The sequence below is a fragment of the Phyllostomus hastatus genome, unplaced genomic scaffold, assembly GCF_019186645.2.
Source record: "Phyllostomus hastatus isolate PE091 unplaced genomic scaffold, TTU_PhHast_1.1 phas_scaffold_182, whole genome shotgun sequence".
Lineage (NCBI taxonomy): Eukaryota > Metazoa > Chordata > Mammalia > Chiroptera > Phyllostomidae > Phyllostomus > Phyllostomus hastatus.
In genome coordinates, this window is record NW_025334013.1 from 28,831,169 (window position 1) to 28,961,013 (window position 129,845).

At 45.0% G+C, this 129,845-nt stretch overlaps 4 protein-coding genes and 7 pseudogenes across 4 annotated transcripts; 6 read left to right on the top strand and 5 right to left on the bottom strand.

Moving 5' to 3' along the window:
• Positions 1–5,031: 5,031 nt before the first annotated feature.
• On the bottom strand, positions 5,032–5,970 carry LOC123832170 (olfactory receptor 2D2-like). Its single transcript, XM_045859720.1, has one exon. It carries the CDS (start codon positions 5,968–5,970, stop codon positions 5,032–5,034), a length of 939 nt encoding a protein of 312 aa, XP_045715676.1.
• Positions 5,971–25,494: 19,524 nt separating this feature from the next.
• LOC123832087 lies at positions 25,495–26,480 on the top strand (annotated as a pseudogene).
• Positions 26,481–46,765: 20,285 nt separating this feature from the next.
• Positions 46,766–48,965, top strand: LOC123831543 (annotated as a pseudogene).
• Positions 48,966–51,361: 2,396 nt separating this feature from the next.
• LOC123832169 (olfactory receptor 2A12-like) lies at positions 51,362–52,300 on the bottom strand. The gene has a single exon (XM_045859719.1). It carries the CDS (start codon positions 52,298–52,300, stop codon positions 51,362–51,364), a length of 939 nt encoding a protein of 312 aa, XP_045715675.1.
• A 20,210-nt stretch (positions 52,301–72,510) lies between these two features.
• Positions 72,511–73,458, top strand: LOC123832200 (olfactory receptor 2A12-like). Its single transcript, XM_045859757.1, has one exon. The coding sequence runs from the start codon at positions 72,511–72,513 to the stop codon at positions 73,456–73,458; it is 948 nt and encodes a 315-aa protein (XP_045715713.1).
• Positions 73,459–79,497: 6,039 nt separating this feature from the next.
• Positions 79,498–82,275, bottom strand: LOC123832088 (annotated as a pseudogene).
• A 4,115-nt stretch (positions 82,276–86,390) lies between these two features.
• Positions 86,391–87,352, top strand: LOC123832089 (annotated as a pseudogene).
• A 2,352-nt stretch (positions 87,353–89,704) lies between these two features.
• On the bottom strand, positions 89,705–90,643 carry LOC123832178 (olfactory receptor 2A12-like). Its single transcript, XM_045859731.1, has one exon. It carries the CDS (start codon positions 90,641–90,643, stop codon positions 89,705–89,707), a length of 939 nt encoding a protein of 312 aa, XP_045715687.1.
• A 13,619-nt stretch (positions 90,644–104,262) lies between these two features.
• On the top strand, positions 104,263–105,211 carry LOC123832196 (annotated as a pseudogene).
• A 4,000-nt stretch (positions 105,212–109,211) lies between these two features.
• Positions 109,212–112,016, bottom strand: LOC123832091 (annotated as a pseudogene).
• A 7,496-nt stretch (positions 112,017–119,512) lies between these two features.
• On the top strand, positions 119,513–120,695 carry LOC123832092 (annotated as a pseudogene).
• The last annotated feature ends 9,150 nt before the right edge of the window (positions 120,696–129,845 follow it).

Below are 129,845 nucleotides of genomic sequence, written 5' to 3' on the forward strand. Positions count from 1 at the left end.
GAGGATTCAGGCTATGTCATAGCCAAAGGGCGAGGGTCCATCACCCCTTTTGCTATAGCCCCCCAAGTCCTTCCCTGGAGCTTCCATGTGATTGTGCCTGTCTTAGGTTGTTTCCCCTTTGGGGAATCTTACCCGTCATTGGCTAACTGATTAAGCATTGGGAGTCAGACAGGGTGGAGAAAAAGGAGCAGAAGTGGCACCTCTGCCAGGGAGATAAGCTTTGTCTCCTTAGTGGCTTACAGTCCAAAGGTCGCTCACTCATCCTTAGCCATGAGGGCATGGGGAGTTACAGCTTCTGACACCAGGCAGGGCTGTTCCCAACAATTTATTAGATTTTAATTTGTGGAATTGATATTTTTGAGCCCACAATCTTTTCTTTATGTCTCCAACATGTCTGTCAACCCAGAAAGCTCAACACCCAAAATATTTTGCCTAGAATTTCTAACTATTGAAAGAGCCCTGGGCACGCCACCTGGCAAGGGGGAAGGACAATTTCATGGCCTTCAACACCCTATGCCTCCCAGGGTGCTTCAGTGTCTTCCTGGAGAATGAAGAGCAGATGAGGAAAAAACCTGCCCTCAGGGCCCAGTTGTAGCCCCAGCAACACCTCCCCCACAAGATTGGGACTTCACCCCCAGCTGAGTCTTCCGGCCAAGCCCAGCCTGGGCCTTCACAAGGGCATGGCCTGAGCATCCTTGGAGAATCAGCTGCCACAGTGGGAGCCTGCTGTTTCCTCCCTGGGCCAGAGGTGACTTGAAAAGCTTCTTCTGGCTAGGGCCCTGGGACCGGCCTCCTAAGTCTGTGGGAGCCTGCCCAAAACCCCCTTCCCTGCAGGGTTATAAGCTCAGGACACCAACTGCCCCCATTCTGGGGAGAAACTGAGGCTACTGCCTGCCTTCCATGTAGGTCTTGCAGGAGCTGCAGGTGGAGCCCTGCTGGCTTTGCAGTTCCCACTACTGGTCTGCATGTCTGTCTCTCAGTCTCTCTCTCTCTCCCCCTCTCTCTCCCTCCTCTTTCCCTCTCTCCTTCCCTTCCTCCTCCCAATCTCTCTCTGCCTCTGTCTCCTTCCCCATGTCTGTGTGACTGTGTACAGGGCTGCCTGTCTCTGCCTCTCTTTCTCTGTGTCCATCCATGGCTTTCTCTTCCTCTGAGTCTGTTCTCTCTCTGTCTCTGCCTCCCTTTTGTCTTGCTTTCCATTCATTTCCATTTGTCCCTTTCTGCTTCTGTTTCTCTGCCTCCAAGTTTTTCTCCCAATCTTGCCTGCTTTTTCAGTCTCTGCCTCCTCTGAGTGTGTATCAGCTCACTCTTTGCCTCTGTCCTGCTTGCCTTCTATTTATTGCTCCTTTTGCCTCTGAATTCGCCTGTGGCAGGTTCCTGTCTAACCATTCCTGCTTCTCTCTCCTCAGTCCATTGCCATTTCTTTGATCCAAAAGGCTTTCCCTGTTGCTGTGTTTCTCTGGCGCCCTCCTTGAACCTGCTTCCCTGCCTATCCCTCCTCACCTTCCCACTCCCTCTGCCTCCACCAGAGTTCTCTGACTACCTTACCTTGTCTGCCATCACCCGTCTTCTTGTTCTTAGCCTCTCTTCCAGCTCTTTGCTGGCCCAGGACACTGGACTTCCAACCCCCCACCCCCTCACACCAGACTCGCTGCCTAATGGCCTCTGTCTCTCTTTCTCTGTCTGGTCTCTGCCAGTTCCTTGTTGGTCCAGTTGCTCTTCTCAGCCCTCCCATGTCTCTCCCCACAGCTCTGGCTCACAACCCACGACTGCATGCCTCCTTCCTATTCTTCCAGGAGGAGAGGAATAAACATTATTCCACCTTTTCCCTCTGTCTGAGTTCCCTGCTTCTCCTGTCCATGTCTGTTGAGCTCCCAGCCTCTGTCTTTCCCTCTTTGTTGTCTGTGCCCACAGATTCTTCCTCTCTCTGCCTCCTGTGGCTTGTGTTTGTGAGTGTCTCCCTCCCTTATCAGGCCTGACTTTTCTCTTGATTCTTTCTGCTTTTGTTAATTTCTAGTTTTACCTGTTTCTCTGGGTCACTCTTAGCCCCTGCAGGTCTGTGCAGGTACTGCCTGGGGAGGGTGTGTGTGTCTGAGGAACAGAGAGGAAAGGGCTGGCGAAACAGGGAGGAGAAGGCATGATCTTCAGAACCTGACAATCACATATTATTCCAAGCAGCCTCCCCACTCCTCCACCTGCTTTTTTCACAAGCAAAAAATAAATAAATAAATAAAACACAAAAAAAAACAAAAACAAACAAACAAACAAAAATTTCCTGCTCAGAGTCATGGCAGTAAATGATAAAAGAAAAATTCAAAAGTGTCTTGAGTCTCTCATCTCCTAGCCTGAAGGACAGCAGAAATGAGAAGAGAAGATAAACACAAGGATCCAAGTGAAAAAGCAGATGATTTTTCTCTGATTTACATTACATTCCACCAGGGCACCAACGCTGACACCCACAGTCTCAAGCCTGGCCAGCTTTGGGGCTAGAGGCTCACCCCTATCAGGACCTTGGGTTACACAATCCATTTCTGTCTTCTCCTTGGTTACAGGTCATCATCAAACCTGACTGTGACAGAGTTGAAACCTAAGACTCAGAGAGGACAATTGACCCAAGACACTCAGAAAGCAGCCAAGGAAAGCATGAGTGCCAACCAGTCCCAAGGCTCCTCTCTGGACAAAGCACAGACTCATCAGACTCCAAGGAGTCCTGGAGCCAGAGACCTGCCACTCACATCTTCCCTGCTTCCTCTGCCTCAGCCTCGGGGCACAAGCCTGAGATGAGGACTGGGCAGCCTTTCACACCAGGTCCTTGTTTAAGGATCTTCACCTTGGGAGCTAGGGAAGGATGTAGTTTGCAGCACAAGGTTCTCTCTGTCCCCAAGTCCCATCTTCTGACTCATAACTCATCTTTGAGTGCCGTGCTAGGTAGTGCCAGAGCCTGGACTAGGAGTTCAAGTCACTTGGGAATTCACCCTACATCAGACACTCCTGCTGTGTGACCTTAAGCCAGTTGCCTCCCCTCTCTGGGCTTGGATAAAATGAGAGACTTGTACTAGTGGTTATGAAAGTAAGTTTCAAGGAGAATTCAACTAGTTTGAGGAACCACAGGGAGCCATGTGTGTCTGCGTGAGGCGGTGTTGAGCAAAATGGTCTGAGTTCCTTCAGATGTCTGTCTTTGACAAAGAGGTTCAAGGATATTTAAAAATCTGACAATGTATAACTCCAAAATTTTAAGACTCCAAGTTCAGTTTCCAAAACCCATGCAGTCCTCCTGTGTCTACCCATCTCCAAACTGTGCCAGTTAGAGCATGTGAGCTCAATTGAAATTATCTTAGAAAGGGAAAAAATACTATTTTAGTACCACTTGTTTATGTTTGTTTGCATTTCTTTCCCCTTTCCCTCTTGTTTCTAATAAAATCCACCTTGGAAAACTACAGGCTGTCTTGGGTGATCTCAAGGAAAAGGAACTCTGTCCACTTAAGAGTGAGGGAAATTAGACAGGAGAGTGGCCATATTGTTACCCCCAGAGGCAAAATTTAGCTTGGAGGGACCTGTCATGAAACTGTGCTTATTCCTCATAGAACATTTACAAATGTAAACTGTGTTCTTCCAGGTCTTACCAATCTCAGGGTCATGGTACTGGATCACCCATCTTTACTGGCTTTTACCTTTGCTTGTTGTTGCAGGAACTTCAGCATCCACTAAAGCAATCCCCACGATGCTCTGGGACATTTCCCATAAGCTAACATGCAGCCCCCTCGGGTTCTTCTTTCCTGGCCCCTTGCTGCTGCATGTGCCTGTGAAACTCCTTGCACAAAAATAATAAGCTGTGCTGGCCAGATCTATTGAATGTGAAGGTCTGTGCCCTCCATGAGAACCCATGGCTACAGGTGCACAATGTCCTCAAAGACACTATTCTACTCCACTGTCCAGGAGCTGTTGTGCTGTATGAATAATGGAGCCAAAGTGAAAAGCAGATAATAAAACAGGGTCTATAACTTCAACATGCTTATAAGCATCCAAATAATATAATCAACATAGAAAGCTGTCACGAATAGGTAAGAAAAATACAAACACCTCAGAATAATGGGAACAGATAGGAATAGTTCACAGAAGAAATGCAAGTTATCAGCAAGCATATGGGAAATTCCACCACAGCAGGCACCAAAGAAATGCAAAATAGAACACCAGTGAGATACCACGTCTCACCTTTGAAACTGGATAATTTTTACACAATGAAATCAGAGTTGACTGGAAGACAATAAAACATGGACTTTCACACATTGCTGGTGAATGCATAAATTGATCTTTTTTTTTTCTGCAAAAGAATCTGGCTTTATGTATTAAGAACCTTAAATACTTTGGCCTAATACTTCCAGTTTTAGGCATTTACCAAATTTACACTCATATTCCAACACCCAGCAGAAATATGGACTCATCTGTGAAGCCAGGCCAACCACCCCATCACTCCTTCAGTGTGCTTCCAGCAGCATGCTTAGTATCTTAGGCATCCTTTTCTTAGTTCTTATCTCTCACCCACTACACTGGGACTTGCGTTATCCATGCCTGCATCCACGGGAACTAGCATTCGACCTGCCATACAGTAAGCATCAATGAACATTTGACATTGGTGATTGCTAATACCATGTATGCCATTATAAGATGGTAATGAATCTTTCTCAAGATTCAGATACAGAGCATACCCCAACACCTATTCCCTGTGCCTCAGTAAATGATTTTAATGGCTCTTCTTTTGTTAACTACTAAGTGGACAAAAATGTCCCTTCTTTTGTTAACTACAAAGATTCTAGAACAAATGCATACTGGAAGACTGATGTGCCTAGAAGACATTTCATGGTATTCTTCTGTCAGCCAAATCATGGGCTGTCTCCCAAGGACCAGTGTGGTGTCGAGATTGGAGCTGAGTGAAGGAGGTGTGTACTGGTGCTACTGAGTATGTGAATGAGTGTTGGTGCACTGAGTGTGCATCATGAGTCTTGTTTCTCTGTCCCCCACTATCCTCCCAGGGCCTCATTCTGGGGCTCTGCCCCAGCCTGTCACCTTGAGGAATGCCGCCTTCACATCTTTATTTCGGAGGCTATAGATGATGGGGTTGAGGAAAGCAGAGATGACATTGTAGAACAGGGCCAACTTTTTGTCTTCCTCTGGGGAGGCCTCAGAGCCAGGCCTCATGTACATGAGCAAGACTGGCACACAAAACATGGTGACCACAGTGATATGGGAGGCACATGTGGAAAAGGCTTTCAGCCGCCCCTGGGCTGAACGGATCCTCAAAATGGCAACTAAGATGTTGACATAAACAACAAGGATAAGGAAAAGTGGAACCAGGGTGGAACTAAAGCCTAGAATGAAGTCTACTCGGTCATTGACTGAGGTGTCTGCACAAGCAAGTTTTAAGATTGCTGGGACTTCACAGAAGAAGTGGTTGATCTTGTTGGGGCCACAGTAGGGCAGACGCATGGAAAACACAGTGTAGAGAAGAGCAGAGATGACACCCCAGAGTCCACAGAAAAAGACCATTAAACCACACAACATTGGGCTCATGATGACCTTGTACCTAAGTGGGTGGCAAATGGCCACATACCTGTCTATAGACATGATGGCAAAAAGCCAGGACTCAGTGATGCCTAGCACCAAGAAAATGTACATTTGGGCTACACAGCGGGCAAAGGAGATGGTCTTCTTCTGGCTGGCCATATGTGCCAACATCTGGGGCACAGTTGTAGTGGTGTAGCACAGATCCAAGAGGGAAAGGATGCCAATAAAGAAGTACATGGGTGTGTGGAGGCGCGAATCCAGGCAGATGAGGATACTGATTGTGCTGTTGCCCAGAAGAGTCAACAGATAGATCATCAAGAAGGCTGAGAAGAGCAGAGGCATGGTCCTGGGACTGAAGGAGAAGCCCAGAAGGATGAATTCAGTCACATGGGACTGGTTAAGCTCTTGCATTGTGTTCCACTACTAAATGAAAAAGAAAGACACCAATTCTGACAGAGGACTAGCTGAACTATGCAACAGAGTGAGGGTTACTGATGGGGTTGTGGTGGTGGTCAGTGTCCAGTTATGATGAAACACCATGATCCCCCTCAACATGACAGCCCATTTCACCTTCTCTTGTGCCCTGCCACCACTCCCAGGGATTTTGGGAGGTGGAAGGCACTTTCACATGTGGTCCAGTTTGTGCCTCTGACCCACCAGTAATTACCCATCGCAGCCTCAGTTTCCCCAGCTGTGAAATAAAAGCACTGGGCTGGCTGATCTCCACTTTGCCTTAGCATCCTCTTCTGAGTCAAACCACCAAGTGTTTAGAGGTAAATATTGGTGTACATACTCTATGAAGTTTGGCAAATTTTAGTGAGAGAAGCTCCTTCTTCCTGTTGAAGACATCAGTTTATGTTCCACTCTAATTTTACCCTTAATGTGCCCCAGCTCAGGACAGCTCTGTGACCACCCACCCACCCCATCACACATCATGGTGTGTTAGAAGGAATGCTGAGTTCTGAGTCTTGGCTTTATAATTGACTGCGTAAATGACCTTGAGCAAGCCCTTTACCTGGCTGTCTAACCCTTGGAGACTACTTCCTCAAATACAAAATGAGAATAATTGTCACTTTGTTACAAGTTTGCTGCAAAGACTGGGTGATGTGTTGGCATGAAAAGCATGACACAGAAGGTCTAACATGTGGCAGATACCTAATAAATATCAATTGGATTTCTGAGTGGTTTTCTATACACAGCACTGAGATTCGGGTCCAAAGTATGCCAGTTAAGATCCTGGGAAATACCACATCATATATGATGCTCACAGTTTTCACTGTTTCAGATGCCCACATTCTGTTGCTTATCCCAGCAATTCATTTACTCTTTTAACCTCTTACTGACCTTTAGCTCTTTCTCAACTGAAGCTCCCTGAGGCTTATTTCTTCCTGAAAAGTAAGGAGAAGACAGACTTACTGGAAAGATGTCATGTGCATCATGGGTACTTAGGGAATGAGACTGATCTTGATGTTGTCAGTATTATTTCCCCTCCTGGTAGCAATTTTTCTGACCCAACCTATTTGTTCTGCAGTCTGCGTGTTCTCCTTTGGAACAGCATGAATGAATCTTCATAAGAATCCATGCCTATATTTACTTATTATTTTTTAATATTCACGTGAGGATATATTTATTCATTTCAGAGAGAGAAAGAGAAACACTGAGGTGAAGAACATTGATTGGTTGCATCCCATACATGCCCTGAACTGGGGATCAAACCTGCAACCTAGGTATGTGCCCTGAGTGCGAACAGAACCCATGACTTTTTGGTGCATGGGACAATGCGCCAACCAAGTGAGTCAGTTAGCCTGGCAAACATGTGTTTACATTTAATACACAAGATAATTTCTTGACTTTGGCCAAAGGACTAAATATACTTTCAACCTCCTCTGTGCCAGGTATTTTTCTAAGACCTTCTCAGAGATTACCCCACAACTTTCAGCTAGCTGGCAGATAACTGTTTTTATTAAATTCCTACCTTTCACCAAAGGGCCTTTGTAGGTTGCATTGTCTCCATAGGCTGGCCTTCATTTCTGCATAAAGTACAGTGGTGTTTGAGTCAGGTGGTCTCGAAGGGAGAGGAAGCACATGGCAGCGTGGAAGGGCATGTGGTTTGGAGACAGTGGGCTCTGCTGGAGTCCTGGCTCTGGCTTCACCTGCTATGTCACCTTGTGTCATTGGCATACTTTATAGACTTCAGTTTCCTCGCCCATAAGACAGAAATACAATCACCTACCTTGCAAGCCACATTCTTCTTGAGAAGAGTAATTTCAAATATGTGAGAATCTCCTACTTGGGTGCTAAGAGTCAGAAAACATGCTGCCACTTGTAACTTTTCATTTTTTTACATACAGCCATTGAAAGGGCTTGCTTTTTTAAGAGTCTGGTGTTAATGTATATTTAACCTGACTGAACCACATGTGAAGGCTGAGGGCAGGTGGAACAAACTCTCTATTAAGCAGCAACATGTGTCCAAGGATGCTGTTCTGCAACCAGGACCTCTAGTGAGAAACTTGGGCTCCCTGAACTCCTGGGTCCCTATCATCCTTCCCCCAACACTTCTGAGAGTAAAACATTCTTTACTAGGAAGAAATTTCCTGACTCTCAGGGCTAGAAACCAGAGAGACCACATGTGAAGGAAAACAATGGGCAACCTCATTACCCACCATGGTGAGCCTGGCCTCTGTGTCTCCATTTGGCCTAAAAATATGGAAATCAACTTTTGGCCAGTACTCTACAAGGTACCTTGACATTCATTCTCTCACTGAGTCTTGTGAGGGCTCTGTGAGAAGTACAGGGTGGACATTGTCTCCATCTCATGGATGGAGAAGCTGAGGCTCAGGAAATATGTGGAAGAAATTGAATCTCACTCATTCTGCAGCTGCAGTAAGGTTTCCCATGAACAGCAAAACCATATCTAACCAGAACTCAACCAATCTGAATCCACAATTTACCTAAATGTTTTCTAGCCTTGATTCTCAAAAGGGAAAGGGAAATCATGAGAGCAAAAAATCTTGGGTTGGCAGAAATTGATGGCATCTCTAAGATCAGGCAGTCATGCCAGTCAGAAACTTGGGAAAATTTCCTCATCTCTTTTCTCATTTCCCTACGTCCTATCTGTCCCCAGGTTCCATTGCCACCACCCCCACAGTGCCTCTCACACCCTTCTCCATCCCTTTCCAATCCACTGCCACTCTAATTCAGACACTGGTATCTTTTCCTCACTTGGATTTCATCTCAGTTCTCCAGCTGGATCTTTGATGACCCCTTGTTATGTGATGGTTTGCAGAGCACCCTTTCAAAAACAAAAATTTGAAGGGGCCACTGCTTCAATCCTGCAATGTCTCCCTTAAGTAAAGGGAAAAGGCTAAGAGAATTAGACCAATACTCTGGCTTTGCTCCTTAAAGCCAGACACAGTTTTGGTCATCAGACTCCAGGGCAGGTCAGACAGTTTAGAGAAATTTTTGGCTGCTGCAGGGGCTGACACAAAAAGCATTATAGTGACCCAAGGGGCCACATGCAGAAGGAGATGTAGGAAGAAGATGGATCCCAGGTCACCATGGGAGTTCATCCCAGTGTTGAGACTGGGACGGAGACTCTAGGATACCAGCAGTTCAGCTCCTTAGACTCTGTCTTAGCTCAAGGCAGCAGGCCCACATTAACTTAAAAATTCCACAGGTCCAACACATCCCCACTGAGAAGCTCGACTTCCGCATACATAATGTTATTGTTTCCCATGACTTAATACAGAGCCTGACACACAGTAAGACCCAATAAATGCTTACTCAATGAGCTACATGCCAGGAGAGAGGAGAAAGAAAAGAGTATAGAGATTGCCTCTACCCCTACACTTTTTCCTCCTGCTCCTCAAATATCTGCAGAAAATTATGTGTGTCTGGAGGTCTCAAGGCCCTAGAGAAATCAGGGCACAAGCTGGTTGAGGGAAGAGGATTCAGAGAGTTGGCACCAAGTACAGTGAGTCTCCCTAGAATTTCTTTCTACTCCTATCCAAGCTGATAAGTAATAATAGAAAATATTATTTTCAATAATACAGAAATTCATCAATTTCATAATAATATTATATAATTCTATCTAATAATATAATTACTTTAGCAATTTAATATATTATATTGTTGTAATAGCTTACTCTTTGCCAAGCACAATGACATCTGCTTTACATGCATTATTTTATTTTATCCCAATAACTGGGGTGATAGTTGAAAGATTGAACAATAATTGTAGGCACCTTCCAATCAGAACAGACACCTGTCCGAGACATAGGAGGCTGTACCAGAATGCCTGCAGGCTGAACATGCACCCTGCACAGAGCCACCATGAGGTGGGCATTACTGCTGTACCCATTTTACAGATAAGGAAAGCAGTGACACAACCTGCCCAGGGACACACCCACAGCCAACTGCAGAGCCTGTGCTCATAACCACCAGGTGACACTGAGCATCCATGAAAAGAATGTGGTTGGGCTGGCCTGCCTGAAAACAGGTTCTCCTTCTTCACCCACCACTTACTTGCTCACTTGCTTTCTCATTTCCTGCCTCCTCCAGGGTATAATCTGAAATGAAAGAGCAGGAGAAGGAGAATCAGAAATCATGGCCAAAATCCAATGTGAATGGAGCTGGGGCAGGCAACTTGACCAAGCAGGTGCAAGGGGGGCAGTGATGCCAGTCTGCTGGTGCCCATTCTATTCAGAGAGACACAGCCATATGCTGACCCTCTCTGAGGCCTCATGTTCCCCCTTGCCCTCTGCACTATGGCCTCCTTCTTCCCAGCAAGCTGCATGAGAGGAGGGTCAGTGGTCAGGCAGGTACTGCCAGAGCTGCCTCTTCTCCATGTCCCCCTCTGCCTTATCCCACAACCCCTGGAACCCTCAGTGCTGCCAATGAAGAAGAGTGACCTCTGGCTCTGGGCATGAGGGTACCCAGGGGTACCCTCCCCTGAGGCCCAGGGGTCTGCTGGGCTGGGGAGCCGAGGGGGTGAGCCACAAAAATCTGGATGATCTGGAGATCCTGAGAGAGGAAGACAGAGCAGGTGTAACCAGGGTCTGAGGTGGCAGAACCCATCTATGAGCAGCAAAGATGCACTAGAGTACAGACCAGAGACACAGGCTGGGCAGAATAGAGACACAGAGTCACAGCAGGAAGAATCAACATACACAGATGGGCAAACAAGGAGACACAGAGGACCAGAGAGGCAGGAAAGAGTGCCACTAGCCTGGAAAGGAATGGAAACTGAAGACAGAATCCTCAGGTCAGAGAGGAGCCTGGAGCCTGGCCAGAGGGAGCAGGTGTTGGTCCTCAGGGCTCACTGGTGGGTGGGCTGGGGAAGCTGCCACCTTCACTCACTCACTCCTTCCACAGCACACTTTACATGGATGCTTGAAAGTGCAAGCTCCCTAGCACCACAGAGAGAGGCTGCTTCAGACTAGGAGCCTGCCCCAGCCCTGCACCCCCAACTCTGGTCTTCCCCTTCCACCCTTTCTTGTACTGAACTAAAAAAAGCAAATATTTGTCCCTTCTGACACCAGTGGTGTGCCCTGTAAAGCAATCTTCTGCCCCATATCAGCCTCTTTACCTTTCCATCTCTAACCACACTCTCTTCTCTACCCCAGATCCCCAGGCTGTGTTACAAGGCAATAGCCCTCACCTGCCCTACTTTTCCTCATGAGGGTATGTGGGGTTATCTGAGTCACTGAGTCTCCTCCTGATAAGCCCTCATGCCCTGCTCCCAACCATCTTGCCCAGGCTGGACCCCCCTCATCCAGTATCTTTAATGCCAGGCTGCAGCCCCAGCAGGCACCTCCCCCTGACAGCATAGGGACAGCCCCGCCCTTTGCTCAGCAAGAGCAACCTCTGGGGAAGCAACTGTGCACAGGGGACTCAGATATGTTTCATCAGACAGACACATAGTCACTGCAACCTGGTGAAGTCACAGCTTCCCAGAGCCTCAGCTTCATCACTGTAAAAGTGGGCTGTGTTCCCCATGTCATAACAATACTTACCATTGGGCTTGTTTGTTTTATTCTGAGTAGTCATTATAGACCAGATATTTATACTAAATCCTTATAGAATTATTATTTCTGTTTTATTTTATTTTTTATAATTGTTCTATTGTTCAATTGCAGTTGTCTACATTTACTCCCTCCCCACCACTCCACCCGCCATCCCAGCTAAACCCACCTCCTTCTTTTGCTTCCATCCCTCTTGGTATTGACCATGTGTCCTTTATAGATGTTCATGAAAACCCTTCCTCTCTTCCCACCATTATCCCCTCCCACCTCCACTCTGGTTACTGCCAGATTGTCCTTAATTTCAATGTCTCTGGTTACATTCTGCTTGCTTTTTTCTTTTGTTAATTAGGTTCCAGTTAAAGGTGAGATCATATGGTGTTTGTCCTTTACTTCCTGGCTTATTTCACTTAGCATAATGCTGTCCAGTTCCATCCACGCTGTCACAAAGGGTAGGAGCTCCTTCTTTCTCTCTGCTGCATAAACTTCCATTGCATAAAATGCCCTGTAGTTTTTTGATCCATTAATTTACTGATGGGCACTTTGGTTGCTTCCAGCACTTGGCTATCATAGATGTGCTGCTATGAACATTGGGGTGCATAGGCTGTTTTGAATTGGTGTTTCAGGGTCCTTAGGATATAGTCCCAGCAGTGCAATTGCCAAGTCTAAAGGCAGTTCCATTTTCAGTTTTCTGAGGAAATTCCATACAGTTTCCACAGTGGCTGCACCAGTCCGCATTCCTACCAACAGTGCACTAGGGTTCTATTTTCTCCAGATAGTCTCTTACTCTTGTGTGTTGATTTGTTTATGATGGCCATTCTCACTGGTATGAAGTGGTGTATCCTTGTGGTTTTAAACTGCATCTCTCTGATGGGTAGTCATGCTGAGCACCTTTTCATATATCTCTGGGCCCTCTGCATGTCCTCCTTGGAGAAGTGTCTGTTCAAGTCTCTTGCCCATTTTTTAATTTTTTTTTGTCTTCCTGGAGTGGAGTCATGTGAGTTCTTTATATATTATGGAGATCAAACCCTTGTACAAGGTATCATTGGCAAATATGTTTTCCTATATAGTTGGTTCTCTTTTCATTTTAATGGTGTTTTCTTTAGCCATGCAGAAGCCCTTTAATTTGATGAGGTTCCATATGCTGATTATTTCCTTTATGTCCCTTGCTTTAAGGCACATATCAGTGAAGATGTTGCTGTGTGGAATATCTGAGATTTTCCTGCTGATGTTTTCCTCTAGGACTTTTATGGTATCATGACTTATATTTGTCTTTTATCCACCTTGAGTTGGTTTTTGTGTATGGTATAAGTTGGTGGTCGAGTTTCCATGTAGCTATCCAGATCTCCCAACACCATTTGTTGAAGAGGCTATTTTTAATCCATTTTATGTTTCTTCCCCCTTTGTCAAATATTAATTGACCATAGAGTCTTGGGTTCTTTATCCTTATTTTATAGATATAGAAATGGAAGCTTGGAGCCTGAAACAGGCTGTGCAGAGCTAGGATCCTGAACACGCTTTTGCCTGGCCATACAGCCTATGCTTCTGACCCGTGCTGAATCCAGTACACAATCCAGCACAGGACAGAACAGAGGTGGGCAGCCTCTCAGGCAGGAAGAATAGAGCCACTGTGGAGGGGGAGGTGGTGGCTTACACATTTAGACCCGAGAGCATAACTTTTGAGGGAAGTGGCCTCTTCTGGGGCTTTGGCTACATACACTTTCTTCCAGGGGTAACAAAGGAAAAGGGGAAAGGGACCAACATTCATTGTGCACCTTCTATGTGCCCAGCACAGGCATCAAGTCATTTAATTCTCCAACTACTCTGTGAAAGAAGCACATTATTTCCACTTTATAGGTGAGGACATTGATGTTCAGAGGTAAAAAGACTTGTCCAAGGTCACACAGCTGCTTCAGGCAGCTGAGATTTCAGTCTAGGTCTGCCTGGCTGTAAAGTGCCTCCAACACACTCCATTTGTGGTGGGGGTGGTGATAAGCTAGCACCACCCAAGTCTCTAGCCAGGGGATGGGCCCCCCTCAACTTTTCTGACCCCCTTTAGTTGGACTGCATCCTTTCTGGGAGTTGAGTTGTTCATGAGGCCTCTACCTCAACTTTGGGGTGGTGGAGTCTGAGAGACACAGAGCACCCTGACTCTCAGTCTGGAGGCCATTCCACTGTGGGTTCTTTGATACACAGGGCAATTCCTGATAGAGCCTGCCATGTTGTCTAAGTGAAGTAATCCATATTCATTAGAGAAAATTTGTAAAGATAGGAAGGAAGGAAGAAGAATGTAGTTATTCTGTAGTTCCTTCCATAGAACAAAGAAAACTTCGTTCCATTTCTCTCTAATTTTTTCTATACCTAAACTAAAGTGACACCTTCCCTCACCACACTGATGTTATACTTTACATACAAGTTTAATGTGACACATACTAGTTGGGTAACTATTCATTTCCCCCTCCTTTGCTGATAAGACCATGTTCCTGCCAACAACGTTTGTTTGGGGGCTGGTGACACTGAACTGTCCTAGTCCAAATGACACTTCCATGTCTCTCTTACACAGAATCCCTTCCAGCTAAGCCAGTTGTGGAACATAATCCTGTTCCATGAGATAAAATGAAACCTCAACTGAAGAGTTTTTGTGAAAATATTTATTTTCTTTTTTCTTAAACTTGGACTTTTTAAAAAAGATTTTATTTATTTTTAGAGAGTGAAGGGAAGGAGAGAGAGAGAGAGAGAGAGAGAGAGAGAGAGAGAGAGAGAGAGAGAGAGAGAGAGAGAAAGATCAATGTGTGGTTGCTGGGGGCTGTGGCCTGCAAACCCAGGCATGTGTCCTGACTGGGAATTGAATCCGCAATGCCGGGTTCACAGCCTGCGCTCAATCCACTGAGCTACGCTAGCCAGGGCAATATTTATTTTCTTAACAAAGGGAAAGAGTGACTGTGATAAAACCTCTTCTCCCAAGTCCCCTTTCTCTTAGCACAAATACAGATGTCATGGCTGGAACTGAGCAAGCCACCTTGAGACCACAAGGAGAACAGTGCAAAGAAGCACAGGGGTTCTCTCACCCACATAATCCAGCTGTGAGTTAACCCAAGTAGCTGCTTGTGTCAAGACTACTTGTGATGTGAAAAATATTAATGTCTGCATACCTAAACCACTGTTAGTTGGGTTTTCTGTTTAAGACAGGAAAATCCTAATGGATTAAGTCTTCTGTCTTTTCAAAAACTTGATATTCTGATAAGCTTTTTATGCTCATCTCAGACTTCCAACCTCCAAAACTGTGTGAAATAAAAGGTTGTTGTTTAAACCACCCAGTCTATGGTATTCTGTTTCAGCAGCCCATGTTGATGGATGCCAAGGGGGCTGATGTGCACAGAGCAAAACACTGGAGAGAAGCACTGCACAGAATGGGAGACCCCTTGAGGTCTGAGAAAGTCCACTCAGGTCCACACTGAGTACTGATTTGTGGTGGATGTGTGTGTGAAAACCACCAGAGTATGGGGGGTGGAAGGGCTATCAGAAGGATAATAGAGGAATTTTATAAATAACTTTATTCCAGAAAATCAGATAACTTAGATAAAACATTCAAATTCATTAAAAGACATCCCTTTAAAAGAGTTTATTTGACTAGCCATATATTTATTTTCAAACTGAATGTGGAATTAGAACCTTTTCACAAAGAAAACTGCAGGGGGTGGTGCGCTGGGTAGAGGAGAGCAAAGGGGGAAAAATGGAACAATTGCAATAGAATAGCAATAAAATATTTGAAAAGAGAAACCTCCAGATCTAGATGGATTCACTTGTAAATTCCAGCCATCCAATGAGGAAGAAATGCTTGTAAGTCTGTGCTAACTCTCCTAAACAATTTTGGCAGAGGGAGAAGCTCCCAGCTCATTCTGGGAGGTCGCCACCCCTCTGAAATGAAAACCGAAGATATTACGAGCAAAGGAAACTGCAGACCCATGTCCCTCATGAACGCAAATGCAAAAATTCTCAAAAAAATTTAAAAATTGAATCCAACTCTATATATGAAAGGTTAATTTAGCGTGTGAAAACTGTTGGGTGAACATAAACTGAGCTGAGAAGCAGAGAAGCCTGCTGGAATGAAAACAGGCTTCAGAAGGACACAGTCTGGGCTTCAACCCTACCTGGACCACTTTCCAGCTGTGTGACTTCAGAGGGTGGTGATGATAATGATCAAGGTGATGGTTTCTTCTATTTCTTGAACACATGCTATGTTCATGGTGTCATGTGCTTAAATACTTCACCTCCCTTAATCTTCAGAACAATTATGTGAAGTTCCCAGTATTGTCCAAATTTTACAGTTTAAGAAACTGAGGGAGAATGGCTGGCCATATGAGTGAGGTGCCAGCGCTCCCAGAGCCCTACACCATGCCCTGAAATGGACACTGGGACGTCTTGCCCTCTCATGGCACCTGTTGCAGGTGACAGATGGCAGTGAGATAGATAGAAGTGAAGTCCACTTCCACCTGCACACAGGGGAAACACCTAGCTGATCTTCTGAGGAACAGAGTGAACAGAGAGCAGTGCCCCAGCATATGTGAAGATTGGAGACCAAAATTTGTAGAGGATATTAAAAATCAGATGAGTAGGTGGAAGCTGTGAACACCAGGATACCTGCTGGAAGAGGAAACCCAACAACAAAGGAACCATCAACAGATAACAACAAAAGCAGGCGAAGAAGGCAGTGGAAGTCACACTAACTCAACCTAGAACCTATCTGGAAATACAACTAAATGATGGAGAAATTCCTCAGAACAAACAACTGAACAAGAGCAAGAAAGAATCCTCAAAACCTGTTCACAGGGAACCACCAGTTTCAACACAACCTGCCCATAACTGCACAACAGAATACAAGAGGTGGTGGGTGGAGTGACCATCACTAAACCAGCTGGAGGGAGAGACCCACCAAAGAAAGACCCAACAACAATCAAAACCCTAAGATATACAGAGAACCAACATAAATGACAGCCCAAGACCCATGAGCTCAGGATATCAAGAAGACTGCACCACTGAACCTCATGGGTCTTCTACCATAGAAGTTCATACCATAAATCCAGGGAGTCAGAACAGATCAATTTCAGAAGCAGAGGCTAACAAGAAGAGTCTCTCAAACAATGGAACACAAAGAAACAGTCCCCATGTGAAAGCAAAGGAGGAAGCCTCAGGAAGAATGCTAAATGAAATAGAGGCAAGTCAACAATAAGATATTGAGTTCAAAGCAACGATTATGAGGAAGTTCAATGAGCTCACAGAGAATTACCAAAAACTACAGGGAAACTACAATGAACTCACTGAAAACTACATCAACATGAAACAGGAAATGGAAACTACCAACAAGGGCCAAGAGGAAATGAAGAATACAATTTCTGAAGTGAAGAACACAGTAGAAGGAATCAAAAACAGCCTAGATGAAACGGAGAATTGGATCAGTGAGCTGGAAAACAAGGTAGAGAAAAACACCCAGAAGGAGCAAGAAAAGGAAAAGAGTCTCAGAAAGAATGAAGAGGGGTTAAAGGAAATGCAGGACAACATAAAATGTAGTAATATCCATTTAATAGGGATACTAGAAGGAGAAGAAGAAGAGCAAGAAATGGAAAACCTGTTTGAAAAAGTAATGATGGAAAACTTCCATAATTTAATGAGAGAAAAAGTCACACAAATCCAGGAAACACCGAGAGTCCCAATCAAGAGGAACCCAAAGAGGCCCACTGTAAGGCAAATCATAAATTAAAATGGCAAAAGTCCAAGACAAGGAGAGAATATTTTTTAAATTTTATTTTAATCATTGTTCAAATACAGTTTTCTCCCTTTTACTCCCAATCCAGCCCACCCAACCCTCCCCACTTCCCTCCCATTACCACCCTCCCCCTAGTTTTTGTCCATGTGTCCTTTAAGTTTGTTCCCGTGAATGCTTCCCAATGTCCCCTGAAATTCCCTCCCCTCTTCCCTCTGGTCACTGTCAGCCTGTCCTCTTTTTCAGGGTCTTTGGTTATATTTTATTTGTTTCTTTGTTTTGTTGTTTAGGTTCCTGTTAAAGGTGAGATCATATGGTACTTGTCTTTCACTGCCTGGCTTGTTTTGCTTAGCATAATGCTTTCCAGCTTCATCCATGCTGTTTCAAAGGGTAGGAGCTCCTTCATTCTTTCTGCTGCATAGAATTCCATTGTGTAAATGTACCATAGTTTTTTGATCCATTCATTTGTGGACAGGCATCTTGGTTGCTTCCAGCATCCAGCTATTGTAAATTGTGCTGCTATGAACATTGGGATGCATAGGTTCTTTTGGATTGGTGTTTTAGTATTCTTAGGATAGAGTCCCAGCAGTGGAATTGCAGGGTCAAAAGGCAGATCCATTTTTAGTTTTCTGAGGAAGTTCCATAGCTTTCCATAGTGGTTGTACCAGTCTGCAGTCCCACCAACAGTGCACTAGGGTCCCCTTTTCTCCACAACCTCTCCAACACTTGTTGTTTGTTGCTTTGTTCATAATGGCCATTCTGACTGGTGTAAAGTGGTATCTCATTGTGGTTTTAATTTTCATCTCTCTGATAGGTAGCGATATTAAACATCATTTCATGTGTGTTTGGGTTTTCTGTATGTCCCCAAAGAGAGAATCTTCAAGGCAGCAAGGGAGAAACAGGATGGAACATACAAGGGAGCCCCGATAAGATCAGCAGCTGACTTCTCAATGAAAACGCTCCAAGTCAGAAGGAAATGGCAAGAAGTATTTCAAGTAATGAGAACCAGAAGCCTGCAACCAAGACTACTTTATCCAGCAAGGCTCTCTCTTAATGTGAAAGGCCAGATAAGGAGCTTCCAAGACAAAAGAAGCCTCAAAGAATATATCTCCTCCAAATCAGCTCTGCAAGAGATGATAAAGGGTTTCCTTTAAGAACAGGAAGAAAACCAGTGAAAGAGAGAGGAACAGAGGTTTGAAAAAATGACAATGAGTAAGTACCTAGCAGTAATAACCTTAAACATAAAAAGATTAAATGCCCCAATCAAAAAACACAGAATAGCCAAGTAGATAACAAAACATGACCCAAACATATGCTGCCTATGAGAGACTCGCCTTAAAACAAAAGACCTATACAGACTGAAAGTGAAGGGCTGGAAACAAATATCCCAAGCTAATGGACGGGGGGGGGGAGCCAGGGTAGCAGTAATGATATCACACAAAATAGACTTCAAAAATAGAGCCATAAAAAGAGACCCAGAAGGTCACTTCATAATACTCAAGGGAAGAATCCATCAAGAAGACATAAACATTGTAAATAGATATGCACCTAACATAGGAGCATTCAAACACATGAAGAAAATCTTAGAGGACTTCAAGAAAGGTATTGACAGCAACACAATTATAGTAGGGGATTTTAACACCCCACTGTCAACAATGGACAGATCTTCCAAACAAAATATCAACTAAGATATTGTGGCATTGGACAATGCTCTAGATAAAATAGACTTAACTGACATATGTAGAGCCTTTCATCCCCCAAAAGCTAAATACACATTCTTTTCAAATGCATATGGAACATTTTCAAAGATAGACCATATGATAGGACACAAAACAAGCCTCAACAAATTCAAGAAAATTGAAATCATGTCAAGTATTTTCTCTGACCACAAGGGACTGAAACTAGAAACCAACCTCAAGGAAAAAGCCCCAAAATACTCAAACTCATGGAGATTGAATAGCATGCCATTAACCAATAAATGGGCCAAGAATGAGATTAGGAAAGAAATAAAAAAGTTTCTGGAAGCAAATGAAAATGAATTCACAACAACCCTAAACATATGGGACACAGTGAAGGCAGTTCTGAGAGAGAAATTCATAGTGATACAAGCCTACCTAAGAAAGACAGAAACATTTCAAATAAACAACCTAACTCTATGCCTACGAGAACTCAAGGAACAACAACAAAGACACAGCAGAGCAAGTAGAAGGAAGGAAATAACAAAGATCTGACCAGAATTAACTGACATAGAGACTAAATGCACAGTTGTAAGTATCAATGAATCCAGGAGCTGGTTCTTTAAAAAAAATAAACAAAATCAACAAACCTTTAAGTAGGTTCATCAAGAAAAAAAGAAAGAATACCCACATAAACACAATCAGAAATGAAAGAGGAGAAATTACAACTGACACCACATAAATGCAAAGGATTGTAAGAAATTACTACAAAGAATTATATGCCAAGAAATTTGAAACCCTAGGTGAAATGCAAAAATTTCTAGAAAAAATGCAATCTTCCAAAACTCAATGAAGAAGAAGCAGAAATCCTGAACAGACCAATAACAGCTGATGAAATTGAAGCAGTAATCAAATTAAAAGGCTTCTGCATGGCTAAAAAAACAGCATTAAAATGAAAAGAGAACCAACTATATGGGAAAACATATTTGCCAATGATACCTTGTACAAGGGTTTGATCTCCATAATATATAAAGAACTCACATGACTCCACTCCAGCAAGACAAACAACCCAATTAAAAAATGGGCAAAAGACTTGAACAGACACTTCTCCAAGGAGGGCATACAGAGGGCCCTGAGATATATGAAAAGATGCTCAGCATCACTCGCCATCAGAGACACGCAAATTAAAACCACAATGAGATACCACCTCACATGGGTCAGAATGGCCATCATAAACAAATCAACACACAAGTGTTGGAGAGGATGTGTGAAAAAGGGAACCCTAGTACACTCTCTTATCCTCTTTATTTATTTATAGATGTGCAGTTTCCTCCTGAACATGAAATTTCTGCTTCAGATCCCAAGGATGCCACATTCAGAGGGCCACCCTTTTTTAGGATGTTCCCTCTCACTTGCCTGAGACATGTGTGACTGGGAAGGAGCCCACCTCTGTGGATCCAGGCATCAGGGCTCCAGTCCCTCCTATACAATGTTCTCTCTCCCTCCCCATCCCAGAGGAGAACTAGACTGATCCTAAACACTGCTCACTTATTCCTGTCAGTATAGGGCCTACCATTGACTGAGCCCCCTTCCACCATAGATAGCAGGACCTGTGCTAAGCACCTCACATGCACCTTCTTCACCTTCAAAGCATTGTTTTCTGTTCTAAGTATGAAAATTAGGCTCAGAGAGGGAAAGTCATTTGCTAAGGTCATAGAGAGAGGAGGTAGTTAGAACGAGCATTCAACCACCAGTCTGTCTGGCTTCTTTTTCTTTTCTGCATTACCCAACCAGCACTGGCTCTGTGTCTTGAGGGTTTCAGAACCTAGCCTGGGGAAAGGAAAGATGCAGAGAACCAACAGAGGGTCAAGAGAGAAAACACATCAAAATCCGTGATTAAACTGTGCAACATCTACTTCCTGTGCCCTGGGTCGGGCTGCCCTGGTCAGGTAGTTACTCAGCTCACAGCCCCCATTACCAGAAGACCATATAATGTTCAAACTCAAACACATTTTAAGAGTGAAGGGGAGTGGTTAAAATAACTAGAGCAATTAATTAATCTGCACCAGGAACAAAGCAGAACTATTCCATGAGAAGTAGGATATGAGATCACCCTAGTTGATTCCATTCTTGGCTGTCCTACTGTCTCTCCACAGGGGGGCCAACACTGTGGCTGATACTTGTCACACCTGAAAATCTGAGTTGTCTGAGTGAATGTGCTACATCTCCAGAGACCTGAGCAGTCACAGTGTCATGCTCTGGAACAGCATCCAGTCCTGCTCTGCTGCTGGCTCATTCAACTTCATACTCCTGCTACACTAACAGGACTTCTTTGGACTTTGCCTTGAGTACCTGTCCTTTAAGATGACTTCCTGTTTCCAGGACCTGTCTCAGTTACTAGCACTCATCCAGTTCTTCCCCTCAGGGCCCATCTACTGATCCAGGCTCTATTCCTGCACACAGACACCCTTTGACCCATAGTATCATTTGACCTAGATTTCTTATCACTGACCTCTACCAAGGTAAAAGCATTCCCCCATAGGCCCTAAGTTCCCCAACCCAAAGTGAACTTCTCCTTGCCTTCAGCTTGACCTTTGTGACCACACCTTCATAAATTAAATTCTTCCTTAGTGGACTGGACTTTCTCTCTTAGTGGGCCAGTGCCTCCCACCCATGAGGCAGGCTCTACCTAGTGAGCTCTGCCCAGCAGGAGTTAATGAGGCTGAGCCAGTCTCCTGCCTTTCTCTCTTCAAATTCCAGAAGAACTCAAGGGAGTACTTAGTTGAGGAGAATGTCCTACAAATCGATCTGAGGACAACTGTACATCTCCCCACCTGTCCATTTGTCCACGTGACTCCTACACCCAGCCTTATAGACATTCCTCATACTGATTGTCCCCACACTATAAACCAGTACTACGCCTTGGCCACAGATATGCTGCAGTAGAACTATTTGTGACCTAACAGATCTAGGTTCAAATTCAGATGACTGAATGTGTGTGTTATGTGGTGCAAACAAGCCACTTAATTCTCTGAAACACTCTGTGCCTCCTGATCCATCAGATTCTTTACTGACCTTGTTGTGAAGTTAATTACATTCTGAGTAGTGCCTGGCATAGCATCTGATACAAATAATTGTTCAATAGTAGGTAGTTACTGCTGTAGTGATAGGCTTGGTAGCATTTATACCACAATGAGGTGTGTGACCTTGGATAATAGGTTTCCATAAATGGTAGTTCTGCGGACACTGATAAGTACTGGCAGCATTTATATCATCTAGAGTCAGACCTTAGTTTTACCTACTCTGTGTACAGCCTTCAATAAAATGCTTAACTACATAAACAACACACACAAGTGCTTTGAAAGGAAACAAAGCACATTTTAGTGTTATCACTATGTCATACAGAGATGGCAGCTCAGATATAGGACTCCTCCTTCCTCTGTTTCACAGTGGGAAGAAACTTCACTCCCCAAATACAAACTTCGCGAGGATGCCCAGCTCATTTGCTCTAAGGGCCATGCCTGAAATATCTTGGAGGCATTAATTTCATGGCTGTGTCTTTCATCTTCCCAGAGGCACTGTGCTGCATTTAGCAGCATGGACAGGGAATCCTCAGGGCTTTTTAGGGATTAGAAATCCACTCTCCAACCCCATTCTGACAGAAGAGGATACCTGGTCTGCCCGCTGGAAAACCCTTCTTCCAGGGCCACTCTTAGGAGAGGAACACATCTCCCCTGCAGGGCCACTGTGCTAAGGAGCAGGGGTGTGCTGCTTTCCACTGCATTGTCCAAGACCACCAGAAACCAGGCTGATGCTGCCGTAGGAGTAAAGGAAGTGACTCAAGGAAAACAGGGTGCTGGTCATTTGTAGGTGGAACTGAGGGAAGGGCTGGGGGAATTTTCTTACCTGGCCTCCCCAAGAATGGACAAAGGACCCCCACCCTAGTCTCTCTCACTCACTGGGAGAGGGGAGAAGGGTGCATCTGCCGTCACTGAACAGGAGTGGGATCTCCAGCACCTTTTCCATAATTGCACATACATTTCTCAGGAGCGCCTCCCACACCTGCAGGGCCCCTGTTGAGGCATCTGCTCCCTTCTTCTCTACTAGAATTAGAGAGGCTGAGAAGGGAGAGTGAGGTCAGGGCAGGTGGAGAGAGGAGGGTGGGTGTATAAATATGGCATTTTCCTGGTGCGAGATTTTGACTTAAATGTTTTTTCAAGGGTGTCTACAGCAGAGAAAACTAGCCCTGGACCATAGCTCCACAAGCAATCTGCAGATCTTTACTAGATCCTATGGAGAGATCTAAACCAGACAGCCTCTGCCTACCACATGGCTGGGATAGTAACACATAACATCTACAAGAATGGGCAGGTGGGTAAGGAGGGAACCCCAAGCTGCACGCCTTGAAGACACTGGGATGTGCAGAAGTGGAGGAATTATGGAAGGTGTTTGAGCAGATAAATCCTTAAAAGAAGGGAGGTGGAGATACTGAGTGGCAGATACTGAGAGAGTCAGGCAGCTTAGAAGGTCTTCCACTCAGAGGGGAGGCCAGCCCCGATACCCAGACTGGGATCTTTCTGTGATTGTGCTGTTAGCATCATGGCTCAACAGTCTCAGAGGTCCTGGGGAGTCCCACAGACTTGAAAAGTTGTTAGAAATGCCTTCAATTCCAGTCTAAGGAGGCATGGGAAGGGCATGAGAGATGAAACAGTACCTGCTGATGGGTGCACCAGGGAGGGAGGCCACTGAAAATGTGCAGGTTGGGGGTGTGAACTGGTGGATGGGAAGCTGTGAGCAGCCCTTATCATCCTGGTCAGGGTTTGCCATTTGCACTGCTGACCAGCACTGATTTTTTCAAAGTCTCTCCTCTCAATGTCTAAGAATCTGAGCATCCCTAGTTCTCCTCTTCCCTTCACAAGCATTTTTGATCTAGGATATTTTTCTCCTTCATCCAATTATTGCTGTTCTCCAAAGCTCAGCACAAAAATATCACAGTGCCCTCTTTCGGCCATACAGCCTCAGGCAACTTTTCCCTCTTCCCCACCTTTGCCATCATCCTAAAGCAACCAGTCCCCAAAGTCATGTTTTTAACCCTGTCCTCTGGAACCTCAGAAAATGCCACAATAGTTCCTCTCCCTTTCTTCCACTCTTCCTTCCACTCATCTTCCCATTACCCAAATTGCTACTACTTACTGAGGACTTTTGATAAACCACCTGATTTTCATGCACTCTCCACTAAGGAGGAGGTATTACAGATGGCAAACACCAGACTCTGAGATGCTAAGTGACTGGTGAATAGGTAAAAAGGCTGCAAGACTCAGGTGTGTTGACCTGAATCTGCACTCTCTGTATTTTCCTATGCTCTGGTCTCATGTCTCCAGCTCCAAAACAAGTTTCCCACAAATACAGTCCTGATCAGCAGACACCTCAGCTCCACATGGTGCTCTTGGGAACTCATGTGATCATAGGAGTCCAGCCTAGCATCCTTGGTATCAAATAATAGCAGACCCAGAAGCATCCTTTGAAGTGGTCAAGTCCAACAGCTTCACTTCAAAGTTGGGCTGTCAAGTTCAAAGAGGGCAACCCATGGAGTTACCCAAGATTGCACAGGGTAAGGTCAGAACCAGACTTGCTCCTCTGATTGCCAGACTTTTTCCATTTATAAAATCCCCTTTATATATATATATAAATGTCTTGACATACAGAATCTCATATGCTCCTCACTATTACTCTGTGCCACAGATGTTTCACCTCAATGTAATGGATCGGGAGACTGAAGCCAGTGGAGGTGAAGGGACTTGCCCAAGGTCACATAGCCGGGTAAATGACAACTATGGGACATTCAGGAAGGACTGCACGTAGCATGTTGGGGAGCAGTCACCCTCTCTGCTGCTCAGGGCTGTGAGGTCTCTTCTCTGCTTCACAGCATGTTTGCCCTTCTACCATCAATGCAATGCCTCCCCTTTTCTTCTCTACAGCTTCAGTTCCCCTGGGATTTTGAGTTACCACTTCACCGGTTCTGGCTTGAGAGTATCTCAAGCAGCTACAGCCCACACACACAGGCTTTCAGTGTCACCATTTTAAATCCTCAGCAGGAGTGTGTTTGGGATAAGTGTACAACCTTGGTACAATTTGACAGGGGCCTGGGGTTGGGTGGGTGCCCTGTTACAAACATGGCTACCAGATGCCTTGCCTTCTCTGGGTGAAAATAGTGTCCAGAAAAGGGCCTGTAGGCCATCAGATAGCCTATATTCTATTACAGGTGTCACTCCAGATCTCCTGACTTACTCCCCAGTGCCAGAGCTGCCCTAGCTTCCTTTCCATTTTCATCCAACTCAACAAAGGTTTGTCCACCTCTGTGCAACTTTCTGTGCAAGGTGCTGTGTGTGTGACTCAGCTTCTGTCAATTGTGTCCTCCCTCCCACAAGGCCAAGGACAGAAGAAGGAAGTCCTGTTTGTCTTTAATAAGCAGATCACCATGCAGAGGCTTGGCAAGAAGAAACACAGCTCTTTGTCTGAGTTCCTTCCCCTAGGCTTCTCCAGTGAGTCTCAGGTCAGAATGTCCCTGTTCACTTTCTTCCTCCTCCTCTAAATCAATGCCCTCACCCTTCTGAGCAATGGACTCATCATCACCCTGATCTGCCTGGATTCACAACTCCACACACCCATGTACTTCTTCCTCAGCATCCTCTCCTTGGTGGACATGAGCTATGTCACCACCACTGTGCCCCAGGTGTTGGTTAATATGGTGTGTCCAAGGAGGATGATCTCCTGGGGAGCTTGTGTAGCCCAGATGTTCATTTTCTTGGTCCTGGGTATTGCTGAGTGTGTCTCTATCCTGTTATGGCCCACAACAGGTATGTGGCCATTTGCTTCCCCCTTCACTATACCCTATTCATGAGCCGTGCCATCTGTATGAATATGGTCACAGTCTATTGGCTCATCAGCATAGCTGGGGCTCTTATCTACACTTTCTTCACCATATGTCTGCCTTATTGTGGTCCCTACAGGATAAACCACTTCTTCTGTGAGATCCCTGCTGTCCTGAAGCTGGCCTGTGCAGACACCTCCTTCAATGACCAGTTGGATTTTATATTGGGTTTCATCCTTCTTTTGGTGCCACTGTCCCTCATCCTGGCCTCTTATGTCCGCATCTTTGCATCCATCTTGAGGATCTGCTCATCCCAGGGGAGGTTCAAGTCCTTCTCCACCTATATTTCCCATGTCACTGTGGTCACCATGTTCTATGGGCCATGCATGATCATGTACATGAGGCCTGGCTCCTGGTTCAACCCAGAGTGGGACAAGAAGTTAGCCCTGTTCTACAATGTTGTCTCTGCCTTCCTCAACCCCATCATCTACAGCCTCTGGAACAAGGATGTAAAGGGAGCCTTTCTGAAGGTACTTGGTGGCAGAGGGAAAGCTCAGTTACTCAGGATGTTTCAGAGTTGTCATGAGTCCTGAGCAGACTAGACAGGTCTCATGTGGTTTCATAAAAACACATCAGTTCTCATCAGCTTGAGGCTTCCTGGGGTTGTGAGCCAGTGAGAGAGGGTGTGGCCACCCCTAAACTGCAGGTCTCCCCATTAGTTGGAGAATTCTCAGCAGCTACCACCCAATGACTCAGTTAAGTATTGAAAGCAAAGGAGTTTTACTGTAAAGACTATATCCTGTTGTATGGCTCAGGGTCATACGTTTATTGCTTTTCCTGGGTTCTTTCTTCACCATTGTAAGGTCATGTCAGTGCAATGACATCACAGCCAAATGTTTAACATGTACATGTTCTTTTCCACAGTGTAAAGGATTTGGGGATGGAAATGACATAAAGAATATGTAGGTTATACAGAAAGACAGCCATGCACTTACAAATAGTATTTAGCATTGCCCTTTGCATTAGATGCTCTAAAGTCTAAGCCATGATTATTTTAGACATAGCTTTATAACAGTATAGCTAATAATTAATCTGGTCTGGATTCAACTTCTGAAACTGGCTATGTCCTGGTTTTACATTTTAAATTTCACTTTGATTTTGAGCAAATAAATATGTATTTCATAAAATAAAATATGTTTATATATATACCCATGTATCATTATATATATATATGCATATATATATATATATATCTGTATGCATCTATCTCTCTTTCCACAGAAGAGACAGACACATAGAGATTATAGAAAATAATATAACAAAAACTCCATTTTTCCATCCAAAATGAACACTTAGTAATATTTTGCTATATTTAGTCTTTTTTAAAGGATTAAATCATTACAGAGAAAATTGCATTGTTCTTTGAATATTCTCAACTCCCCTGAATCAATCACTGATTAAACTGAAGTTTATTCAGTGTATTTTTCAGTTTTTACTACACACAATCATAGAGATAAACAATATATAGAATTGTTCTTGTATAAATTTAATCTTTTAATGCTAGCATGGTGTCAACATCCCGTTTCTGACATCTACCTACTTGAGAATTATAGGCCTAGTGTGTTCTCTTTGACAAGCATTTGAATACACAACATTTCACTTATCTGCTATTGAGCATTCGTTTATTCCCAATTCTTCACTATTTAAATAATTCTGCAATGACGTCTTTGGACATTTCTGTATAGAAGTATTTTTCCAGGATTGATGGATATGTGGACTTTGCATATTATAAAACCAAAGTATTTAAATCTACCAGATATTCCTAAGTTGTTCCTCCAAGTAGTTCTACCCTCTACACCTTTCATTCCCATCAACACTTGATGTTGTTTGTGTATCTGAAATGTTTTAATGTTCTTATCTATTGCATAGATGGAAAGTGGCAACATTGCTTTTTGTTTCATTAGTAATTCCCTACTTGCTAGTGAGTGTAACATCTTTTCATGAGATTGTTGATAGTATTGTGAATTGAGTGTAGGCGGTTCTGAAGTCAGACTTCTGTATTCTTTTTTTTTTCAATTCTTGAATTTATTGAGGGTGACACTGGTTAACAAAATTATACAGGTTTCAGGTGTGTGTACAAGTCTATAACACCTCACCTGCACACTGTATTGTGTGTTCACCACCCCAAGTCAAGTGTCCATCCACCACTATTTATCATCCTTAGACAGAATTCTGTGTTGAGATCCCAGCTCTACCTACCCTTTACTAACTCAGTGGTGATGAGCAAGTTACGTCACTTCTCAGTGTTTCAGTTTCCTGATCTGGTAATGAAGAGAAAATAGTATGCACTGCCAAGAGTTGTTGGAAGGATTAAATAAGATAATAATGTAAAGCTTTTATTATTGCAAGAAATGATGTGCTCAATAATATAAGACATTGTTTGCCTTTTCTTGATTTGTAGCTTGTTATATATATTTTGGGTATTAATTCTTTGTCTGTTACATGCATTGAACATGTTATATCTTCTTTTAGCTTATTATATGCTTTCTTTATTGCAAAAGTCAGAGGCAAACAAAAAGAAGAAAATGACACTCATTCATTACCGTGGACCTGGAGATAAGTACTGTTAACATTTTAGTGTCTATATTTTAGGTTTCATAATTTTTCATTGCTTTAATTAAAATGTTTGAAGACATAATTCTTAAATAATTTATTATTTAATTTCATAATTTTTAAAATTGAATTATTCAGTATGTATTCTTCTGTAACTTGATTTAATAACTCAACAAAAGGTTTTGACATGTATCTATGTTGATTTGATTTTACTGCTGAAGAATATTCTTTCCAAATTCTTGTGATGAGCAGACTAGAATAACAATGTAATAAATGGAATTCAAATGAATTTATGAATTTTTTCTTTACAACTTTTCCTAAGTGAACATATGTCAAAAATTTCACTGAGCTCATTAATTCATGAAGGAACCAGTAAGATGGTAAGATTGGTTCAAGGAAGAATTTGACTTACAGAAATTTATGTTTTCTACTGAACATTTGCATTGTAATGAATATGAATCATGTGCATTACTGTGGGCAGGAATCATTTGCATATCTATCAATTTTCTACACTTTAACAGCTACACCTTCAGAGCTGTAAGACATCCTAGTCCATGAAAGGTCATTTAAAGGAGTACACCCCTATAAAGTCAGATAATCCTTGAAGCATCTGCTAGACAATACCAAGAGGACACCAAGAAATCTCTTCTGCCTTTTTGCAAGTCTTAGATGATGTTTTTTGGACAACACCCACCCTTTCTATCTTCAATAATCTTCAAAGATTATTCCTAATCACAAAACACAACAGGATGAATAAAAAAGAAATCCACAGATGTTTGCCCCATGGAGAATCTTCACAACAGTATAGTTAAAGAGACTATTCTAAATGTAGCAAAGGAGGGGCTAAAGGACAGATTTTCTTTAAAGAGCTAATGACAGCATTGTTTTGAAAAGCAAGAATGGAAATGTGGTAAAAGAAAGCAACTGACTCATGTAAATTTTTTTGCCAAAATAAGATTATTTTAAAAGTCATTTGAGAATCACTAAGACTCTATGGATGTAGATTTCAAATTCATATTCTGTCCAACCCCCACCAATGGTCTCTGTCATGCCCAAAAGTTGATTTCTTTGGTAATTCCTATTTTTAGCTTCCTGGAGAAAAGATCTTTTTGCATAGCCTCCTTCTCCTCCTCCCAATCCCCATTCCTCTCCCACTTTGCTTTTCCTCCTCCTTTCTGCTTTTCCTCTCCTTCTCCTCCTTCTTCCCCTCCTTCTCCCCCTCCTCCTCCTCCTCCTCTTTCTTCTTCTTCTCCTCCTCCTCCTCCTTCTTCTTCTTCTCCTTCTTCTTCTTCTTCTTCTTCTCCTTCTCCTTCTCCTTCTCCTTCTCCTTCTCCTTCTCCTTCTCCTTCTTCTTCTTCTTCTTCTTCTTCTTCTTCTTCTTCTTCTTCTTCTTCTTCTTCTTCTTCTTCCTCTTTCTATGAGCAGAGCTTTATTTCCAGGAAATACAGTTTGGATGGAGATCAGTATTAAAAAAATCAAGACAGATCTAATATGTTGAACAAGTGGTGGGGGGACTTGGAGTCTCAACAAAAGGGGAAAGGAGGGAGAGGAACATCAATGTGAAAGAGAAACATTGATCAATTGCTTCTCAAACACACGCCAAACGGGGACAAAATCCACAACCCAGGGAGGTACCGTGATCAGAAATCAAAACTTTTGCTTTGAAGGACAAGGACCAACCAACTGAGCCACACTGATCAGGGCAAGGATTGGATCTTTATGGAAACTTTATTCAGATGCCAGAGATCTGAGAAGACCCTAGGATATGTACCCTAAAAAGCCTCTTAACATTTCATCTCAAGCTGACCTTTTTATAAGGAGAAGAATAGAGGAGGTAAGCGGGCCGGGAAAATGTTCATCAGTTCAGAGTTGCAGTCTGACAGCAATTTTCCTAGTATTCCCTTATCTGCTGGTCAACAACTCTTTGTCTGGATCACCACATTCCCTCCCTGGAACACAATGGCTCAGATACCATCCTGACCCACTTGCAGACACCCTGGGCTACAAAGGCTGAATTGGTTGCTGACCTCGTGGAGACATGGAGGTGATGTATTCGAGTTCCTGGGATAAAAGCTTTCCACATGCATTCATCACTTACACTTATCAACTATAACTACAGCTAAAATCTTTAACTCCTGACTTCCCTTATCAGAAGTGGCATCCAGGGGTACAGTCGTACATGAGTTTGTTCTGCTTTTGCAGTGTGAATACTAATCACTGGTCCTCCTGTTAATACTCACACAGGGTGCAGCTCTTCTTTTGGACCAAGTTTTTGGAAGGAGGCTCTGTAAACTTGTGCAGTTTTAATGTTGACAGCATGGCTATAAATTGAGTGGTTTCTAAAAGGTTTTCTTAGGCTCTGCCAAGGAATAAATGCTAATCAGCCACAAAGTTAGGCAGTATAGAGCTTTATTGGGGCTTTTGCACTGGGGCGAGATTCCCTGGTCCCCACTGTGGGGGCGAAGAAGTCACACCCAAGCAGGGAATATAGCATGGTTTTATTTTCATTGGTTCATTTCGTGGGAGCTGGGGATTGGTCCCTTTTGAACAAAGTGGCAATATATCATTGGTGGTTCTCCTAGGGCTCAGGTTGCTATGCAGATATCTGTTTTGGCAAAGCCCACCGTTTTCACTCCCTGGTTTGATATCAGCCATCTTTTCTGGGTTGTAGGTCAGCTGCCATCATTGTAGTTCAACTGCCATTTTGTTCTACCCCACCCATCCTGACAGTTTCATCCTTCACAGTCCTTTACTTCTGTCACACAGAATGTCATTAGGGGAATGTCATCATCTTGTCTCTCAAATTCACCAAGAAGTTCATATGTAAGTTTTTGTGACAACTGCCCCTCCTCACTGAAGCCACCATGAGGCTCACGTCCAGCTTTCCACACCGAGCGTGGTTGGAAGAAAGTTTTATGGAGTTCATGATCAAGGGGATCTGAGTTTTGGTGTTGGTTCCATTACCATGTGTCAACCAGCTAGCCCCATTACCTGTGTGCCTCGGGAACACATTGTGACAAGGGGTGGCATCACCACACCCCAAAATGGAGATGAAGCCATCCTCTGGGGAAGTCCCTGCAGCTGTCTGTGCTGAACATACAGAAGGTCCTGGGGTCCCATTTGTTGAACAGACTGACCTCTGAGAAGTCTGCCTCTTTCTTCCAGAAGCAGATGCACTCAGATGACGTCCCCTGTGGACTATGCCACAGGGTGGGAGTCCTCCATGTAATTCTGTACTCAGCAAAATATCTGTAAATAATGAAGATAAATCAAGACATTTACAGAATAACAAAATTATGAAAACTTGTCACCAGCAGGACAAGACACTTCTGAAGTGAGGACTTTGGAGGAAGGAAAGTAAATACAGATGGAAGGTCTGAAAGGCAAGGAAAGACATATGGACCTGGGCAACTGCAAATGAGCACTGCCTCTGCAAATGAATACAGACAATATCTCAGGGGTTGAATGATATGTTAAAATATTAAAAATGATAACATTGATATCAGGAGTGGAATAAATGGAAAAATGTTCTACAGTTCTTATATAAAAAGGAGTCAGGGGGACCCTCCTCCGGGTGGCTACATAGTTGTGTGTATACTCTGCCCCATGCACTAGCCAAAACTACCTCCATCTCCATCCCTCCCAGTCTTCTGCCAGCATGGGCATGGGCAGGGCAGGACCAAGTTTTGTTCAGCCTTTTTGTCTCCAGTGATTAGTGACCTTGATATACCACTGACACCTTTGAGCATTTGTAGGATCAAGCAGTAGGTCAGAGAAACCATGGCACAGACAGAGGAAAACAGGAGCAATCCTGGATGGCTCTCATGAAGGGGGAGCTAACTGGCAGACATGGGTGTGCCGGGAGGAGCTGCTCAGTGTGGGACAGCAAGAGTCTTCCAGACAGCAGGCTGTGGCAGGGCATACTGGCCATGTGGAGTCAGGGCTGTCTGAGGATACACAGGTGGCTGGGCTGCAGGAGAGTGCAGGGGTGAGACAGGAGAGGAAGCTGGAGACATGGGCAGAGTCAGCTCAGGGGGCTTTGATGGCAGGACAGAAAAGCTGCAACTAAACTGTGCAGTCAGGAACCAATGAAGGTTCTGGAGCAGGGGAGGAATGAGGTCAGAGCTGCAGATGAGGAGGATGATTGTACAACCAGTGGGAACCCTTGTTGCCTACAGAGCCTAGTTGTTGGACCTAGGCCCTGGCACTTGAGAAGGGAGGTGGATCTCAGACCAGGAGTCCCTGAGTTCTCAGGCTGGGTAGCCAGGGAGAGTGGGTTCCAGGCTGGGCCAAGGGAAGGCTGGGAAAGGAACAGCCCTCCAGAGCTGTGGGGAGACCCTTGAGGTAGGAGGTTCCCTGTGGGGCAGGCAAAGGCCTCCAGCTCTTAGGGCCTCAGAGGGGACCTCCATCAGATGTAGCTGCAGTAGACCCCATGAAGTCCTGAGCTCCCACTTAGTGAAGAAAGAGGCCTGTGTAGCCCAGTGAGGGCTGCAGGGGACTCCCTGCTGGGTCAGGATCAGGAGAGGAGGACAGGGACCCAGAGAGAGACCAGTCATCATGGAGAAAGTACTGAGCCCTCACTGGCCCCAGGAGCAGCCAGTAAAAAGGAGATGGGAGGGACTTTATCTGGGGAGTGTGGGGTACAGTAAGGCTCCAGAACTCTGGCTGTGACTTCCTGCCATCCTTCTGTACCCAAGAGGAGGGTATTATGAGCAGGGCGGCCTCCTGTCTCAGAAGCCAGGCTCTTGGGCTCAGCTCTCAGAGGCCTCTCCCCACTGTGACTCTCTCCTTCTTGGCCAAGCCCCAGCTTGGGTCCTGCAGGGACACACTGGGACAAGTTCCAAGTGTAACTCCAGTCCCCCTGGGCCAGCTGCACTGTCTCCTCACAAAGGATGGACCCTGAAGTTTCTTCTGCCCTCCAGGCTGGGCTGAAGCCCTCCCTGCCCTTTGGCCAGAAACATCAAAAGAGGGGAATGCAAAGTTTCTGCTGCTGCCTCACTGTCTCAGAATGGCAGAATGCAAGTTCTTCCTGTTAACTCTCAGGTCCTCAGAGCTAAAGTCCTTGGGGAGTGAGATGACACAGCAGGAGCCTGGCCCCTTGTCTCCTGCTTGAGAAGAGCTTCTCACCAAGTGATCTGAAGTGCCAGACAGAACACACCCTCCAGGGTTGACACCTGAGATGCCACTGGGCAGTTAAAGGCCACCATGGGCATCGTGCTTTATAAGATACATATTAAAATGTCCCCATATCCCACATTCAATATAATTACTCTATCATTATATGACTGTACAGCAGGTTGTATAATTGTATACCTTATATATGAGTTTAATGTGTTGCCACTGACTAACTGATAAAATGTTATACTAATAATTATTTAAACATTTACTATGGTGTGGGGGTTTCTTCCCACAGGGCTCCCCCAGCTGCCATAGATGACAATAAGTCTACCAAGACATGATTCTCTAGGGGAGGAAAGGTGGTGGTTGTCTCAAAAGAGAAGGGTCAGGAGCCTTTTCCTCAATGGGCTTTTATTAGGTTCATTTTGCAGAGGAATACAGGTAAAGCTCAGTAATCATTGTCAGGCAGTAAGGATCAAACAATAGATAACATACAAAGAACTCTGAGGGCCTATTTTGAGTCAGGATCAGATAGCTAAAGAGCCATAAAACTTTGAGGAATAAACTCACTTCTTGCTTGGACGCTTATCATTTATTTGAGAGCATTCTAAACACAGCAGGCTTCACAGGATTTTACATATTCTTTCTTAGGCCTGATTTCCCTTTCCAGCACAGGGTGGTACCCACCACCAACATTGTTTCAGGCTTAAGGCATTGTCTCAGGCTTAAGGTCTTGTCTCAGGCTTAAGTAGGGGTAGTCTCAGGCTGGGGCAGGAAGACAGCCAAGAGATTAGGAGAGTTCTTGCAGCCAGAATGAGGACTCAGGCTATGTCATAGCTGAGGGGCCAGGGTCCATCACCCCTTTTGCTATAGCCCCTCAAGTCCTTCCCTGGAGCCTCCATGTGATTGTGCCTGTCTTAGGTTGTTTCCCCCTTGGGGAATCTTACCCGTCATTGGCTAACTGATCAAGCATTGGGAGCCAGGCAGGGTGGAGAAAAAGGAGCAGAAGCAGCACCCCTGCCAGGGAGATAAGACTTGTCTCCTTAGTGGCTTACAGTGCAAAGGACGCTCATTCAGCCTTAGCCATGGGGAAATTACAGCTTGAGAAACCAGGCAGGACAGTTCCCAATAATTTATTAGTTTTTAATTTGTGGAATCAATATTTTTGACCCTACAATCTTTTCTTTCAGGTCTCCAACATGTCTGTAGAGTAGGAAAGCTCAAGGACCATAAATATTTTGCCTAGAATTTCTAACTATTGAAAGAGCCCTGGGAACGCTGCCTAGCAAGGGTGGAGGACAATTTCATGACCTTCAGCTCCCTACACCTCCCTCCCAGTGTGCTTCATTGTCTTCCTGGAAAAAAAAGAGTAGATAAGAAAAAAATTGGCCCTCAGGGCCCAGTTGTAGCCCCAACAACCATCCCCCCACCAAGATTGGCACTCCACCCCCAGCTGAGTCTTCCACCCCAGCCAAGCCTGGGCCTTCACAAGGGTATGGCTTGAGCATCCTCGGGGAGTGAGCTGCCACAGTGGGAGTCTGCTGTTTCCTCCCTGGGCCAGAGGTGACTTGAAAAGCTTCTTCTGGCTAGGTCCCTGGGAGCGGCCCCCTGAGTCTGAGGCAGGGTTATAAGCTCAGGACACCAACAGCCCCCATTCTGGGGAGAAAGTGAGGCTACTGGCTGCCTTCCATGTTGGTCTTGCAGGAGCTCCGGGTGGCTTTGCAGTTCCCACTACTGGTCCCCTGCATGTCTGTCTGTCTGCCTGTATGTCTCTCCTCCCTCCTTCCCTCCTCCCCATCTCTCTCTGCCTCTGTCTCTTTCCTAATGTCTACTTGGCTGTGTTCAGGGCTGCCTGTCTCTGCCTCTCTTTCTCTGTGTCCCTCCATTCCTTTCTCTTCCTCTGGGTCTGTTCCCACTCTGTCTCTGCCTCCCCTTTGTCTTGCTTTCCATTCATCTCCATTTGTCTCTTTCTGCTTCTGTTTCTCTGCCTCCAAGTTTGTGTCCCACACCTCCCCTGCTTTTTCAGTCTCTGCCTCCTCTGAGTGGGTCTCAGCTCACTCTTTGCCTTTCTCCCACTTGCCTTCTGTTTATTGCTCCTTTTGCCTCTGGATTCGCCTGTGGCAGGTTCCTGTCTAACCATCCCCGCTTCTCTCTCCTCAGCCCATTGCCATTTCTTTGATCCACAAGGCTTTCCCTCTTGCTGTGTTTCTCTGGGGCTCTCCTTGAACCTGGTTCCCTGCCTATCACTCCCCACCTTCCCACTCCCTCTGCCTCCATCAGAGCTCTCTGACTACCTGCCCTTCTCTGCCATCACCCATCTTCCTACTCTTGGCCTCTCTTCCAGCTCTTAGCTGGCCCAGGACACTGGACTTGCGTTCATTCACACACACACACCCCGCCACCACCACACTCACTGCCTGATGGCCTGTCTCTCTTTCTCTGTCTGGTCTCTGCCAGTTCCTTGCTGGTCCAGTCAACCTTCTCAGCCCTCCCGTGTCCCCCTCCCAGAGACCTGGCTCACCACCCACGACTCCATGCCTCCCTTCTACCCTTCCATGAGGAGAGGAATAGACATTATTCCACCTTTTCCCTCTGTCTGAGTCCCTTGCATCCCTTGTCCATGTCTGTTGAGCTCCCAGCCTCTGTCTTTCCTTCTTGTCTGTGACCACAGGTTCTGCCTCTCTCTGCCTCCTGTGGCTTGTGTTTGTGTATGTCTCTCCCTTATCAGGCCTGTCTTTTGTCTTCATTCTTCCTGCTTTTGGTGCTTTCTAGTTTTACCTGTTTCTCTGGGTCATTCTTAGCCCCTGCAGGTCTGTGCAGGTACTGCCTGGGGAGGGTGTGTGTGTATGAGAAACAAAGAGGAAAAGGGCTGGAGAAGGCATCATCTTCAGAACCTGACAATCACAAATTATTCCAAGCAGCCTCCACACTCCTTCACCTGCTGTTTGCACACACACACACACACACACACACACACACACACAGAAACAATTTCCTGCTCAGAGTCACAGCAGTAAATGGTAAAAGAAAAACTCAAGAATGTCTTGAGTCTCTCATCTCCTAGCCTGAAGGAGAGTAGAAATGAGAAGAGAAAATAAACACAAAGATCCAAGTGAAAAAGCAGATGATTTTTCCCTGATTTACATTACATGCCACCAGGGCACCAGCGCTGACACCCGCAGTCTTAAGCCTGGCCAGTTTCGGAGCTAGAGGCTCACCCCTACCAGGACCTTGGGTTCACACAATCCATCATTGTCTTCTCCTTCGTTACAGGTCACCATCAAACCTGACTGTGACAGAGTTGAAACCTAAGACTCAGAGAGGACAATTGACCCAAGACACTCAGCAAGCCAGCCAAGGAAAGTGAGAGTGCCAACCAGTCCCAAGGCTCCTCTCTGGACAAAGCACAGACTCATCAGACTCCAAGGAGTCCTGGACCCAGAGACCTGCCACTCACATCTTCCCTGCCTCCTCTGCCTCAGCCTGGGGGCACAAGCTGGAGATGAGGACTGGGAGGTCTCTCACACCAGGTCCTTGTTTAAGGATCTCCACCTTGGGAGCTGGGGAAGGATGTAGTTTGCAGCACAAGGTTCCCTCTGTCCCTAAGTCCCATCTTCTGGCTCATAGTTCATCTTTAAGTGCAGCACCAGGTAGTGCCAGAGCCTGGACTAGGAGTTCAAGTCACTTGGGAATTCACCCTACATCAGACACTCCTCCTGTGAGAAGTTAGGCCAGTTGTCTCCCTTTTCTGGGCTTGGATAAAATGAGACTTGTACTAGTGTTTATCAACGTAATTTTCAAGGAGATTTCCACTAGTTTGAGGAACCACAGGGAGCCATGTGTGTCTAGGTGAGGCGGGGTTGAGCAAAATGGTTCTGAGTTCCTTCAGATGTCTGTCTTTGACAGAGTGGTTCAAGGTTTTTTAAAAACCTGACAATGTATAACTCTAAAATTTTAAGACTCCAAGTTCAGTTCCCAAAACCCATGCAGTCCAACACTTCCATTTGTATTCAGTGCAGTCTGGAGGATGGTGTGCCTTAGGTCATACATACCCCCACCCCCATTTCAGTCTTGGAGATCCTCCTTGGAGGACCTTTAACCATAGTCTCCCCTAGGCATGTGGAGAAGAGTGGGACTGTGGGGCCCTTTACCTGTCTCTGCAGCTCTACTCCTGGCCCCTTTGTCTCCAAATCTGGGTGTAAATAAACAGGGGATGGATGTGTATCCTGGAGGAGCAGTTCCAGGTCATTCACCACCCTCCTCTTACAGGTGAGATCACAGTGGCCAAGGAGGGTAGTAACTTTCCCAAGGTCAATGCAGCAAGGCAGTCCTGCAGTCAGCACGAGGGCCGGACTCTTACAGGACGAATAGCGGACAGACAGGAAAGTGAAGTCCTTCTATGCATGCTAGGAATTCCTACCTTTTCTTGTTAGTAACTGGCCTTTCTGCCCTAGATGGATGGCAGGCAGGGATGTAAATAAACTGGGAGTCATGGGTAACCTCATTCTAGTCTTGTGTCCATCTGGGCAGGGTGCCTTGTGAAGGAACCTGGGTGCCCATCGTGGGGCCAGAGCCAGCAGGGAGCAGCCAGTGCTCTCAGAGTAGGCCGGGGCCCTTCTCTGCTGTTGCATCCAGCAAACTCGAGAACAAATGTCGGAGACTTTCGGGGTATCAAGGATGTTACTTTATTGGCCAAGTTTAACCTGCACAGGGGTGAACTCTCAGAGTGTCCAGAGACACGGTACCCAGAAGGGGCTACAAACGAGAGACTCGCTGAGCGCCTATAGCTAAGTCCTTATATAGGGGCGGGTAAGCAAGCGTTATACAGAAGCAGGAGTGGCAGTTAGCAATTCGCTTACAAAGACCGTGTGAGGGAATTTCAAACCAAGCATTCTTGCATAAGGTGGGAAGGCAGGATGTTTGTTCAGTAACCTAGTAATCTTCTGGCTCTAGCTAGCTAGGTTCCTATTTTCTCATGGTCTAAGTTTTTCCCTACTTCTTACATTCCCCTGTTTTCTCTTGGGGGTTTGCCAAACCCTTGACTCTTCATCATTAGGAATAATGGTATAAGGTTGAGACAGAACCATTAGCTTTACTACTTCTATTCTTTCTTTAATAAAGGCTATGACCCTATTTACAATGCAGGGCCCTATAGTGATTGCTACTTTTCTTCTCATTGATTTTCTGGGGATTTTGTCCTCCAAATCTCTATTTGGGGACCCTTTGGCTGCACCCTCCTCCAAATCCCTTCTTTTAGATATACCCACTTTAAATTCTTTTAAAGGACAATGGACGAAGGTCTCATCTTCTTGTAACTGCTTCTGGCTGGAAATGGACGTTGTTTTACCTACCCGTGGGTCTGGGGTGCCCTGAAAGGGGGTGCAGCATGGAGGGAGTCGTTCCTGTCAGGGGAAGGACCTTACAGAATCCTGGTCAGTTGGCTATTACCAGGAAGTCTCAGGCTCGGTGTCCAAAGGCTCGCATTACTGGACCGTTGGCATCCTGGTTATATTCTGGAGGTGACAGATTTGGAAACAGTTGGAAGGCACAATTAAATCATAACCATTAAATGACAAAGGCAGGGGCTTAGGTATGGCTTATCTGGAGAAAGGTGTACAAGACATGCTATACCTACCCAAAGCTTTTGTAGTCCACTGTACTTTACTCAGGCTGAGGGATTATATTATGATTTCCCTCCTTTCAGATTTTTGAGCCCTTTCTGTCCAAGCTATTAGGACAGAAAAGGGAAAATTAGTTCTAGGTGAAGCCCACAGACTGCCCAAACCGCTTACCAAACCAACCACTTAGTTTAGCCAAACCGTTGAGTCTCAGGGGGCGATGATGAAGATGGGCTCCTTAAATGAGGTTTATATTGCAAGCAATTACTCAGGTAATGAGGTTATAGGCATATGCCCTATGAAAACAGAAGAACACACAGGTTAATTCACACAACAATCCCCAAACCAGTCTCTGTGTCTGTGAGACTGTCTTTTGGGAAGACATCCAATTGCAAGGCCTTTGCTACACAGTACATCTAATAGTGGCAATTTGACAGGTCCCTTATGCCTGTAAATTGAACATCTTTGGTGATATTACAAACCCAGTTTCAACTTTGAAATGAAAACAAACTTTTAAGCCAGTTAGTCGCACCATTCTGATATACAATACTGAGCATTGTGATCTTCCTTGAACCATGATCCTTCTCCCTAAGATTATCCTCATTGTCATCGAAGGGACTACATCGAGTCCTGCTTTTAATTTTGCCTGTTCGTTTGCATAAACACACCAAGAGCAGCCTGGATTACTTATGATCTCTAAGTCTGCTTTACTGGAACTCACACAGGGAACCTTTAGATTGACCTCTCAGTCCGCCCCTCGGGCACAGAAGCAGAGCCACACATCTGCCATCTGGCGTCACCTGTACCAGTTGTCTCACTCAGATCCTTGAGGCTTCCATTGTGCTTGTAGGTTCCTTTTTGGCCATCTTTCAGGAAAGCAACCTTCGTTCCTTCCCTGGAAAGACTGTCACGAACTGCACAACCAACCAAAGTACCAGGCTTTTCTCGTGGGCTGACACTAGCTTTAAAAGTCAATCCCAGTTCCTCAGGGCTTTCTGGTAATGACCAGAACCCATACATGCCTCTTTCAGGCGTGACATTCCAGTCAAAGATTTGGTTAGCAAAACCACTATTAATGACTGGTCTTATTGGTTTTATGCAAAGGAACCTTATGTCTTTACTCACTTTTTCAGACTGCCAAATTCTGGAGAGATCAGGTAGGGAGAAAAATACAAAGCCTGAAGGAAAATCTTTTCCCTTCTGATATCCACTGGGCTTCTTAAAACCTTTACTTCCACAGACTTTCTGCAACATTCACAAACCCTTTATTTTATACAGCTTCTGATATCCACCAAGATTGCATTTTTATGCCTTATACCTTCTTTTATTAACTAACACCACATAATTCCTTTCTAAAACTTTCCTACAGAGTGTGAAGTTTCAACTTTCCCTGGAATTCTGAATTTCCTTTTTAGAGCAGATACAGAGCAAAATCCAAAACACAGAGTTTCCAGAACAGTACAAAGGTAAGGGCATTCTCTTGCACAGAGACATGCTTCTTCAGGCCCGGTCTTTTGGCAGAGACATGCTGCTTTGCTCATGGCTGAAGCACTTATCAGCCCCAAATGACCCTGCCTGGGTCCCGAGTGGCAAAGGCATCCTCCCCAACTGGTTACAGGCAACCTTTCCTAGGTCTTAAATTACAGAAGGTTTCTGATCAGAAACAACACCAATGTTAGAAATCTTGCTTGTTTCCTACAAAACCAGAAAACAATTCAGGTTTCCTTTACTCCAGGTTTAAAACTTCCATGTCCTTTACACATAATTTTTACACATCCAAATTTAACCATCAATCTCTTTTAATCCTGGTTCCTTTCCCACACTGGGAAGGACTATACTTAAACTCAGTACTTAGACTCAGCATGTGGCACTAACAGTTTGAGAGGTGGCATTTAAGGCTTTCACCATAGTGCAGGCTAACTTGCTTATTTCTATATTTAAATAAGTTACCATGGTTGGTATCACAAATATAGTTAAAGACACATATTCAGCAGGGCTAAAGAGGCTTAAATCACTGGTTTAATCAGGTACAAGGGAGACATCCCGTCGAACCCAGGTTAGTGGGGCTTCTGAGGCAAAAACACCGTCAGTCTTCCCACCCAGAGAACACGGTCCCCCAGAGCTGTTTATTGAAAATAAGAATAAACTGTTATTCCACATATTAGGAACCATCCTATTGGCAGCTTAACATGGGCATAAGCATAAGATACATCAGTGGTGGTGGTACAATTCATCTTCACACCTGCTGAGAGCACAAGACAGTTTTTAGTGCAGTTGACAAAAATCACATATTCTCTAGCTGGGGTTACATTAGCAACCTTCAATGAAAACATTTCCCTGTCTTTTATATTAACCACTGGTCTCCAATTATGTCAGAGCAGGCCATTTTCTTTACAATATGCACTGATCCTTGTCAACTCGCCACTTCTGGCCCTTCTGCGTTCCCCCTTTTCCCTTTCCTTGGGTAGGGGGTTGTTGGGCAGCAATCAGGATCTTGGTGACTTCCTTGGCCCTTCCAATTTCTGGATTGTCTCTGTTTACATAAACCTTTTGGGCTATCTCTAACAATTTACTCCTATTCTCCCCTTCAAATCCCTCTATCTTCTGTAACTTTTTCTTATATCTGAGGCTGCCTGGGTTACAAAAGCTATGTTCACTAGCCTCCTGTTCTCTTCTGCTTCGGGATCAAGGCGGGTATATACCCTATATGCCTCCATTAACCTTTCTAGAAATGCTGCTGGTGATTCCTCTCTACCTTGGATGACTTCACTGACTTTGTTAAAATTGGTAGGCTTCCTTGCTGCTGCCTTGAGTCCCCTGAGTAGAGCCCAGTGATACTGGAGGAGTGCGTCCCTTCCCCCAGTAGTATTAGGGTCCCAAGCAGAGGGTTGAGAGGGGAGAATGTCCTCGACCTCCCTTCTATCAGCTATTGTCTCTCCCTCCTCTTCAAGTACAGATTTTGCAGCCTCTGTTATAATACGGTCTCTTTCCTCTGATGTGAAGAGAGTCTGCAGAATCTGCTGACAATCATCCCAGGTCGGCTGGTGAGTCCTGAAAATAGTTTCTAGGAGGGAAATCAATCCCTGGGGTTTCTCAGAAAATGGGGGATTCTGGTGCTTCCAATTATACAAATCACTAGTGGTAAAGGGAACATAGATTAACTGTGGGGGTGCTCTCGGCGGGGCATCCGGTGCCGGGGGCGCCTCCCCGAGCGGCAAGATGGCGGCGCCTCCTGCACCCGCTCCATAGCGGGTTCCCCCTCGCGTATGTGGCGGGCTGGAAAATCCGCCTATATCCTGCAAGGAAGAATCAGGCTCCTCCTTCCGGGGATAAGGCGGGGGTGCATTCACAGGGTCTAAATGGTCCTCTGGCAGTCCTAGTAACATGGGGCACAGCCTCGACAGCCCCGGGGGCCCGTTTGATGCGGTGACTGGGGTCTCAGTTCCCCTTCCCTTTGCCTTATTCCCCATTGATGCTAGGCACACCGCCCGCCTCCCTCCCTGATTTCCACCCTGACACTTCTTGATGTACCGGGGCCACTTGTTGGCAATGTCAACACAGACATCTATATAGAGGAACTGATCTGGATGGGGAACCCTGTATACTGTGGCTCGAACAGCAAAGAGGGTGGGCAAGTCAAAGGTCCCCTCCGAGGGCCATCCAACATCAAAAGTGGGCCACTCGAGCTGGCTTAACGTTCTTAAAAATTCCGGATCCGGTGGGGGTCCTCCATACCCTCGTGCCCGCCACTGGAAATTGGAGAAATTCTTAAGGAGGCAATCGAGTGGGGATCCTGGCACCGACTCCTGCTGGCCCATTCTAATAAGGTCCGGGATAAAGGAGAAGAAACAAACAACACAAACCAACAAGGTAACAGACAATGCAATATCTCTCACACATGAACTAGGCATATAATCCAAAACTAATCGCAGCGCAGCACGGCGCAGGGAAAGAGGAATTCTAACATGACCGGTCACTCCTAAGATTACTGAAACCAAATTTCAAAGAGCGGCGTCCCGCCTTTGAAAGTCCCTGGGTAGGTTACCGGTGGCGTCCCACCTACTACCTCAGGATAAGATTGCTCTGGAGCCCAGAAACCAAAAGAGGATCCTCAGCGAATACTTACTCAGCTCCAGCTGCCCATCTGGTCTCCGAATCGAAACTCCACCGAAGGAGATCTCGCTGGGGCCTCCAAATGTTGCATCCAGCAAACGTGAGAACAAATGTTGGAGACTTTCAGGGTATCAAGGATGTTACTTTATTGGCCAAGTTTAACCTGCACAGGGGTGAACTCTCAGAGTGTCCAGAGACACGGTACCCAGAAGGGGCTACAAACGAGAGACTCGCTGAGCGCTTATAGCTAAGTCCTTATATAGGGGTGGGCAAGCAAGCGTTATACAGAAGCAGGAGTGGCAGTTAGCAATTCACTTACAAAGACCGCGCGTGGGTATTTCAAACCAAGCATTCTTGCCTAAGGTGGGAAGGCAGATGTTTGTTCAGTAACCTAGTAATCTTCTGGCTCTAGCTAGCTAGGTTCCTATTTTCTCATGGTCTAAGTTTTTCCCTACTTCTTACATCTGCCATGGATCAGCTTTTTTCTCTCGCGAGCTCTAGTATTCTTGGGCCCTTGTGGGGGTTTAGGAGTCAGAGAAGTGTCTACATTTTACTTGCTGCCCACTTTGTTGTGTGGCATAAACTCAAGACTTCCCTAGGGCCCTGAACCACCAACCTTCCCAACCACCCTGAAGAGTCCCTTGTCCAGGCGAAGCACTAAACTTCAGAGAGGTGAAGTAATTTGTGGAGGTTACAAGGCAAGAGAGGCAGTGCTGCTCCTGGAGCTCAGGTGGACTTGACTCCTCTGAGTCCCACACCACCTCAGGTTACCATGGCCTTGGTTTGCCAGCCCAGAGATTTACTGGCCTTTGGAACCTAGAAAAAAGTTTACTTCTCCTTTCTCTCTCTTTTGTTCCTCTCTTTGGTCTTTGCAACCACACTTCCCCTCTGGGAGCTGCCCTGGCCCCACCCTGGAGTGAGTGAGTCATTCTAATCTGGATTACTGTTTGGCCTCCACCCAGCTTCTCACACACACTAGGGAGCAGTTAGGCATTCACCTCTCAGGTACTGTCCTATACAAAACACTATACCTTAACCAGTAAACACGTTAGCATTAGGCCACAGATGCTGACGCCCAGGTGCAGCTCAGTGGAGTAGATGAACCCAGAACAACAGAAGCTTCCCTTCAGGTAGCCCCCAGCCTCCCCAGGCCCACTGCATCCTCCTCCATCTCGGATTTTCCTCTCTCAGCCCCACCCAGAGAACCCAAAGCCCTGTGTATTACATCTTCAGAGTATCATTTGCATCTTTCTTCCTTATTATAAACATAATTCATGCTTATTGTGGAAAATTTGGTAAATTGAGAGAATACAAGCAAACAAATATCACCTAAATCTAATCACCAGAAATGACCACTGTTAACATTTTGGTATATTTCTTTCCAATTTTTTGTCTATGCATATACATTTTTATACTATTAAGATAGTTTCATATCCTGCTTTTTAACTAAGCTATTCATTGGTACATTTCTCCATAATGTGAAATCATCTCCAAAATGTGATTGTAAAGGCTACAAGGTATTCAATCACATCAATGTATCATAATTTCTTTAACTAGTCTCCCACGATAGGACATTTAGGGTGTTTACAATTTCCTTATTAGAAATAATACAGCAATGAACATCCTTTATGAAATCTCTTTTCATGTCTCTGATTTTTTTCCTACACTAAATTCTTAAAAGTGAAATTCCATGATATCAAATTTTCCTAAAGAAAGATTATAACAATTTATTTCTCATAGCAATATATGAGAAGACCTCATTTACTATGAACTGGTCAATAGCAGGCATTATCATTTTAAAAGAACTTTTTCCATTTGTACAGGTATAAAAGCTATTATTTTATTGATGTTTTAACTTGCCATCTTTAATTACTATAAAGATAAATCCTTTTGGGGTTCATTGGCCATTTGAATCCCCTCTTTTGTGACTGTATTATTCGTATCTCACCCTCTGTTATCAGAGTTTTCTTTAGGTTTTAGAAGAGATCTTGTGTCCTAATGACATTAATCACTTGTCTTCCACATAAATCACAAACGTTAGTTTTATTAACTTAGAAAAAATTTTCTATTCTTTATATGGCCAAAAAATTCACCTTTTTCTCTACTGTTTCTTCCTTTGCTTTTCCATGTGTGTGAAAGGAAAAGATATTGGCATTTACATGGGGGGCGTGTGGGCTGCTTGGGCACGGCATGCACACCAGAAAGCCGAGAGAAAGGGAGCCGGCTTTCTCTGCACAGTCAAATAGATCAGCTGCTGGGAACTACAGAGAAAATGCCAGTGGGGGGACAGAAACTGTTGCAGAGAGGACATAGGGACTTTACAAAATTAAATATTCAATTATAAATGGTTTCTGTTCTGTGCTGCATTGTAAGTCACCATACCTTCAGGATAAGTCCCACAACTGAGAACCTTGTGTGGGTGAGGTTGGAGCATCAAGGAGGAAGAGAAGAGAGCAGAACTATCCAAAAGGCAAGTACCCACACGAGGCAAGGCAGCTGGAGGACAGTAGTCAAGGACTCAACGAGAGCAGGGGTTTCACAGCAAAGTGGCCTGGCAGGGATGCACAAAGAACCTTCCAAAATATTGGAGAAAGTATTGGACTTCTTATAGCAGATCAATGAGGAGCTGTGTTGCTTTATTTGCATATTAAAGGGAAAGGGTTTCATCACCATGAGGCTGAAGTTCTTACTTGGAAACATTCAGGTGATGCTTAAAAGGCCGTTCTCTGTCCCACCATAAAGTAAACATTGACCCATATATTTTCTTGTAGGATGTTTTATGTTTTATTTTTTGCACTTAACTCTTTAACATGTTTAGAATTTACCTGAGTAGATCATGTAAAATCTCTTTTTTCCACCCAGATTATTTATAACTCTTCCTTTTTCCTGTTTTATAATATAAAAAATAGTAAGCATTTTGGTAAAAATGTGTTGAATGAATGATATAATTAATACCAATGAAGCCTCATGTACCAGAAAAACTTTAAGCATAAATATTAACCCAAACCCAAATAATAACTCTGGTCTTAATCTTACACCAAGGCTTAGCAACCTCTGTAGTCCCAAGAGAGAAATAGAAATAGGGTGAATAAGAGAGAGAAAATCAAGGCTTAGCCAGTAAAAGGAGGCAGAGAGAGCCACAGGCCAGAATGACACTGCATACAGCACTGCCCTGACTTGGTATTTACCATTTTTATCACTGTGACCCTCAACGAACCCTAGTACCAAACCCTAGCACCAAACCCTAGCACCACTCAAACTACTATGAGGTCACAACTCGTGCAGCCATCTGCTGATCCAAACTGCCTGTTAGGAAATGTAAATGACACAATGAGTGTGGAAATTCTTTACACACCCTTGGCATAGACACTCAATGAATTCCATATCCCCTAAACTCTCTCAAGAGGCAGATCACTATGCAGGAAGTCAAGTCCCCTGTGACAGAATTCATTCTGTTGGGCTCTGCCCCTGACCCCAGGATCAATCCCCTGCTCTTCACCTTCTTTCTAGTCTTCTACCTGTTGATCCTTGTGAGCAACAGCCTCCTCATCATCCTCATCCACCAGAACTTGAGCCTCCACCCTCCCACCTACTTTGTCATCTGCATTCTCTCCCTGCTGAATGTGTGCTACACGCCCACCACAGTGCCCCAGATGCTCGTGCATATTCTCAGCAAGAGGAGGGCCATCTCTTTTGCTAGATGTGTGACCCAGGTGCACATCTTGTTACAGGGTGCAGCCAAGAGGGGGGGACCCCAAATGGGCATTTGAAATGGGGTCCAGAACTTAAGGTGTCCAGGAGATTTTAAGATGTCTCCATCCCCCCGACCCAGGGTGTGCGTTGGGGGAAGGGACAAATGGAGCAGGGCCATTGAGATCTGTTTTGCATAGCAACAGCCTTGCAGCTACCCTCTGGCGTGGTCATTTAACATATCTATAGCCTTTGGCTGGTCGCTTAGATATGTTAAATAACTGTGATCATCTCTGAGCCAGGGGAATGGAAGTAACTTCCCCACCAACATGTGACTGGGGCAGATCCCTCAAGCTACAGCGCCTGCGTGGGAGCTCGGAGAGGATTGGCTCCAGGACATGGGGCCACGCCTGCCCAGACTCAAGATGGCAGCCCAGTAAAGCTGGAAGGATACAAGTTCTGGCATGTGAAGCCGAGTGTGGGAGGAGTCGGAAATGAGGCTGCAGAGGAAGATTGGCCGTGGGATTTAAAAAGCCAGACTTGGCGGCCATTAGGAGAGAGAACTTTGCGTCTTTAACACAGTGGAGAACCATGTGCAGCCCTGAGAAGGAGAGCCATGTGCAGCACTGAGGAGGTGAACCATGTGCAGCCTTGAGAGGGAGAGAACCATGCGCAGCCCTGAGAGAGAGAGAACCACGCGGCTTTGGCAGAGTCAGGACTCTCCCCTTCCCACAGCCCTGAGAAAGAGAACTATGCGTCTTTAACAGAGTGAGGACTCTCCCTTCCCGCAGCCATAGGAGAGGGAACCACGCGGCTTTGGCAGAGTGGGGACTCTCCCCTTCCCGCAGCCCTGAGAGGGAGAACCACGAGGCCTGGACAGTGGGGACCCCCACAGCTTTAGAAGGGGAACCACCACCTGGTTTTAGCAGAGATCCCGGCGACTCAGCCGAGGGTGCCGGGAACCCAGGGAGGTCTCCCAGTCAAGATGGAGGACTAACTAAGAACCAGAGGACTGTCTGAGCCATGGACTTCATTTTCCTTCCCTGAGATACGGTACTCTGGACTGGGCAAAGGGGGAAGGAAGGAAGGACTGTGTCTGTTTGTGGGTGTTTTGGGGGACTTTAGGATTTTTGATGAAGACACTAGGTCACTACTTGAAGTCTGTATAGCATTAAATAAACATTTCCTTTCCTTTTCACGAATCTCTGACATTGAGAGACGTCTTTCCTCTGGCGACGGACATAACGGACCTGGGGCCTTCTTTCAATAATAGTATATTGTCTCAGGCCCCCCCCTTGTTCTGTTCTGTAACAATCTTTCTTCTCTTTGGGATCACCGAATCCTGGTCTTTTCCCATCATGTCCATGGACAGGTACATGGCCATCTGCCACCCTCTCAGGCACAAGGTCATAATGAGCCACTGAGTGTGTCTCCTCATGGTGGGCATCTGTGCAGCCTATCGTGTGGGGATGGTCTGTATTATACCTTCCTTGCAATGCACCTGCCCTACTGTGGCCCTAATGAAATTGACCACTACTTTTGTGAGTTTCTTTCCATCCTGAAGCTGGCCTATGCAGACACATCCCTCAGTGATGTGGTGGACTTCATCATGGGCTTCAGTGTCATTGTGGTCACACTCTTCCTGTTTGTCATTGTCAATGCCAATACCTTACTGCCATCATGAAAATCCATTCAGCTCAGGGGAAGATCAAGGCCTTCTCTACCTGTGCCTCTCACATCACTGTGGTCATCCTGTTCACCATCCCCTGCATCATTATGTACATGAGCCCTGGCTCTGATTCCTTGTCAAACAGTGGCAAGAAAATGGCCCTTTTCTATAACATTGCCACAGCCTTTCTCAACCCTGTCATCTATAGTCTGAGGAACAAGGACGTGAAAAGGGTTTTGCTCAAGTTGGTGGGTTAAGGCAGGGCCCATTTATGCTGAAGTCCTGGGAGCAAAGCAGAACACACACTCACCATGCACACACTTCCATGAGACCTAGGAGAGCTGGGCTCCATCAGGCTAACATCACCCTGAAGCAGTGGGAGGGCACAGGGTGCTCAGACATTGGTGGCATCTATGGTGATGTAGTGTGAGATGGAGGTGCCTGTGTAGCTGGGGCACAATGGTCAAGAGCCTGGACTTTAGTGCCACACAGACCAGGATGAGACACCTCCTTTGGCCAATGACTAGATATGCCCATTTTTGCAAGTCATTTAGTTGCTCTAAAGTTTGTACCTCTTCTTTACAGGGAAACTGTAATGATTAAATGAGATAATAGGTAAAAAGTGCTTAGTACAGGACCTGGCACGAAGTGATCTTTGAAGAAATGTTTGTTTTCATTTTTGAAATTTATTACTCAGGGATGAACTGTGAACCAATGGTCAGCTATGATTCTCCTGATCCATGGAAGTGACTCGAGTCCAGAGAGTACATTCTAAAAGGGAGGAAAATAAATAAATAAATAAATAATGAAAGGGAGAGTAAGGAAAGAGTAAAAACTCAAAGACTGAAAAGTAGAGAGACTTAGCATGAGAAAGAGACTTGAGAAGGAGGGAATGAGCCTGTGTCTACCCATACCCAAACTGTGCCACTTAGAGCATCTGAGAAAAACTGTAATTATCTTAGAAAAGGAAAACATGCTATTTTACTACCACTTGTTTCTGTTTGTTTGCATTTTTATTCCCCTTTCCCTCTTGTTTCTAATAAAATCCACTTTGGAAAACTACAGGCTGTCTTGGGTGATCTCAAGGAAAAGGAACTCTGTCCACTTAAGAGTGAGGGAAATTAGACAGGGGAGTGGCCATATTGTTACCCCCAGAGGCAAAATTTAGCTTGTGGGACCTGTCATGAAACTGCACTTATTCCTCATAGAACAATTACAAATGTAGAATTTGTTCTTCCAGGCCTTACCAATCTGCAGGGTCATGTTACGGGATCACCCGTCTTTACTGGCTTTTGCCTTTGCTTGCAGTTGCAGGAACTCCAACATCCAACAAAGCAATGACCACGATGCTCTGGGACATTTCCCATAAGCTAACATGCAGCCCCCTCAGGTTCTTCTTTCTCGGCCCATTGCTGATGCAAATGCCTGTGAAATTCCTTGCACAAAAATAATAAGCTGTGCTGGCCAGAACTATTGAATGTGAAGGCCTGTGCCCTCCATGAAAGCCCATGGCTACAGGTGTACAATGTCCTCAAAGACACTATTCTACCCCACTGCCCAAGAGCTGTTGTTTTGTATAAATAATGGAGCCAAAGTGAAAAGCAAATAATAAAACAGGGTCTGTAACTTCAACATGCTTATAAGCATCCAAGTAATATAATCAAGATGGAAAGAGCTCTCATGAATTGGTAAGACAAAACAAACACCCCATATTAATGGGAACAGATAGGAACACTTCACAAAACTAATCCAAATGATAAGCAAGTACATGGGAAATTTACCCCCAGTAGGCACCAAAGAAATGCAAAGTAGAACATCAATGAGACACTCCTTTTCACCTTTGAAACTGGCAAGTTTTTAAACAATGAAATCAGGGTGACCACAAGACAATAAAAGATGGACTTTCACACTTTGCTGGTGGATTATGAATTGATCTTTTTGCAAAAGAATGTGCCTTTACGTATCAAGAACCTTAAATACTTTGGCCTAATACTTCCAGTTTTAGGACATTTCTCAAATTTGTACTCATTATTCTAACACTCAGCAGAAATATGGACTCATCTGTGAAGCCAGGCCAACCACCCCATCACTGCTTCAGTGTACTTCCAGCAGCATGCTTAGTACCTTAGGCATCCTTGTCTTAGAACTTGTCTCTCACCCACTACACTGGGACTTGCGTTATCCATGCCTGCATCCATGGGAACTAGCATTCGGCCTGCCGTACAGAAAGCATCAATGAACATTTGCCATTGGTGATTGCTAATACCATGTATGCCATTATAAGATGGTAATGAACCTTTCTCAAGATTCAGACACAGAATTTACACCAAAACCCATTCTCTGTGTCTCAATAAAATAGTTTAATGGTTCTTCTTTTGTTAATTACTAAGTTGACAAAAATGTCCCTTCTTTTGTTAACTACAAAGATTCTAGAACAAAAGCATACTGGAAGACTGATGTGCCTAGGAGACATTTCATGGTATTCATCTGTCAGCCAAATCATGGGCTGTCTACCAATGACTAGTGTAGTGTCGAGATTGGAGCTGAGCAGGGGAGGTGTGTACTGGTGGTACTGAGTATGTGAATGAGTGTTGGTGCACTGAGTGTGCATCATGAGTCTTGTTTCTCTGTCCCCCACTATCCTCCCAGGGCCTCATTCTGGGGCTCTGCCCCAGCCTGTCACCTTGAGGAATGCCCCCTTCACATCTTTATTTCGGAGGCTATAGATGATGGGGTTGAGGAAAGCAGAGATGACATTGTATAGTAGGGCCAACTTTTTGTCTTCCTCTGGGGTTGCCTCTGAGCCAGGCTTCATGTACATGACCAAGACTGGCACAAAAAACATGGTGACCACAGTGATATGAGAGGCACATGTGGAGAAGGCCTTCAGCCGCCCCTGGGCTGAACGGATCCTCAAGATAGCAACTAAGATGTTCACATAAATGACGAAGATAAGGAAAAGTGGAACCAGGGCAGAAATAAAGCCAAGAATGAAGTCTACTTGGTCATTGACTGAGGTGTCTGCACAAGCCAGTTTTAAGATTGCTGGGACTTCACAGAAGAAGTGGTTGATCTTGTTGGGGCCACAGTAAGGCAAACAGATGGCAAACACAGTGTAGAGAAGAGCAGAGATGACACCCCAGAGTCCACAGAAAATAACCATTACCCCACACAACATTGGGCTCATGATGACCTTGTACCTAAGTGGGTGGCAAATGGCCACATACCTGTCTATAGACATGATGGCAAAAAGCCAGGACTCAGTGACACCTAACACCAAGAAAATGTACATTTGGGCCACACAGCGGGCAAAAGAGATGGTCTTCTTCTGGCTGGCCATATGTGCCAACATCTGGGGCACAGTTGTAGTGGTGTAGCACAGATCCAACAGGGAAAGGATGCCAATAAAGAAGTACATGGGTGTGTGCAGGTGGGAGTCCAGGCAGACGAGGATAGTGATCATGCTGTTGCCCAGAAGAGTCAACAGATAGATCATCAAGAAGGCTGAGAAGAGCAGAGGCATGGTCCTGGGACTGAAGGAGAAGCCCAGAAGGATGAATTCAGTCACGTAGGACTGGTTAGGCTCTTGCATTGTGTTCCACTACTAAATGAAAAAGAAAGACACCAATTCTGACAAAGGACTAGCTAAACTATGCAACAGAGTGAGGGTTACTGATGGGGTTGTGGTGGTGGTCAGTGTCCAGTTATGATGAAACACCATGCTCCCCCTCAACATGACAGCCCATTTCACCTGCTCTTGTGCCCTGCCGCCACTCCCAGGGATTTTGTGAGGAGGAAGAGGCTTTCACATGTGGTCCAGGTTCTGCCTCTGACCCACCAGTAATTACCCATCTCAACCTCAGTTTCCTCAGCTGTGAAATAACAGCACTGGAGTAGCTGATCTCCACTTTGCCATAGCATCTTCCTCTGAGTAAAACCACCAAGTGTTTAGAGGTAAATATTGGTGTACATACTCCATGAAGTTCAGCAAATTTTAGTGAGAGAAGCTCCTTGTTGAAGACATCAGTTAACGTTCCACTCTAATTTTACCCTCAGTGTGCCCCAGCTCAGGACAGCTCTCTGACCTCCCACCCACCCCATCACACATCATGGTGTGTTAGAAGAAATACTGAGTCCTGAGTCTTGGCTCTAAAATTGACTGAGTAAATGACCTTGAGCAAGCCCTTTACCTGACTGTCTAACTTCCTCAAGTACAAAATGAGAATAATTGTCACTTTGTTACAAGTTTGCTGCAAAGACTGGGTGATGTTTTGGCATGAAAAGCATGACACAGAAGGTCTAACATGTGGCAGATGCCTAAAAAATGTTCATTGCATTTTTGGTTGGTTCTCTATACACAGGACTGAGATTCGGGTCTAAAGTATGCCAGTTAAGATCCTGGGAAATATCACATCATATATGATGCTCATAGTTTTCACTCTTCCAGATGCCCACATTCTGTTGTTCATCCCAGCAATTTATTTACTCTTTTAACTTCTTACTGACCTTTAGCTCTTTCTCAACTGAAGCTTCCTGAGGCTTCCGTCTCTCTGAAAAAATGAGAAGACAGCCTTACTGGAGAGATGTCATGTGCATCATGGGTACTTAGGGAATAGGAGTGATCTTGATGCTGTCAGTATTGTTTCTCCTCCTGACACCAATTTTTGTGACCCAACCTACTTGTTCTGCAGTCTGCTTGTTCTCCTTTGGAACAGCATAAATGAATCTTCACAAGAATCCATGCCTATATTTACTTAATATTTTTTAATCCTCACAGGAGGATGTATTTACTGATTTGAGGGAGAGAGAGAGAGAGAGAAACATTGAGGTGAAGAACATCGATTGGTTGCCTCCCATCCATACCCTGAACTGGGGACTAAACCTGCAGCCTAGGTATGTGCCATGACTGGGAACAGAACCCATTACCTTTTGGTGCATGGGTCAATGCTCCAACCAAGTGAGCCATTTGGCCAGGGCAAACAGGTGTTTACTTTTAATACATCAGATGATTTCTTGATTTTTGCCAAAGGACAAAACACACTTTAAACCTCGTCTATGCCAGATATTTTTCTAGGACCTTCTCAGAGATTACCCCACAACTTTCAGCTAGCTAGCAGATAACCATTTTTAGTAAATTCCTACTTTTCACAAAGGAGAGTTTGTAGGTTGCATTGTCTCCCTAGGCTGGCCTTCATTTCTGCATAAAGTACAGTGGTGTTTGGGCCAGGTGGTCTTGAAGGGAGAGGAAGCACACGGCAGCATGGAAGGGCATGGGGTTTGGAGAAAGTAGGTTCTGCTGGAGTCCTGGCTCTGGTTTCACCTGCTATGTCACCTTGTGCTATTAGCACACTTTTCAGACCTCAGATTCCTCACCCATAGAACGGAAATACAATCACCTACCTTGCAAGTCACATTCTTCTTGAGAAAAATAATTTCAAAGATGTGAGAATCTCCTACATGGGGGCCAAGGGTCAGAAAACATGCTGCCACTTGTAACTTTTCATTTTTTTACCTAGAGCCATTGAATGGGCTTGCTCTTTAAGGGTCTGGTGTTAATGGATATGTAACCTGACTGAACCACATGTGAAGGCTGAGGGCAAGTGGAACAAACTCTCTATAAAGCAGCAACATGTGTCCAAGGATGCTGTTCTGCAACCAGGACCTCTAGTGAGAAACTTGGGCTCCTTGAACTCATGGGTCCCCATCATCCTCCCCCCAACACTCCTGTGAGTAAAACACTCTTCTGTAGAAAAAAAAAAAAGTTCCTGACTCTCAGGGCTAGGAACCAGAGACCCCATGTGAGGGAAAACAATTGACAACCTCATTACCCACCATGGTAAGCTTGGCCTCTGTACCTCCCTTTGGGCTAAAAATATGGAAATCAACTTTTGGCCTGTACCCTACAATGTACCTTGACATTCATTCTCTCACTGAGTCTTGTGAGGGCTCTGTGAGAAGTACAGGGTGGGGATCATTGTCTCTATCTCACAGATGGAGAAGCTGAGGCTCAGGAAATATGTGGGAGAAATCGAATCTCACTCATTCTGCAGCTGCAGTAAGGTTTCTGTGAGCAGCAAAACAATATCTAACCAGAACTCCACCAATCTGAATCCACAATATATTGAAATGTTTTCTGACCTGGATTCTCAAAAATGAAAGGGAAATCAAGAGGGTAAAGAATCTTAGGCTGGCAGAAATTGATTGCATCTCTAAGATCAGGCAGTCATGCCAGTCAGAAACTTTGGAAAATTTCCTCATCTCCTTTCTCATTCCCCTACATCCTGTCTGTCCCTAGGTCCATTGCCACCACCCAGACAGTGCCTCTCACACCCTTCTCCATCCCCCTCCAATTCCACTGCCACTGTCTAGATCAGACACTGGTATCTTTCCCTCACTTGGATTTCATGTCAGTCCTCCAGCTGGATCTTTTCTCCGCCCATTTTATGCACTGGTTTGCAGAGCACCCTTTCTAAAACAAAAATTGGATGGGGCCACTGCTTCAATTCTGCAATGTCTCCCTTACCTAAAGAGAAAAGTCTAAGAGAGTTAGACCAGTACCTTGACTTTGCTCTTTAAAGCTAGGCCCAGTTTTGGTCATCAGACTCCAGGGAGGTCAGACACTTTAGAGAAATCTTTGGCTGCTGCAGGTGCTGACACAGAAAGCATTATAGTGACCCAAGGGGTCATGTACAGAGAGGTGACGTAGGAAGAAGATGGATCCCAGGTCACCATGGGGGTTCATCCCAGAGTTCAGACTGGGACCCAGACTCTAGGCTACCAGCTGGTCAGCTCCTTGGACTCTGTCTTAGCTCAAGGCAGCAGGCCCACGTTAACTTGGAAATTCCACAGGTCCAACACATCCCCAATGAGCAGTTCAGCTTCAGCATATATAATGTTATTGCTTCCCATTATTTAATACAGAGCCTGGCACACAGCAAGACCCAATAAATGCATCCTGAATGAGCTACAGGCCAGGAGAAAGGAGATGGGAAAAAGAAAAGAGGATAGACATTGTCTGTGTCTTTATACTTTTGCTTCCTGTTGCTCAAATATCTGGAGAAAATTACATGTGTCTGGAGATCTGGAGGCCCCTGGAGAAATCAGGGCACAAGCTGATTAGGGAGGAGAATTCAGACAGTTGGCACCAAGTACAGTGAATCTCTCTAGCATTTCTTTCCAATCCTATCCAAGCTGATAAGTAATAATGCAAAATATTATTTTCAGTAATACAGAAATTCATCAATTCAATAATAATATTATATAATTCTATCTAATATTATAATTACTTTAATAACTTAATATATTATGTTGTTTAACAGCTTACTCTGGCCAAGCACAATGACATCTGCTTTACATGCATTATTTTATCTTATCCCCACAACTGGGGTGGCAGTTGAAAGATTGAACAATAATTGTGGGCACCTTCCAATCAGAACAGACACCTGTCAGAGACAGAGGAAGCTGTATCAGACTGCCTTCAGGCTGAACATGCACCCTGCACATAGCCACCATGAGGTGGGCATTACTGCTGTACCCATTTTACAGATAAGGAAAGCAGTGACACAACCTGCCCAGGGACACACCCACAGCCAACTGCAGAGCCTGTGCTCATAACCACCAGGTGCCACTGAGCATCCATGACAAGAATGTGGTTGGACTAGCCTGCCTGAAAACAGGTCCTCCTTCTTCCCCCACCACTTACTTACTCACTTCCTCTCTCGTTTTCTGCCTCCTCCAGGGTAGAATCTGAAATGAAAGAGCAGGAAAAGGAGAAACAGAAATCATGGCCAAAATCCAATGTGAATGGAGCTGGGGCAGGCAACTTGACCAAGCAGGTGCAAGGGGGCAGTGATGCCAGTCTGCTGGTGCCCATTCTGTGCAGAGAGACACTGTCATATGCTGACCCTCTCTGAGGCCTCATGTTCCCCCTTGCCCTCTGCATTATGGCCTCCTTCTTTCCACCAAGCAGCATGAGGGGAGGGTCAGAGGCCAGGAGGATGCTGCGAGAGCTGGCTCTTCCTGATGTCCTCTTCCTGCTTGTCCCACAGCCCCTGGAACCCTCAGTGCTGCCAATGAAGAAGAGAGAGCTCTGGCTCTGAGCATGAGGGAACCCACGCTACCCTCCTCTGAGACCCAGGGGTCTTCCAGGCTAGGGGGCCCATTAGGTGAGTCACAAAACCCCGGGGGATCTGGAGATCCTGAGAGAGGAAGACAGAGCAGGTGTGACCAGGGTCTGAGGTGGCAGATCCCCATCTATTAGCAGCAAAGATGCACTAGAATACAGATCAGAGACACAGACTGGGCAGAATAGAGACACAGAGTCACAGCAGGAAGAATCAACATACACAGATGGGCAGACAAGGAGACACAGAGGACCAGAGAGGCAGGAAAGAGTGCCACTAGCCTGGAAAGGGATGGAAACTGAAGACAGAATCCTCGGGTCAGAGAGGAGCCTGGAGCCTGGCCCCAGGGAGCACGGTTGGCCTTCAGGGGTCCCTGGTGGCCATCTTCACTTACCCTCTCCTGCCACAGCACACTTTACATGGATGCTTGAAAGTGAAAGCCCCCTGGCCCCAGAGACAGAGGCTACTTCAGAGTAGGAGCCTGCCCCAGCCCTGCACCCCCAACTCTGGTATTCCCCTTCCACCCTTTCTTGTACTGAACTAAAAAAAGCAAATATTTGTCCCTTCTGACACCAGTGGTGTGCCCTCTAAAGCAATCTTCTGCCCCACATCTGCCTCTTTACCCTTCCATCTCTAACCACACTGTCTTCTCTCCCCCAGAACCCGCAGGCTGTATTACAAGGCAGTAGCCCTCACCTGCCCTACTTTTCCTCATGAGGGTATGTGGGGTTATCTGAGTCACTGTGTCTCCTCCTGATAAACCCTAGTGCCCTGCTCCCGTCCATCTTGTCCAATCTAGACCCCCCTCCTCCAGTATCTTTAATGCCAGGCTGCAGCCCCAGCAGGCACCTCCCCCTGACAGCACAGTGACAGCCCCGCCTTTTGCTCAGCAAGTGCAACCTCTGGGGAAGCAACTGTGCACAGGGGACTCAGAGATGTGTCATAAGACAGACACACAGTCACTGCAACCTGGTGAAGTCACAGCTTCCCAGAGCCTCAGCTTCCTCACTGTAAAAGGGGGCTGTGTTCCCCATGTCATAACAATACTTACCATTGGGCTTGTTTGTTTTATTCTGAGTAGTCATTATAGACCAGATATTTATACTAAATCCTTACAGCATTATTATCCCTGTTTTATTTTATTGTTTAAAAGTTATTTTACTGTTCAATTACAGTTGTCTACATTTACTCCATCCCCACCACTCCCCCTGCCATGCCAGCCAAACCCACCTCCCTCTTTGCTTCCATCCCTCTTGGTTGATCATGTGTCCTTTATAGATGTTCATGAAAACCCTTCCTCTCTTCCCACCATTATCCCCTCCCACCTCCACTCTGGTTACTGTCAGGTTGTCCTTAATTTCAATGTCTCTGGTTATATTCTGCTTGTTTTTTTCTTTTGTTAATTAGGTTCCAGTTAAAGGTGAGATCATATGGTATTTTTCCTTTACTTCCTGGCTTATTTCACTTAGCATAATGCTGTCCAGTTCCATCCACGCTGTCACAAAGGGTAGGAGCTCCTTCTTTCTCTCTGCTGCATAGAATTCCATTGCATAAAATGCCCTGCAGTTTCTTGATCCATTAATTTACTGATGGGCACTTTGGTTGCTTCCAGCACTTGGATATCATAGATTGTGCTGCTGTGAACATTGGGATGAATAGGTTGTTTTGGATTGGTGTTTCAGGGTCCTTAGGATATAATCCCAGTAGTGCAATTGCCAGGTCAAATGGCAGTTCCATTTTTAGTTTTCTGAGGAAATTCCATACTGTTTCCACAGTGGCTGCACCAGTCCGCATTCCCACCAACAGTGCACTAGAGTTCCCTTTTCTGCACATCTTCTCTAACACTTGTGTGTTGATTTGTTTATGATGGCCATTCTCACTGGTATGAAGTGGTATCTCCTTGAGGTTTTCAATTGCATTTCTCTGATGGCTAGTGATGCTGAGCACCTTTTCATATATCTCTGGGCCCTCTGTAGAAGTATCTGTCCAAGACTTTGGTCATTTTTTTAACTGGGTTTTTTATCTTCCTGGAGTGGAGTCATGTGAGTTCTTTATATATTATGGAGATCAAACCCTTGGGCGAGGTATCACTGGCAAATATGTTTTCCCATATAGCTGGTTCTCTTTTCAGTTTAATGCTGTTTTCTGTAGCAAGGAAGAAACCTTTTAATTTGATGAAGTCCCATGTGTTCATTAATTCCTTTATGTCCCTTGCTTTAGGGGACATATCACTGAAGATGTTGCTGTGTAGAATGTCTGAGATTTTCCCGGTGATGTTTTTCTCTAGGACTTTTATGGTATCATGACTTATATTTAAGTCTTTTATCCACCTTGAGTTGGTTTTTGTGTATGGTATAAGTTGGTGGTCGAGTTTCTTTTTTTTTTTTTTTTTTTGCATGTAGCTATCCAGATCTCCCAACACCATGTGTTGAAGAGGCTATTTTTAATCCAGTTTATGCTTCTTCCCCCCTTTTCAAATATTAATTGACCATAGAGACTTGGGTTCTTTATCCCTATTTTGTAGATATGGAAATGAAAGCTTGGAGCCTTAAGCAGGCTGTGCAGAGCGAGGATCCTGAACACGGTTTTGCCTGGCCACACAGGCTATGCTTCTGATCAGTGCTGAACCCAGGACACAATCCAACACAGGACAGAACAGAGGTGGGCAGCCTCTTAAGCAGGAAGAATAGAGCCACTGTGGAGGGGGAGGTGGTGGCTTACACATTTAGACCCGAGAGCATAACTTTTTAGGGCAGTGGGCTCTTCTGGGGCTTTGGCTACATACACATTCTTCCAGGGATAACAAAGGAAATGGGGAAAGGGACCAACATTCATTGTGCACCTTCCATGCCCAGCACAGGCATTGAGTCATTTAATTCTTCAACTAATCTGTGAAAGAAGCACATTATTTCCACTTTATAGGTGAGGACACTGATGTGCAGTGGTTAAAAAGACTTGTCCAAGGTCACACAGCTGCTTCAGGCATCTGTGATCTCAGTCTAAGTCTGCCTGGCTGTAAAGTGCCTCAAACACACTGCATTTGTGGTGGGGTTGGTGACAAGCTAGCACTACCCAAGTCTCTAGCCAGGGGATGGGCCCCCCTCAACTTTTCTGACCCCCTCAAGTTGGACTGCAGCCTTTCTGGGAGTTGAGTTGTTCATGAGGCCTCTACCTCAACTTTGGGGTGGTAGAGTCTGAGAGACACAGAGCACCCTGACTCTCAGTCTGGAGGCCATTCCACTGTGGGTTCTTTGATACACAGTGCAATTCCTGATAGAACCTTCCATGTTGTCTAAGTGAAGTAATCCATCTTCATTAGAGAAACTTCGTAAACATGGAAGGAAGGAAGGAAGGAAGGAAGGAAGGAAGGAAGGAAGGAAGGAAGGAAGGAAGGAAGGAAGGAAGGTGAATGTAGTTACTCTGTAGTTCCTTCCATACAACAAAGCAAACTTCATTCCATTTCTCTTTAATTTTTTTTATACCTAAACTAAAGTGACACCTTCCCTCACCTCACTGGTGTTATACTTCACATACAATTTTAATGTGACACATACTATTTGGGTGATTATTCATTTCCCCGTTTTTTGCTGATAAGATTACGTTCTTACTTACTATGTATGTTTGGGGGCCACCAATACTAAACCATCCGAGTCCAAATGACATTTCCATGTCTCTCTTACACAGAATCCCTTCCAGCTAAGCCAGCTGTGGAACCTGCTCCTGTTCCATGAGACAAAATGAAACCTCACTGAAGAGTTTTTATGGGGAGGGAAGATGGCGGCTTTACTCTAGGCAGCGTTTTTCTCGGCTTCTGTGAAGAGGGGGGAAACTCTCGGATCGGTGGAGAAACAGAGCAAGTGGGCTAGGTTACCGAATCACTTTTGAAAGGAGGACATCAATAATTATAGCACTCACTGGAAAACCAGACGGTAAGTAGACGGCTACAGGACAAAGGGGCCCAGGGATCAGCGCGGGGTATAGGGGTGTGCAGACCCCAGGCCCGCCCGGTGCTTCGGGGTCTGCCCCAGGGCTCCCGGGAGAGGGAAGTCGCTGCTCCCTCCCCCGAATACGGGGGGTGAGCAACTCCAGGGGAGAACGTGTTGCTAAAAGGAACAGATTGGCCAGCTGGACTGGGAAAAAATCACCCAGGGACTATGAACACCCCCCCAGAGACCTGGGAGGAGTGAGGGACTCTAGCCGACAGGACCAGGGGCAGCCTGGAAGGGCGCCTGCACCCCTAGCCCGGTTGAAGTGCAGATCGGTGGAGAGTACAGAGCCGGCCGCGCTGTGCTCGCGCCCCATAGGGAGGCCTGAATCGCGCGCCGGGATCCCAGGACGTGGTGCTTGGTGCGTTCCTACAGTGGTGGCACAGAGATTTCCAGCCAGCCCGACCGGGGGAGCCAGGAAAGGCACCAACACCCGGTCGGAGTGCGGTTTGGCGGGGACCACAGAGCTGGAAAGGGCTTGGCTCGTGCATCGTCAGGATGACTGACTCTCACGGGCTTTGATCCTGGAAGGGTCTTGGCGAGGCGCTTAGGGCGATCCTAGACCCCAATCCCAAAAGTTTGGGGGAGGGGCACACCCTTTTACGATCCCCAGGGAGGGCGCAGTGAATCCCAAAATGTCATGGGTGCCTACTGAGATCATAGAGCTGGAAACCTGCAGGACCCCGGAGTCCGGAAGAACGTGGAAGTGAGATCCAAAGAGCCAGTGTGTTCGGGAGTGCCCAGGCTACCTGACAGACTTGCTGAGATCTGGCTGGGAGAGTGAGAAGCATTTCAAAGGTCCCTCAGCCAGCTGAAGCCAACAAGATCAGAAAAACTGGTCTGGCCAGTTAGAAACCAGCAAGAGGTGTTTTTTTTTTGTTTTGCTCTGTTTTTTGTTTTGTTTTGTTTTGGGGTTTTTTGGGGGTTTTGTTTGGTTTTGTTTTGTTTTTGTGGCTGATGTTGGTTCATTGATTTTATCTTGTGTTTTATGTGACATTTTATTTTTTCAATTCTTATTATTTTTATCTCGCAATCCCTTATGTTTCTCTTCCATTCATCCTAATATTATTCTTTCCACTCCAAACTTATCTCTCCTGCACTATATCTTCTGCTTTTCTTTCCTTTTTTTTAATCTTGCAAGTTACTGTAAATTTATATTATCTTTTTCTCACTCTTCCGACATTTTTTATTTTAATAATATTTTGGTATTCTTTTTCTTTCTGTATAATCTTCTTTGCTTGGCTGGTTATACTGTCATTTGATAGGTTCCCCCTGGTATCTCAGTCACAAGGTGTTGATAAGTTACTATCTTTCATCTGTGTTCCATTAATACACCTCTCAAGGTTCTATACTCTTTATTCTTGTTATCTGGACCTCATCGATTCTGCCACAAGACTGTCACTTTACTATTACTGCTAGTAAGACCTAGTCTATACAATTGTAAATGCTTCTCAATACCCCTACCTGATCTCAGCCCACTTTAAAATTTTCTGAACTATACTATTGTGGGGGTTGTCTCTATTCTTTTACTCACTACTCCTATACACTAATCTTTAGTCCAACCCTACCTTAGAATCTGACCTCCCACAGCCTCACAGCTTTCTAGATCCAACTAACAATCCTCTCGTCCCCAATAAGAGTCTTACCTTCTTTCCATCCCTTCTAAAATGTGGATAGTGGGGTAGAGGATCATGGTTAACACTATAAGGAGGCAAAGGATAACCCATCTCTTCTCTACTGGCTGCTAAAGTAAATATCATAGTATACTGTCTTGCTGTTTTAAACCATTTTGCCTTACTCCTCCAACTGATCACAAAAAAGAGTAGGGGGAATCTGTGAACACCAGGATACACAAAGGAGATTGCACCACTGAATCTCACAAATATTCTACCACAGAAGTTCACACCATAATTAAAGGGAATCAGAACAGATCAAATTAACAAACAAGAAGAAAAAAGAAGAAACCCATGAACAATGAGAAAACAAAGAAACAACCCCCAATTGAAGGGAAACGAGGAAGCCTCAGGAAAAATGCTAAATGAAATAGAGGCAACTCAACTATCAGATAGTGAGTTCAAAACAATGAATACCAGGAAGTTCAATGAACTCACAATGAGCTTTCAGAAATTAGAAGGAAACTACATCAATCTCACTGCAAACTATATAAACATGAAAAAGGAACTAGAAACTCTCAACAAAGGTCAAAAGGAAATGAAGAATACAATTTCTGAACTGAAGAACACAGTAGAAGGAATGAAAAGCAGGATCAATGAAGCAGAAGATCGGATTAGCGAGCTGGAGGACAAAGTAGAAAACAGCATCCAGAAAGAGCAAGAAAAGGAAAAGAGGCTCAGAAAGAATGAAGAGGGATTAAGAGAAATGCAAGACAATATGAAACGTAATAATATCCGTATAATAGGGATTCCAGAAGGAGGAGAAGAAGAACAAGGGATAGAAAACCTATTCGAAAAGTAATGAAGGAAAACTTCCCTAATTTGATGAGAGAAAAAGTCACACAAATCCAGGAAACACAGAGAGTCCCAATCAAGAGGAACCCAAAGAGACCCACCCCAAGGCACATCATAATTAAAATGACAAAATTTCAAGACAAAGAGAGAATCTTAAAGGCAGCAAGGGAGAAAAAGGAAGTAACATACAAGGGAGCCCCCAATAAGGCTAACAGCTGACTTCTCAATGGAAACACTTCAAGCCAGAAGAGAATGGCAAGAAATACTCCAGGTAATGAGAACCAGAGGGCTGCAACCAAGGCTACTATATCCAGCAAGGCTCTCAATCAAGATAGAAGGCCAAATAAGAAGCTTCCCAGACAAAAGAAGTCTAAAAGAATACACCTCAACCAAACCAGCTCTACAAGAGATTCTAAAAGGACTGCTTTAAGGAAGGGAGGGAAAACAGAGAGAGAGAGAGAGAGAGAGGGAGAGAGAGAGAGAGAGGAACTCACGTACATAAAAGGCAATGAATAAGTACCTATCAATAATAACCTTAAACGTAAATGGATTGAATGCTCCAATCAAAAGACATAGAATAGCTGATTGGATAAGAAAACATGACCCACATATCTGCTGTCTACAAGAGACCCACCTTAGGATAAAAGACCTGCACAGGCTGAAAGTGAAGGGCTGGAAACAAATCTTCCAAGCTAATGGACAGGAAAAAAAAAAGCCGGGGTAGCAATACTCATATCAGACAAAATAGACTTCCAAAAAAGGTCCATAAAGAAAGACCCAGAAGGTCACTTCATAATATTCAAGGGAAGAATCCATCAAGAAGACATAAATATTGTAAATATATATGCACCCAACATAGGAGCACCAAAATACATAAAGAAAATCTTAGAGGACTTCAAGAAAGATATGGACAACAACACAATTATAGTGGGAGATTTTAACACCCCACTATCAAAAATGGACAGATCTAAACAAAATATCAATAAAGATATTGTGGCATTGAACAATACCCTTGATGAAATGGACTTTACTGATATATACAGGGCCCTCCATCCAAAAGAAGCTAAATACACATTCTTTTCAAATGTACATGGAACATTCTCAAAGATAGACCACATGATAGGACACAAAACGAGCCTCAAGAATTTCAAGAAAATTGAAATCATACCAAGCATTTTCTCAGACCACAAGGGACTGAAGCTAGAAACCAACCTGAAGGAAAAAAACCCAAAACACTCAAAAATTATGGAGATTAAATAGCATGCTATTAACCAATAAATGGGTCAAAAATGATATTAGGGAAGAAATCAAAAGGTTTCTGGAAACAAATGAAAACGAACTCACAACAACCCTAAACTTATGGGACACAGCCAAGGTAGTCCTGAGAGGGAAGTTCATAGCGATTCAGGCCCACCTAAAAAGGTTAGAAACATTCCAAACAAACAACCTAACCCTCCGTCTACAAGAACTCGAGGAACAACAACAAAGGCAGCCCAGAGCAAGCAGAAGGAAGGAAATAACCAAGATCAGAGCAGAATTAAATGACATAGAGACTAAAAGCACAATTCTAAGGATCAATGAATCCAAGAGTTGGTTCTTTGAAAAGATAAACAAAATCAACAAGCCTTTAAGCAGATTCATCAAGAAAAAAAGAGAGAAGACCCAAATAAACACAATCAGAAATGAAAGAGGAGAGATTACAACAGATACCACAGAAATAGAAAGGATTGTAAGAAATTACTACAAAGAGCTGTATGCCAAGAAATTTGAAAACCTAGGTGAAATGGACAAATTTCTAGAAAAATATAATCTTCCAAAACTCAATGAAAAAGAAGCAGAAAGCCTGAACAGACCAATAACAACAAAAGAAATTGAAGCAGTAATAAAAAAAAACTCCCAACACACAAAAGCCCTGGACCAGATGGTTTCACAGGAGAATTCTACAAAGCATTAAAGGGAGAGCTAACCCCCATCCTTCACAGATGATTCCAAAAAATTCAAGAAGATGGAAGACTCCCAAACTCTTTTTATGAAGCCAGCATCATCCTAATCCCAAAACCAGATAAAGACAAAACAAAGAAAGAAAACTTCAGGCCAATATTGCTGGTGAACATAGATACTAAAATCCTCAACAAAATATTGGCAAACTGCATCCAGCAATATGTTAAAAACATCATACACCATGGTCAAGTGGGATTCTTCCCAAGGATGCAAGGATGGAACAATATTCACAAATCAATAAACATAATACACCATATAAACAAAATGAAAGAAAAAATCACATGATCATATCAATAGATGTGGAAAATCATTTGATAAGGTACAGCATATGTTTATGATAAAAACACTCAGCAAAGTGGGAATAGAGGGAGCATTCCTCAACATAATAAAGGCCATATATGAGAGACCTACAGTCAACATCATACTCAATGGGAAAAACTTAAAGCTTTCCCACTAAAGATCAAGAAGAAGACAAGGATGCCTGTTTTCATCACTGCTATTCAACATAGTACTGGAAGTCCTAGCCACAGCCATTGGACAAGAAAAAGAAATAAAAGGCATCCAAATTGCAAAGAAGGAAGTAAAATTGTCATTGTTTGAAGATGACATGAAGGTGTACATAGAAAATCCTATAGGCTCCACCAAGAAACTACTCAACCTAATAAGTGAATTTGACAAAACAGCTGGATACAAAGTCAATACTCAGAAATCAAAACCATTTTTGTACACCAACAATGAAATATTAGAAACAGAAATCAGGAAAAAAAATCCCATTTGATATAGCAACAAGAAAAATAAAGTAGCTAAAAATAAACCTAGCCAAGGAGGTAAAAGACCTGTACTTAGAAAACTATACAACACTGAAGAAAGAAATTTAAAAAGCCACAAACAAATAGAAGCATGTATCATGCCCATGGATGGCAAGAAGTAACATCATCAAAATGGCCATACTACCCAAAGCGATTCATAGGTTTAATGCAATCCCTATTAAACTACCAATGACATATTTCACAGATATAAAAGAAACATTTCAGAAATTTATATGGAACCATAAACAACCCTGAATAGCTGCAGAAATTTTAAGAAAGAACAAAGCAGGAGGGATCACAATAAGTGATATCAAACTGTATTACAAGGCCACTGTAATCAAAACAGCCTGGTACTGTCATAAAAACAGACACATCGACCAGTGGAACAGAATGGGGAGTCCAGAATAAAAACCCAAGTCTCTATAGTCAATTAATATTTGACAAAGGGAGAAGAATCATAAAATGGAGTAAAAATAGCCTCTTCAACAAATGGTGTTGGGAGATATGCACAGCTACATGCAAAAAAAAATGAACCTTGATCACCAACTTACACCATACACAAAAACCAAATCAAGGTGGATAAAAGACTTAAATATAAGTCATGATACCATAAAAGACCTAGAGGAAAACATCAGCGGGAAAATCTCAGACATTCCACCCAGCAACATCTTCATTGATATGTCCTGTAAAGCAAGGGACATAAAGGAAATAATCAACACATGGGACCTCATCAAATTAAAAGGCTCTGCATGGCTAAAGAAAACAGCATTAAAATGAAAAGAGAACCAACTATATGGGAAAACATATTTACCAATGATACCTTGCACAAAGGTTTGATCTCCATAATATATAAAGAACTCACATGACTACACTCCAGCAAGAAAAACAACCCATTAAAAAATAGGCAAAAGACTTGAACAGACATTTCTTTAAACAGGACATAGAGAGGACCCAGAGATATATGAAAAGATGCTCAACATCACTAGCCATCAGAGAGACGCAAATTAAAACCACAATGAGATACTACCTCACATGCGTCAGAATGGCCATCATAAACAAATCAACACACAAGTGTTGGAGAGGGTGTATAGAAAAGGGAACCCTAGTACACTCCCTTTTCCTCTTTATTTATTTATTTATAGATGTGCACTCCCCTCTTGAACATGAAATTTCTGCTTCAGATCCCAAGGATGCCAGATTCAGAGGGCCACCCTTTTTTAGGATGTTCCCTCTCACTTGCCTGAGACATGTGTGGCTGGGAAGGAGCCCTCCACTGTGGACCCACGTATCGGGGCTCCAGTCCCTTCTATACAGTGTTCTCTCTCCCTCCCCATCCCAGAGGAGAACTAGACTGACCCTAAACACTGCTCACTTATTCCTGTCAGTATAGGGCCTACCATTGACTGAGCTCCCTTCCACCATAGATAGCAGGACCTGTGCTAATCACCTCACATGCACCTTCTTCACCTTGGAAGCATTGTTTTTTGTTCTAAGTATGAAACTTAGGCTCAGAGAGGGAAAGTCATTTGCTAAGGTCACAGAGAGAGGAGGTAGTTAGAACGAGCATTCAACCACCAGTCTGTCTGGCCTCTTGTTTTTCTTTTCTGCATTGCCCAACCAATAGTGGCTCTGTGTCTTGAGGGTTTCAGAACCTAAGCCTGGGGAAGGGAAAGATGCAGAGCACCAACAGAAAATCAAGAGAGGAAACACATCAAAATCCATGATTAGACTGTGCAACATCTACTTCCTGTGCCCTGGGTAGGGCTACCCTGGTCAGGTAGTTACCCAGCTCACAGCCCCCATTACCAGAGGACCATATAATGTCCAAACTCAGACACATTTTGAGAGTGAAGGGGAGTGTTTCAAATAATTGCAGGAGTTAATTAATCTGCACCAGGAACAAAGCAGAACTGTTCCATGGGAAGTAGGATATGAGATCACCCTAGTCGATTCCATTCTTGGCTGTCCTACTGTCTCCCCACAGGTGGGCCAACACTGTGGCTTATACTTGTCACACCTAAAAATCTGAGTTGCCTGAGCAAATGTGCTACATCTCCAGGGACCTGAGCAGTCACAGTGTCATGCTCTGTAACAGCATCCAGTCCTGCTCAGCTGCTGGCTCATTCAACTTCATGCTCCAGCTATACCAACAGGACTTCTTTGGACTTTGCCTTGAGTACCTGTCCTTTAAGGTTACTTCCTGTTTCCAAGACCTGTCTCAGTTACTAGCACTCATCCAGTTCTTCCCCTCAGGGCCCATCTAGTGGTCCAAGCTCTATTCCTGCACACAGACACCCTTTGACCCATAGTATCACTTAACCTGGATTTCTCATCACTACCTCTACCAAAGTAAAAGCATTCCCCATAGGCCCTAAGTTCCTCAGTGCCCAAACTGAACTTCTCCTTGCATTCAACTTGACCTTTGTGACCACACCTTCAGAAATTAAATTCTTCCTTACTGGACTGGACTGACCCTTAGTGGGCCAGTGCCTCCCACCATGAGGCAGGCTCTACCCAGTGAGCTCTGCCCAGCAGCAGTTAATGAGGCTAGCCAGGCTCCTGCCTTTCTCTCTTCAAATTCCAGAAGGACTCAAGGAAGTACTTAGTTCAGGAAAATGTCCTCCAAATGGGTCTGAGGACAACTGCACATCTGCCCTCCTGTACATTTGACCACCTGGCTTCTACACCCAGCCTTATAGACATTCCTCATACTGATTGTCCCCACCCTATAAACCAGTGCTACACCTTGGCCACAGAGATGCTGCAGTAGAACTATTTGTACCCTAACAGATCTAGGATGAAATTCAGATGACACAATGTGTCTGTTATGTGGTGAGAACAAGCCGCTTACTTCTCTGAAACACTCTGTGCCTCCTGATTTATCAGATCCCTTACTGACCTTGTTGTGAGGTTAATCACATTCTGAGTAGTGCCTGGCATAGCATCTGATACAAATAATTGTTCAATAGTAGGTAGTTACTGCTGTAGTGATAGGCTTGGGAGCATTTATACCATAATGAGGTGTATAACCTTGGATAGTAGTTTTCCATAAATCATAGTTCTGAGGACACTGGTAAATAATGGCACCATTTATATCATCTATAGTCATGCCTTAGTTTTATTGACTCAGTGTACAGCCTTGGATAAAATGCTTAAGGACATAAACAACACACACAAGTGCTTTGAAAGGAAACAAAGCACATCTTAGCATTATCACTATGTCACACAGAGATGGCAGCTCAGACATAGGACTCCTCCTTCCTCTAGTCACAGTGGGAAGAAACTCTAGTCCCCAAATGGAAACTTCACAAGGATGCCCATCTCATTTGCTCCAGGGGCGATGCCTGAAATATCTTGAGAGCATTAATTTCCTGGCGGTGCCTTTCATCTTCACAGAGGCACTGTGCTGCATTTAGCAGCATGGACAGGGAATCCTCAGGGCTTTTCAGGCATTAGAAATCTACTCTCCTACTCCATTCTGACAGAAGACTTTCCCTGGTCTACCAGCTGGAAATCCCTCTTTCAGGGCCACTCTCAGGAGAGGAACACATCTCCCCTGCACGGCCACTGTGCTAAGGAGCAGGGGTGCACTGCTTTCTACCAAATCACCCAAGACCAACAGAAACCAAGCTGATGCTGCCACAGGAGTAAAAAAGGTGAGTCAAGAAGAAGAGGGTGCTGGTCATTTGTAGGTGGAACTGAGGGAAGGTCTAGGGGAGTTTTCTTCCCTGGCTTCCCCAAGAATGGGCTGAGGACCCCCACCCTAGTCTCTCCCATTCACTGGGAGAGGGGAGACGGGTGCGTCTGCCTGCACTGAACAGGAGTGGGATCTCCAGTACCCTTTCCAGACTTGCACACACCCTTCTCAGGAGCACCCTCCCACCCCTGGTGGGCTCCTGATGAGGCATCTTCTCTGTTCTTCTCTACTAGAATTAGAGAGGCTGTGAAGGGACAGGAAGGCTAGGGCAGATGGAGAAAGGAGGGTGGATGTATGAATATGGCATTTTCCTGGTGTGAGGTTTTGCTTAATCGTTGTTTTCATGGGTGCCTTTGAGAGAGGCAGTAGACATGGTTGGTAAGATCCCGGCAGGTCTATGCAGCCAGAAACCCAAGAGTTCGGCCTGGTCCTGCAACATAAAGCTTAGTGGAAAGCAGAACAGAATTTGGTGCTAAAGCAGAGAAAACTAGCACTAGGCCATAGCTCCACAAGCAGTCTTTCAATCCCTACTAGATCCTGTGGAGAGATCTAAATAGGACAGCCTCTGCCTACCATGTGGCTGGGAGGGAAGGTAATACAAGATTAGGCTGGTGGGTAAGGAGGAAACCCCAATATGGGTGCCAGGAAGATACTGGGATGAGCAGAAACAGAGAGATTATGGAAGGTGTTTGAGCAGATAAATCCTTAAGGGAAGGGAGGTGGAGATAGTGAGTGGCAGATACTGAGAGAGTCAGGCAGCTTAAAAGGTCTTCCACTCAGAGAGGAGGCCAGCCCCGATACCCAGACTGGGATCTTTCTGTGATTGTGCTGTTAGCATCATGGCTCTGCTGTCTCAGAGGTCTTGGGGAGTCCCACAGACTTGAAAAGTTGTTAGAAATGCCTTCAATTCCAGTCTAAGGAGGCATGGGAAGGGCATGAGAGATGAAACAGTACCTGCTGATGGGTGCACCAGGGAGGGAGGCCACTGAAAAAGTCCAGGGTGGGGGTGTGAACTGGTGGATGGGAGGCTGCGAACAGCCCTTATCATCCTGGTCAGGGTTTGCCATTTGCACTGCTCACCAGCACTGATTTTTTCAGAGTTTTTCCTCTCAATATCTAATACTCTGAGCATCCCTAGTTCTCCTCTTCCCTTCACAAGCACTTCTGATCTGGGACATTTTTCTCCTTCATCCAACTCTTGATGTTCTCTAAAGCTCAGCACAAAAAGATCACACTACCCTCTTTTGCCCATGCAGCCTCAGGCAACTTTTCCATCTTCCAGACCTTCACCATCATCCTGCAACACCAGTCCCCAAAGTCATGTTTTTAACCCTGTCCTCTGGAACCTCAGAAAATGCCACAACGGCTCCTCTCCCCTCATTCCACTCTTCCTTCCACTCATCTTCCCATTACCCAAATTGCTACCACTTACTGAGGAATCTTGGTAAACCACATGATTTTCATGCACTCTCCACTATGGAGGAGGCATTACAGATGGCAAACACCAGACTCTGAGAGGCTAAGTGACTGGGGAGTAGGTAAAAAGGCTGCAAGACTCAGGTGTGTTGACCTGAATCTGCACTGAATCTCTCTATTTTCCTACACTCTGGTCTCACGTCTCCATCTCCAAAGCAAGTCTCCCACCAACACAGTCCTGATCAGCAGACAGCTCAGCTCCCCATGGTGCTCATGGTAACTGCTGCGATCATAGATGTCCAGCCTGGCATCAAAATAGCAGAGCCAGAAGGATCCTTTGCAGTGGTCAAGTCCAACAGCTTCACTTCAAAATAGGGCTGTTAAGTTTGCAGAGGGTTACCTATGGAGTTACCCAAGATTGTACAGCTAAATTAGGTCAGGATCAGAATCAGAGCTCTGCTCTTCTGATTTCCAGACTTCTTCCACTCATACTAACCCCCTTTTTGTATCAAAATGTCTCGACATACAGAATTTCATTTGCTCCTCACTATTACTCTGTGCCACAGATGTTTCACCTCAATGTAACGGACAGGGAGACTGTAGCCCATGGAGGTGAAGGGACTTGCCCAAAGTCACATAGCTGGGTAAGTGAACACTGTGGGACATTTAGGAAGGGCTACAGGTAGCATTTTGGGGAGCAGTCACCCTCTCTGCTGCTTAGGGCTGTGAGGTCTCCTCTCTGCTTCCCAGCCTGTCTGCTATTCTGTCATCAATGCAATGCCTCCCCTTTTTTTCTCTACAGCTTCAGCTCCCTTGGGATTTTGAGTTACCACTTCACCAGTTCTGGCTTGAGAGTATCCCAAGCACCTACAGCCCACTCACACAGGCTCTCAGTGTCACCATTTTAAATCCTCAGCAGGAGTGTGTTTGGGGTAAGTGTACAACCTTGGTACAATTTGACAGGGGCCAGGGTTGGCTGGGTGCCCTGTTACAAACATGGCTACCAGATGCCTTGCCTTCTCTGGGTGAGAATAGTGTCCAGAAAAAGGGCCTGTGGGCCGTCGGATAGCCTATATTCTATTACAGGTGTCACTCCAGATCTCCTGACTTACTCCCCAGTGCCAGAGCTGCCCTAGCTTCCTTTCCATTTTCATCCAACTCAACAAAGGTTTGTCCACCTCTGTGCAACTTTCTGTGCAAGGTGCTGTGTGTGTGACTCAGCTTCTGTCAATTGTGTCCTCCCTCCCACAAGGCCAAGGACAGAACCAGGAAGTCCTGTTTGTCTTTAATAAGCAGATCATCATGCAGAGTCTTGGCAAGAAGAACCACAGCTCTGTGTCTGAGTTCCTTCTCCTTGGCTTCTCCAGTGAGTTGCATGTCAGAACCGCCCTGTTCACTTTCTTCCTCCTTCTCTACATCATCACCCTTCTGGGCAATGGACTCATCATCACCCTGATCTACCTGGATTCACACCTCCACACACCCATGTACTTCTTCCTCAGCATCCTCTCCTTGGTGGACATAAGCTATGTCACCACCACTGTGCCCCAAATGTTGGTTAATATGGTGTGTCCAAGGAGGATGATCTCCTGGGGAGCTTGTGTAGCCCAGATGTTCATTTTCTTGGTCCTGGGTATTGCTGAGTGTGTCCTCTATGCCGTTATGGCCTACGACAGGTATGTGGCCATTTGCTTCCCCCTCCACTATACCCTACTCATGAGCCGTGCCATTTGTATCAAGATGGTCACAGTCTGTTGGCTCATCACCATAGCTGGGGCTCTTATCTACAGTATCTTCACCATGCGTCTGCCTTATTGTGGTCCCTACAAGATAAACCACTTCTTTTGTGAGGTCCCTGCTGTCCTGAAGCTGGCCTGTGCAGACACCTCCTTCAATGACCAGTTGGATTTCGTCTTGGGTTTCATCCTTCTTTTGGTGCCACTGTCCCTCATCCTGGCCTCTTATGTCCGCACCTTTGCCTCCATCTTGAGGATCTGCTCATCCCAGGGGAGGTTCAAGTCCTTCTACACCTGTATTACCCATGTCACTGTGGTCACCATGTTCTATGGACCATGCATGATCATGTACATGAGACCTGGCTCCTGGTTCGACCCAGAGCGGGACAAGAAGTTAGCCCTGTTCTACAACGTTGTCTCTGCCTTCCTCAACCCCATCATCTGCAGCCTCTGGAACAAGGATGTAAAGGGAGCCTTTCTGAAGGTATTTGGTGGTAGAGGGAAAGCTCAGTGACCCAGGATGTTTCAGAGTTGTCATGAGTCCTGAGCAGACTATATGGGTCTCGTGTGGTTTCATAAAAACACATCAGTTTGCATCAACCTGAGGCTTCCTGGGGTTGTGAGCCAGTGAGAGAGGGTGTGGCCACCCGTAAACTGAAGGTCTCCCCATTGGTTGGAATATTTTCAGCAGCTACCACCCAATGACTCAGTTAAGTATTGAAAGCAAAGAAATTTTACTATAAAAACTATATCCTGCCATATGGCTCAAGGTCATTGCTTTATTGCTCTTCCTGGGTTCTTTCCTCACCTTTATAAGTTCATGTCAATGCAATGTCATCACAGCCAAATGTTCAACATGTACATGTTCTTTTCCACAGTTTAAAGGATTTAGGGATGGAAATGACATAAAGAGTATGTAGGTTGTGCAGAAAGACAGCCATGCACTTACAAATAGTATTTAGTATTGCCCTTTGCATTAGATGCTCTAAAGTCTAAGCTTCAATTATTTTAGACACAGCTGTATAACAGTATAGCTAATAATTGATCTTGTCTGGACTCAAGTTGTGAAACTGGCTGTGTCCTGGTTTTACATTTTAAATTTCACTTTGATTTTGAGAAAATAAATATATATTTCATAGAATAAAAATATGTGTTTATATATATCTGTATATCATTATATATTACCTATATGCATATATGTCTCTCTCCACAGAAGAGACACATAGAGATTATAGAAAATTTTATAATAAAGACTCCATTTTTCCATCCAAAATGAACACTTAGTAATATTTTGCTATATTTAGTCTTTTTTAAAGGATTAAATCATTACAGAGAAAACTGAAATGTTCTTTGAATATTCTCAACTCCCCCGAATCAATCATTGATTTAACTGAAGTTTATTCAGTGTATTTTTCAGTTTTTGCTGCACACAATCATATGGATAAATGATATAATGAATGATTCTTGCATAAATTTATTTTTTTAATGCTGGCATGATATCAATATCACATTTCTAACATCTACCTACTTGAGAATTATAGGCCTAGTGTGTTCCCTTTGAATACACCACATTATAGTTATCTGCTATTGAACATTCCTTTATTCCCAATTCTTCACTATTTATTTATGTACTTTTAATGTATTTTATTGATTATGCTATTACAGTTGTCCCATTTCCCCCTTCTCTCCCCTCCACCCTGTACCCCCTCTTCCACCCACGTTCCCCCCTTTAGTTCATGTCCATGTGTCATACTTATGAGTTCTTTAGCTTCTACATTTCCCGTACTATTCTTGCCCTCCCCCTATCTATTTCCAACCTACATTCTATGCTACTTATTCTGTATACCTTTTCCCCCTCTCTCCTCCTCCCACTCCCCTGCTGCTAGCACTCCATGTGCCCTCCATTTCTGTGGTTCTGTTCCTGTTCTAGTTGTTTACTTAGTTTCTTTTGGTTTTGCTTTAGGTGTGGTTGTTCATAATTGTGAGTTTGCTGTCCTTTTACTATACATGTCTTTTCTTTATCTTCTTTTCTTAGATAAGTCCCTTTAGCATTTCATAAAATAAGGGCTTGGTGATGATGAACTCCTTTAACTTGACCTAATCTGAAAAGCACTTTATCTTCCCTTCCATTCTAAATGAGAGCTTTGCTGGATAGAGCAATCTGGGATGTAGGTCCTTGTCTTTCATGACTTGGAATATTTCTTTCCAGCCCCTTCTTGCCTGTAAGGTCTCTTTGGAGAAATCAGCTGACAGTCTGATGGGAACTCCTTTGTAGGTTACTGTCCCCTTATATCTTGCTGCTTCTAGGATTCTCTCCTTCGTTTTTACCTTGGCTAATGTAATTATGATGTGCCTTGGTGTGTTTCTTCTTGGGTCCAACTTCTTTGGGGCTCTCTGAGCTTCTTGGATTTCTTGGAAGACCGTTCCTTTTGCCAGATTGGGGAAGTTCTCCTTTATTATTTGTTCAAATACGTGCTCAATCTGTTGCTTTTCTCCTTCCCATTCTGGTACCCCTATAATTCAGATGTTAGAACATTTAAAGGTGTCCTGGATGCTCTTAAGCTTTTCCTCGATTTTTTGAATTCTTATTTCATCATGCTTTCCTGCTTGGTTGATTCTATCTTCCTTCTGGTCCACTGTATTGTTTTGAGACTCAGATTCCTTCCTTTCACTATTGGCTCTCCTCTGCGTATCTCATCTCTTTTATGGTAACCTGCATCCTTTCATCTAAATTGCGCCCAAAATCATCCAATTCCATGAGCTTTCTGATCACCAGTGTTTTGAACTGTGCATCTGATAGATTGGCTATTTCTTAGTCACTCAAAAGGATGAGTCCTGGGGCACTGATCTGTTCTGTTGGAAACATGTCTTATGTCTTTCCCTGTGTCTCCTTTTTTTTCTTTTCAGTCTGGTTGCTCTTGTTAGGGTGGGGAGCGGAGCCTTAGGTGTTCACCGGGGCTGGACACCCCGGTCGCTAGATTGTGACGTTAACGTGGGGGTGGGGGCGGGGGCGGGAGCAGGAGGGAACAATGGCGGTAGTTCCATTCTCCTGGGCTCAGACCCTTCTTTGGGATCCTGGGCTGTGAGCTCTGCCCTGGTCCACAAGCGTTGTCTCATTGGTTCCGCCAGCCGCAGCTTGCATACTCAGGGATCACCACTGCGTTCTTGTGCCCTGGATGGCTGTTGCGCCGATTTCGCGCCAAATTTTCCCCAACCTCCGGGCGTCACTGACCCGCGCCAGCCCCGCACCCACCCGGCTCGTCGTCTCCTACCAGTCTCTATGTACGGGTCTATTTCAACTTCTTAGCTGTCCAACTTCCATTCAGATAAATTCTCTATCAGTTCTGAGTGATATTCCATCTGTAAATTATTGTTGTTCTAATCTTGGTTGTGCAAGGAGGTAAGGTGCGTCCACCTATTCCCCCATCTTGCCGGAAGTCCAATTCTTCACTATTTAAATAATTCTGCAATGACGTCTTTGGACATTTCTCTGTATAGAAGTATTTTTCCAGGATTGATGGATATGTGGACTTTGTATATTATAAAACCAACGTATTTAAATTTACCAGATACTCCTGAATTGTTCTTTGAAGTAGTTATACCCTCTACACCTTTCATTCCCATCAACACTTGATGTTGTTCATGTATCTCAAACATCTTAATGTTCTTAGGTATTGCATAGATGGAAAGTGGCAACATTGCTTTTTGTTTCATTAGTAATTCCCTACTTGCTAGTGAATGTAACATCTTTTCATGAGATTGTTGATAGCATTGTGAATTGAGTGTAGGCGGTTCTGAAGTCAGACTTCTGTGTTCTTTTTTTTTCAATTCTTGAATTTATTGGGGGTGACACTGGTTAACAAAATTATACAGGTTTCAGGTGTGTGTACAAGTCTATAATACATCACCTGTACACTGTATTGTGTGTTGGTGAACACACAATAGTCAAGTGTACACCCACCACTATTTATCATCCTTAGACAGACTTCTGTGTTTTTCCCAGCTCTACCTACCCTTTACTAGCTCAGTGGTGATGAGCAAGTTACATCACTTCTCAGTGTTTCAGTTTCCTCTCTGGTAATGGAGAGAAAATACTATGCAGTGCAGAGTTGTTGGAAAGATTAAATAAGATAATAATGTGCTGAATTTATAATAACAGCATTCATCATGGTGAATAACAAATGATGTGCTCAATCATATAAGACGTTGTTTTCCCTTTCTTGATTTGTAGTTTGTTAAATATATTTCGGGTATTAATTCTTTATCTATTACATGCATTGAACATGTTATATCTTCTTTTAGTTTATTATTTGCTTTCTTTATTGCAAAAGTCAGAGGCAAACAAAAAGAAGAAAATGACAATCATTCATTACCTCTGACCTAGAGATAAGTACTGTTAACATTTTAGTCTCTATATTTCAGGTTTCACAAATTTTCATTGCTTTAATTAATATTTTTGAAGCTATAATATAATTCTTAAATTACTATTTGTTTTCATAATTTTTAAAATTGAATTATTCAGTATGTATTCTTCTGTAACTCAAATTAATAAGTCAACAATAGGTTTTGACATGTATCTATGTTGATTTGGTTTTACTGCTGAAGAACATTCTTTCCACTTTCTTGTGATAAACAGACTAAAACAACAACTTAATAAATGGAATTCAAATGGCTTATGAATTTTTTCTTTAGAATTTTTCCTAAGTGAACATAGGTCAAAAATTTCACTGATCTCATTAATTCATGAAGGAACCAGTAAGATATTAGGACTGGTTCAAGAAAGAATTTGACTTACAGAAATTTATGTTTTCTACTGAACATTTGCATTGTAATGAATATGAATCATGCACATTACTGTGGACAGGAATCTTTTGCATAGCTATCAGTTTTCTATACCTTCACAGCTACACCTGCAGAGCTGTAACACATCCTAGTCCATGAAAGGTCATTTAAAGGAGTACACCCCTATAAAGTCAGATAATCCTTGGAGCATCTGCTAGACAATACCAAGAGGACACCAAGAAATCTCTTCTGCCTTTTTGCAAGTCTTAGATGATGTTTTTTGGACAACACCCACCCTTTCTATCTTCAATAATCTTCAAAGATTATTCCTAATCACAAAACACAACAGGATGAATAAAAAAGAAATCCACAGATGTTTGCCCCATGGAGAATCTTCACAACAGTATAGTTAAAGAGACAATTCTAAATGTAGCAAAGGAGGGGCTAAAGGACAGATTTTCTTTAAAGAGCTAATGACAGTCAGCATTGTTTTGAAAAGCAACAATGGAAAGGTGCTAAAGGAAAACAGCTAATTCATGTACATTTTTTTTGCCAAAATAAGATTATTTTAAAAGTCATTTGAAAGTCACTAAGACGCTATGGATGTAGATTTCAAATTCATATTCTGTCCAAACCCCACCAATGGTCTCTGTTATGCCAAAAGTTGATTTCTTTGGTAATTCCTATTTTTAGCTTCCTGGAGAAAAGATATTTTTGCATAGCCTCCTTCTCCTCCTCTCCACCCCCCTTCCTCTCCCACTCTGCTTTTCCTCCTCCTTTCTCCTCCTCCTCTCCTTCTCCTCCTTCTTCTCCTTCTTCTCTTCCTCCTTACCCTCCTCCTCCTCCACCTTCTTCTTCTTCTTCTTCTTCTCCTTCTGCTTCTCCTTCTACTTCTTCTTCTTCTCCTTCTCCTTCTCCTTCTCCTTCTCCTTCTCCTTCTCCTTCTCCTTCTCCTTCTCCTTCTCCTTCTCCTTCTTCTTCTTCTTCTTCTTCTTCTTCTTCTTCTTCTTCTTCTTCTTCCCCTTTCTATGAGCAGAGCTTTAATTCCAGGGAATACAGTGTTTGATGGAGATCAGTATTAAAAAATCATGACAGATCTAATATGTTCAACAAAGTGGAGGGGGAACTTGGGGTCTCAACAAAGGGGAAAGAAGGGAGAGAAACATCAATGTGAAAGAGAAACATCTATCAGTTCCCTCTCAAACACAGCCCAACCTGGGACCAAACCCACAACCCAGGCATGTGCCCTGATCAGAAACCAAATCTTTTCCTTTGAAGGACAAGGACCAACCAACTGAGCCACACTGATCACAGCAAGGATTGGATCTTTATGGGCACTATATTCAGATGCCAGAGATCTGAGAAGACTGTAGAATATGTACCCTAGAAAGCCTCTTAACATTTCACTCAAGCTGACCTTTTTATAAGGAGAAGAATAGAGGAGGTAAGCGGGCCAGGAAAATGTTCATCAGTTCAGAGTTGCAGTCTGACAGCAATTTTCCTAGTATTCCCTTATCTGCTGGTCAACAACTCTTTGTCTGGATCACCACGTTCCCTCCCTGGAACACAATGGCTCACATACCATCCTGACCCACTTGCAGACATCCTGGGGTACAAAGGCTATATTGCTTGCTGACCTCCTGGAGCCATGGAGGTAATGTATTTGAGTTCCTGGTTCAACAGTTTTCCACATGCATTCATCACTTACACTTATCAACTATAACTACAGCTGAAATCTTTAACTCCTGACTTCCCTTATCAAAAGTAGCATTCAGGGGTACAGTCTTACACGAATTTGTTCTGCTTTTGCAGTGTGAATACTAATCACTGGTCCTCCTGTTATACTCACACAGGATACAGCTCTTCTCCTGGACCAAGTTCTTGGAAGGAGGCTCTGTAAACCTGTGCAGTTTTAATGTTGACAGCACTGCCATAAATTACTGAAAGTGGTTTCATCCTTCACAGTCCTTTAATTCTGTCACACAGAATGGCACTAGGTGAATGTCATCATCTTGTCTCTCAAATTCACCAAGAAGTTGATGTGTAAGTTTTTGTGACTACTGCCCCTCCTCACTGAAGCCACCTGAGGTGCATGTCCAGCCTTCCACAGAGTGTGGTTGGAAGATGATTTTATGGAGTTCATGATCAAGGGGATCTGAGTTTTGGTGTTGGTTCCATTACCATGGGTCAAGCAGCTGGATCCATTCATTACCTGTGTGCCTCAGGAACACAATGTGGCAAGGGGTGGCATCACCACACCCCAAAACGGAGATAAAGCCATCCTCTGGGGAAGTCCCTGCAGCTGTCTTTGCTGAACATACAGAAAGTCCTGGGGTCCCACTTGTTGAACAGACTGACCTCTGAGAAATCTGGCTGTTTCTTCCAGAAGCAGGTGCACTCAGATGAGGTGCCCTGTGCACTACGTCCCAGGGAGGCAGTCCTCCACGTAATTCTGTACTCAGCAAATATCAGTAAAGAATGAAGATAAATCAAGACATTTACAGAATAACAAAATTATGAAAACTTGTCACCAGCAGGACAAGACACTTATGAAGTGAGGACTTTGGAGGAAGGAAGTAAATAAGATGGAAGGTCTGAAAGGCAAGAAAAGCAAATATGGACTTGGGCAAGTGCAAATGAGCACTGCCTCTGAAAAGAATACAGACAATATCTCAGGGGGTGAATGATATGTTAAAATATTAAAAAATGATAACATTGATGTCAGGGGTGGAATAATTGGAAAAATATTCTAAAGTTCTTATATATTATCTTGGAGACCCTTCTCCACTTTCTTCACCCTCAAACATCAATTCATCTTTCAGGAGTTATCTCAAATATTGCCTCCTCTGTGAACCCTTCCCCACATCCCTCAGAGAAAAGAAGGAGTCAGGGGGACCCTCCTCCAGGTGGCTACATAGTTGTGTGTAAACCCTGCCCCATGCACTAGCCACAACTACATCCATCTCCTTCCCTCCCAGTCCCCCACCAGCATGGGCATGGGCAGGGGCAGGACCAAGTTTTGTTCATCCTTTTGTCTCCAGTCATTAGTGACCTTGATACACCACTGACACGTTTGAGAATTTGTAGAATCATACAGTAGGTTAGAGAAACCATGGCCCACACAGAGAAGAACAGAGGAGCAATCCTGGAGGGCTCTCATAAAGGGGGAGATGACTGGCAGGCATGGGTGTGCCAAGGAGGAGCTGCTGAGGGTGGGACAGCAGGAGTCTTCCAGACAGCAGGCTGTGGCAGAGCATCCTGGCCATGTGGAGTCAGGGCTGTCTGGGGATATACAGGTGGCTGGGCTGCAGGAGAGTGCAGGGGCGAGACAGGAGAGGAGGCTGGAGACTTGGGCAGAGTCAGCTCAGGGGGCTTTGATGGCAAGACAGAAAAGCTGCAACTGAACTGTGCAGACAGGAACCGACGAAGGTTCTGGAGCAGGGGAGGAACGAGGTCAGAGCTGCATATTAGAGGGATGATTCTACCACCTGTGGGAACCCTTGTTTCCTACAGAGCCTAGTTGTTGGACTTGGGCCCTGGCACTTGAGAAGGGAGGTGGATCTCAGACCAGGAGTCCCTGAGTTCTCAGGCTGGGCAGCCAGGGAGAGCGGGTTTCAGGCTGGGCCAAGGGAAGGCTGGGAAGGGAACAGCCCTCCAGAGCTGTGAGGAGACCCTCAAGGTAGGAGGTTCCCTGTGGGGCAGGCAAAGGCCTCCAGCTCTGAGGGTCTCAGAGGGGACCTCCATCACATTTAGCTGCACTGGACCCCACAAAGTCTTTAGCTGCTTTTGAGTGAAAAAAGGCCTGTGTAGCCCCTTGAGGGCTGCAGGGGACTCCCTGCTGGGTCAGGATCAGGAGAGGAGGACAGGGACCCAGAGAGAGACCAGTCATCATGGAGAAAGTACTGAGCCCTCACTGTGGCTACAGGAGAAGCCAGTAAAAAGGAGATGGGAGGGACTTTATCTGGGGAGTGTGGGGTACAGTGAGACTCCAGAACTCTGGCTGTGACTTCCTGCCATCCTTCTGTACCCAAGAGGAGGGTAGTATGAGCAGGGGCGGCCTCCTGTCACAGAAGCCAGGCTCTTGGGCTCAGCTCTCAGAGGCCTCTCCCCACTGTGATTCTCTCCTTCTTGGCCAAGCCCCAGCTTGGGTCCTGCAGGGACACACTGGGACAAGTTCCAAGTGTAACTCCAGTCCCCCTGGGCCAGCTGTACTGTCTTCTCACAAAGGATGAACCCTGAAGTTTCTTCTGCCATCCAGGCTGGGCTGAAGCCCTCCCTGCCCTTTGGCCAGAAACATCAAGAAAGGGGAATGCAAAGTTTCTGCTGCTGCCTCACTGTCGCAGAATGGCAGAATGCAAGTTCTTCCTGTTAGCTCTCAAGTCCTCAGAGCTACAGTCCTTGGGGAGTGAAGTGACTCAGCAGGAACCTGGCCCCTTCTCTCCTGCTTGAGAAGAGCTTCTCACCAAGTGATCTGAAGTGCCAGACAGAACACACCCTCCAGGGCTGATACCTGAGATGCCACTGAGCAGTTAAAGGCCATCATGGGCATCGTGCTTTATAAGATACATATTAAAATGTCCCCATATCCCACATTCAATATAATTTCTCTATCACCATATGACTATACAGCACGTTGTATATTATATACCTTATGTATGAGTTTTATGAGTTGTGATTGACTAACTGATAAAATGTTATATTAATAGTCATTTAAATATTTACTAGTTTTTAATTTGTGGAATCTCTATTTTTGAGCCTACAATCTTTTCTTTCAGGTCTCCAACATGTCTGTAGACCAGGAAAGCTCAAGGACCATAAATATTTTGCCTAGAATTTCTAACTATTGAAAGAGCCCTGGGCATGATGCCTGGCAAGGGAAGAGAACAATTTCATGGTCTTCAACCTCCTACACCTCCCTCCCAGGGTGCTTCATTGTCTTCCTGGAGATTGAAGAGCAGATGAGAAAAAAACATCCGTCAGGGCCCAGTGGAAGCCCCATAACCAGCCCCCCAAGATTGGCACTCCACCCCCAGCTGAGTCTTCCACCCCAGCCCAGCATGGGCCTTCACAAGGGCATGGCTTGAGCATCCTTGGGAAGTGAGCTGCCACAGTGGGAGTCTGCTGTTTTCTCCCTGGGCCAGAGGTGACTTGAGGAGCTGTTCTGGCTAGGGTCCTGGGAATGGCCCCCTGAGTCTGAGGGAGCCTTGCCAAAACCCTCTTCCCTACAGGATTACAAGCTCAGGACACCAACAGCCCCCATTCGGGGGAGAAAGCGAGGCTACTGGCTGCCTTCCACGTAGGGTCTTGCAGGGACTACAGGTGCAGCCCTGCTGGCTTTGCAGTTCCCACTACTGGTCTCCTGCATGTCTGTCTGTCTGTCTATCTGTCTGTCTGTCTCTCCCTCCCCATCTCTCTCTTCCTCTGCCTCTTTCCCAATGTCTATGTGACTGTGTTCAGGGCTGCCTGTCTCTGCCTCTCTTCCTCTATGTCCATCTATCCCTTTCTCTTCCTCTGGGTCTGTCCCGCCTCTGTCTCTGCCTCCCCTTTGTCTTGCTTTCCATTCATCTCCATTTGTCTCTTTCTGCTTCTGTTTCTCTGCCTCCAAGTTTGTGCCCCACGCCTCCCCTGCTTTTTCAGTCTCTGCCTCCTCTGAGTGGGTCTCAGCTCACTCTTTGCCTTTCTCCCACTTGCCTTCTGTTTATTGCTCCTTTTGCCTCTGGATTCGCCTGTGGCAGGTTCCTGTCTAACCATCCCCGCTTCTCTCTCCTCAGCCCATTGCCATTTCTTTGATCCACAAGGCTTTCCCTCTTGCTGTGTTTCTCTGGGGTTCTCCTTGAACCTGGATCCCTGCCCATCCCTCCTCACCTTCCCACTCCCTCTGCCTCCACCAGAACTCTCTTACTACCTTCCCTTGTCCGCCACCACCTGTCTTCTTGCTCTTGGCCTCTCTGCCAGCTCTTTGGTGGCCCAGGACACTGGACTTTCCCCCTCCAGCCCCCCCACACCACACTCCTTGCCTGATGGCCTCTGTCTCTCTTTCTGTCTGGTCTCTGCCAGTTCCTTACTGGTCCAGTTGCCCTTCTCAGCCCTCCCGTGTCTCCCTCCCACAGCTCTGGCTCATCGTCCACAACTCCATGCCTCCCTCCTATTCTTCCACGAGAAGAGGATTAAACATTATTCCACCTTCTACCTCTGTCTGAGTTCCCTGCTTCTCCTGTCCATGTCTGTTGGCTTCCAGCTTCTGTGTTTCTCTCTTTCTTGTCTGTGCCCACAGATTCTGCCTCTCTCTGCCTCCTGTGGCTTGTGTTTGTGTGTGTCTCTCTCCCTTATCAGGCTTGCCTTTTGTCTTCATTCTTCCCGCTTTTGTTGCTTTCTAGTTTTACCTGTTTCTCTGGGTCACTCTTAGCCCCTGCAGGTCTGTGCAGGTACTGCCTGGGGAGGTGTGTGTGTCTGAGAAACAAAGAGGAAAAGGGCTGGAGAAACAGGGAGGAGAAGGCATGATCTTCAGAACCTGACAATCACATATTATACCAAGCAGCCTCCTCATCCCTTCACCTGCTTTTTGCACACACACACACACACACACACACACACACACACACAAAGAAACAATTTCCTGCTCAGAGTCATGGCAGTAAATGGTAAAAGAAAAATTCAAGAGTGTCTTGAGTCTCTCATCTCCTAGCCTGAAGGAGAGTAGAAATGAGAAGAGAAGATAAACACAAGGATCCAAGTGAAAAAGCAGATGGTTTTTCCCTGATTTACATTACATGCCACCAGGGCACCAACGTTGACACCCGCAGTCCCAAGCCTGGCCAGCTTCGGAGCTAGAGGCTCACCCCTACCAGGACCTTGGGTTCACACAATCCATTTCTGTCTTCTCCTTCGTTACAGGTCACCATCAAACCTGACTGTGACAGAGTTGAAACCTAAGGCTCAGAGACGCCAAGTAACTGACCTAAGACATTCAGCAAGCCAGCCAAGGAAAGTGAGAGTGCCAACCAGTCCCCATGCTGCTCTCTGAACAAAGCACAGACTCATCAGAGTCCAAGGAGTCCTGGGGCCAGAGACCTGCCACTCACATCTTCCCTGTCTCCTCTGCCTCAGCTTGGGGGCACAAGCTGGAGATGAGGACTGGGCAGCCTCTCACACCAGGTCCTTGTTTAAGGATTTCCACCTCGGGAGCTGGGGAAGGATGTAGTTTGCAGCACAAGGTTCTCTCTGTCCCTAAGTCCCATCTTCTGGCTCACAGTTCATCTTTGCAGTGCTAGGTAGTATAAGAGCTTGGACTAGGGGTTCAAGTCACTTGGGATTTCACCCTACTTCAAACACTCTTGCTGTGTGACCTTAAGCCAGTTGCCTTCCTTCTCTGGGCTTGAATAAAATGAGACTTGTACTAGTGGTTATCAAAGTAAGATTCAAGGAGGCTTCCACTAATTTGAGGAACCACAGGGAGCCATGTGTGTCTGGGTGAGGCGCGGGTGAGCAAAATGGTTCTGAGTTCCTTCAGATGTCTGTCTTTGACAGAGTGGTTCAAGGATTTTTAAAAACCTGACAATGTATAACTCCAACATTTTAAGACTCCAAGTTCTGTTTCCAAAACCTGTGCAGTCCAACACTTCCAGTTGTGTTCTCAGGGCAGCCTGGAGGATGGTGTGCCGTAGGTCGTACATGTTCCCACCCCAATTTCAGCAATGGAGACCCTCCTTGGAAAACCTTTAACAACAGTCTTCCCTAGGCACCTGGAGAAGGGTGTGACTGTGGGGCCCTTTACTCTGTCTCTGCAACCCCACTCCTGGCCCCTTTGCCTCCAAATCTGGGTGTAAATAAACAGGAGTATGTCTATCCTGGAGGAGCAGTTCCAGGTCATTCACCACCCTCCTCTTACAGATGAGATCACAGTGGCCAAGGAGGGTAGTGACTTTCCCAAGGTCAATGCAGCAAGCCAGTGCTCCAGTGAGCACAAGACCCTGGTTCTTACAGGATGCATGGGGGATGGCCAGGAAAGTGAAGACCTTGTATGCACGCTAGGAATCCGATCTTTTGCTGTTAGTAACTGACCTTTCTGTCCTAGCTGGATGTCAGGCAGGGATGTAAACAGGGAGTGATGGGGAACCTCATTGTGGTCTTGTGTCCATCTGGGTAGGGTGCCTTGTGAGGGAGCCTGGTTGCCCATTGTGGGGCCAGAGATGGCAAGGAGCAGTCAGCGCTCTCAGAGCAGTCCGGGGCCCTTCTCTAATGGGGATCGGCTCCCTTCTTGCACCACCTCCGGTATTCTTTGGGCCCTTGTAGGTAAATATTAACTCTAACCCAAATAATAACCCTGGTTTTAATCTTATACCAAGGCTTAGCAACCTCTGCAGTCCCAAAAGAGAAATAGAAATGGGGTGAATAATAAAGAGAAAATAAAAGCTCAGCCAGTAAAAGGAGGCAGAGACAGCCACAGGCCAGAATGACACAGCATACAGTACTGTACTGACTTGGTCCTCACCATTTTTATCACTGTGAAACCTCAATGAACTCCTGCACCAAACCCTAGTACAACTCAAACTAGTATGGGGTCGTATCTTGTGGGGCCATCTGCCGATGCAAACTTCCTGTTAGAAAATGTAAATGAGACAATGAGTGAGGAAATTCCTTACACACCCTTGGCACAGACACTCAATGAATTCCATGTCCCCCAAACTCTCTGAAGAGGCAGATCACTATTCAGGAAGTCAACAGTCCCCTGTGACAGAATTCATTCTGTTGGGCTCTGCCCCTGACCCCAGGATCAACCCCCTGCTCTTCACCTTCTTTCTAGTCTTCTACCTGTTGATCCTTGTGAGCAACAGCCTCCTCATCATCCTCATCCACCAGGACTCAAGCCTCCACACTCCCACCTACTTTGTCATCAGCATTCTCTCCCTGCTGAATGTGAGCTACACACCCACCATGGTGCCCCAGATGCTCGTGCATATTCTCAGCAAGAGGAGGGCCATCTCTTTTGCTAGATGTGTGGCCCAGGTACACATCTTCCTCCTCTTCTGGGATCACCGAGTCTTGGCCTTTTCCCATCATGTCCATGGACAGGTCATGGCCATCTGCCACCCTCTCAGGCACAAGGTCATAATGAGCCACTGAGTGTGTCTCCTCATGGTGGGCATCTGTGCAGCCTGTGGTGTGGTGGGTGGTCTGTATTATACCTTCCTTGCAATGCACCTGCCCTACTGTGGCCCTAATGAAACCGACCACTACTTTTGTGAGTTTCTTGCCATCCTGAAGCTGGCCTATGCAGACACATCCCTCAATGATGTGGTGGACTTCATCATGGGCTTCAATGTCATGGTGGTCCCACTCTCCCTCTTTGTCATTGTCTATGCCAACACCTTGGTGACCATCATGAAGATCCACTCAGCTCAGGGGAAGATCAAGGCCTTTTCTACCTGTGCCTCTCACATCACTGTGGTCATCCTGTTCACCATCCCCTGCATCGTTATGTACATGAGCCCTAGCTATGATTCCTTGTCAAACAGTGGCAAGAAAATGGCCCTTTCTATAACCTTGCCATAGCCTTTCTCAACCCTGTCATCTATAGTCTGAGGAACAAGGACGAGAAAAAGGTTTTGCTCAAGTTGATGGGTTGAGGCAGGGCCCATTTATGCTGAAGTCCTGGGAGCAAAGCAGAACACACACTCACCACAAGTACTCTTCCATGAGACCTGGGAGAGCTGGGCTCCATCAGGCTAACATCACCCTGAAGCAGTGGGAGGGCACAGGGTGCTTAGACATTGGAGGCATCTATGGTGATGTAGTGTGAGATGGAGGTGCCTGTGCAGCTGGGGCACAATGGTCAAGAGCCTGGACTTTAGTGCCACACAGACCAGGATGAGACACCTGCTTTGGCCAATGACTAGATATGCGCATTTTTGCAACTTTTAATTGCTCTAAAGTTTGTACCCCTTCCTTACAGGGAAACTGTAACGATTAAATGAGATAATAGGTGAAAAGTGCTTAGTACAGGACCTGGCACGAAGTGATCTTTGAAGAAATATTTGTTTTCATTTTTGAAATTTATTACTCAGGGATGAACTGTGAACCAATAATCAGCTATGATTCTCCTGATCCGTGGAAGTGACTAGAGTTCCAGATAGTACATTCTAAAAGGGGAAGGGAGGAAGGAGTAAAAACTCAAAGACTGAAAAGTAGAGAAACAGCATGAGAAAGGGACTTGAGAAGGAGGAAATGAGCCTGTGTCTACCCATCCCCAAACTGAGACAGAGCATCTGAGGTCAACTGAAATTATCTTAGAACAGAAAAAAATACTATTTCAGTACCACTTGTTTCTGTTCATTTGCATTATTAGATTTATTTTCCTCTTGTTTCTAATAAAATCCATTTTGGAAAACTGCAGCCTGTCTTGGGTGATCTCAAGGAAAAGGGACTCTGTCCACTTAAGAGTGAGGGAAATTAGACAGGGGACTGGGCATGTTGTTAACCACAGAGGCAAAATTTAGCTTGGCACGACCTGACATGAAATTTTGCTTATTCCTCATAGAATGAGTACAAATGTAGAATTTGTTCTTTCAGGCCTTACCAATCTGCAGGGTCATGTTACTGGATCACCAGTCTTTACTGGCTTTTGCCTTTGCTTGCTGTTGCAGGAACTCCAGCATCCAACAAAGCAATCACCACGATGCTCTGGGACATTTCCCAAAGCTAACATGCAGCCCCCTTGGGTTCTTCTTTCCTGGCCCCTTGCTGATGCACACACCTGTGAAACTCCTTGCACAAAAATAATAAGCTGTGCTGGCCAGAACATTGAACAGGAAGGCCCTCCATGAGAGCCCATGGCTAGAGGTACACAATGTCCTCAAAGACACTATTCTACCCCACTGCCCAGGAGCTGTCGTGTTGTATAATAAACAGAGCCAAAGTAAAAAGCAGATAATAAAATGGGGTCTATAACTTCAACATGCTTATAGGCATTTGAACAATATCATTAACATAAAAAGAGCTCTCATGAATAGGTAAGAAAAATACAAACACCCCAGAATAATGGGAACAGATAGGAACAGTTCACAAAACACATACAAATGATCAACAAGCATATGGAAATGCCACCACAGTAGGCACCAAAAAAATGCAAAGTAGAACACCAACAAGATACTCCTTCTCACCTTTGTAACTGGCTAGTTTTTAAACAATGAAATCAGGGATGACCAGAAGACATAAAACATAGACTTTCACATGTTGCTGGTGGGAGCATAAATTGATCTTTTTTTCTTGCAAAAGTCTCTGGCTTTATGTATCAATAATCTTAAATACTTTGGCCTAATACTTCCAGTTTTAGGGCATTTCTAAAATTTGTACTCATTATTCCAACACCCAGCAGAAATATGGACTCATCTGTGCAGCCAGGCCAACACCCCATCACTCCTTCATGGTGCTTCCAGAAGCATGCTTAGTATCTTAAGCATCCTTGTCTTAGAACTTGTCTCTCACCCACTACACTGGGACTTGGGTTATCCATGCCTGCATCCATGGGACCTAGCATTCGGCCTGCCATACAGTAAGCATCAATGAACATTTGCCATTGGTGATTGCTAATACCATGTATGCCATTATAAGATGGTAATGAACCTTTCTCAAGATTCAGACACAGAACAACCACAAAACCCATCCCCTGTGCCTCAATAAATTATTTTAATGGCTATTCTTTTATTAAGTACTAGGTTGACAAAAATGTCCCTTCTTTTGTTAACTACAAAGATTCTAGAACAAAAGGGTACTGGAAGATTGATGTGCCTAGAAGACATTTCATGGCATTCATCTGTCAGCCAAATCATGGGCTGTCCCCCAAGGACCAGTGTAGTACTGAGATTGAAGCTGAATGGGGGAGGTGTGTACTGGTGCTACTGAGTATGTGAATGAGTGTTGGTGCACTGAGTGTGCATCATGAGTCTTGTTTCTCTGTCCCCCACTATCCTCCCAGGGCCTCATTCTGGGGCTCTGCCCCAGCCTATCACCTTGAGGAATGCCCCCTTCACATCTTTATTTCGGAGGCTATAGATGATGGGGTTGAGGAAAGCAGAGATGACATTGTAGAACAGGGCCAACTTTTTGTCTTCCTCTGGGGTGGCCTCAGAGCCAGGCTTCATGTACATGACCATGGCTGGCACACAGAACGTGGTGACCACAGTGATATGGGAGGCACATGTGGAGAAGGCTTTCAGCCGCCCCTGGGCTGAACGGATCCTCAAGATGGCAGTGAAGATGTTCACATAAACAACAAGGATAAGGAAAAGTGGAACCAGAATGACACTAAAGCCAAGAATGAAGTCTACTCGGTCATTGACTGAGGTGTCTGCACAAGCCAGTTTTAAGATTGCTGGGACTTCACAGAAGAAGTGGTTGATCTTGTTGGGGCCACAGTAGGGCAGACGCATGGCAAACACAGTGTAGAGAAGAGCAGAGATGACACCCCAGAGTCCACAGAAAATGACCATTACCCCACACAACAGAGGGCTCATGATGACCTTGTACCTAAGTGGGTGGCAAATGGCCACATACCTGTCTATAGACATGATGGCAAAAAGCCAGGACTCAGTGACACCTAGCACCAAGAAAATGTACATTTGGGCCACACAGCGGGCAAAAGAGATGGTCTTCTTCTGGCTGGTCATATGTGCCAACATCTGGGGCACAGTTGTAGTGGTGTAGCACAGATCCAAGAGGGAAAGGATGCCAATAAAGAAGTACATGGGTGTGTGGAGGCGTGAATCCAGGTAGATGAGGATAGCGATCATGCTGTTGCCCAAAAAAATCAACAGGTAGGTCATTAGGAATGCTGAGAAGAGCAGAGGCATGGTCCTGGGACTGAAGGAGAAGCCCAGAAGGATGAATTCAGTCACATAGGACTGGTTAGGCTCTTGCATTGTGTTCCACTACTAAATGAAAAAGAAAGACACCAATTCTGACAGAGGACTAGCTAAACTATGCAACAGAGTGAGGGTTACTGATGGGGTTGTGGTGGTGGTCAGTGCCCAGTTATGATGAAACACCATGCTCCCCCTCAACATGACAGCCCATTTCACCTTCTCTTGTGCCCTGCCACCACTCCCAGGGATTTTAGGAGGACGAAGGGACTTTCACATGTGGTCCAGGTTCTGCCTCTGACCCACCAGTAATTACCCATCTCAGCCTCAGTTTCCCCAGCTGTGAAATAAAAGCACTGGGCTAGCTGATCTCCACTTTGCCTTAGCATCCTCTTCTGAGTCAAACCACCAAGTGTTTAGAGGTAAATATTGGTGTACATACTCTATGAAGTTTGGCAAATTTTAGTGAGAGATGCTCCTTGTTCCTGTTGAAGACATCAGTTTATGTTCCACTCTAATTTTACCCTCAGTGTGCCCCAGCTCAGGACAGCTCTCTGACCACGCACCCACCCCATCACACATCATGGTGTGTTAGAAGGAATGCTGAGTTCTGAATCTTGGCTCTATAATTGACTGAGTAAATGACCTAGAGCTAGCCCTTTACCTGGTCATCAAACCCCTTGAGACTACTTCCTCAAGTACAAAATGAGAATAATTGTCACTTTGTTACAAGTTTGCTGCAAATACTGGGTGATGTTTTGGCATGAAAAGCATCACAGAGAAGGTCTAACATTTGGTAGATGCCTAAAAAATGTTCATTGCATTTCTGGGTGGTTCCCTATACACAGGACTAAGATTCGGGTCCAAAGTATGCCAGTTAAGATCCTGGGAAATACCACATCATATATGATGCTCAAGTTTTCACTCTTCCAGATGCCCACATTCTGTTGCTCATCCCAGATATTCATTTACACTTTTAACCTCTTACTGACCTTTAGCTCTTTTCAACTGAAGCTCCCTGAGGCTTCCTTCTTCCTGAAAAATAAGTAGAAGACAGCCTTACTGGGGAGATGTCATGTGCGTCATGGGTACTTAGGGAATGGGGGTGATCTTGATGCTGTCAGTATTATTTCTCCTCCTGGCACCAATTTTTCTGTCCCAACCTACTTGTTCTGAAGTCTGCTTGTTCTCCTTTGGAACAGCATGAATGAGTCTTCACAAGAACCCATGCCTATATTTACTTATTATGTTGTTTAATCCTCACACGAGGATATATTTATTGATTTGAGAAGGTGAGAGAGAGAAACATTAAGGTGAAAAACATAGATTGGTTGCCTCCCAAACATGCCCTGAACTGGGTATCAAACCTGCAACCTAGGTATGTGCCCTGACTGGTAACAGAACCCATGACGTTTTGGTGCATGGGACCAAGCTCCAACCAAGTGAGCGATTTGGCCAGGGCAAACATGTGTTTACATTTAATACATCAGATGATGTCTTCACTTTGGCCAAAGGATTAAACACACTTTGAACCTCTGCAATGCCAGGTATTTTTCTAGGACCTTCTTAGAGATTACCCCACAACTTTCAGCTAGCTGGCAGATAACTGTTTTTAGTAAATTCCTACTTTTCATGAAAGGGCCTTTGTAGGTTGCATTGTCTCCTTAGGCTGGCCTTCATTTCTGCATAAAGTACAGTGGTGTTTGGGCCAGGTGGTCTCGAAGGGAGAGGAAGCACACGGCAGCATGGAAGGGCATGGGATCTGGAGACCTGGGCTGTGCTGGAGTCCTGCTCTGGTTTCACCTGCTATGTCACCTTGTGCTATTAGCACACTTTTTAGACCTCAGATTCCTTGCCCAAAGAACGGAAATATAATCACCTACCTTGTAAGCCACATTCCTCTTGAGAAGAATAATTTCAAAGATATGAGAATCTCTACCTGGGGGCCAAGAGTCAGAAAACATGCTGCCACTTGTAACTTTTCATTTTTTTACATACAGCCAATGGATGGGCTTGCTCTTTAAGAGTCTGGTGTTAATGGATATTTAATCTGATTAAACCACATGTGAAGGCTGAAGGCAGGCGGAGCAAACTCTCTATAAAGCAGCAACATGTGTCCAAGGATGCTGTTCTGCAACCAGTACCTCTAGTGAGAAACTTGGGCTACCTGAACTCCTGGGTTCCCACCATCCTTCCCCCAACACTCCTGTGAGTAAAACACTCTTCACTAGGAAAAAAAATTCCTGACTCTCAGGGCTAGGAACCAGAGAGACCCCATGTGAGGAAAAACAATGGGATGGGCAACCTCATTACCCACCATGGTGACCTTGGCCTCTGTACCTCCCTTTGGGTTTAAAATATGGAAATCAACTTTTGGCCTGTACCCTAAAATACACCTTGCCATTCATTCACTGAGTCTCATGAGGGCTTTGTGAGATGTACAGATTGTGGATCATTGTCTCCATCTCACAGATGGAGAAACTGAGGCTCAGGGAATATGTGGGAGAAATTGAATCTCACTCATTCAGTAAGGTTTCCCATGAGCAGCAAAACCATATCTAACCAGAACTCCACCAATCTGAATCCGCAGTTTACTGAAATGTTTTCTGGCCTTGATTCTCAAAAGGGAAAGGGAAATCATGAGGGCAAAGATCGTGGGTTGGCAGAAATTGATGGCATCTCTAAGATCAAGCAGTCATGCCATTAGAAACTCAGGAAAATTTCCTCATCTCCGTTCTCATTCCCCTATATCCTATCTGTCCCCAGGTCCATTGCCACCACCCCCACAGTGCCTCTCACACCCTTCTCCATCCCCCTCCAATTCCACTGCCACTGTCTAGTTCAGACACTGGTATCTCTCCCTCATTTGGATTTCATGTCAGTCCTCCAGCTGGATCCTTGCTCTGCCCATTTTATGCACTGGTTTGCAGAGCACCCTTTCTAAAACAAAAATTGGATGGGGCCACTGCTTCAATCCTGCAATGTCTCCCTTACCTAAAGGGAAAAGTCTAAGAGAGTTAGACCAGTACCTTGACTTTGCTCTTTAAAGCCAGACCCAGTTTTGGTCATCAGACTCCAGGGCAGGTCAGACACTTTAGAGAAATCTTTGGCTGCTGCAGGTACTGACACAGAAAGCATTATAGTGACCCAAGGGGCCACATGCAGAGAGGGGATGTAGGAAAAAGATGGATCCCAGGTCACCATGGAAGTTCATCCCAGATTTGAGACTGGGACCCAGACTCTAGGCTACCAGCTGGTCAGCTCCTTGGACTCTGTCTTAGCTCAAGGCAGCAGGCCCACGTTAACTTGGAAATTCCACAGGTCCAACACATCCCCACTGAGCAGATCGGCTTCAGCATACATAATGTTATTGTTTCCCATTACTTAATACAGAGCCTGGCACTCAGTAATGTCAGTAAGACCCAATAAATTGCTTACTCAATGAGCTACAGTCCAGGAGAAAGGAGAAAGGAGAAAGAAAAGAGTATAGACATTGCCTGTCTCCCTACACTTTTCCTTCCTGTTCCTCAAATATCTGGCAAAAATTACATGTGTCTGGAGATCTGGAGGCCCCTGGAGAAATCAGGGCACAAGCTGGTTGAGGGAGGAGGATTCAGAGAGTTGGCACCAAGTACAGTGAGTCTCTCTAGCATTTTTTTCCACTCCTATCCAAGCTGATAAGTAATAATACAAAATATTATTTTCAGTAATACAGAAATTCATCAATTCAATAATAATATTATATAATTCTATCTAATAATATAATTACTTTAATAATTTAATATATTATGTTGTTGTAACAGCCCACTCTGGCCAAGTACAATGACATGTGCTTTACATGCACTATTTTATCTTATCCCCATAACTGGGGTGGCAGTTGAAAGATTGAACAATAATTGTGGGAGCCTTCCAATCATAACAGACAACTGTCAGAATACACAGGGGAAATTGTACCAGAACACCTGCAGGCTGAACATGCGCCCTGCACATAGCCACCATGAGATGGGCATTACTGCTGTACCCATTTTACAGATAAGGAAAGCAGTGACACAACCTGCCCAGGGACACACCCACAGCCAACTGCAGAGCCTGTGCTCATAACCACCAGGTGCCACTGAGCATCCATGACAAGAAGGTGGTTGGACTGGCCTGCCTGAAAACAGGTCCTCCTTCTTCTCCCACCACTTACTTGCTCACTTGCTCTCTCGTTTTCTGCCTCCTCCAGGGTAGAATCTGAAATGAAAGAGCAGGAAAAGGAGAAGCAGAAATCATGGCCAAAATCCAATGTGAATGGAGCTGGGGCAGGCAACTTGACCAAGCAGGTGCAAGGGGGCAGTGATGCCAGTCTGCTGGTGCCCATTCTGTGCAGAGAGACACAGCCATATGCTGACCCTCCCTGAGGCCTCATGTTCCCCCTGTCCTCTGTACTATGGCCTCCTTCTTCCCAGGAAGCTGCATGAGGAGAGGGGCAGAGGCCAGGAGGATGGTCCTAGAGCTGGCATTCCCCAGCTTCTCCTCCTTCCTTGTCCCACAGCCCCTGGAACCCTCAGTGCTGCCCATGAAGAGGGGAGAGCTCTGGCTCTGGGCATGAGGGTACTCAGGGGTACCCTCCCCTGAGGCCCAGGGGTCTGCCAGGCTGGGGGGGCCATGAGGTGAGCCACAAAATTCCAGGGGATCTTGAGATCCTGAAAGAGGAAGACGGAACAGGTGTAACCAGGGTCTGAGGTGGCAGATCCCCATCTATTAGCAGCAAAGATGCACTAGAGTACAGACCAGAGACACAGACAGGGCAGAATAGAGACACAGAGTCACAGCAGGAAGAATCAATATACACAGATGGACAGACAAGGAGACACAGAGGACCAGAAAGGCAGGAAAGAGTGCCACTAGCCTGGAAAGGGATGGAAACTGAAGACAGAATCCTCGGGTCAGAGAGGAGCCTGGAGCCTGGCCACAGGGAGCAGGTGTTGGCCTTCAGGGGTCCCTGGTGGTTGGGCTGTGGCAGCTGCCACCTTCACTCACGCACTCCTTCCACAGCACACTTTACATGTATGCTTGAAAGCACAAGCTCCTGAGGCCCCACAGACAGAGGCTGCTTCAGAGTAGAAGCCTGCCCCAGCCCTGCACCCAACCTTGGTATTCCCCTCCCAGCCTTTCTTGTATTGAGCTAAAAAGAAGCATGTACCTGTCCCTCCTGACACCAATGGTATGCCCTCTAAAGCAATCTTCTGCCTTATATCTGCCTCTTTACCCTTCCATCTCTAACCACACTCTCTTCTCTCCCCCACAATCCCCAGGCTGTGTTACAAGGCAATAGCCCTCACCTGCCCTACTTTTCCTCATGAGGGTATGTGGGGTTATCTGAGTCACCGCGTCTCCTCCTGATAAGCCCTAGTGCCCTGCTCCCATCCATCTTGTCTAGGCTGGACCCCCCTCCTCCAGTATCTTTAACGCCAGGCTGCAGCCCCAGCAGGCACCTCCCCCTGACAGCAGAGGCACAGCCCCGCCCTTTGCTCAGCAAGAGCAATCTCTGGGGAAGCAACCGTGCATCGAGTACCCAGAGATGTGTCATCAAACACATAGTCACCTCAACCTGGTGAAGTCACTTAGCTTCCCAGAGCCTCAGCGTCCTCACTGTAAAAGGGGGCTGTGTTCCCCATGTCATAACAATACTTACCATTGGGCTTCTTTAGGTTTTTTTCTAAGTAGTCATTAGGGACTAGATATTTGTACTAAATCCTTATGGCACTATTGTCCCTATTTTATAGATATGGAAATGGAAGCTTCAGCCTTAAGCAGGCTGTGCAGAGCTAGGATCCTGAACATGGTTTTGCCTGGCCACACAGGCTATGCTTCTGACCCGTGCTGAACCCAGTACACAATCCAGCACAGGACAAAACAGAGGTGGGCAGCATCTCAGGCAGAAAGAATAGAGCCGCTGTGGAGGGGGAGGTGGTGGCTTACACATTTAGACCCGAGAGCATAACTTTTGAGGGCAGTGGGCTCTTCTGGGGCTTTGGCTACATACACATTCTTCCAGGGGTAACAAAGGAAAAGGGGAAAGGGACCAACATTCATTGTGCACCTTCCATGCCCAGCACAGGCATTAAGTCATTTAATTCTTCCACTAATCTGTGAAAGAAGCACATTATTTCCACTTTATAGGTGAGGACACTGATGTGCAGTGGTTAAAAAGACTTGTCCAAGGTCACACAGCTGCTTGAGGCAGCTGAGATCCCAATTTAGGTCTGCCGGGTTGTAAAGTGCCTCCAACACACTCCATTTGTGGTAGGGGTGGTGACAAGCTAGCACCACCCAAGTCTCTAGCCAGGGGATGGGCCCCCCTCAACTTTTCTGACCCCCTCAAGTTGGACTGCAGCCTTTCTGGGAGTTGAGTTGTTCATAAGAACTCTACCTCAACTATGGGGTGGTAGAGTCTGAGAGACACAGAGCACCCTGACTCTCAGTCTGGAGGCCATTCCACTGTGGGTTCTTTGATACACAGGGCAATTCCTGATAGAGCCTGCCATGTTGTCTAAGTGAAGTAATCTATGTTCACCAGAGAAACTTTGTAAAGATAGGAAGGAAGGAAGAAGAATGTAGTTACTCTGTAGTTCCTTCCATAGAACAAAGAAAACTTCGTTCCATTTCTCTCTAATTTTTTCTATACCTAAACTAAAGTGACACCTTCCCTCACCACACTGATGTTATACTTTACATACAAGTTTAATGTGACACATACTAGTTGGGTAACTATTCATTTCCCCCTCCTTTGCTGATAAGACCATGTTCCTGCCAACAACGTTTGTTTGGGGGCTGGTGACACTGAACTGTCCTAGTCCAAATGACACTTCCATGTCTCTCTTACACAGAATCCCTTCCAGCTAAGCCAGTTGTGGAACCTGGTCCTGTTCCATGAGACAAAATGAAACCTCAACTGAAGAGTTTTTATGAAAATATTTATTTTCTAACAAAGGGAGAGAGTGGCTGTGATACAACCTCTTCTCCCAAGTCCCCTTTCTCTTAGCACGAATACAGATGTCATGGCTAGAACTGAGCAAGCCATCTTGAGACTGTGAGGAGAACAGTGCAGAGAGCACAGGGGTTCTCTCACCCACATAATCCAGCTGTGAGCTAACCCAAGTAGCTGCTTGTCTCAAGACTGCTTGGGATGTGAAAAATATTAATGTCTGCATATCTAAACCACTGTTAGTTGGGTTTTCTGTTTTAGACAGGAAAATCCTAATGGATTAAGTCTTCTGTCTTTTCAAAAACTTGATATTCTATGATAAGCTTTTTATGCTCATCTCAGACTTCCAACCTCCAAAACTGTGTGAAATAAATGTTTGTTGTTTAAACCGCCCAGTCTATGGTATTCTATTTCAGCAACCCATGGAGGCCAAGGTGGCTAATGTGCAGAGAGCAAAGCAGTGGAGAGAAGCACCGCACAGTGTGGGAGAGCCCTGGAGGGTCTGAGAAGGTCCACTCAGGTCCACACTGAGTACTGATTGGTGGTGCATGTGTGTGAGGAAACCACCAAAGGATGGGGGGGTGGAGGGGCTCTCAAAAGGATAATGGAGTAATTTTATAAACTTTATTCCAAAAATATCAGATAACTCAGATAAAACATTCAAATTCATTAAAAGACATCGCTTTAAAAGAAAGGTTATTTGACTAGCTATATATTTATTTTTCAAACTGAATGTGGAATTAGAAACTTTTCACAAAGAAAACTCCAAGGGTTGGGCTGGGTACAGGAGAGCAAAGGGGGAAAAATGGAACAACTGTAATAGAATAACAATAAAATATTTGAAAAGACAAATCTCCAGATCTAGAGGGATTCACTTGTGAATTCCAGCAATCCTATGAGGAAGAACTGCTTGCAAGTGTGTACTGACTCTCCTAAAAAAATTAGACAGAGGGAGTAGCTCCCAGCTCAACTGGGAGGGCTGCACGCCTCTGACATGAAAACTGAAGATATTATGAGCAAAGGAAACTGCAGACCCATGTCCCTCATAAAAGCAAATATTCTCAATGAAACTTTAAAAATCGAATCCAACTGTATATATGAAAGGTTAATATAGCACGTGCAAGTGTTAGGTGAACATAAACTGAACTGAGAGGCAGAGAAGCCTGCTGGGATGAAAACAGGCTTCAGAAGGACACAGTCTGGGCTCCGGCCCCACCTGGACCACTTCCCAGCTGTGTGATCTCAGACGGTGGTGATGACAATCATCAAAGTGATGACTTCTATTTCTTGAACACATGCTATGTTCATGGTGTCATGTGCTTAAATACTTCGCCTCACATAATCCTCAGAACAATCATGTGAAGTTCGTATCATTGTCCAAATTTTACAGTTTAAGAAACTGAAGCTTAGGCAGGATAAGTAACTTGCTTAAATTTCTAGTAGAGGCCAAACTGGGATTTCAAACCACATCACAATTGAGATAACTAGTAAGCAGTTGTCAAGGCAATCTTAGACAAACTCCCTATGCTCTTTACTTATTTGTAGATGTGCAGTCCCCTTTGAGCATGAAATTTCTGCTTCAGATCCCAAGGATGCCACATTCAGAGGGCCACCCTTTTTTAGGATGTTCCCTCTCACTTGCCTGAGACATGTGTGGCTGAGAAGGAGCCCTCCACTGTGGATCCAGGCATCAGGGCTCCAGTCCCTGCTATAGTGTTCTCTCTCCCTCCCCATCCCAGAGGAGAACTAGACTGACCCTAAACACTGCTCACTTATTCCTGTCAGTATAGGGCCTACCATTGACTGAGCTCCCTTCCACCATAGATAGCAGGACCTGTGCTAAGTACCTCACATGCACCTTCTTCACCTTCAAAGCATTGTTTTCTGTTCTAAGTATGAAAATTAGGCTCAGAGAGGGAAAGTCATTTGCTGAGGTCACAGAGAGAGGAGGTAGTTAGAATGAGCATTCAACCACCAGTCTGTCTGGCCTCTTGTTTTTCTTTTCTGCATTGCCCAACCAATAGTGGCTCTGTGTCCTGAGGGTTTCAGAACCTAGCCTGGGGAAGGGAAAGATGCAGAGAACCAACAGAGGGTCAAGAGAGAAAACACATCAAAATCCATGATTAGACTGTGCAACATCTGCTTCCTGTGCCCTGGGTCGGGCTGTCCTGGGCAGGTAGTTACCCAGCTCACAGCCCCCATTACCAGAAGACCATATAATGTTCAAACTCAGACACATTTTGAGAGTGAAGGGGAGTGTTTAAAATAATTACAGGAGTTAATTAATCTGCACCAGGAACAAAGCAGAACAGTTCCATGAGAAGTAGGATATGAGATCACTCTAGCCAATTCCATTCTTGGCTATCCTACTGTCTCCCCACAGGGGGGCCAACACTGTGGCTGATACTTGTCACACCTGAAAATCTGAGTTGTCTGAGTGAATGTGCTACATCTCCAGGGACCTGAGCAGTCACAGTGTCATGCTCTGGAACAGCATCCAGTCCTGATCAGCTGTTGGCTCATTCAACTTCCTGCTCCTGCTGCACTAACAGGACTTCTTTGGACTTTGCCTTGAGTACCTGTCCTTTAAGAGATGACTTCCTTTTTCCAGGACCTGTCTCAGTTACTAGCACTCATCCAGTTCTGCCCCTCAGGTCCCGTCTAGTATTCCAAGTCCTATTCCTGCACATAGACACACTTTGACCCATAAGTATCACTTGACCTGGATTTCTCATCACTGACCTCCACCAAGGTAAACACTTTCCCCATAGGTCTTAAGTCTCCCAGTGCCCAAACTGAACTTCACCATACCTTGAAGTTGACCTTTGTCACCACACCTTCAAAAATTAAATTCTTCCTTACTGGACCGGACTATCTCTCTTAGCTGGTCAATGCCTCCCACCCATGAGGCAGGCTCTACCCAGTGAGCTCTGCCCAGCGGCACTTAATGAGGCTGAGCCAGTCTCCTGCCTTTCTCTCTTCAAATTCCAGAAGAACTCAAGGGAGTACTTAGTTGAGGAGAATGTCCTCCAAATGGGTCTGAGGACAACTGTACATCTTCCCTCCTGTACATTTGACCACCTGGCTCCTACACCCAGCCTTATAGACTTTCCTCATCCAGACTGTGCCCAACCTGTAAACCAGCGCTACACCTTGGCCACAGAGATGCTGCAGTAGAATGATTTGTAACCTGACAGATCTAGGTTGAAACTCAGATGACACAATGCATCTGTTATGTAGTGTGAACAAGCCACTTAATTCTCTGAAACACTCTCTGCCTCCTGATCCATCAGATTCCTTACTGACCTTGTTGTGAGGTTAATCACATTCTGAGTAGTGTCTGGCATAGCATCTGATATGAGTAATTGTTCAATAGTAGGTAGTTACTGCTGTAGTGATAGTTTGGTAGCATTTATACCACAATGAGGTGTGTGACCTTGAATAATATTTTTCCATAAATGGTAGTTCTGAGGACACTGGTAAGTACTGGCAACATTTATATCATCTATAGTCAGACCTAGTTTTACCTATTCAGTGTATGGCCTTGGATAAAATGCTTAAGGACATAAACAACACACACAAGTGCTTTGAAAGGAAACAAAGCACATCTTAGTATCATCACTATGTCACACAGAGATGGCAGCTCAGACATAGGACTCCTCCTTCAGTGTCACAGTGGGAAGAAACTTCATTCCCCAAATGGAAACTTCACAAGGATGCCCAGCTCATTTGCTCCAGGGGCTACACCTGAAATATCTTGGGGGCATTAATTTCCTGGCTGTGCCTTTCATCTTCCCAGAGGCCCTGTGCTGCATTTAACAGCATGGACAGGGAATCCTCAGGGCTTTTCAGGAATTAGAAATCCACTCTGCAACCCCATTCTGACAGAGAGGATCCCTCGTTTGCCTGCTGGAAACCCCTTCTTCCAGGGCCACTCTTAGGAGAGGAGCACATCTCCCCTGCAGGGCCACTGTGCTAAGGAGCAGGGGTTCACTGCTTTCCTCTGCATTGCCCAAGACCACCAGAAACCAGGCTGATGCTGCTGCAGGAGTAAAGGAAGTGAGTCAAGGAGAAGAGGGTGCTGGTCATTTGTAGGTGGAACTGAGGGAAGGGCTGGGGGAGTTTTCTTCCCTGGCCTCCCGAAGAATGGACGAAGAACCCCCACATTAATCTCTCCCACTCACTGGGAGAGGGGAGAAGGGTGCATCTACCCTCACTGAACAGGAGTGGGATCTTCAGCACCCTTTCCAGACTTGCACACACCCTTCTCAAGAGCACCCTCCCACCCCTGGTGGGCCCCTGATGAGGCATCTGCTCCCTTCTTCTCTACTAGAATTAGAGAGGCTGAAAGGGACAGGGAGGCCAGAACAGAAGGAGAGAGGAGGGTGGATGTATGAATATGGCATTTTCCTGGTGCGAGATTTTGACTTAAATGTTTTTTTCAAGGGTGCCTAAAGCAGAGAAAACTACACTGGACCACAGCTCCACAAGCAATCTGCTGATTCCTACCAGATTCTATGGAGAGATCTAAAGCAGGCAGCCTCTGCATACCACAGGGCTGGGATGGTAACACATGACATCTACAACACTGGGCTGGTGTGTAAGGAGGAAACCCCAATATGGGTGCCAGGAAGATACTGGGATGTGCAGAAGCAGAGGGATTATGGAAGGTGCTTGAGCAGATAAATCCTTAAGGGAAGGGAGGTGGAGATACTGAGTGGCAGATAATGAGAGAGTCAGGCAGCTTGGAAGGTCTTCCACTCAGAGAGGAGGCCAGCCCCGATACCTAGTCTGGGATCTTTCTGTGATTGTGCTCTTAGCATGGCTCAGCAGTCTCAGAGGTCCTGGGGAGTTCCAAAGACTTGAAAAGTTGTTAGAAATGCCTTCAATTCCAGTCTAAGGAGGCATGGGAAGGGCATGAAAGATGAAACAGTACCTGCTGATGGGTGCACCAGAGAAGGAGGCCACTGAAAAAGTCCAGGGTGGGGGTGTAAACTGGTGGATGGGAGGCTGTGAGCAGCCCTTATCATCCTGGTCAGGGTTTGCCATTTGCACTGCTCACCAGCACTGATTTTTTCAGAGTCTCTCCTCTCAATATCTAATACTCTGAGCATCCCTAGTTCTCCTCTTCCCTTCACAAGCACTTCTGATCTGGGACATTTTTCTCCTTCATCCAACTCTTGATGTTCTCTAAAGCTCAGCACAAAAAGATCACACTACCCTCTTTTGCCCATGCAGCCTCAGGCAACTTTTCCATCTTCCAGACCTTCACCATCATCCTGCAACAACCAGTCCCCAAAGTCATGTTTTTAACCCTGTCCTCTGGAACCTCAGAAAATGCCACAACGGCTCCTCTCCCCTCATTCCACTCTTCCTTCCACTCATCTTCCCATTACCCAAATTGCTACCACTTACTGAGGAATCTTGGTAAACCACATGATTTTCATGCACTCTCCACTATGGAGGAGGCATTACAGATGGCAAACACCAGACTCTGAGAGGCTAAGTGACTGGGGAGTAGGTAAAAAGGCTGCAAGACTCAGGTGTGTTGACCTGAATCTGCACTGAATCTCTCTATATTTTCCTACGCTCTGGTCTCACATCTCCATCTCCAAAACAAGTCTCCCACCAACACAGTCCTGTTCAGCAGGCAGCTCAGCTCCCCATGCTGCCCATGGCAACTGGTGTGATCATAGGAGTCCAGCTTGGCATCAAAGAATAGCAGAGCCAGAAGGGTCTTTTGGAGTGGTCAAGTCCAACAGTTTCACTTCAAAATAGGGCTGTTAAGTTTGCAGAGAGTTACCCATGGAGTTACCCAAGATGCACAGCAAAGTCAGAACAGGGTCAGAACCAGAGCCCTGCTTTTCTGATTTCCAGACTTATTCCACTTATACTAACCCACTTTATATATATCAAAATGTCTTGACATACAGTATTTCATATGCTCCTCACCATTACTCTGTGCCACAGATATTTCACCTCAATGTAATGGATGGGGAGACTGAAGCCAATGGAGGTGAAGGGACATGGCCAAGGTCACATAGCTGGGTAAGTGAGAACTGTGGGACATTCGGAAGAGCTGCAGGTAGCGTGCAGGGGAGCAGTCACCCTCTCTGCTGCTCAGGGTTGTGAGGTCTCTTATCTGCTTCCCAGCCTATCTGCTCTTTTGTCATCAATGAAATGCCTCCCCTTTTTTTCTCTACAGCTTCAGCTCCCCTGGATTTTGAGTTGCCACTGCACCAGTTCTGGCTTGAGAGTATCTCAGGCAGCTACAGCCCACTCACACAGGCTCTCAGTGTCACCATTTTAAATCCTCAGCAGGAGGGTCTTTCACTTTGGGATAAGTGTCCAACCTTGGTGCATTTTGACAGGATCTAGGGGTTGGCTGGGTGCCCTGTTACAAACATGGCTACCAGATGCCTTGCCTTCTCTGAGTGGGGTAGTGTCCAGAGAAGGGCCTGTGGGCCGTCAGATAGCCTATATTCTATTACAGGTGTCACTCCAGATCTCCTGACTTACTCCCCAGTGCCAGAGCTGCCCTAGCTTCCTTTCCATTTTCATCCAACTCAACAAAGGTTTGTCCACCTCTGTGCAACTTTCTGTGCAAGGTGCTGTGTGTGTGACTCAGCTTCTGTCAATTGTGTCCTCCCTCCCACAAGGCCAAGGACAGAACCAGGAAGTCCTGTTTGTCTTTAATAAGCAGATCATCATGCAGAGTCTTGGCAAGAAGAACCACAGCTCTGTGTCTGAGTTCCTTCTCCTTGGCTTCTCCAGTGAGTTGCATGTCAGAACCGCCCTGTTCACTTTCTTCCTCCTTCTCTACATCATCACCCTTCTGGGCAATGGACTCATCATCACCCTGATCTACCTGGATTCACACCTCCACACACCCATGTACTTCTTCCTCAGCATCCTCTCCTTGGTGGACATGAGCTATGTCACCACCACTGTGCCCCCAAATGTTGGTTAATATGGTGTGTCCAAGGAGGATGATCTCCTGGGGAGCTTGTGTAGCCCAGATGTTCATTTTCTTGGTCCTGGGTATTGCTGAGTGTGTCCTCTATGCTGTTATGGCCTACGACAGGTATGTGGCCATTTGCTTCCCCCTCCACTATACCCTACTCATGAGCCGTGCCATTTGTATCAAGATGGTCACAGTCTGTTGGCTCATCAGCATAGCTGGGGCTCTTATCTACACTATCTTCACCATGTGTCTGCCTTATTGTGGTCCCTACAAGATAAACCACTTCTTTTGTGAGGTCCCTGCTGTCCTGAAGCTGGCCTGTGCAGACACCTCCTTCAATGACCAGTTGGATTTCATCTTGGGTTTCATCCTTCTTTTGGTGCCACTCTCCCTCATCCTGGCCTCTTATGTCCGCATCTTTGCCTCCATCTTGAGGATCCGCTCATCCCAGGGGAGGTTCAAGTCCTTCTCCACCTGTATTACCCATGTCACTGTGGTCACCATGTTCTATGGGCCGGCCATGATCATGTACATGAGACCTGGCTCCTGGTTCAACCCAGAGCGGGACAAGAAGTTAGCCCTGTTCTACAACGTTGTCTCTGCCTTCCTCAACCCCATCATCTACAGCCTCCGGAACAAGGATGTAAAGGGAGCCTTTCTGAAGGTATTTGGTGGTAGAGGGAAAGCTCAGTGACCCAGGATGTTTCAGAGTTGTCATGAGTCCTGAGCAGACTAGATGGGTCTCATGTGGTTTCATAAAAACACATCAGTTTGCATCAACCTGAGGCTTCCTGGGGTTGTGAGCCAGTGAGTGAGGGTGTGGCCACTCCTAAACTGAAAGTCTCCCCATTGGTTGGAAAATTTTCAGCTGCTACCACCCAATGACTCAGTTAAGTATTGAAAGCAAAGGAATTTTACTGTAAAAACTATGTCCTGCCTTATGGGTCAAGTTCATTGCCTTATTGCTTTTCCTGGGTTCTTTCCTCACCTTTGTAAGTTCATGTCAATGCAATGTCATCACAGCCAAATGTTTAACATGTACATGTTCTTTTCCACAGTTTAAAGGATTTAGGGATGGAAATCACATAAAGAGTATGTAGGTTATGCAGAAAGACAGCCATGCACTTACAAATAGTATTTAGCATTGCCCTTTGCATTAGATGCTCTAAAGTCTAAGCCACAATTATTTTAGAAATAGCTTTATAACAGTATAGCTAATAATTAATCTGGTCTGTATTCAACTTCTGAAACTGGCTATGTCCTGGTTTTACATTTTAAATTTCACTTTGATTTTGAGCAAATAAATATGTATTTCATAAAATAAAATATGTTTATATATATATACCCATGTATCATTATATATATATATATATATATATATATATATATATATATCTGTATGCATCTATCTCTCTTTCCACAGAAGAGACAGACACATAGAGATTATAGAAAATAATATAACAAAGACTCCATTTTTCCATCCAAAATGAACACTTAGTAATATTTTGCTATATTTAGTCTTTTTTAAAGGATTAAATCATTACAGAGAAAATTGCATTGTTCTTTGAATATTCTCAACTCCCTGAATCAATCACTGATTAAACTGAAGTTTATTCAGTGTATTTTTCAGTTTTTACTACACACAATCATAGAGATAAACAATATATAGAATTGTTCTTGTATAAATTTAATCTTTTAATGCTAGCATGGTGTCAACATCCCGTTTCTGACATCTACCTACTTGAGAATTATAGGCCTAGCGTGTTCCCTTTGACAAGCATTTGAATACACAACATTTCACTTATCTGCTATTGAACATTCATTTATTCCCAATTCTTCACTATTTAAATAATTCTGCAATGACGTCTTTGGACATTTCTCTGTATAGAAGTATTTTTCCAGGATTGATGGATATGTGGACTTTGCATATTATAAAACGAAAGTATTTAAATCTACCAGATATTCCTAAGTTGTTCCTCCAAGTAGTTCTACCCTCTACACCTTTCATTCCCATCAACACTTGATGTTGTTTGTGTATCTGAAACGTTTTAATGTTCTTATCTATTGCATAGATGGAAAGTGGCAACATTGCTTTTTGTTTCATTAGTAATTCCCTACTTGCTAGTGAATGTAACATCTTTTCATGAGATTGTTGATAGTATTGTGAATTGAGTGTAGGCGGTTCTGAAGTCAGACTTCTGTGTTCTTTTTTTTTCAATTCTTGAATTTATTGAGGGTGACACTGGTTAACAAAATTATACAGGTTTCAGGTGTGTGCACAAGTCTATAATACATCACCTGTACACTGTATTGTGTGTTGGTGAACACACAATAGTCAAGTGTCCACCCACCACTATTTATCATCCTTAAACAAACTTCTGTGTTTTTCCCAGCTCTACCTACCCTTTACTAGCTCAGTGGTGATGAGCAAGTTACATCACTTCTCAGTGTTTCAGTTTCCTGATCTGGTAATGGAGAGAATATAGTATGCACTGCTGAGATCTGTTGGAAGGATTAAATAAGATAATAATGTAAAGCATTTATCATTGTGAGTAAGAAATAATGTGCTCAAAAATATAAGATATTGTTTGCCTTTTCTTGATTTGTAGTTTGTTATATATATTTTGGGTATTAATTCTTTGTCTGTTACATATATTGAATATATTATATCTTTTTTTAGTTTATTATTTGCTTTCTTTATTGCAAAAGTCAGAGACAAACAAAAAAAATGAAAATCACTCATTACCATAGACCTGGAAATAAGTACTGTGAACATTTTAATGTCTATATTTCAGGTTTCAAAATTTTTCACTGCTTTAATTAAAATTTTTGAAGATATAATGCTTAAGTAATTTATTATTTATTTTCATAACTTTTAAAATTGAATTATTCAGTATGTATTCTTCTGTAACTTGATTTAATAAGTCAATAATAGGTTTTCACATGTATCTATGTTGATTTGGTTTTACTGCTGAAGAATATTCTTTCCACTTTTTTGTGATGAACAGACTACAACAACAACTTAATAAATGGAATTCAAATGGCTTATGAATTTTTTCTTTAGAATTTTTCCTAAGTGAACATAGGTCAAAAATTTCACTGATCTCATTAATTCATGAAGGAACCAGTAAGATGGTAAGATTGGTTCAAGGAAGAATTTGACTTACAGAAATTTATGTTTTCTACTGAACATTTGCATTGTAATGAATATGAATCATGCACATTACTGTGGACAGGAATCTTTTGCATAGCTATCAGTTTTCTATACCTTCACAGCTACACCTGCAGAGCTGTAACACATCCTAGTCCATGAAAGGTCATTTAAAGGAGTACACCCCTATAAAGTCAGATAATCCTTGGAGCATCTGCTAGACAATACCAAGAGGACACCAAGAAATCTCTTCTGCCTTTTTGCAAGTCTTAGATGATGTTTTTTGGACAACACCCACCCTTTCTATCTTCAATAATCTTCAAAGATTATTCCTAATCACAAAACACAACAGGATGAATAAAAAAGAAATCCACAGATGTTTGCCCCATGGAGAATCTTCACAACAGTATAGTTAAAGAGACTATTCTAAATGTAGCAAAGGAGGGGCTAAAGGACAGATTTTCTTTAAAGAGCTAATGACAGTCAGCATTGTTTTGAAAAGCAACAATGGAAAGGTGCTAAAAGAAAACAGCTAATTCATGTAATTTTTTTTGCCAAAATAAGATTATTTTAAAAGTCATTTGAAAGTCACTAAGATGCTATGGATGTAGATTTCAAATTCATATTCTGTCCAAACCCCACCAATGGTCTCTGTCATGCCCCAAAGCTGATTTCTTTGGTAATTCCTATTTTTAGCTTCCTGGAGAAAAGATATTTTTGCATAGCCTCCTTCTCCTCCTCCCCAACCCCTTCCTCTCCCACTCTGCTCTTCCTCCTCCTCCCTCCTCCTCCCCCTCTTCTTCTTCTTCCTCTTTCTCTTCTTCCTCTTTCTATGAGCAGAGCTTATTTCCAGGAAATACAGTGTTTGATGGAGATCAGTATTAAAAAATCATGACAGATCTAATATGTTCAACAAAGTGGAGGGGGAGCTTGGGGTCTCAACAAAGGGGGAAAGAAGGGAGAGACACATCAGTGTGAAAGAGGAACATCAATCAGTTGCCTCTCAAACACAGCCCAACCTGGGACCAAACCCACAACCCAGGCATGTGACCTGATCAGAAACCAAATCTTTTGCTTTGAAGGACAGGGACCAACAAACTGAGCCACACTGATCACAGCAAAGATTGGATCTTTATGGACACATTATTCAGATGCCAGAGATCTGAGAAGACTGTAGGATATATACCCTAAAAACCCTCTTAACATTTCATCTCAAGCTGACCTTATTATAAGGAGAAGAAAAGGGGAGGTAAGGGGGCCGGGAAAATGTTCATCAGTTCAGAGTTGCAGTCTGACAGCAATTTTCCTAGTATTTCCTTATCTGCTAGCCAACAATTCTTTGTCTGCATTACCACATTCCCTCCCTGGAACACAATGGCTCACATACCATCCTGAAGCACATGCAGGCCCCCTGGGGTACAAAGGCTGAATTGCTTGCTGACCTCCTGGAGCCATGGAGGTAATGTATTTGAGTTCCTGGTTCAACAGTTTTCCACATGCATTCATCACTTACACTTATCAACTATAACTACAGCTAAAGTCTTTAACTCCTGACTTCCCTTACCAAAAGTGGCATCCAGGGGTACAGTCTTACACGAATTTGTTCTGCTTTTGCAGTGTGAATACTAATCACTGGTCCTCCTGTTAATAGTCACACAGGGTGCAGCTCTTCTTTTGGACCAAGTTCTTGGAAGGAGGCTCTGTAAACCTGTGCAGTTTTAATGTTAACAGCACTGCCATAAATTATTGAAAGTAATTTCATTCTTCATAGTCCTTTAATTCTGTCACACACCATGTCTCTAGGTGAATGTCATCACCTTGTCTGTCAAATTCACTAAGAAGTTAATATGTAAGTTTTTGTGACTACTGTCCCTCCTCACTGAAGCCACCATGAGGTGCACGTCCAGCTTTCCACACTGAGCATGATTGGAAGAGGATTTTATGGAGTTCATGATCGAGGGGATCTGAGTTTTGGTGTTGGTTCCATTACCATGTGTCAAGCAGCTAGCCCCATTACCTGTGTGCCTCGGGAACACATTGTGACAAGGGGTGGCATCACCACACCCCAAAACGGAGATAAAGCCATCCTCTGGGGAAGTCCCTGCAGCTGTCTTTGCTGACCATACAGAAAGTCCTGGGGTCCCACTTGTTGAACAGACTGACCTCTGAGAAGTCTGCACCTTTCTCCAGGAGCAGGTGCACTCAGGTGAGGTCCCCTATGGGCTATTCCCCAGGAAGGTGGTCCTCCATGTAATTCTGTACTCAGCAAATTCAGTAAAGAATGAAGATAAATCAAGACATTTACAGAATATGAAAATTATGAAAACTTGTCACCAGCAGGACAAGGCACTTCTGAAGTGAGGACTTTGTGGGAAGGAAAGTAAACGCAGATGGAAGGTCTGAAAGGCAAGGAGGGCAATATGGACCTGGGAAATGCAAAGGAGCGCTGCCTCTGCAAATCAATTTGAATAATGTTTCATGGAGTTGAATGATATATTAAAATACTAAAAATGATAACAGTGATATCAGGAGTGGACTAAATGAAAAAATATTCTAAAGTTCTTATATATTATCTTAGAGACCCTTCTCCACTTTCTTCACCTCAAACACCAATTCATCTTTCAGGAGCCACCGCAAATATTGCCTCCTCTGTGAACCCTTTCCCACATCCCTCAGAGAAAAGAAGGAGTCAGGGGGACCCTCCTCCAGGTGGCTACATAGTTGTGTGTGAACCCTGCCCCATGCACTAGCCACAACTACATCCATCTACTTCCCTCCCAGTCCCCCACCAGCATGGGCATGGGCAGGGGCAGGAACAAGTTTTGTTCATCCTTTTGTCTCCAGTCATTAGTGACATTGATACACCACTGACACCTTTGAGCATTTGTAGAATCAAGTAGGTTAGAGACACTATGGCACAGACAGAGAGGAACAGAGGAGCAATCCTGGAGGGCTCTCATGAAGGGGGAGATGACTGGCAGGCATGGGTGTGCCAAGGAGGAGCTGCTGAGGGTGGGACAGCAGGAGTCTTCCAGACAGCAGATTGGCAGAGCATCCTGGCCATGTGGAGTCAGGGCTGTCTGGGGATATACAGGTGGCTGGGCTGCAGGGGAGTGAAGGGGTGAGACAGGAGAGGAAGCTGGAGACATGGGCAGAGTCAGCTCAGGGGGCTTTGATGGCAGGACAGAAAAGCTGCACTGAACTGTGCAGACAGGAACCAATGAAGGTTCTGGAGCAGGGGAGGAACGAGGTCAAAGCTGCAGATTAGGGGGATGATTCTACCACCTGTGGGAACCCTTGTTTCCTACAGAGCCTAGTTGTTGGACTTGGGCCCTGGCACTTGAGAAGGGAGGTGGATCTCAGACCAGGAGTCCCTGAGTTCTCAGGCTGGGCAGCCAGGGAGAGCGGGTTTCAGGCTGGGCCAAGGGAAGGCTGGGAAAGGAACAGCCCTCCAGAGCTGTGAGGAGACCCTCAAGGTAGGAGGTTCCCTGTGGGGCAGGCAAAGGCCTCCAGCTCTGAGGGTCTCAGAGGGCACCTCCATCACATTTAGCTGCACTGGACCCCACCAAGTCTTTAGCTGCCATTGAGTGGAGAAAGAGGCCTGTGTAGCCCAGTGAGTGCTACAGGGGACTCCCTGCTGGGTCAGGATCAGGAGAGGAGGACAGGGACTCGGAGAGAGACCAGTCATCATGGAGAAAGTACTGAGCCCTCACTGTGGCTACAGGAAAAGCCAGTAAAAAAGAGATGGGAGGGACTTTATCTGGGGAGTGTGGGGTACAGTGAGACTCCAGAACTCTGGCTGTGACTTCCTGCCATCCTTCTGTACCCAAGAGGAGGGGTAGTATGAGCAGGGGCGGCCTCCTGTCACAGAAGCCAGGCTCTTGGGCTCAGCTCTCAGAGGCCCTCCCCACTGTGGCTCTCTCCTTCTTGGCCAAGCCCCAGCCTGGGTCCTACAGGGACACACTGGGACAAGTTCCAAGTGTAACTCTAGTCCCCCTGGGCCAGCTGTACTACCTTCTTACAAAGGATGGAGCCTGAAGTTTCTTCTGCCCTCCAGGCTGGGCTGAAGCCCTCCCTGCCCTTTGGCCAGAAACATCAAAAGAGGGGAATGCAAAGTTTCTGCTGCTGCCTCACTGTCTCAGAATGGCAGAATGCAAGTTCTTCCTGTTAGCTCTCAAGTCCTCAGAGCTACAGTCCTTGGAGAGTGAAGTGACTCAGCAGGAGCCTGGCCCCTTCTCTCCTGCTTGAGAAGAGCTTCTCATCAAGTGATCTGAAATGCCAGACAGAACACACCCTCCAGGGCTGACACCAGAGATTCCACTGGGCAGTTAAAGGCCACTATGGGCATCGTGCTTTATAAGATACATATTAAAATGTCTCCATATCCCACATTCAATATAATTCCTCTATCATCATATGACTGTACAGCAGGTTGTATATTATATACATTATATATGACTTTTATTAGTTGCCATTGACTAACTGATAAAATATTATACTGATAGTCATTTAAACATTTACTGTGGCAGGGCTCTACCTGCAGGCCCCCACCCCCACCCTGGCTGCCCCCACCCTGGCTGCCAAGGATGAGAATAAGTCTACTAAGACATGATCTGCTTGGGGAGGAAAGGTGGCGGATATCTCAAAGGAGAAGGGGCAAGAGCCTTTTCCTCAATGGGCTTTTATTAGGTTTGTTTTGCACAGGAATACAGGTAAAGCTCATTAATCATTGTCAAGCAATAGGGATCAAACAATACATCACATACAAAGAGCTCTGAGGGCCTATTTTGAGTCAGGGTCAGATAGCTAAAGAGCCATAAAACTTTGAGGAACAAACTCACTTCTTTCTTGGACCCTTATCATTTAATTGAGATCATTCTAAACAAAGCAGGTTTCACAGGATTTTACATATTCTTTCTTAAGACTGATTGCCCTAGGGAACCTGCCCTTTCCAGCACAGGGCAGTAACCACCACCAGCATTGTTTCAGGCTTAAGGCATTGTCTCAGGCTTAAGTCCGGCAGGGGTAGTAAGGCAGCTAAGAGATTAGGAGACATCTTGCAGCAGAATGAAGACTCAGGCTATGTCATAGCCAAAGGGCGAGGGTCCATCACCCCCTTTTGCTATAGCCCCCCAAGTCCTTCCCTGGAGCCTCCACATGATTGTGCCTGTCTTAGATTGTTTCCCCCTTGGGGAATCTTACCCGTCATTGGCTAACCGACCAAGCATTGGGGGCCAGGCAGGGTGACGAAAAAGGAGCTGAAGCGGTGCCCCTGCCAGGGAGATAAGCCTTGTCTTTTTAGTGGTGTATGGTCAGAAGGTCACTCACTTAACCCTAGCCTTGGCAGGGGTTACAGCTCCTGAAACCAGGCAGGGTGGTTCCCAACAATTTACTAGTTTTTAATTTGTGGAATCTCTGTTTTTGAGCCTACATCTTTTCTTTCAGGTCTCCAACATGTCTGTATACCAGGAAAGCTCAAGGACCACAAATATTTTGCCAAGAATTTCTAACTATTGAAAGAGCCCTGGGCATACTACCTGGCAAGGGGAGAGGACAATTTCATGGCCTTCAACCTCCTGCACCTCCCTCCCAGGGTGCTTCATTGTCTTCCTAGAGAATGAAGAGCAGATGAGAAAAAAACCTGCCCTCAGGGCCCAGTGGTAGCCCCAGCAACACCCCACCACCACCAAGATTGGCACTCCACTCCCAGCTGAGTCTTCCACCCCAGCCCAGCATGGACTTTCACAAGGGCAAAGCCTGAGCATCCTTGGGGAGTGAGCTGCCACAGTGGGAGTCTGCTGTTTTCTCCCTGGGCCAGAGGTGACTTGAGGAGCTGTTCTGGCCAGGGCCCTGGGAGCGGCCCCCTGAGTCTCTGGGAGCCTGCCCAAAACCCCTTCCCTGCAGGATTATAAGCTCAGGACACCAACAGCCCCCATTCTGGGGAGAAAGTGAGGCTACTGGCTGTCTTTCATGTAGTGTCTTGCAGGAGCTCCTGGTGGCTTTGCAGTTCCCACTATTGGTCTCCTGCATGTCTGTCTGTCTGCCTGTCTCTCCCTCCCTCCCTCCTTCCCCACCCCATCTCTCTCTGCCTCTGTCTCTTTCCCCATGTCTATGTGACTGTGTTCAGGGCTGCCTGTCTCTGCCTCTCTTTCTCTGTGTCCATCCATTCCTTTCTCTTCCTCTGGGTCTGTTCCCTCTCTGTGTCTGCCTCCCCTTTGTCTTGCTTTCCATTCATCTCCATTTGTCCCTTTCTGCTTCCGTTTCTCTGCCTCCAAGTTTGTGTCCCACACCTCCCCTGCTTTTTCAGTCTCTGCCTCCTCTGAGTGGGTCTCAGCTCACTCTTCGCCTCTCTCCCACTTGCCTTCTGTTTATTGCTCCTTTTGCTTCTGGATTCGCCTGTGGCAGGTTCCTGTGTAACCATCCTCGCTTCTCTCTCCTCAGCCCATTGCCATTTCTTTGATCCACAAGACTTTCCCTCTTGCTGTGTTTCTCTGGGGCTCTCCTTGAACCTGGTTCCCTACCCATCCCTTTTCACCTTCCTACTCCCTCCACCTCCACCAGAACTCTCTGACTACCTTCCCTTATCCACCATCACCCGTCTTCTTGCTCTTGGCCTCTCTACCAGCTCTTAGCTGGCCCAGGACACTGGACTTGCGTTCATTCACACACACACACACCCAGGCCCCACCACACTCGCTGCCTGATGGCCTCTGTCTCTCTTTCTCTGTCTGGTCTCTGCCAGTTCTTTGCTGGTCCAGTCACCCTTCTCAGCCCTCCCGTGTCTCCCTCCCAGAGCCCTGGCTCACTACCCATGACTCCATGCCTCCCTCCTACCCTTCCATGAGGAGAGGAATAGACATTATTCCACCTTCTCCTTCTGTCTGAGTCCCTTGCATCCCCTGTCCATGTCTGTTGAGCTCCCAGCCTCTGTCTTTCCTTCTTGTCTATGTCCACAGATTCTGCCTCTCTCTGCCTCCTGTGGCTTGTGTTTGTGTATGTCTCTCTCCCTTATCAGGCCTGTCTTTTGTCCTCATTCTTCCTGCTTGTGTTGCTTTCTAGTTTTACCTATTTCTCTGGGTCACTCTTAGCCCCTGCAGGTCTGCAGGTACTGCTGGATAGGGTGTGTGTGTCTGAGGAACAGAGAGGAAAAGGGCTGGAGAAACGGGGAGGAGAAGGCATGATCTTCAGAATCTGATCATCAGATATTATTCCAAGCAGCCTCCCCACCCCTCCACCAGCTTTTTGTACAAAAAAGAAACAATTTCCTGCTCAGAGTCACAGCAGTAAATGCTAAAAGTAAAAACTCAAGAGTGTCTTGAGTCTCTCATCTCCTAGCCTGAAGGAGAGTAGAAATGGGAAGAGAAGATAAACACAAGGATCCAAGTGAAAAAGCAGATGGTTTTTCCCTGATTTACATTACATGCCACCAGGGCACCAATGTTGACACCCGCAGTCTCAAGCCTGGCCAGCTTTGGGGCTAGAGGCTCACCCCTACCAGGACCTTGGGTTCACACAATCCATTTCTGTCTTCTCCTTCGTTACAGGTCACCATCAAACCTGACTGTGACAGAGTTGAAACCTAAGGCTCAGAGACGCCAAGTAACTGACCTAAGACACTCAGCAAGCCAGCCAAGGAAAGTGAGAGTGCCAACCAGTCCCCATGCTGCTCTCTGAACAAAGCACAGACTCATCAGAGTCCAAGGAGTCCTGGGGCCAGAGACCTGCCACTCACATCTTCCCTGCCTCCTCTGCCTCAGCTTGGGGGCACAAGCTGGAGATGAGGACTGGGCAGCCTCTCACACCAGGTCCTTGTTTAAGGATTTCCACCTCGGGAGCTGGGGAACAGATGTAGTTTGCAGCACAAGATTCCCTCTGTCCCTAAGTCCCATCTTCTGGCTCATAGTTCATCTTTAAGTGCAGCACTAGGTAGTGCAAGGACCTGGACTAGGTCAAGTCATTTGGGAGTTCACCCTACATCAGACACTCCTGTTGTATGACCTTAGGCCAGTTGCCTCCCTTTTTTGGGCTTTGACAAAATGAGAGACTTGTACCAGCGGTTATCAAAGTCAGTTTCAAGGAGGCTTCCACTAGTTTGAGGAACCACAGGGAGCCATGTGTGTCTGGGTGAGGCGGGAGAAAAATGGTTCTGAGTTCCTTCAGATGTCTGTCTTTGACAGAGTGGTTCAAGGATTTTTAAAAACCTGACAATGTATAACTCCAAAATTTAAGACTCCAAGTTCTGTTTCCAAAACCTGTACAGTCCATCACTTCTAGTTGTGTTCTCAGGGAAGCCTGGAGGATGGTGTGCCATAGGTCGTACATGTTCCCACCCCAATTTCGGCCTTGGAGATCCTCCTTGGAGGACCTTTAACCACAGTCTCCCCTAGGCACCTGGAGAAGAGTGGGACTGTGGGGCCCTTTACCTGTCTCTGCAGCCTTACTCCTGGCCCTGTTGCCTCCAAATCTGGGTGTAAATAAACAGGGGGTGGATATATATATATATGTATCCTGGAGGAGCAGTTCCAGGTCATTCACCTCCCTCCTCTTACAGGTGAGATCACAGTGGCTAAGGAGGGTAGTGACTTTCCCAAGGTCAATGTAGCAAGGCAGTCCTGCAGTGAGCATGAGGGCCAGACTCTTACAGGATGCAGAGGGGACAGATAGGAAAGTAAAGACCTTGCATGCATGCTAGGAATTCCAATCTTTTCTTGTTAGTAACTGACCTTGCTGCCCTAGATGGATGGCAGGCAGGGATGTAAACTGGGAGTCGTGGGCAACCTCATTCTGGTCTCATGTCCATCTGGGCAGGGTGCCTTGTGAGGGAGCCTTGGTGTCCATTGTGGGGCCAGAGCTGGCCAGTGCTCTCAGAGTAGCCAGTGCTCTCAGAGTAGCTAACGCTCTCAGAGCAAGCCAGAGCCCTTCTCTGCCATGGATCAGCTCCCTTCTCTCACCAGCTCCAGTATTCTTGGGCTCTTGTGGGGGTTTAGGAGGCAGAGAAGTGTCTACATTTTACTTGCTGCCCACTTTGTTGTGTGGCATAAACTCAAGACTTCCCTGGGCCCTGAACCACCAACCTTCCCAACCACCCTGAAGAGTCCCATGTCCAGGCGAAGCACTAAACTTCAGAGAGGTGAAGTAATTTGTGGAGGTTACAAGGCAAGAGGGGCTGCTCCTGGAGCTCAGGTGGACTTGACTCCTCTGAGTCCCACACCACCTCAGGCTACCATGGCCTTGGTTTGCCAGCCCAGAGACTTACTGGCCTCTGGAACCTAGAATAAAAATTTACTTCTCCTTTCTCTCTCTTTTGTTCCTCTCTTTGGTCTTTGCGACCACACAACTCCCTCTGGGAGCTGCCCTGGCCCCACCCTGGAGTGAGTGAGTCATTCTAATCTGGATTACTGTTTAACTTCCACCCAGTTTCTCACACACACTAGGGAGCAGTTAGGCATTCACCTCTCAGGTACTCTCCTATACAAAACACTCTACCTTAACCAGTAGATGCGTTAGTTTAGCATTAGGCCACAGATGCCGACGCCCAGGTGCAGCTCAGTGGAGGAGATGAACCTGGACAACAGAAGCTTCCCTTCAGGTGGCCCCCGGCCTCCCCAGGCCCACTGCATCCTCCTCCATCTCGGATTTTCCTCTCTCAGCCCCACCCTGAGAACCCAAAACCCTGTGTATTACATCTTCAGAGTATCATTTGGATCTTTCTTCTTTATTAGAAAAGCAATTCATGTTTATTGTGGAAAATTTGGTAAATTCAGAGAATACAAGCAAACAAATATCACCATAAATCTAATCACCAGAAATGACCACTGTTAACATTTTGGTATATTTCTTTCCAATTTTTTGTCTATGCATATACATTTTTATACTGTTAGCATAGCTGCATATCCTACTTTTTCACTCAGCAATCCATTGGCACGCTTCTCCACAATGTGAAATCGTCTCCAAAATGTGATTGTAAAGGCTACAAGGTATTCAATCACATCAATATATCATAATTTCTTTAACTAGTCTCCCACGATAGGACATTTAGGGTGTTTACAATTTCCTTATTAGAAATAATACAGCAATGAACATCCTTTATGAAATCTCTTTCCATGTCTCTGATTTTTTTCCTACACAAAATTCTTAAAAGTGAAATTCTATGATATCAAATTTTCCTAAAGAAAGATTATAGCAATTTATTTCTCATAGCAATATATGAGAAGTCCTCGTTTACTATAAACTGGCCAATGGCAGGCATTATCATTTTAAAAGAACTTTTTCCAATTGTACAGGTATAAAAGCTATTATTTTATTGATGTTTTAACTTGCCATCTTTAATTACTATAAAGATAAATCCTTTGGGGTTCATTGGCCATTTGAATCCCCTCTTTTGTGATTGTATTATTCGTATCTCACCCTCTGTTATCAGAGTTTTCTTTAGGTTTTAGAAGAGATCTTGTGTCCTAATGACATTAATCATTTGTCTTCCACATAAATCACAAACGTTAGTTTTATTAACTTAGAAAAAATTTTCTGTTCTTTATATGGCCAAAAAATTCACCTTTTTCTCTACTGTTTCTTCCTTTGCTTTTCCACGTGTGTGAAAGGAAAAGATATTGGCATTTACATGGGGGGGGGGGGGGCGTGTGGGCTGCTCGGGCATGACATGCACACCAGAAAGCCGAGAGAAAGGGAGCCGGCTTTCTCTGCACAGTCGAATAGATCAGCTGCTGGGAACTACAGAGAAAATGCCAGTGGGGGGACAGAAACTGTTGCAGAGAGGACATAGGGACTTTACAAAATTAAATATTCAATTATAAATGGTTTCTGTTCTGTGCTGCATTGTAAGTCACCATACCTTCAGGATAAGTCCCACAACTGAGAACCTTGTGTGGGTGAGGTTGGAGCATCAAGGAGGAAGAGAAGAGAGCAGAACTATCCAAAAGGCAAGTACCCACACGAGGCAAGGCAGCTGGAGGACAGTAGTCAAGGACTCAACGAGAGCAGGGGTTTCACAGCAAAGTGGCCTGGCAGGGATGCACAAAGAACCTTCCAAAATATTGGAGAAAGTATTGGACTTCTTACAGCAAATCAATGAGGAGCTGTGTTGCTTTATTTGCATATTAAAGGGAAAGGGTTTCATCACCATGAGGCTGAAGTTCTTACTTGGAAACATTCAGGTGATGCTTAAAAGGCCGTTCTCTGTCCCACCATAAAGTAAACATTGACCCATATATTTTCTTGTAGGATGTTTTACAGTTTTATTTTTTGCATTTAACTCTAACATGTTTAGACTTTATCTTATTAGTAGATAGTGTAAAATCTCTTTTTTCCACCCAGATTATTTATAACTCTTCCTTTTTTCCTGATTTATAATATAAAAATAGTAAGTATTTTAGTAAAAATGTGTGGCATGAATGACATAATTAATGAATATCAATGAAGCCTCATACCAGAAAAAGTTTAATTGTAAATATTAACCCTAACCCAAATAATAACTCTGGTCTTAATATTACACCAAGGCTTAGCAACCTCTGTAGTCCCAAGAGAGAAATAGAAATGGGGTGAATAAGAGAGAGAAAATCAAGGCTCAGCCAGTAAAAGGAGGCAGAGACAGCCACAGGCCAGAATGACACTGCATACAGCACTGCCCTGACTTGGTATTTACCATTTTTATCACTGTGACCCTCAACGAACCCTAGTACCAAACCCTAGCACCAAACCCTAGCACCACTCAAACTACTATGAGGTCATAACTCTTGCAGCCATCTGCTGATCCAAATTTCCTGTTAGGAAATGTAAATGAGACAATGAGTGTGGAAATTCCTTACACACCCTTGGCACAGACACTCAATGAATTCCATATCCCCTAAACTCTCTCAAGAGGCAGATCACTATGCAGGAAGTCAACAGTCCCCTGTGACAGAATTCATTCTGTTGAGCTCTGCCCCTGACCCCAGGATCAACCCCCTGCTCTTCACCTTCTTTCTAGTCTTCTATCTGTTGATCCTTGTGAGCAGCAGCCTCCTCATTATCCTCATCCACCAGAACTTGAGCCTCCACCCTCCCACCTACTTTGTCATCTGCATTCTCTCCCTGCTGATTGTGAGCTACACACCCACCACAGTGCCCCAGATGCTCGTGCATATTCTCAGCAAGAGGAGGGTCATCTCTTTTGCTAGATGTGTGGTTCAGGTGCACATCTTTCTCCTCTTTGGGTTCACTGAGTCCTAGCCTTTTCCCATCATGTCCATGGACAGGTACATGGCCATCTGCCACCCTCTCAGGCACAAGGTCATAATGAGCCACTGAGTGTGTCTCCTCATGGTGGGCATCTGTGCAGCCTATGTTGCAGAGAGGACATAGGGACTTTACAAAATTAAATATTCAATTATAAATGGTTTCTGTTCTGTGCTGCATTGTAAGTCACCATACCTTCAGGATAAGTCCCACAACTGAGAACCTTGTGTGGGTGAGGTTGGAGCATCAAGGAGGAAGAGAAGAGAGCAGAACTATCCAAGAGGCCAGTACCCACATGAGGCGGTCACCCCATAGTGGGTGGTCTGTATTATACCTTCCTTGCAATGCACCTGCCCTACTGTGGCCCTAATGAAATTGACCACTACTTTTGTGAGTTTCTTTCCATCCTGAAGCTGGCCTATGCAGACACATCCCTCAGTGACGTGGTGGACTTCATCATGGGCTTCAGTGTCATTGTGGTCACACTCTTCCTGTTTGTCATTGTCAATGCCAATACCTTACTGCCATCATGAAAATCCATTCAGCTCAGGGGAAGATCAAGGCCTTCTCTACCTGTGCCTCTCACATCACTGTGGTCATCCTGTTCACCATCCCCTGCATCATTATGTACATGAGCCCTGGCTCTGATTCCTTGTCAAACAGTGGCAAGAAAATGGCCCTTTTCTATAACATTGCCACAGCCTTTCTCAACCCTGTCATCTATAGTCTGAGGAACAAGGACGTGAAAAGGGTTTTGCTCAAGTTGGTGGGTTAAGGCAGGGTCCATTTATGCTGAAGTCCTGGGAGCAAAGCAGAACACACACTCACCATGCACACACTTCCATGAGACCTGGGAGAGCTGGGCTCCATCAGGCTAACATCACCCTGAAGCAGTGGGAGGGCACAGGGTGCTCAGACATTGGTGGCATCTATGGTGATGTAGTGTGAGATGGAGGTGCCTGTGTAGCTGGGGCACAATGGTCAAGAGCCTGGACTTTAGTGCCACACAGACCAGGATGAGACACCTGCTTTGGCTAATGACTAGATATGTGCATTTTGCAAGTCATTTAATTACTCTAAAGTTTGTACCTCTTCTTTACAGGGAAACTGTAATAATTAAATGAGATAATAGATGAAAAGTGCTTAGTATAGAACCTGGCATGTAGTAATCTTTCAACAAATGTTTGTTTTCATTTTTGAAATTTATTACTCAGGGATGAACTATCAACCAATAAGCAGCCATGATTCTCCTGGTCCATGGAAGTGCCTAGAGTCCCAGAGAGTACATTCTAAAAGGGGAAGGGAGGAAGGAGTAAAAACTCAAAGACTGAAAAGTAGAGAAACAGCATGAGAAAGGGACTTGAGAAGGAGGAAATGAGCCTGTGTCTACCCATCCCCAAACTGAGACAGTTAGAGCATCTGAGGTCAACTGAAATTATCTTAGAACAGAAAAAAATACTATTTCAGTACCACTTGTTTCTGTTTGTTTACATTTTTATTTCCCTTTTCCTCTTGTTTCTAATAAAATCCACTTTGGAAAACTGCAGCCTGTCTTGGGTGATCTCAAGGGAAAGGGATTCTGTCCACTTAAGAGTGAGGGAAATTAGACAGGGGACTGGGCATGTTGTTAACCACAGAGGCAAAATTTAGCTTGACACAACCTGACATAATATTGTGCTTATTCCTCATAGAACGATTACAAATGTAGAATGTGTTCTTCCAGGCCTTATCAATCTGCAGGGTCATGTTACTGGATCACCAGTCTTTACTGGCTTTTGCCTTTGCTTGCTGTTGCAGGAACTCCAGCATCCAACAAAGCAATCACCATGACGCTCTGGGACATTTCCCATAAGCTAACATGCAGCCCCCTTGGGTTCTTCTTTCCTGGCCCCTTGCTGATGCACACACCTGTGAAACTCCTTGCACAAAAATAATAAGCTGTGCTGGCCAGAACTATTGAATGTGAAGGCCTGTGCCCTCCATGAGAGCCCATGGCTACAGGTGCACAATGTCCTCAAAGACACTATTCTACCCACTGCCCAGGAGCTGTCATGCTGTATGAATAATGGAGCCAAAGTGAAAAGCAGATAATAAAACAGGGTCTATAACTTCAACATGCTTATAAGCATCCGAATAATATGATCAACATAGAAAGAGCTCTCATGAATAGGTAAGAAAAATACAAACACCCCAGAATAATGGGAACAGATAGGAACAGTTCACAGAAGAAATGCAAGTTATCAGCAAGCATATGGGAAATCTCACCACAGTAGGCACCAAAGAAATGCAAAGTAGAACACCAACGAGATACCCCTTCTTACCTTTTACCCTGGCTACTTTTTAAACAATGAAATCAGGGGTGACTGGGAGACATAAAACATGGACTTGAACATGTTGCTGGTGGGAGTATAAATTGATCATTTTTTGCAACAGAATCTGGCTTTATGTATCAAGAACCTTAAATGTTTTGGCTTAATATCTCCAGTTTGGGACATTTTAGGGAATAGATGTCAAAAGTGTAGGAAATAATACAACAATTTTCATTGTGTTACTTAAGATATGGGAAAATTGGAACCAATTAAAAACACTTCTATAATAGTGAATGACTTAAATATATTACTTAGATACATAATACAGGGGTGGGCAACATTATGCTTACTGTTGTATTACAAATAAATAATACAATAATCAATAATAGTACAAGAATAAAATGTTTCATGTGCTCACAATATTTAACATATTTAACATTTAATAGTTAATGTATTTAAATTAAAAAGGCTTGAGTTTATGCTGCAGATCTGCTCTGAAGGTGGTATGGTGTTGCAGTGTTAGCTAAAACATTGTTTGCAAAAAAGAGTGCCTAGGAATTTCCTGCAGAATCTCTTCAAATGCAAATTCTGACTCCATAGGTGGAGAGGGGCAAGACTGCATTTCTCAACAACTCAGATGATGCTGGTGATGCTAACCCACAGACCACTGCTTGATTAGCAAGAGTCTAAATCACAAGGGAAAAACTTTGCATGAACCAATGCCCCTAAGCTGTATCCTGGTATTCACACCCTTGTGTTATCCCCTTCCCTAGAGTTTGGGCTAGACCTAGTATTTCATTTCTCATAATCACAATGCCCCAAAAGTGAGGGACATTCACTTTCAATATCAGGTTACAAAAGACACTGCTTTTGTGTTGTTCCCCACCTCTCTCTTACTCTCTTGCTCACTCTCATGGGGCTGACTGCCACATGGTGTGCTGCACTAGGGGGTAGGCCCCATGGAAGGAACTGATGGATGCTCCATACAATAGTCATGAAGGAAATGAGACCCTCAGTCCAACAGCCTCCCCGGAACTGAATCTCAGCAACAATCAGGTGTGCTTGGAAGCAGTCCTTTCCCAGTCAAGCCTTACATGATCTGTACCTTCACTGCAGTTTTGTGAGAGCCCTAATCCAGAGGACCCAACTCATAATCTTGACCCAAAGAAACTGAAATATATATATATATATAAAGGTATTTTAGTGAGACCACTTGGATAGCTTGATAGCTTGATGGGTACTCTGGAAGTGTAAGGACACAGTTATCAGATATCTGACTCAAGCCAGAAAACAACTATTACTTGTAAATAAACCATACCCCATGAAGAGTCAAAGTCATGTGTTTCCACGGACCAGAGGCAAGTGACACATTGGAGAGAGGGAGAGATGGAGAGACACACAGAGAGGGAGATACTAAGTGAAAAGAGGAAAAGAAGAGAGAAGGAAGAAGTAAGGGAGGGAGGGAGGGAGGGAGGGAGGGAGGGAGGGAGGGAGGAAGGAAGGAAGGAAGGAGGGAAGGAAGGAAGGAAGGAAGGAAGGAAAGAAGAAAAAATAAGAAAGGGAGGGAGGAAGGAAGGAAACCAGGAAACAAACTACCATGCTGGGATACTATACATGAAGAATGCATATATTCTGAAGAAATAAAAGATTTGCTCTCAAAATGAAACAAAAAAACAGATCATTAATAATCAAAAGACTCAGTAGAAGAAACTTTAAAGAACCCCTTTAGGATGAGGAAAACTGATCCCTGGAGAAGTATGCAACTGAAAAAAAGAATGAAGACCAGAAATAGTAAGCATGGGGTAAATATGATAAAATATTATTTGTTTAAAGCAATAAAAATAACATTATTATGTGGAGCTTCAACTATACACACGGATGTAGCATAAGTGACAAAAATAGCCCAAAGATCAGGAGAAGGAAACGAACTTAAACTATTGAAGATTTTTGCATTGTTTGGGAAATGGTAACAAATGAGACCATAATAAATCACAGGTGTGTATTTTAGTCTCTAGGTCAGGTGTTAGCACACTTTTCTGTAAGTGGTCAGACAATAAATACTTCAAGTTTTGCAAGAAATATACAATCTATTCATATTTTTATTTGTTTTTTTAACCTTTTAAAAATGTAGGGTTTACTAGTCCCTGTTCTAGAATATCAAAGGAATAATAAGAAATAGTAAAACTCAAAACAACACAGAATATAAAGGGAATAATTCAAAGTTCTCAGTTAATTCACCTACACCCACCCCCAAAAAAGGCAGGAAAAGTAGAATAAAGAAACTAAGAACCTGTAGGACAAATAGAAAACAAGTAATAAGATGATAGACTCAAACCTAATTGCAACACTAACTACATTAAATGTAAATGTACTAAGCAAGCCCATTAAAAAACAAAGATTGTCAGACTGGATTTGTAAAAAACTCGTAACAATGAGAGGACCCCACACATAAAGGCGTTGTCTTCAAACACCATAGAAGAACAGGGAGCACGATTTCCAGTCCACTTAGTCTTTCTTGTCCTTTACCTTGTCTTGTCTCTCTTACTGCAAGCCTGGCAGTGAGTGAAGCCAAGGGAACTGGCATGAGGATCTGCCTGACAAACTAAGGGATGAAGAAACATAAACATATAACTATTAAAGACAAAAGAATCTTGATTTACATTTTTCTTTTAAAAAGATTAGCTAATCTATAAATCAGGAATTGAATGTGCATGTTTACTTTCCTTTGTTAATATGCAAATCAATACTAATAAAGAAAAGTCATGATTTTTATAAAAAGGAAAGACCTGATTTATCCCCCTTTTTATTGGCAGCTACAGCAGCCTCCAGAGTTATGGAAGGCACCTGCAGGAGGTGAGAGTGAAGCTGGTCCATGAAGAGTGGGTAGATGCTAACTACAGGGGAAGCACAGACAAGATATGCCACACAGGGAGCATCGTGTGTGAAGTCATGAAGCATGAGCCAAGCCAGAGAGGGATGGGAAATGGGGCTGGAAAGGACTTTGCTCTGTTCACCACTATTTCTCCAGTGCCAATCATTGTGCCTGGCACCTGGTAAGGACTCAATATCTATTAAATTATTAAAGCAGGAATGCCTGTCTTAGACTCCATCCTAGAAGCTATGTTGGCACAACAAGGAGAGGTGATTGACATCTATCCTCTCCAGTAGAGCAAACACAGTAGCTCTCACACCTGTGACCTGTATCTTGGTGGAGTATGTGATGGACAAGTTGTGGTATGTAGGAAAATATATTGCAACATGGTAAAGAAATAAATCTGCCCTGGCTTGTGTGGCTCAGTGGATTGAGCGCCGGCCTCTGAACTGGAAGGTCACCAGTTCAATTCCCAGTCAATGCCTATGCCTGGGTTGTGGACCAGGTCCCGAGTAGGGGGCACATGAGAGGCAACCAATCTATGTTTCTCTCCCTTTCTTTCTCCCTCCCTTCTTCTCTCTCTATAAATAAATAATTTTTTAAAAAAACTAAGCTACTGGTGACATTTTTCTCTGCAGGAATTTAAGCTAGGGAGGATGCTGAGATCTGTCTACAAAAGTACCCAAAGAGCTGTGTTAAAGAAGATGAGTAAGAATTGATCTACAGAGCCCCAAATTTAGAAGTGTAAATTTGACCAGGGTGATAAGCTTCAGATTGACTAGAGAAAATGTCCTGATGCTCAGAGCTATTCATAGACAGAAAGGACTCTCCTGAGAAGCAATGTGCTCGCAATGCTTTGAGTTCCAGGGTGAATCTGTTACAGGGTGCAGCCAAGAGGGGGGACCCCAAATGGGCATTTGAAATGGGGTCCAGAACTTAAGGTGTCCAGGAGATTTAAGATGTCTCCAACCCCCCACCCAGGGTGTGGGTTGAGGGAAGGGACAGATGGAGCAGGGCCATTGAGATCTGTTTTGCATAGCAACAGCCTTGCAGCTACCCTCTGGCATGGTCATTTAACATATCTATAGCCTTTGGCTGGTCACTTAGATATGTTAAATAACTGTGATCATCTCTGAGCCAGGGGAATGGAAGTAACTTCCCCACCAACACGTGACTGGGGCAGATCCCTCAAGCTACAGCGCCTGCGTGGGAGCTCGGAGAGGATTGGCTCCAGGACATGGGGCCACGCCTGCCCAGACTCAAGATGGCAGCCCAGTAAAGCTGGAAGGATACAAGTCCTGGCATGTGAAGCCGAGTGTGGGAGGAGTCGGAAATGAGGCTGCAGAGGAAGATTGGCCGCGGGGATTTAAAACCCAGACTTGGCGGCCATTAGGGAGAGAACTATGCGTCTTTAACAGAGTGAGGACTCTCCCTTCCCGCAGCCATAGGAGAGAGAACCACGCGGCTTTGGCAGAGTGGGGACTCTCCCCTTCCCGCAGCCCTGAGAGAGAGAACCACGAGGCCTGGACAGAGTGGGGACCCCCGCAGCTTTAGAAGGGGAACCACCACCTGGTTTTAGCAGAGATCCTGGCGACTCAGCTGAGGGTGCCGGGAACCCACGGAGGTCTCCCAGTCGAGATGGAGGACTAACTAAGAACCAGAGGACTGTCTGAGCCATGGACTTCATTTTCCTTCCCTGAGATACAGTACTCTGGACTGGGCAAAGGGGGAAGGAAGGAAGGACTGTGTCTGTTTGTGGGTGTTTTAAGGGACTTTGGGATTTTGATGAAGACACTAGGTCACTACTTGAAGTCTGTATAGCATTAAATAAACATTTCCTTTCCTTTTCACGAATCTCTGGCATTGAGAGATGTCTTTCCTCTGGCAGCGGACATAACGGACCCGGGGCCTTTTAAATAATAGTATATTGTCCCAGGCCCCCCTTGTTCTGTTCTGTAACAAATCTATCTGACTATGTATGTCAGGGATGCATTGGGGTCAACCTGGACTTAGGGAGAGGTAAAGCAGGAGGGCTGCTGAGGTCCATTCCACCTGGAAAAGCTAAGGGCTTTTTTTAAAAATCTTCTCTGTCCTCTTTATTATCTACCTTTACTTGTTCCCGAGGCTTAATGCCTGGGGCATTGCAGCAACCTCTCCCTAGGGACTTCCATCCTCCAGTCCTACGCACTCACTCAGTCCGATAGCATTTGCTGGGAACAGTTAAGATAGCATTTTTGCTGTAATCTCTATTTAAGTATCCATAACTGGTGAAGAACACATGGGGGAAAGAGCAGGAGTGCTTAGGGGAAGAAGCAGAGGACGTGAAAGCAAAGCATAGGGCAGCAGGCTCCAAAAGCACACTCAGCTCCACCATCCCCAGTGGCTAGCAGGGAGCATCACTAGACTGCAGGTGTCTTGGTGGGATGAATCGACCCTGGTCCCTGCTGCCCAGTAACAGATCCTTAGGGCAACTCCCAATTTCCAGGTAGTCTCCCAAATCCCTGCCTCCCCTGAGATCTCCTTGCAACTCCCTCTCTCCTCTCGCATATCCTAATACTGCTCTATCAAACTTTCCCACCTTCCATCTGCCCCCCTTGTCTTGCCCATTTCCAAGGGTTCCCCTCATTAGGAAGGGGATGTGGGAGAGCCCAGCTGACTCAGCCTCTCCAACAACAGTCCCTCCTCCTTTTTGTGTCTTTACTAGCAATCAACCAAAGGCCAGATGCCTTGGAGGGAGATATATGTACTAAACCAGATAAAGACAGGAAGTGAAATAAGGGCAATTAGACAGATAAGTAAGAGAAAAAAAAAAAGCAAGTCAGAGAGAGAGAAAGGGAAGAAGAAGTGAATAGAGAATCAAAGGACAGCGCAAGAAGCACAGGGGAGAAGGGACACACAAATGTGAGAATTTGCAGACAGAAGAGAGAGACAGGGCCAGCAGAAGGGCCCTCTGCCTCCATTCCTGCTACTCTTTACCTGCTGTTTGGCTCTGTGTGAGGGGCAGGAGTCTAAGGAGCTCTCCTTTGAAATTCTGAGCTTAGGGGCTCTGATTCCCAGGAGGACAAATCCAATGACTTCCTAATGAGCTCCCCGTGCCTTTGAATCCCCTAAGATCTGAACATTAAGCCTGAACTTCAACACCTAGTACTAAAGACTGCACCCCCTGAGCATCCAGCCCAAACATCAACCGCTCCCCAAATGCCCTTCTTGCTCTGGTTAGACCAATCTTCTGCTTGTCCATGTCCTCCCATGCTCCTCCACATTTCCTCTGGATTAGTGTCAGACAGCATGGGTGGGTCCCTGCTTTCACACAGGTACCAGCTGTGTGACTTTGTGCAAGTTTCAGAAAGCTGTCTGGGCTTCTTGGCCTTTTGATAGTAAAATAAAACCTGCTTAATAGGGTCTTATTGAAGATAAAATGAAGTTAATAAATATAAGGCTTTTAGAACTGTGCCTGGCTTACAGAAAGTGATATGTGAAGTTATTAACCTCCCAATTTTGCAACTTCTATGCACCCCACTTGAAGATCCTCTTCCTTCATATCTCCATGTACCCCCTAAATTTCAGGTTCACCTTCCTCAAGAAAGGAAGGTGAGAATACTTGAATACTTTGACCCCTTCTGTCCTCCTGCTACGCTCACTCTCCATCACTCTTCTCGGGATTCCTGGGTGACCTGTGAGGGATCCAAGCAGCTCATCCCTTTACGGGTTCCAGCTACAGTCTCCAGCCTAACGCAACTGAATGCCTTCTGTCCCTGAACATACACCAGCTCCCCTGGGCACCTCCACTTTCTGTCTTCCGGTGCACATTTCACATCTCTTCCCTGGGCCAAGTCTTCAAGAAAATTTAGAGCCAAGAGGAAAATTTTTCCTACAAATAAACACTTACAAACCAGTGTCTTTAGGGCATTCAGTGAGGTTTGTACCAGATGCAAGGGCTTGGAAAGGGTAGGTTGTAGCTAAGTTTGCCAAAAAGATTGACATTTACATTAGGTCTCTAGCATGCAATCAAATATTCTGTGTGGAAAGGAATGAGAATCTTAGACTCAGGCAAACAATGTCTGGGTAATGTCAAGGTACACAGAATGTTTGGGGAGCAGAAAATACTTGGGTGGATTGATCTGAGAGTGTGCATGTGATGTGGAATTAGGAGAGAAGCTGAGCGGGAAGCAGTACTAGGTTAAAAACAAGAGGCTTAAACCACGATAAGAATCTAGTACTGTACCCTGGGCAATGTGGAGTTCTTAGATCATTTACTGTAGGGAAATAAAATGCTTTGAATATTGCTTTGATGACTGGGATGTGGGAGGAACTGGGGAAGAGATCCTAATAATAATGATACCAGGAAAAACATCACCCCAAACTGGGGGGATGTGGAGAAGAGGGAATACTACTGGAATCTAATAAATGGAAGCTAGACATGATTTAAAGCATCCAACAATATACAGTACTTTTCCCAATAATGAGTTCTCCAGCCCACAATGTAAAAAATACTGGGGTTGATAAAGCCAGCACTGTAGGAACATGAGTTCAGATATAGCCACCTACCTACATACTGGGAAATGGGTCTGCTTTGGTTTTCTATGGCATTCTAGCATAGAAAGGGACCAGCCTGTGGGGTCGGAGTCCCAGGTTTGTATTCATTTCATCATCTGTTATTTGGAACAGGCTCACTCTACCTGAGAGGAAGCATTTGTATTTGTGAATGAATGAATAAATATTGGCTTAAAGAGGGTCCTCTTACCATCCTTACCAGAGTGCCTAC

Coding starts and splice junctions, on each gene's coding strand:
- LOC123832200 (XM_045859757.1), top strand. CDS start 72,511: ATGCAGAGTCTTGGCAAGAAGAACCACAGCTCTGTGTCTGAGTTCCTT.
- LOC123832169 (XM_045859719.1), bottom strand. CDS start 52,300: ATGCAAGAGCCTAACCAGTCCTACGTGACTGAATTCATCCTTCTGGGC.
- LOC123832170 (XM_045859720.1), bottom strand. CDS start 5,970: ATGCAAGAGCTTAACCAGTCCCATGTGACTGAATTCATCCTTCTGGGC.
- LOC123832178 (XM_045859731.1), bottom strand. CDS start 90,643: ATGCAAGAGCCTAACCAGTCCTATGTGACTGAATTCATCCTTCTGGGC.